Below are 142777 nucleotides of genomic sequence, written 5' to 3' on the forward strand. Positions count from 1 at the left end.
CCGGTAAAGAAGGAAGTTGTCTTACGCATTCTTCGCATGAGGCTGCGGCGTGGGCAATATCGAAGCCTATGTGGGGCCAGTAGAGCGATAGCCTGGCTCGTTGGCGCATCTTTGAAGCTCCCTGGTGCATGCCGACAAGTGTCCGGATCGTTTCTTTCACCATGGATCGTGGAAGGACGATGCGGGCGCCATAAACGAGCATGTCATCAGCGTCGTCTATGGCGAGTTGGTGGCGAGCGTCCCAGTACGGGCGAAGGGCGAGAGGCAGATTGCTCTTTTCTTTTGGAAAACCCTCCCGTATGGTGGTTCGCAGCGCCACTAATACTGGATCTGCTGTGGCTGCTAGTTTCACTTTTTCAAGCGTAATGATGTTTGTGGCGGGGGATTCGGCAATGACCCCGACCATGGCAATCCTGGCCGTGAATATTTGGGGTCCCTCCCCAAGCTTGTCCGCGGGTGTGCCTGGAGCAATTGGTGAACGCGATAGGGCGTCGGCCTCGATATTGCGGTTTTCCGGCACCCACCGAGCGGTAAAATTGTATCGCGCCATCTGAAGACGTAGACGAGGGAGCCGCGGGTTGTCGAGCTTGTCTAAAGCGTAGTCGTTAAGAATCGGCACTAGGAGGCAGTGATCTGTAACCAAGTCGAAGTTGGGGAGTCCTTCTTTGAATTGGCGGCTTTGTTTCATGCCCCAAGAGGTGGCCAGGCATTCCGGTTCTATCATGGCGTATCTCGTTTAAGGCGGACGGAGGAATCTGGAGCCAGCTTGCACGACGTGCCACGTACCAGACTCGTTTTGTTGTTTTAGGATAAATCCGAGGCCGTTTAACAGAGATGCGTCGACTGCTAAAGATGTTGGACGGCCTGGGTCGTAAAAGGCGAGGTCTGGAACGATAGTTAGTGCACTGCGGGTGGCGCAGAATGCTTGTTCATGATCAACGGACCACTCCCAGGCGATATTCTTCTTTAAAAGTGGAGATAAGGGGGCCAAGGCTGCGGCGATCTTGTCGCTGAAATTCCTTACTTGTTGGCAGAGGCCGTAAAACGAACGCAGGTCTGTGACGATGGACGGCCGGGGAATTCCCGGATTGCTCGTGTTAGTTCCGGAATAGGCCGGAATCCGTCCGCTGAGATTTCGTAGCCAGCGAAAATAACTGTTGTGGTGGCGTAGACCGTTTTTTTTTGTTGAATGATACATTGTTGTCGTTGGCCGTTTTAAAAAGGATGCGTAGCAGGTCGACGTGTTCTTCATAGGTGCGCGAATGTATCACCAGGTCTTCCATGCAGCGGGCGGTGTTGGGGATGTGTCCGAAAATGTCGGAAAATCGGCGACCGTAATCATCGCCGGCGTGGCATATTCCCATGGGAAGGCGTGTGTACTGGTAGAGGCCCTCTGGCGTGGAGAACGTGGTGAGCGCCATGGATTCCTCGTCGAGCGCGCATTGATGATAGCCCTTTAGTGCATTCACCACCATAAAAAAATTCATTTCTTGGGGGATAGAACGCACCGATTGGAAAGGCGTCGGGCTGTCGAACTTCAAGCCAATAATAAACTTGTTGATCGGGCAATAGTCGGGGCAGAAGCGAATGCCGCCCTGCTTCTTAGGGACGACGACTAATCTGTGTATCCAGGGCGTAACTTCTTCCGGTCGTACTTTCCGGATTATTCCTTGTTTGAGTTGGCCCGCCAGTTCGTCGCAAAAAGGTAATTGGAGTGGTTCCGATATCGGGCGGGAGCCACGAATTTTCATGGGAACTGCTCCTTCTTTCAACACAAAATGGCAAGGAGGTCCAGCCATCACCCGACAAACTCCATCAAATACGCGTGGGACTTCTGCCATGAGTGACGCCAGGTCCGCTTCTTTCTGCGCCTCCGACGGCTGGAACGTGGGTCTAGAAGTTATGTGGTTGATGCGGGCGTGCGGGTATTTGGTGTGGAGCATGCCTAGTTTTCTCTGAGTCTCTGAGCAGAGTACCGGCTGTTGTAAGTCTTCCAGCACGTATAGGGTGGTGGCGACCTGGCGGGACACCCCGTCAGCCAATAGACTGTTGCGGCGAATGATCCGACGCAAGTGATAGCGTTTCCCGTGGCGGTGCGAGCTGCGACACCTGGGCGAAGTGGAATATCTGGGAATGAAATGTGGTAGAGCGAGTGTGGGATGGCATCTAGTTGAGAGCCGGTGTCTGGTAGCCCTCGGGTGGTCACTGTTGGCCCATTTGGATGGGCCACGATGCTAATGGTCACTGACTCCTCCTCGGTGATCGCTGCCACTCGTTGAACGTGAATGCTGCCCACATTCTTGGGTTCGCTCTCACCGGGACGTGCGGAAGCGTCGAGTACTTCATCTATTGTGGAAAGGGCCAAAAAGATGTTCCATCTTTCTTCCTATACCGGAAAAGAATCGCGTTCAGCTTCCAGGTCGAACGGCGGTGGTGAGCCGTAAGGCTTAAACGCCCTTGGTGGATTGACTGGTGGTGCTTTATGGGCTGCTGCGGCTGCTGCTATTGCGTCGGCGATAGTCGATAATCTCGCTGCCTGAGATTGTTAAAGTGCCACAATGATAAGTCACTCGGCTGTGATGCTGGATTGGCGTGAAGGCTCACGGAATCAAATGAAAAGCAAAAGCAATGCTGTGGTGTGTACCTTGTGGCGTCCCTGGCGGAGGCGTGGGGTAACTACCGCGGAAAGCAGCGAATGGCGGACAAAGCGTCACCGTTGTCGCGCGTGAGGCCCGTTTGACGATGGCGGTCAATGGGAGAGAAAGCTTGAATTCCGACACGCTGTTAAGGGAATAAAACGTTGCTCGTCAACTCGATTGTACAATAAGGTAACTGTTGGGGGGGGGGCAATATTAACCGCGGTGGTACCTGGACTTTGGTGTTGCGCACCTAGCGGCCGAAATGTGTGGCGCCACGTGAGGTGAACGTTTGCCGGCGAAAACACGAAAGAGACAACTAGGATATTAAGACAACACGGTTAGGAACAACTCAAAGTCGATAGAAATAGGTCAGCACCAACTGCGTCATGTTTAGACCAGCGTAATGGGGGTAAACAGTGTATTACCTTAAGTTGAATTGGGAGGGGACGAGAGCACAACGTGATGAATAGGCTAGCTAGCCAAGACTGACTGCCTTGCTCCTCTCAGCGTCGTCTGCTTGACTCGTCGTCTGCGGAGTCAATACAGTTTCTGCCTTGTTTTCCTCGGAATCTCGCAACAATTTTGAATTAAGTGATGTTCTTATTAATTTTTCGCGTGATCAAAAGAATATGTATAGAATCTTTGTTGCATTTATCTTCAATACAAACAAATTTGAACGTATTCATTTGTATGACTATATTTTAATGTATAGGAAGAATATACTAGCTTAAGGCTTGGTTGTTATTAGTATGCTACTTAAATCGTAGATTTAACTAGCTTTCCTGTAGCTGTTAACGAACAGCTATTTTCCCTTGCCCATATTAAAGCCTATTCTAACCCTGAAATTCTAGGCTGTTATTTCAACATTTAATCCTGGGAGCAGGTATCTTTTCCCCTTTAAATATATAGCTGAAAAAAAGCTAGACAACACCTTACCGTTTCATACGGGCGACCAAGCAAAAGAAATCGGAGTGACAATTGATAAAGAATACCACCCCCAGAGACAGAGACGAGCTGGCCCAAAAGTCGGAAAAAACTATTTTATTTTATTTTATTTTATAATTTTTTAATTTTTTTTTTAATTCGTTTTGTAATGGTACGCTGAGTGCGCGCAGAACACTATTAGCATAAGGATTATGGTTAGAGATGTAATAAAGGCAATCTTGTATATTTATACCGCATTTTCTCAAATACACTAAAGAAGGGAAGATTCCAGAGGGAATTGATGATTTAAGGGAAGGATGCTAGTATGGAAGATATGGATAGTCCTCTCAGATAAGTTTCTAAGGGAGGATTCAGAAGAGTGTGGACTACACAAGTAATCTGAAGAAGATTTGGGAAACAAATCGTCTTTTAATAGTTCTACTTATTACGGATTTTTAATTGGGTGGAGAATGGCCTGTATTTTTTGGGTAAGCTCTTTTCCTTGGCTTTGTCCGCAAACAAGGGAGACATTTTAGAAAGGCCTAGGATTTTTTCTTCTAGCATTTAGTAAAGCTATGGTCTAGTTTTTAACAGTTATTCTTGGCCTCTGGCTCTTTTAAATAGTGAGGGTGAATTTGGAAAGTCAAGTGTTCCTTTTCACAAGCTATTTCAGGCTGGCTGAATCCCTACAGTTTTGAAGATTTTAAATTTAAATGTTGCTATTTAATTTCATCTTCCTTAATTATATAAGACAAAAAGTCGTAATTGCCAAATAATGAAGATATTCCAGCTAACCCTAGTCTACCACGAAGTAAGTTTTTCATCAAGTTCAATATGATTTGGTTTTATTTTTTGCTAGATCCCGTTAAAGGTATCACTCAAATTTGGAGTGCTAAAGTTCAGGTCTTTGTGCATGGCGTCGTGTATGATGTCGTGTATGACGCCGTAAATGATATCGTGTGTTACGTGGGTTGAAATATGGATAATTCAGTGGGAAAGAAGGTTTGCGATACCATGGGAGGTATTATACGCGTTGACATGGGAGATATGATCGGTGCATGTACAGGTTAGTAGGAGAGACTTTGCATGAGTTTGCGGAGAAGGCTGTGGCCAAAACTATGAATGAAGCTTTGATCAAAACCGTTGTTTATGTTTTAAGTAGCGTAGACGATGTATCAAAGAGTCAATTGACATAATTATTGATGTAGTATTGGATAAATTGGATGAGAACAGCACTGAATAAGATTATAGTGAAAACAATGATATCCGGCCAAGAAGAGAAAATTGGCCTAGATTATTTAGAGATCACTTCAGAAAGCTCTGACTCTTCTGAAGACGAGCAGCCCAAACTTTCCATGAAGATTTACTAACGACGTCTTTGGTCGGTGAATAAAGTTAGGGATGTCAGTGTGTATCCATTGATAGATTTGGTTGAGAACGACGCTGTGGATAAGGAAAGGGAGAATGAGAAAATCTATACAAACCAAGCCAAAAAAAAATTGGAGTGGAAATTGAAGAATACCATCACTCAAGAAAATCTAGAATCAGAAGCCGTGCTGCTGGCGCTAATAGTTTGAAGAACACTATCCATGGTATTGATTCGAAGATCTAAAATTCTTATCTAATTTCATCTTAATTATGCAAGACGAAAAAACTTTCAATTTTACTTTTTACTATTTACTATAACTTTTTAGATAACAGTGAATTGCGTCCAAGTACAATTTATACAATCTGGAAACAAGCGAGTTAATGTTCATCAACACAACTTTATTAATTGAATGTTATTGTTTTTTTTAAAGATTGATTGTCTTTACAACTCACTCAATTTATATCTCATAATGGATTGCTGCATTTGCGAAATTTCCATCACTGGTCGTGGAATGTTATTGTTTTTTTTAAAGATTGATTGTCTTTACAACTCACTCAATTTATATCTCATAATGGATTGCTGCATTTGCGAAATTTCCATCACTGGTCGTAAACCTAGATTATTGAGTGTGTGTCATGACGGGGATTCATGCATCTTCAGTGTATGCTGACGTCTTTGTCCATCACTGAATATGTCCGAATGAAGAAAGACAGGGAGGCGTTCAATTTCAAGTGCGTGAAATGTGTTGGTGGAGTTATCGTGAGTACTGAGCCTCATCAACCAGTTAAATGTGGACGTGGACGACCAGTAAGTTTTTTTTTAATATTTTAAAGTAGTATTTGCTATGGATAAGGGTCTCATATTGTTAGATTAACTGTGTCGACTATTTAGCTAAGTGGTTATCGTTTAACCATCTGGTCCAGTCTACCCGGGTTTGAACTCCGTCAAAGCTAAATTTTGAAAATCTTAAAATTCTTCTGGTAGTTGATGGATCTTGATGGAATGTGTTAAAAGTTAAATGAATAATTGATAACGCAAGTTACCAACAGTAATGAGGAGGAGAGAGGGAGAAGGTGATAGACTTAAGCTTCTAAATGAGTATAGTGAAGCATCGTTGATGACTTTTGAATCAAACCATTATGGACAGTATGTGGGATGGCATTTCTTTGTCTTTCAAATAAAAGCTATTTCTAATCATTAAGTCAAACAAGTCAGCCATACCACCAACTCATTCTTCCACAGGAAAGAATTTCTGTCCGGAGTGGTTTTATCTGAGTTTCCATTTGAGTGCTTTTCCCAACTTGTTTCAACACAAATGAGGATTAAATTATGAGAACTAATTTTTTTAGAGTTAAGAGACCACTTTCTTACTTCTTATTGAATGCTTTCAGAAAATCGATAGTGGAGTCTTAATTCAATCTTAGAATGCAACAAAATCAGTAAGAGACCGCTTTCTATTTTCTAGAAAACGGTCTCTTACTTCTTATTAAATGTTTTCAGAAAATAGAAAGCGGTCTCTTACTTTCTTGGAATGCTAATAAGATTCTAAGATTCTGAGAGTGAGGGAAGTGTCTGAGAGAGAGTGTGCAATTTTTAAATTTTTCTAATACAATTTATAAATTTTATGTTATTCAGATTGGTCAACATGCGTCTTCAGAAACAACTCGATCGCGCTCGAATTTTGTAATTTTCCGTCTTCATTGAAGAGTCGAACAGAACAAGATTTCCGATCTCGAAAACAATACTGGATTTGTTGACCATGGATGAAAGGGAAAAAATCTTTCCTCTTGGAAAGAGATACTACCCAGATTAGTTTATTTCTTTCTTAAAAATTTTGTATCCATTAGGGACTTCTCGATTTCGAAGCATAAGGAAGGAAAGAAAATGGCGACAAAACTTATCTTCGTGGAGTTTGAGAGGCCAGAAGATGCTGCCAGTTTGTTTGACCATTGTGGATTGAACGAAGTGAATTTGTTTCAGGCTAGGAAAATCCATCGACTTCATCAAAGGGGATACCACAGAAAATATTTTTCTTAGGTCTTCGAGTTCAGCACAGCACGGTTCCGAAATTTACATTCCGAAATAAAAATTTCTAATATATATTCTTTTGTTAAGGTGGCCCAAAAAGTGTTGCAACTTGCATTCAACCTGAAAATGAACCTCTAGCCCTTGTCAATGTGACAGTAGAAGGAATTTGATGGAATTTTCTTTCTTTTATTTTTTTGTTGGCCGTTTGGATGGGGGGAGATTTGCCAAACGATCATCAACCACCGCGATTACTAGGAGCGTAGAAATCATTAATGTCCAGCCCGTCCACCTGGCTCTTTTTCCTTTTTTTCGCCCGTCTGTCTGTCCGTCCTAATTCTTTCGAGTCCAGGTAAATTTTGTTTCCTATTACTTCCTGACAACTTATCTATTTTTACTGCTTTTTTCGAATTAGATTATCCTCGAGTGGCAGCTTGGATCGTTGTCAACCGCCCAGGCGTCTGAAAATGTTTTTTCCGTAACTCATTGTTGGAATTTTTGATTTAGATAAACAGCATCCCGTTTAATTGGAAAAACTACCCATCAGCTGTCGACCGAGTTCAGGATCTCTTCAATTCCCCTTTCTTTCAATGTCCTCGTCTCGCAGGCTGAAGTAGATCATAGCCGTCACGTTATCTATAAATCTATCTTGTCCGGCTTATCTTCAAGAGAGACGTCCGGTCCGTCAGACACTTGAAAACCCGAAATGTGTAATTCAGACAAGGAAATAATCATAAAAAATTATTTGCATTGGAATAACTCCGGCACAAAATGTGGAGGGCGTTTCTCCCGGCGCTGCTGTCCCGGTAGTTCACCTCCTCCATCTTATCGATCAATAGTTTGACTATAAAGAGATCAGATTGTCTCTACCATAAAATCGGCAAGCCAATCATGCGGCGGTACGCCCGTGGAAAATGCGGTTGAGCAGTGAAGGTTTTCTTCGCTGGATTCCCAAATGGCGAGCGTGAAGTAGCGAGTTGCTCCTGGGCGAGATGTGTGAGTTGTTGCGACGAGTCATCCGAGAGAAACGAGATGGCCCGCGAAAGGTACTCGATCCTCAACGGCAAACTGATGGCCGTGCTGTGAGCGTCGGCAAGGCGGGAAAGAACTCGAGCGGCCGCGATAAACTGGCCACTCTTCTCGTAGAATTTCCACAGCAGGTCGTACACTATATGGCCTCGAATTAACTAAATTTTTATTGTACTATTGTTATTCAAATTAGCCAACATGTGTCTTCAAAGATACAAAGATTCTTTTTTTGTAATTTCAATTGGTGACATCACAGCTCGCAAGAAATGCAGACGATACGATAAAGATAAATGATGGGATGACTTTGGGAAGGTTATCGGTGAAAGCTTGGGAAAATCAATCGGAGACAATGTTAGAAAGAAGGCGGGTAAAATAACGTAAGATATCAGGTAAACAATACCGTTGGCCAAGTTCTAAATAACGCTGATTACATCATATAATCACCATCTGCCAAAGAAACGAAAGATAGATTATCTTCTGCTGGCAATTGAAAAAAGAGATTTTGTTCAGATGAAGAAATTGGTCGAAGGAGGAGCAGAAGTTCAAGAAACGGGTAGCTTCAAGTAAAATGAACAACACTCTTTTGAAAACGTCCCTCCGCTTTATTCAGCAATGATTTCAGGCCAGGATTCCATATGGTTTATGATGATGAGTATAAGCAAAGAATGGAAATTTGATTGGCCGAGATTGGCAATTACCATCCCCATGTTGCCATCCTACAGTTGGATCAAGCTTTCCAAGGAATGGCGGAAAGATGTGAAATCACAACAAATAGAGGATTTCCGCTAGGAACTGTACCACGGTACAAATGCAAATTAGAGGTCTTCCCACGTAACAGATTTGATCCTCACGTGGAGATTGAGGAAGCACCACTAAAACAGGAAGCTAAGGTGGCAGCATACACGAAAATGGCCATCAAGCTGTTTAAAGCTGGCGTCCTTCTTCCATACCGCCCACTTCTATCGGAGGAAAAAGAATGTGTCGTCTTGATCAACACAAGAACTATCGAGACATCGCTGAATAGTCTTCAAGTGATCATTTATGTGGCCGGCGGCAAACTAAGAGACTTCATCTGCAAGGACATATTGATCCTTGCAAAATCTTCTTTCAAAGTACCCAGAATTGGTTATCAACCCTGATGATCCAGACAGTTTGATTCAAGCAACTTATGATGTCGAATAGGATATTGAAGTAATGGAGCTGATTGGTTGGGCTTTAATTATTCATGGAAATGCTGCCACCCGAGAACAGGGCCGGCAATGCTGGAAGAAAGCCTTAGAGTTAAGAAAAATCAACATATGTAAATATGGAAAGTACGTGTGTAAATGTCGTCAACGCTATTTAAAAAAAATTTAATTCTTAGTCTAACAACAATGTGGATAATGGAAAAGTTAAGACAAAAGACAACGAGGATGATGAAGAAGCTAAGGCTAAAGACAGCGTGGATACGGATCAGAATCCAAAAAAAACGTCAAAAAACGTAAGATGAATTAGAAATAACAGAAAAGATAATCAAATATCAGAATCGTAAGTGGAATCAAAAGCAGACTGGGACGACGAAATGGTCAAACGCGTAAAAAACCCTTTCACGGAATGGTTCAACATTTAAAATTAAAATGCCACCATTACATTTTTTACAGATGGAAAGGAGGAGCGGCACATTGTTCTCTAATCATATTACTTTTAAATCGAAACTTTTTGAAGTAATCACTGCCTTGGAAAAGGAAATAAACTGAAATTGAAAAATCATTTCTTTTATTATTTTATTATTGCAAAATTTACAATACATTTTATAATGTCACATAAAACGTAAAAACTAAAATAATGAATTCCAGTAAACTTTTCTGCTCTTGCAACCGCAGTTTAAACAAATAACAAAAATTTATGCAATCTAATTTTGGCTTTTTTGTTCCTTGGTATGAACAAAAGAAGACTATCGTTGAGTTCATTTTGAAATATATGAGACCATGGGTATATAGAGGGATCCCTCTATACCTCCGATGAGACTTAATAAATGGATTTCTGTCTCAAGATCTGTAAGCTCTTTACTCGACCACTCGCAGAATCAATGTGGTGTATTATAGTTTGCTGACAAAATATACAGCATTGCCAGTTATCGTTTGTCTGCAGAGGAGATTTGAAATAATTTGCGCGTTTTTTGGTTTTTGATCGCCCACTTCTTTATTTCTCAATATTTCTATCCCCACTAGGCTTACTAAAGGGAAAAGCAAGCCTACTAATAGCGTATTTTTAGTTTGTGACTAAGTGACAAAGTCCGACAAAACAAGGGGCAATGCCTGAGGCTCTTTTAGCAGGCGGAAAATTACTTCAACTCCGTTACGCGATATAAACAACTGTTTGAAAATATGTCAAACATCCCTATAGCGACTGAACATTCAAAAGCTCTTTGATTAATTCGCGCTCAATATTTGAATATGATTTTTTTTACATAAAAGCAGAATGGGTCATATCAAAACTATAAAGTAAGTCTCAATATTTCGTCAAAATTGTTAAAAAATAGTCCATAACCAGAAAAAAATTACCGCGTCGTGTAATGCTATGCCAATCTGTAATCGATGCCAACTGGTCCTGAAATTCCTGGTCAAACGGAGCGAGGGGAGCGGGATCTTTTATATTATCACAGCTTCGGTGGTGGGGAAAGCAACGGGAAACTTAACAGATTCCAGGCCACTATTTTAACGTATATTAGCGTATTAGTTCACGGATATTCTCTCTTTTCTGTTGCCTTCTTGTAACAAACAATATCGACTGCATGAGACGTCAAAATCAGACGCTATTTGTTTTTTATTTGCTTCTAGGTTATGCTTAAATTACATAGCTGTTTTGCACTGCTTTTAGGTTTATGCATTCTCTGAAAAGTGGCTTGCCATAATTTCCCTTAGCCTACCTTGGAATACTTTAAACAAAACCAATGAAAAATATAGGTTTAAGCGGTTTTAAGAAGCAACGGATCGAATCGGACGCTTGATCTCCCCGTCCAGCCCAATAAGAAAATGGCTCATAACTGTCATCTGCACTGGATTTACCTACATATAATCTCCGTACAACCATAGCATTACAATTTTGAATCTCTGTGCGTAGTCAACAACTTTTTCCCCTGGTGGCTGCTGGTATCCGTGAAATTTGCTCCCCAACGCTCTTTCGTTCTATCCCTGAAATCATTGAAATCTTCAACGCTTTTTCCACTACTATAAAAAAAACTTCGCTGCCTTTCCCGCGAACCTAAAATATATCGCTTACAACCTCTCCTCATGTTCGTCATAGAATCTATCGAAAATTATGCTCACTTTCCACAACCGTTTCCCCACATCGTCCCTACTCTTTCTTGCTAAGACTAGTAGTATTTTTTTTATGGAACGCATCTATGCCTGCTCGGATTCACTCTCTCACTACGACTGCCAATTTGCTTCGTAGTCACCTTCCGGCCGTTCTTTACCTGCCTCTTCCTTCTCATCGTCTCCCGCATGAAATGCTTTTACTCGTTCTCTTGGTCTCTTTTGGATGTTGTCCCATACCTTGTTATTGCGTAGTCGAACTTGTTCTGACACCAGTGTAAGACTGAATTTTAGGACGTATATTTTATACAAACGATGGTAAGATTACTAACAGTGTCTGTCTGTACTTCTTATTTAATGGACTGCAATCGACTACAATGGGAGAGGAGCTAGGTTGAACATCGTTATACAATACATTTTAGAAACTCGAACGGAAAGGCATATCTTAGGATGTTTTTCATATTGCAACTTTAAAATCCTTTCAGCGTTTCGTCGCTCATCTTACTATTCTTTTTTTCAAAACCGCTCCACCCGAATTACTGTTTGTACTAGCCAGACTGCTTCCGCTGCATCTGCAACTACTGAAATTAGCAGGGACAGGTATCTGTCAAATATAACCTGTCGACTGCTTTCCTCCCGCATCCATAATATTGCTGGACATCCGTACTACGGCTATTTGAATCTCTCTAAAAATGACTCTAATCACTGTTTTCAGTCAGCCACATCAACCTCCATGGAGAATAAATATTCCCAAATTAACTATTTTTGGAGCCGTGGTTCCTTAAATCCTTTGCTTTCGCTTGATCCAAGGGTTTTCAGGTTCTAAATCTGAACGTAGGGGCTGGGGGTGGTTCGGGGTTCAAAGTAAGTTATTGTATTGTGTGATTGCTTCTGATATTGTGGTAGTTTTAGTCATCAAGATTGCCTCTCTACCTCTCTTCTCCTCTCAGCTGTGAATTGTATCTGCAGTCACCACCATCTTTTTTATGTTTTGTTGTTAACTATCCACACCTCCACTGAATCGTAAGTTTCTGCTAGAATTCTGTGCCTTAGATCTGCTTGCCATCTTGTCTTCTCCGTCAATCTGTGATTCATCGAAAATCATGTCTTACTGTACGGGATGTCGAGGTTTAAAGCGGGTCAAAACCCCAAAATATGAATGTGGGTATCTAAGGGACGATAAAACAGAATTTGGGATTTGTTAAATAAGATAAACTAATCGTGACTATGTATTAGTATGTAAGGATTAACAATGAAAGATAAGTTCATTATTAACTCTTATTCTGCAATGAAGAATACAATTACAAAAAAAAAATTACACACGATGTGCATATACAATCAAAACACAAATTGAAAAATTCAACTACAGCGTCAGTACATGACGTGCAAGTTGTCGTTGTGGGGTTTCCCTGGTGGCTTAATGATGACATGGACCTTTTCATTTACTTCCTTCCTTCAGTAATTTAATCTTCAGTAATTGGGAATGATATTGATGCGGTAGTTGTTTTGGCATTATCATTTGTTGTGGTCCTGATATTTATCTCCATTTGACCATCGAAATCTATAATTTCATTATCGTGGACATTCCAATAAAAAAGATAACCATCAGGATTCTCTCCCGAACGACTTGAGTCAACACAAGTCTTTGTGTTTCATCATTAGACTCATACTCTACGTCAAACGGATTTTGAGAGCCACTCCCACTACGAGGCACGGAACAGGAGTTTGGCCTGTCAACCTGAATTGAATACTGAAGATGAAAAAACTACGTTGGCACCATATATGGTACCACCGTAGTTTTTTGTTGTTGTTTGAAGAGCTGTCAAGACAGAAAAGCTAAGATTTCATTCATACCATAACTTCTTTCAGCCGAACTCTAATTGAGCGACGTGTCGTAGCAGAATGTCGAAAAAAATTACCTGTTTAATTTTAAGAAATATGGTCTTTAGACTTTTGCAATTTGGATCACTTGGGAATATTAAATTTCTTCACGTTAGAAACAACAACGGGCTATTTTCTTGGTGTATGAGAAGTCATGAAGAACATGCTGCCAGTTTCTTTGATTTTTGTGATATTAATGAAGTAAAAATTTTTAAGGCTGTAATTACCTTGAGTAGAATAAATGTTTGCCACCTCATAAGAGGGAAATCACCAGAACATTTCTTTTGTGGGTATTCCAAGTCCAGCACGATTCCAAAATTCAATGTAGTGTTCTAATTCAGATTTGACTGTTTTTGTAGATTGCTTAAAATCTCATGAATCTTGTATACAGAAATTTGATTAAATGTTAGTCAGAGTAGGTAACCAATGTTGAGCGCTACTGAGTTATCTGTCCCTGTGACATTGGACAGTGATTCCGTCACTTCTTTCAGATGGTGGCATCACAGCTTGCATAAAGTGCAGACGATATGGTGACGCTGGGTGATGAGATGACTTTGGAAACGTAGTCGGTGAAAGCTTGATAAAAGCTATCGGAGAAAACATCGAAAAAAGTTAGATAAAGTAACATTAGAAACCAAGAAACCGTTGCCGAAGTTCAAATACCCTTGATCATGTTCTTAATAACGCTGATGACATCATCGTATCCCCTAATGTGAATGTTGTGAACCCCATTTCAAAACCATTGGGTTCTCAGGCTAACGTTGATGTGGATGATGGAGAAGCTCAGGCAAAAGACAACGTGGATGATGAAAAAGCTTTGCTGTTAGAAGAGCAATTTATCTTCACCCCCAAATATTCTACTGAAGTCAAACAAGAAATTGTGTTGTAATGTTTTGGCTGCCTCCAATTTTTGGTGTCTTCTTTGGTTTGAAATTCCCCTTACCAAAATAATTGAATTAAAAAAAAAACACATTGAATTAACATTTTTTTAAACAAAGAAAATGTCAGAGTTTTTTTATATGGCCGAGATATAATAATTGGACTTTACGACACAATCGCTTACAACCTTGTCAAACTCTTAAGTAAGGACTGACTAAATAAAATATTTATAGAATATTTATAAAGTGTGTCAACCAGTAAGACTCTCCCCTTGCCTTTATCAGCATTTGAGGTAGCAGAAATAGTGGGAGATGATGGCTCAGGACGTTGAGCTTCTTGAAGTGCTAGATTTAAACGAAATAATTCCGTGTTACATGTCTTTCTTTAAATTCATACAATTTTTTTTTATTACCTTCATTTTCAATCCGCAATAGACGAATTACTTCGTCCTTTTCCCGAAGTAGTCGATTCATCCTGTGCCATTCTTCCTCGGTGTGATGTGGCCTCTCAGTACAATTGTGCTGAAGATAGTTCGTCTGTGACCCATGTGATATTACACAATCTGTCGGGCAATTTTTACACTTTGAAACACCGACTTTCATTCGGTGAGAAAAACACAGCTTAATTTAATGATAAAACCATTGTTGTTACCGTTTTTCTTATTTTGTATACTAATTGTCCCTAGACAAGATAAATTCTGAATAGTTCACAGTGAAGATTTTCAAAGAATTCAATCAAAATCAATGACAATTTAAACTAATTTGTTCTTACTCTGAAAACTTTCTTGCTTCTTATTTTACGTTTACAGACAGATAATCCAACAAGACTAATCCTGGTTACGGTTACGACCGTATCGGTTCAACCGCGCACGGTTCCTGGACCCGCGCCTACGCCTCCTTTGAGCGGGCGTTCATCTTGTCCTACGAATCTCAGGAAGATTCAAATTCACAACCACATCAACAATTTGTGGCAAAGGTTGAGAAATTACGGGTTTCACTTGGGTTTCGTTGGGATAAGTATACACGCCATTCGTTTCCCCCTTAATTATGCACATCTTCGCGAAACACGACCCGGCAATTTGGATATGACCATTTTACTCTACACCATTCCACAGCCAAAACCAAAAAAAAATGGCTTCAAGCCAGTTGAGATCTATCGGAAAAGTTTTCAAGACAAATTCCACAAACCCCTCCGACAAATACATCTCCCATTTTGGATATAATAGAATATTTGGAACGAAATTACTTCTAAAAATAAAAAAAACTTACGGAAAACAATAAAAATAGGGGATTCGAACGGTAAAAAATTGAAAAACTAGAGCGACCTTCACTACTAAAATGCCTAAAACTAAATTTAAAAAATGGAAATACTTTTCAATTTTCACAAGTGATAAAAGGAGAACAGATAAATTTAGCAAAACAATTGTGCGGTTGAACTTCGAAAAGATGATTGCTTTTAGACCCAATTGTCTGACATCACATTGCACACAAACATCTGCATTCGCCTGCCTCGTCCCTAAATGTCATCCCAGACAAGTTGGTTACTTGAATCTTGTTTAGTTGTATTCTGATAATGATTTTTGGAGACACTTCAGGGTTACTCTTGCCACATTTGGCTTACTTCTAGATCACTTGAGAGCTGGTAATTTTCGTACTAATGTTGCTTACCATGGTGGGTACCACCCGATGTCTAACTCTGAAATGCTATTGATAGCTCTGCAATATCTAGGAAATCAGGGAGCTATTCGTTTACTTGCTGACAAATTTTAATAGAACTGAGTCAACAATTTGGATATCCGTTCATTTAATTTGTAATTTTTTTTCGGGTGCAGTCTGACCACATTTATTTCTCTCCTCGTAACGATTTGAAAAGGACGGCAGCTAAGTTTTTTTAAATGTCCCGGATAGTGGATAGGGATAGTGGGGGATGTTGACGGATGCTGCTGAAAATGAAATGGCTTACAGAAATTACAAGAAATTTCACAGCTTTATTATTATGGCAATCGTGAACGCTGATAGAACTTTCTCGTATATTTTCACTGGCTACCCGGGAAGAAGCCATGACTCCTACATTTTTCAAACATCGTCAAAATATACTAAGCTTGAAAATAATGAACTTTTTAACAGTAATAAGTATCATTTAATTGGGAATTCGGCTTTCGCATTGAAACGTTACATGCTAGTACCGTACAAGAAAACCCCTGCTGGCTTAACACCCTCACAGAAGGCGTTTGACAAAAGGTTATCAGGAAGTTGTATGATCGTAGAAAATGTTTTTGCAGATATTAAAAACCGTACTTGTAGATGTCGAGACATTGATACTACCATTGAAAATGCAGTCAACATTGTTGTTACATGTTGTGTTGTTCATGATATTTGCATCAGAAATGGTAACTTGATCACAATTTGCATGATAATGCGCCACTTAATTGTAATGTTAATCCTCCACTGATGGCCTACAATGATCACGATGTAACTGCAAATGCGAAGAGAGAGATCTTACGGAAACGATTTCAACGAAGAGTTATTGCAGCCTTTCGGCGTTAAAGATTCCATGTATTACTGGCTGAAAAGACATGATACATGTCACTCTACTTGATTAACCAAATGTGTTTGATTTGTTCGAAAATAAAATGAATAACTCAAACGATCTTCTCCACAAAATGCATCCTGATTTCTAGTCATTATCTGTAGAAGAAGAGTCTGATTCTTTCTTACTCTTTGATTTTTTATTTTTCTTTTGCGATTTTTCTTCTGGCAGTGCTCTTTGAATTAACAGCATCATTGCATCTAATTTTCTACTTTCCAGTGCCATATGATCTTCATACTGCTTTGCCTTAACTTTTTCTCTTTCAGCTCTCGCCTTCTCTCTCGATTCTGCAGTCTTCTCAATTAATTCTAACAAAAGCTGCCCTTTTGATACGCAAGAAGTTCTTTGTTTCTTTCTTTTTTGAATCATTTCGGAGAAGCCATCACTGCTTGAATCTTCATCAGGGTTTCGTTTGTTGTTGATATCATTGTCTGAATTCAAGGCCATGTCTTCGTCAATCTTTTTCTCCAATTCCGCATGTTGTTTTTTCTACTAGTGGCTAAGAAAATCAAATATAATTGAGATGCCGGCCAAAAAATATAAAAACAAAGACCAACAGGCTTCCATCTGAGATTCGATTTCATTCGAAGACGTTTTATCCAATTTCGTTGGATTCTTTTTTCTATCGAGGCTGTCGCCTACATAGGAAGGATGAATAACAAGAGAGTTCCCTATTTTAACGAACAATTTGTGTTGTGTGTTATTATACAGATTGTTGCAATAAAATTTTAGATTTACCAATAATGTGTTCCATTTCATCAAAATAGCTGGGTTTCTTCTTGAGTACCTCAGCACCAGACCCTGTGGCAGAAATCAGTTTTGCATACTCTTTGCGTTTAGCCACTAGTTTATTCCATTTAACTTTTAATTTGTTGGCAAGGTTTTTCTTTTTAGAAAAATTGTAGCCTGCTTCTTGCAGATTACTTGCAATAGACTCCTAGAACGGTAAAACTTTGAGGCGTTTGCACTCAACTTGGAGTAATTTTCTTTAACGAGGTCTGTTGTACAAACAAAAAGGGATAGAAAATTGATAACTTACAGACTCAAAGTGATAATATGTGATAGACTTGCCAAGGAAAATCAAATTTGCAACGTGATCCAGCTGTAATTGCTCTCTATCTTTTTTCCCATTCCAAATTTCTCTTGATATCTCAGCAGGAATAACTATGGGCATATTATCATTATTTATCACATTTCCATTTTAGTCCAAAAGGAGTTCTTTAACAAACTGATTCTCAATGTCAGGTTCTAAAGCCATTTTTTAAACACTACTACTTAAAAAGTAACAAAAAAATTACTACGAGAACAAATGAAATTAAAAAAACACTCATGAGGTTAAAAAAAATTGTTTTTGTTTTATTCCGTCTGTTTTTTCCATGCAACATTGCAAGATGAAAAGGGAGGTGCACAAATCGATGGGTGAATGGTGAATCGGGAGAGGTGAATAGAGGTCAAGACCTCTATTCAGCTGAAGTAAAAAAAGTAGTAGGGATACATGAATTAAAAAAATTAGCTGAAGTGAATTAAAAATCCAAATTCACGCCAAAATACACACTTGTAATTCACTTCAGCTGAATTTTTCGCGCCAAAATGCGCCTTTAAATGTGGGAAACAGCACCGTGTTTCACTTTCCAGTCTTTAAATGAAATTTTGAAAAAGACGGCGAAAGACAACACAAAATAAGTAATGTAACTCGTCAAACTGTGTGTCTTTGATAGTATACCAAGTAATGTTAATACATTATACGTTAATATAATTATTAACATTTTTTTCTTTTGACAGGCTGAGAACGGCGTTGTTAGTGACGCAGTGCTGATGACTCGATTCAGCGTATATAATGCACAACCAACAGCATCCCCCCAGAGGTAGATAGGTAGTTTTCTGTCGTGTACCATGATACGTGCTGTTTCCATGTTGGTTCAGTTGGCTTTTTATGCGACTCCATTTTATGTTGTGTGTGTGGACTGCTTGTCTCGTGTCGGACGATTCTCTCTGACAGCCACTCCTTGAAGTTACGGCTGATGTACTGGCCTCCGTTGTCTGACCTTAATGGGTTGACCGTGTTGCTTGTCTCGTTTTGGAGTAGGGTGACATATTCTTTAAACGATCAGCAGCTTCCGACTTCTGTTTCGGGAAAAGTACAACTCTCCATCCACATAAGTCGTCTGTAAATAAACGAAATAAACGGCTCCTTCAAGGTTGGCAACTTGCATGGGACCGCATAGGTATAAATGGGTGATTTGTCCTACTGCGGTGGCTTTGGTTCGTCCTTTGGGAAAGGGAGGTACATTTTTCCAAATCCACACCCAGGGTAGGATTTGGACCCCAGCATACCATAGATGGTATGATGCTGGGTGTGATTAGGCTGCTAAAGCCGTCAACCAGGTTAGGAGAGTCCATCTTTTTAATGTTCTTTGAGTCCAGTCTGTAGAGCTTAGCACCAACACGCTGTCCAATCATCTAGGTCTCTTGATCTTGATTAAAGGCGACATGTGTGTCGGAGAAAGTGACTGTAGTTCCTTGGTTGGTTGCAGCAGGGACTGACAGCAGATTGGCCGCGAGACCAGGAATTTATAGTGTCTTTTTTAAATGTTACGTTGCTTTGGGTACTTTTTACTTTAGTTTACTTTGGGTTCATTTACTGTAGCTGATACCTAAACGTCTCCTTGACTGAGAGCATTTAATCGTATCCCACCATTTCAATTGAATTGCCAGGTCCCTGGGTTGATTGGTGTAAAGTTCGATGACATTCATAGTTGGTCCGTCATTTGTCGACTGACTGCAGAGTCTGCAAACGAGTCCATGGAATTACGCACAAGAAAAGATGAAGATGATAAATACCCACACTCTTGATCATCGTTGATACGTAGCTAGAGATGAATTATACTTCTTTATTTCTATTGTTTTTCTTTTACTCAGTGCTTCTTCGAATTCTCTTTCTGCAGACGATCGGAGTGTGTCCAGGTTTGCCTCAGTGACTTTATTCTTTACTTTTACGTTCATACTTTGGGGAAATACGACTCTTCCCTCTTCATGATCCATGGACACCTTCTTGGAAAACTTGGTGGTGCTGATCCGGGAATTCGAAGATAAAGCCATATCTTTTGCCAAGAGAGCTGCGTCCCTTGCGATGTTATCATCCTCGTTCCATCGTTTTACCATGCTTTCTTCTTTTAGCAGCCAAGAAGTCAGTGGAGCTATGTTTGTGTGTTCATTCGGGACGCTGCTCCAGGCAGTAAATATATTTTGACATCTGGATGGAAGATTGTTTTCGATCTTCGTCATGATTTGACTGGGGATGTCGTAGCTCCAATCTCGTTTAGAGTGGAGGCCATGGTTTTTCACTTCGGCGATGTGTGCTATCATATTATGTTCGGGTTGAAACTTGAAACAATTGATGAGTGAGCTCTTTCTCACATATGATCTCTTTCCATTGTGGTGAAAAGAAAGTTTCTTACTGTGACGTCTCTGTCACGCCATGCTGAAAAAGCATATTGGTTGGTTACTGATCCATCTTTATTAACGACCTATAAAATGAATAATGGTTGTAACATCTGTTGGAATAGACAATTAGTATGATTAACTAATTATCTCAACAGGAATAATGTCACTTCTATCCGCAACGTGGGTAAGTTCGTGTTTTTCGAGTAGCAACCAGCATCCATATTTCCATATGGGGAAGTTCTTTCAAAATAGTTAACATCTATAAAATTTTCTAGGAGTTGCAGTTACAGCTATTACAAGATTTTCCTCTGGAAGATATTTTGATTACATTTTCGTAGCATTCCTCAAACACATTGGTGAAAATTAAGATTAGAATGTTTTGATTAGAGCCTGGGAAACCATTACTATCATTTATTACAGGACACATTGTAACGGCACCCAGCACCTCTCCTTAGTGACGACGGGGAATTCGTTGCTCACCTGTTCTTCATCCGGGAATTCACGGACTTTGAGAACAACATTCTGATAACTGAAATACCGGAATTGACACAGGTGCTACTTCCTGTCTATTAGACAATTAGTTGAACTATAAAAATACCTAACCATAAGACTTAACTAAAAAAAACAGTACCGCTTCTGTATTTAATCAGGATAACTGCTGCTGATTATGTTCCCAATACCGTTATACATTTAACTATTTATTTTTATTCTGCTGGAAAAAGATCAGATACGCAGTATTATGCCTGCAACGATGCTATGTTAAAAAAGAGACTGAACATTTGTTCAAGCACCTGAAGTTTTCTTCTCACTTGATTTTTATAAATCACATTGTTTTGTGACCAACAGATTTGACTGGGATCATTTGATTCAAAAAACAATGTGTTCGAGTTTACGTGTACTGACGTGGAACACGTTTATAATACACTTTTTTCTTGAATTTAATTTCAGTTTTATTATTTTAGCCTCTGGTCAGACATTCATAGTTCGTTCAAATAGGGTCATCGTGTGATAAAATTTTAGGATGATCCAAGTTTCATAAAAGGAATTTATAAATATGGGACATGGAAGGAATGTAGTTTAGGGAGGTAGTATACATACATAGAGAATATTTAGAAGAAAAATAGTGAGAAACATACATAATAATTGTATCTAGGAAAAAGTGGCAAAAATACCACACAGAATCATTCCCTCTACCTACCAATTGTGTGTACAATGATACCGGTAGTACATCATATTGATGTCACAGAAATTTAGCAGTGTTATCAAGCAAAAGCGTGAGATTAAGAGCGTGTGTATGAAATCCTGTTTCTCTACGGAGTGAAAAAAGGCATGACATATACACGAAACAGTTCAAAACAGAATATTTACAATTAGTTTAACAACTTGTTGATTGAATATATACTACACATACCGAGACCCAATTGCGTAAATCATACTGTGTGACTACAATCATTTTGGAGATTGGTGTGCAATTGGAGTTAGGAAGTAGTACAGACTGTCCCTTCAAAGCTTTTATAGCATCTTTCCAATTCTTCCCTTGATTAAGCTCACCTTTGGGATGGTTGTCCGACATGAATGAAATCAGTTATATTTCAACTAGCATAAAAGGCAATAAATGCCTCCACAAAAGAGACGTTAGCCATTAACTCTGGCCTTATTGAAAACCACAAGATGTCCATCTTGGCCTTCTTTATTCTTCTTTGGTTCGCATTCTGAGAAAGGACACGTTTATTGGGTACTGGCTTGTTTACTGGTCACATAAAGTATATCACCAATAAACTGAAAGTTTAAGTATGTGAAAGTATTGGTATAACAGCCTTTTCACATTTGAGCTACTACTTCTGCTACTGCAATTTTTTTTCTTGTATTGCAGAGGCGTTATCAAAAATTGATAGTTGCCTCTTTGTATTACAAGGATTATTAAGCAAAGAACATCAAAGAGAATACTATGGCCTAGAGGTGACTAGGATACATTGAAGGGCATGTTTGGAGTAGAACAAAACGTAAAAAAAAGGGGAAAAAAATAAATAAACAAATTAGTTAGGATACAACGCGGGTGGTGAGTAGCTCATGGTTGTATTTGTTCGGTTTCAGAATTATAGTGATATTAGCGATTATCCAGGATGAAGGGAAACGTAAGTGTCTCAAGAAGAATGTGAATATAATATGGGTGGGTAGCAAGAATTAACGAAGATGACAGTTGGTCGATTCCGGCGGAATTTGTGAGTTATAGGGTGAAGATGGCGGACTCTAGCTCGTACATAGTGATTGGAGGAGAGTGAACAAGTGGGGTGAGATAGAATATCGTCGTTTTTTCAGTTTGGGGTGCATGGCAGTCGGAGAAGGGTAGAGCGGGTTTACAAAAGTGGCAGGCGAAAGCTATTGCTTTTTTGTTGCAATATCAATGAAGGAAGTATCTACAGGGTGAATTCACATTCGTCGGGGTCTCTGTCTAGGTTATATAATTTTTTTAGCTGTGATAGCGCACTCAATAGAAGCGCCTTTGGAGTCGGTTTGGGAGCTGCCCCAAAGTTTGTTCTTTGCATTAGAGTCAACAAAGAAAATGGTGGTTTGGGTGTCGTTTTTCAGGAGATTGCAGAGGGCGTATAAAGTTTCGTCAGGGTTTTTAATTGTCGGTCTTAGATATAGGCAGATATGATGTAAATGGATACGGAGTTGCGTATAAATACGATAGCGGAGACATTTTTTGCTGACAAATTTAGGGCAGAGGTGGCATTTAGAGAGGCTTGAGCAAAAATAAGAGCACCGTAGGCATGATCGCTGTTTAAGTTGTGGTAACATTTATAGCCAGGTGGGACATTTGATATTTTTGGACTTGGCGTAGGGTGGAGGTTAACATGAAAGGAGGCATAGGGTTCGTGTACACATATAATATCGTAATTTTCAGTCGTAAGTTGGGTTAGAGAGGCGGAAACAGCCATTCAATGACGAGTGTTAATTTAGAGACAAGAGAAAGTTGATTGATTATTATTTTTTTTTTTTTTTTTTTTTTTGAACATGATTAACAGAAGAGTTTTTCGTACCGCCTTAGCTCTCGTTGTTGTTCTGGGCAGGATCGGCATCTCGAAATGTGATTACCGTTGCAGTTGCAGCACCATAGAGTTTCGGAGCAGCATTCGTGGGTCGGGTGGTTCATGGCACACCTTCCGCATCGTAGTTTACTGCGGCATTTTGAGGCAAGATGACCGTAGCGGCAGCAGTTGTAGCAACGACGGATTTCGTGTTCAGGGTTGACTGCCACGGTAGCGTAGGAAGCTCCAGTTTTTGAATAGATTCGCCCACGGGATAAAGCTTCATCTCTGGCTTCACGACTGTCGATCAGGAGCTTGACTAGTGATTTCCCGCTCCTTTTGTTGGTGAAAATTACATTGGCTCTGGTCACATGACTTTAAGGCAGCGATTTCTGTCAACGCTGTTGAGGTCTGCGATAATGTCAGCCGGTCCGGAGTAGTTGGTCGTCATGACATCACGGATGATCATTGGATACAGCTTTTTCGGGAGTGATGTGGGGCTGAAAATTTCTTTTGCATTCGTTGCAGAGTTTAAGATATGGATAGCTGTGTCCATTTCTTTTTGCTGACCGAAGGTAATGAATAGTTTTCCGTCCCGATGAAACGAGCTTTGGGCGACAGGGCCACCATCTCTAGATCCGAGCAGGTCTTCAATGGCTTTCAGTTCAGGAACGTTTGATTTACCATTGCAGAGGTCAGCGATTAGAGTTACTGGACCGGGAGACTCGGACTGCTTCGATTTAACTGCGTCCGCGTAGGTTGCAGGTCTTTTCATGGTAGAGAGGAAGTCTTCAGCAAAACACAATTTGGCCTGCAGTAATTCAGCCGAAGTCTTGTTGAAGTTTTCTTCCAATTCTTTGGTCTTCATTTTCTCGGCGTATAGCGCGTCCTCGCTGCTGTTACGTTTGGCGATTAATTTATTCATTTCGGACTGCTGCGCAAGAATAATACCAATAAGCTGCTGCAAGGGAAGTTTTGTGAGTTCCGCTTCTTTGTGACAATCGTTTCTCGTACGCTTGTCATCTGCTGCATCGTCCAGTGGAGAGAAGTGTGCGTTTCCTCGCTTTGTGTTTGCTGAAGGATCGATGGTAAAGTACGAGGGTTGGTACGGGGTAGAAAGCGTGAACCCAGTCGCGTATTGACCGAAGACATTGTCACTTTGATTATCACTCTGAGTGTCGATATCAGAATGTATGTCAGCATTAGGAGGATTTTGGGTATTATCAACCAAGGCTTGGCTCTTTCTGCGCGCTGAGTTACGACCACAAGTGGAGCAGTATTTCTGGTGATAGGCCGTTGGAGTATAGTCGTTGTTACATGTAACGCAGATTTTCGTTGAGAAATGATGCCCAGAAGATTGTTGACTTGAAGGTTGTGGGTCCGGAGTAGCAGCTGCTGTGCTTTCTCTCCATTGTACTTCATTTCGGACAGGTGAGCGCCGAACTGACATTGTGAATTTTTGAAATTTAGAGGTGAAGAAAGTAAAAGACAAGCGCGCGAAGCACACACGCAGTGATTTTGGAGGGAGAGAAGAGGTAGCCTGGTGACGTAAACTTTAAGCTTTGTGTAGAGCGATGAACTGGGCTGAACTGACTTTTTAATTTGCGAAAAAGAACACACACAACACAGAGCAAAGGCGATTAGAGGGAGATTAAACTGTGCACGGCGAACTAAACTTTGTTTGAAATCACAGTTATTGGGGATATTAAACTGATAAACCGTAGAAATTTGCAGTTAAACAAGAGCAAAAACACCACTGACGTACACTTAATAGCAGGCGATGTCTCCCTCCCCCCCCCTGCTACTGCAATTTAAATATGACACGGTTTGCTAAAACTCTCTAAATCTCTTCCACAAAATTGGCTGGTGCAAAAGCAAATAATTTACCAAACTCGATAGTCAAACTGAATTTGAACTTTATTCACTGCTGCTCTCTAACTCATTTAAAAAATTTCCATTTATCCACCGAACTCTTAAATCGTGGGAAAATCAAAGAATATTTCCAAATAAGTATGTCAAACGTTTACAACTACTGTCAACTTCCATTTATTTAGACAGACAGATGAGGATAGACTACTTAGACGTCAAACTGAACATCTCAATTATTTCAGAAGAAACGTACAGCATTTTGATTCTTTTCGGCAGACGTCACAGAAATAATTGAAAACCAATATTTCCTTCAAATCTTTCTTTGGCATTTGTTCGCGAATAAAATTAAAATAAAGTAATTTGATTTTTGATAAAAATAATGATTAAAAGTTCGATCACGACTATAGTGACTTATATTTTTCATTCCAATTGTAGCAATTCTGGCGGTACAGCACGTCGTGCCTGATTTTGTGCAAGATGTCATTCATTATATTGCGCATGACGAAGTGGGTTGGAAGGTGGGTGGCAGGGTAGAAAAGGCTGCTGGTAAAAAGGTCTGCGACATTCATAGCGTTCATAGGAGAAATCTTATGCAATGCCAGAAGAAATTTTAGGTGACGCAGCTTAGTTGAATTTGCGGTAGAGACTGTGGCGACGCTGGGGCTGAAGGTCTGGCTGAGATTGTTACCGAAGCTTTTGCTCATACTTAAGCTAAAGCTACGGATGATGCAGTTTCTGAGTATCTAGATGACGTTGTTGAAGACTCGATGGATAAAGTTATGGATGCCATTATTGTGGAACAACCAGGTTTAGTTGTAGACAACGCTGTGGATTACGGAAAAAAACCCAGCAAATCCATCATAATCTGTCGAAGAAAAAAGTTTGAATGGAAATTGAAAAAGATGGCAGCTAGCTGTCATCGTTTTTAACGTAACTCAGCGACATAATAAGTCTGGAAAAATTCTTAGTTGCATCAGTTTTGTTTGAATAAGGGCGAATCCCATTACTGTCAACAACATGTCCAAAATGAGCAATTTTTCTGAACTGCAAGGTTCATGAACAAATTGCTGAAATGAATTACATTTTGTTACGCTCTGACACTCCAATTTATGCTACCAACATACCACGTTTTGCCATGGATCAACTTTGTCTAACCCGTGATGCAGTCAAGTAAAGGAACCATTTGAAATAGTAGACTGCTATCTGCAACAATAATATTTTGAATAATTGTTTTCTTGATTTATTTGGTTATAATAGATAAGGAAGAAATGCGAACGGATATTGTGGATTTGTCAAATAAAAATTAGTTTTAGTTTTTTTTTTATTAATATCTTTTTTGTGTAATAGTGAAACTTTTCAAAAATCTGTCAAAATAGATCTTCTTAAATAACAAATTTTCAATCAGATTTCTTAAAAAGTCAAATAACTAAATGATAAATTGTCCTCCTGATTAGTCCTTTCAACTAACCCGGCTCTCCCAACCTGTTTTTCAAGTCAAAGTACCTGTCAGATTGAGATTTCCTGCTGCTTACTGTACCGTTGTGTTAGGGTATTTTATCACGAATAGTTTCACATTTTATTACTACTTAATGAAAACCACAAGTACGAGTGAGAGTTGATAAAAGTTTGAAGTTTTTTTTACTGCAAATTAAAAATTGATAGTGGCCTCAAATTAATTTAATATTTTATTTGCCTGAATAATCTAGTGATCTTGATCAGAGAAATTTGAGTTGAAAATTAGTTTTTCCCACTAAAAAAAGAATTTCCTTACGGGATCTGAAACCCTGTTTAGCTCGTCATTATATAAAAAAACAAAAAAATAGTTCTGAGCGGAATGTTGCCCTTGTCTTTCGTCAAAAAGTAAAAAAGCTTAATTGACTTATATAACTCCAATTTTAAATCTAATGATTGATTTTTGTATCTCATTCAAGACCATTCCATTCACCCTCTGGCCTGAATGTCGTAAAAAGTGTGGCTGAACTGTAAAAGAAATATTATTGTGTGGCAAAAGCAACAGCTTTGTTTTCACTCTTTTTACAATTGAGATCTCCGACGGCCAAGTTATCATTTTCTGCCTTTGTCCCATAAGTATCAAATTCAGCGCGTTTTTTGTTTATTCTTACGTAAGTGATGAATAGAACAAAAATGCATAAATAATAAGACATGATTTTGCCAAAATAAGACTTAAACTTCTAATTGTGTTCAAATGGAATCAGTCAAATGCAATCATCTCTTTCCTATCTGCTTTTGAAAACCAGTGCCACTGAAGAGTAATGAAACTCCATTTCCAGGTCAGCTTATGTAATTTTTGGGCATGAGGAAATATTTTAACTGTGCTGCACTGTTAAAAAAAATAGCTGTACCTTAACTACCTTTTTTCCCTCGGGTTTTCTGTCTGTTGTTGATTGTGCCTCATTTAATAGAAATCAAGATAGTACACGCATTAAACAAGATAGTTAACACATTAACACGCATACATAATTAAATAGTATTGAATATGCAACTTGATTCTGCATACTACCAACAGTCCAAATGGTTGGTTGTAATTCCTAAACACAACGTGCTTTCAAAAATCTAAATCAATTAGATCTAGAATCACTGGAATAATTTTTGTTTTAACAGGCTAACGACGAACTAGAATCGAAGTTTCTAATCTTGACGGAAAAGAGTAGACAAAAAGTAGAAGTTTTTGTTGCTGTTATTTTTGTTTTTTTTTGTCTATCGGGTAATGGCAGAGAAAAAACTAATGTAGCAATCGTTTAGTATGACGAAGTATTCAGATATTATTCTTCCTCCGTCATGACCATGACCTCAGCTGTCACTGTCAGCTTAATAAAGATAAACCATTCCAAAATTTAAAAATAAAAATAAAATAGAATCTAGTGTTGTTATAAGTATGAAATTAATACGATTAGTTCCACTAATACATTACTCATATTCATATACATGTAACCTTGTAACATTAATAGTTGAAGTCTGCATAAAGCTTTTACTATGTTCCTGCTATCCAACTGTTATTGGATTACGAAAATACGAAGTGCATTATAGTCAATGATGAAGGGAAGCACTGACTTGATAGACTCCAACAAGGAAACCTACCTGTTCAGTTAATCCAGTTATTTAAAGAAACCAGAATATGAACCCAAAGTTTAGGCAAGGGTTTAACAGAAAAGATGGGTAACAATCCCCATGACTATCTAAAAGATGATATTGAAGACCTTCTGTCTTATTAGCAACTTCTCTGTTTTCACTCAGCGCAGGGGAAGTACAACCAAACACAAGCCTAGCTAGTTATAGGTCAACGTGAAACGGGGCAACAGAAAAATAAAAGGTCAAAACTTGAAAAAAATGTTAATTTATGAAATGATAACCAGATAGAATAGAAACTAACTGCAGAAGGTACATGAAATGCTATCGCCCCACATCTTCTGTATTCTGGTAAATTTTTAAAAATGTGGAAAATTAATTTTTTTAGATGTATAATGAATCTGAATGTTTTTATTTCAGATACAGCTCCTCTGAATTCCTCCTTTAAATGGTCTTTAAATCCTTTGCAGCGCATTCAGCGGTACTCTGGATCTTTGAGAAAATAATCGGCCAACCGGACGAAGATGAATTAGTAAGTGTTAAATATGTACATGTGTTTTAAGTATATTTTTAATCAACATAAAAATTCGTTTAAAAATCACTGAAGGAAACAAAACACTGAGGAGTTAGCAACCCGACCCCGCCTTCGAGTAAAGCGTATTACGATTTAATCAAGCGACGACGATGATGATGATGTATATATGTCATTCATCAATTACTTTTTATATGTAATCATATTGAATGAAATATGATCAAATTAGGAATTTGATTACTATAGAAAACGTCAAGAAAAATGTTCAATGCCCACCCACGTATTACTTACACGAGTGCAGCTACCGCTTCCGAACTTGAATCCACATGACCACATCGTATGTCATATTGTACAAGGCAGAAAAATTAAAAGCGCAAATTTAATAAATGTAGAAAAAAATAGTGGATTTCATTCAGAAAAGGTAAAATTACAATATATAAAGAAATTGGCTTTGGGTTTTCGTGATATTGTAACGTGTTGCCGTCGACGCAACGTTAAACGTTGCTTTTCCTTATAATTCCCCGTTCACTGTCCCTTTGTTCTTTTAGTTGTTTCCCCTGGACGTAAGAGTAACGTCCTGTTCCTTTTCACTCTCTTACTGAGAGACTCGGAAGTCGCTCTCTCTCGCTGGTTGTAAGCTGCCCTGGACGAAGTGCGCTAGGAGCACCTCCCCTCAACTTACCTCGGTCATAATAGCTATCGGTTAATGGTCGGGCTGTTGTGCCCTGTTGTTTAATCTGTGTTAGTGTGTGAATGTGTACTTGTGTGTTGGACCTGGAATGTCCCAAAGAATGGCCAGTGAGTGTATCTGTGTGTGTGTGTTGGAGCTGGAATCACACAAAGCATGGCCAGCGCGTTAATTTAGTACGAACGGCCGTGGTGACGGTCGGTTTGTGTGGTGCGCCGTGGTGGCCAGCGGGCACTGGAGGCTGCACGGCAGTAATGCGTGAGCCTGGGTTGTTGTTACTTGTGTCTAAATGTTAGCTTTAGACTGGAAAATAGACTATGTCACGTTGAAACAGTCTAAGCCTGGCCTTCTGTTTCTTAACAATATTTCACGAATTTCAATCCCGATTATCTTGGGAACAAAAAAAGATAGAAATCTGGCTTTTTTTACGTTTGATTGTGATTCTGAGTAGGTTAGACCTATTCCGGATTTTTAAAGTCTCTTTCCGGATGACGATCCGAAAACTACCTCCGGAAAAATTGGATTTTTTGGACGCTTTGAGTCGCGAATCGCTTGTTAATAGCTATATTTTTTATGCTTTTTTAATTGGTTGGAGAAAGGCCTGTATTATGTAGGGTAAGCTCTTGGCCTTGGCTATGTCGCTAAACAAGGAAGACATTTTGAGAAAGGCTTATAGGGTTCTAAATTTTGTTCTTTTAGCATTTAGTACAGTTATAGTCTAGTTTATACAGTTATTCTTGGCATTGGATCTTTTAAATAGTGAGGGTGGATTTAGAAAATCAAGTATCCTTTTTCACATGCTATTTGAGTCTAGCAAAATCCCCACAGTTTTGAGGATTTTAAATTTAAATTTCATTATTTAATTTCATCTTCTTTAAATATACAAGACAAAAAAGTCCCAATCGCCAAATTATGAAGATATTCCTGCTCATAACTCTAGTCTACCACATAGTAAGTTTTTCATCAAGTTCAATATGATTTGGGTTTTACAGTTCAGCACATCGTGTGTGGCGTCGTGTATGATGTCGTTTATGATGTCGTACTTAATGTCTTGTATTACGCCGTGCATGATATATATTGTGTTACGTTGTTGGAAAGGTGGATGATGACGTGGGAAAGAAGGTTTGCAATACCATGGAAGATATTATACGAGTTGACATGGGAGATATGATCGGTGAATAGACAAGTTAGTGGGAGAGACTGTGCATGAGTTGGCGAGGAAGGCTGTGTCTAAGGTTGAGGCCAAAACTATGGATGAGGATTTGATCAAAACCGTTGTTTATGTTTACGTTTTCACGTCATATTACGTTTCACTTCATTACGTTTCACTTCATTCAAGTTTTAAATGGCGTTGATGATGTAATATTGAAGAGTCACTGGACATAATTATTGATGTAGTATAGTGGATAAATTTACTAAGAAAAATACCGAGAAGATTATAGAGAACACAATGATATCCAGCAAAGAAGAGAAAATTGGCCTCGATTTACAATTCTTTCACATTGGTGATTATATTATGATAATAAAATTTCAGTTAAATAGAATTGAATGGAACAAATCATTAAAGTATCATTACTAGAAACATTTTTAAAATCCGCGCTTCTAGCACAAACAAGAAAGATGGCCATTAAATTTTAAAAACTAGTGTCGTTGCTGAAATGGCTGTTGGCCTATAAACCATGGACTAGGCCAACTCTATATTAAGGACTCAGTCCAATCTCACCGTGTTAAAACCTGTCGGGTAGGCTTTTTTACAGTAAAATAATGAAAAATATAAACAATAAGAGTTTTTAAAGGCGAGTTCAGCTACGTTGAAATTTTTAATTAAAATAAGGAAAAATAAATATTAGGTTTGATTTTTCGTAGAAGGGAAAGAAAGTCAACTTGACTCATGTGCCATCTATCCACCAAACCCCCTAAGTTCTTACTAATGCTCTGTTTACAAGTGCATGCAAGGCAGCACGTGTTTGTTTGTTGCCGATATTAACAGCTGATTATGAAATCTTCTTACTTGCAGACACCAATTTACAAGAACTTAGGCTGTTTGGTGGGTAGATGGCATATGAGTTAGACTTTCTCCCCCTTCTCCAGCCTTTTCCTGCAAGTAAAAACTAAATATTTTTAAAATGTTTGATACCAGCCGTTCGCAATTCAAAGAGATCGTTTTGGGGGTTTTTGATTATGCGGTAAACATCGCTAGGGGTTCTAAAAATTAACAAACAGATGAGTTTTGTTCTAAATTTTTCGCTAAGTCAATTGGTAAAACCGCAATCGCTTAGCTATTGTAGTTTGGGAGATATTTAGAAAAAATTTTGAGGGGGTAGCCAAAATTTAGACTTTTTTTTGTTTTTGTTTTTCTGCAGCAGTTTTCTCGTCAACTACTGTACCTAAAAATAATCTAATTGGACTTTTAAAATGATGGGATAGCCCATCTCTTCAAATCATTTTCATTTTTTGTTCCCACCCAGCTTAGAAGCCCAGCTTAGTGATATTAACGATTGAAATGTTGGAAAAAAATTCCCCGAAATTTCTTCGTTTTTTGGCCATGCCGGTCTTATTATGTGGCTGCATTCATCCTGTAAGCCACCTAGCGATGGAGATACCAAATTTGTACCAGCAGTTATAGATGTGAGTATGAAGAACCAAAGAATGAAACTTGTTCCGCAACCTGTTCAAGAGTTATGAATTTTTTTATTTCGTTATTATTCCCAATATTTGGAGCACGCGCTCCCTTTCCAAGCGAAGGGAGAGAGGAAGAGAGGGAGGGAGTTGCGCGCGCACCAAAGAAATAGGGAAAACAACTAAAATGAAAAAATTCGCAACTCTTGAACAGATCGTAGAACAAGTTTCATTCTTTGACTATGTGTTCTTCATATTCACATCTATAACTGGTACAAATTTGGTGCCGATCCGAAAGACCAGATTGGATCCGCTGACGATGAAATAAAAAATAATTTGAATGAAGATTACTGCGCAAAACTTTAATATGTTATGGAAGGCTTCCCGTTAGCATTTTAAAAAATCCATTGGTACATTGCTTCTTCATGACACGAAGAACACGCGATAAAAAAATGGAGCAAATCAATTTTTTTTTGCGACGAACAAATTCGAAACTCGGCGGAATGACCCAACTACTCAACTAGTAATGACATTGGCGAAACTCCGTAAGCCGCCATGCAAGAACATTACCATTTGGCGTCCACTTTTTTCGCTTTAATCCAACTGGCAACTACGGACGTAAGCCAAGTCTATAGTTCCTAAGTAAACTTAAGATTACAAACAAACTAGAAGTCTTAATTTTTTCTACTTACGTATATCTAAAAGTCAATAATATATGCTAGCCTTCTAGACTACGTGGTTCGTTTCCTATTTGAGTTCCAGTAGCCTAATCGTAAGTTAAATAGCCCAATTTCGACCGCAATTTTCAACTGCAGTTACCGATAAATCACGGCTCGACGGAACGGGAAGCGGGGAAAATTTCCGTGTTTTGGAGTAAGAAATGGGAAATTTTTGCGTGTAGTTGTAAATCTAACCGCTAGATGATGAAGCAAGGAACTTTTTTTTTCCCTTTCGGCGTGCCATAGTTATTAGCCCCCTATATCATGCAAGAAAAAAAAAGAAACGATTATTTCTTTTGCGATATCCCTGACAAAATTAAAAGTTAAAAAAAAAAACGTTTAAAAAATACAACCAATTTTAATACTTTCGGATAAGGGGTTCCCAACCACATTGACGTCGATAGATACGCGCTCTGCGCTTGCATCTATCTATGTTTTCAGTTGAAGAATTTTTTTTAAGTTAATATGTGCGACAGGTCCGGAAATGAAGGTGTGAAAACTCGAGTTATTAACCTATATTTTCTTTCCAGGTCATTTGTGACCATCAAAGTCGGAATGAAATTATTTCTGAAATATTTTCTAACTCTCCAATCTCCATTTTTGGGCCGTTACTCGTAAAAAAATTGACGCATATCTGAAAGCAAAAGCTAAATTTATTTATTTATATTTGTTTAAATTGAAAGTATAAGACATGTAATAGTTTTAGGAAAAGTTTATCGTTTTTTAGGATTATGCTAGAGGCTAACAAATTGCAAAAATTTTCTGAATTATCCCAGATGATGGGAGCAGCGGAAGCTGCATATGAATTACGGTTAACGGGTACCATCGGGTGATCGAATGGTAAGGCTGAAAGTGTCCGATCAAAGACAATTTGGTGACTAAAAAAACGGTAAAAGACGAGAAAATAATTAATAATAAACATGCAAAATCAAACTAAACATTATTCTTACTCGGTACAGTATATTAGTTCTTCTTAATTTAGATTATCCTCAAAACGATCTTCAATCGCCAAACATTTCCAGTTAGTTTCCAACGAAGTAGGCGTAAAATCAAATACATCTGACCATCGATTAACAATAATTGAGTTTAGTCCAGCGTTGGTATGGTGACCTAAAAACATGTAAAATAAAATTACTTACGGCTAATCGGATACATCAAGTGATAAGTTTGTGTAACCATGTAATCCCAGATAATCGAGTGAAATACACTGAAACTTCATCAAGGAAGACATTTCGATGCTCGGTTGAGTTGCGCAAAGCAGATAGCAGGTAACGTCAGTACAGTCTCTAGTTCTGAGCTGTCCGCAAGCCGCCACTATAACGCAATGACTGCAGTTTCGCAAGAAGATACTAAAATACAAAACAAAATATATCTCAGCAACCTTTAACTATCTTGATTGACATGTGATTCAAACTACTGTGCTTGACTGCTACCTGCCTTTAACGGGTCCCAAAATGATTTTGCAATCTTTACAATCGTCGACAAAAATGCTGTCGAAGAAACCTGTAACGAGGATAAGCGAACGCAAGCAATTTTCGATCTTAAACTTTTGTACTTGATAAACGATGTTCCGAAAAATGTACAGTTCGTTCAAATGGTTCAGTCGAAGTTGGTTTGTTTCAACTTCAGATTTGTTGTCCCTGCATTTGAATAACAAAGAACACATCAAAATAATGATGACAGCCAAAATGAAGGGCAGCAATTAAACGAACTAACCAAGAATAAACTGGTGGATCAGTTGAAATACAACTGCTTTGATCCAAATGAGTTACATTGTTGGCATCATCATCTGGCTGACTACTAAGCCAGTTTCAAATTAATTTAAATACGTTACCCATTTGCTACAACACAAAACCAAAGCAAATAGTATTAACAAACTGCGATCAAACGTAAACACCGACAAAGACTGTTGTTGTGTAAGCCAAGCCGTTGTTGGTTGCCTAGCTACTGAATCGACCTGCAAATCTCCCTTTTCTCAATGTCGTGCATTTATTTAATTCAGTTTATTTGGAATGTAAAATCTAATATTCATATAATTTCATTATATTCTATTCAATTAATCGTTAAAAACTAAACGATAACTCGATAAGCTGTTAGAAAAGAAAAATTTCCTACAATTAAAATAAAATAAATCATTTTGTTGTTCACAAAGCGGAAATTAAAATCAATGCAACTGAGAATAAGGAATAGAATAAGGCTGATGAAACTCGGGTGATTTGAGCACCATTTGGTTGGAATGGTTGCGCAGTTGTTGTCGATGACGGTTTTGTCGTCACCGTTGATGTTCTCGCAGCAGTGCTGGCAGTAATAGGTTTGGATGTTGTTGTTGAAGTAGTTGGAGTTGTAACATCCGCTGTTGTTGGAGTAGTGACTGTTGTTGTTGAGACAGTTGTTGTCGATGACGGTTTTGTCGTCACCGTTGATGTTCTCGCAGCAGTACTGGCAGTTGTAGGTTTGGATGTTGTTGTTGAAGTAGTTGGAGTTGTAACAGCCGCTGTTGTTGGAGTAGTGACTGTTGTTGTTGAGACAGTTGTTGTCGATGACGGTTTTGTCGTCACCGTTGATGTTCTCGCAGCAGTGCTGGCAGTTGTAGGTTTGGATGTTGTTGTTGAAGTAGTTGGAGTTGTAACAGCCGCTGTTGTTGGAGTAGTGACTGTTGTTTTTGAGACAGTCGTAGTAACAGGGGGCTCTGACCCGATAAGGTAAACCATAGGTGCAGCATACGACTCTACATCCTAAATTCACAAATAAACAATAAAAATATCGTCAAGTTCATAAGAAAAAAATATGTATGTATATAAATAGCGCGCGTGAGCCAACATACCGATGTACTCTTGGAATTTATGGTAAAATACATCGAAGGGGGCGCGGGTCCATCTCGTACCAGGTTGACGGTCACAGAATGACGAACAAAAGGTTGCAAAGGATCTAAAGATCCCTCTACGATGGTGCTTGGACCTACTTCTACAGCTGTTTCCGGAATTTGTCCGTCATTATTGATAATCTGATCTGGGTATAAGCTGTACACCAGTCGATAGGAAGCAACCGACGCTGTAAAGAGAGAAAAAAAAAGATTTTAAGTAGCTACATAAATTATTTTACGTTACTGAATGCTGGTGTTATAAAATATCGAAATTGATTTACTGTTTTTGCCGTAACTATCTTGAGGAGAAGTCCAAGAAAATGTTACTTTTTGGTTTTCCGAATCGTATTTGTCGATTCGGAAATCCATGATGCGAGCCGGTCGTTCCTGTAATAAATCATTATTCGTAGCTTAGCAAACGTTTATATTCAATATTAGTGTCGCACGATGATGCTGAATAACGTACTTTGTACAAAATCGCCAACCGCACGTCAAGGCTGGCAGCATAGGGAATCCAACGTTGAAAACTGGTGGTAGAACCCACTTCGAGGTAGGACGAGTCTTCGTCTGTTCACGGAAATTGAGAATTATAAATTATCAGAATAATTCACACATTCATCAAATTGTATCGTACTCTGATCGATGGGTATTGAACGACTGGAAGGATTATTGTTGAATTGGGCAAGTGGATCGGATCTTCGGTAACCGTCTAAGAGAACAGAAACGTGAAATATGCCACTCACTGTCGGTTTGTAGAAACCCGTGTAGGTGCCGTCTTTTTCCAGTAAGTCAGGGTCTGTTGAAAATAAAATTTTTCCTTTAGTCGAAGAATCTCACTACTTATTTCTGCTTATTTGTTTAAGGCATATTGGAATACACGTACAAAGGCCGTCATCTCTCAAAGACACGGATTGCTGGATTGCGTTTGGCCAATGAACGGTAGCAACAGCAGACTTAAGTGCTCGAGCAAATGAATAGCCCTTTCGAATTGAAGCGAAGATCAAAAACGAAGGGTCTTCGTAAATGTCAGCCATGTTTAGGACACCTTTCGATTTAAATGGAATCAAAAATGTAAAAACCTGACGAAGTTTTGTGGAAAAATCAAATACCGTTTTTGCCAGATGTATAGACTTCGACATCGATTACTCGATTTTTGGTTTGGCCTCCGCCGCCAACGTAAACCGGAACGTTTTCACCCAGAATTTCAACAGCCTCGTAAAAGCCTGACAACGGTTCTCCAGTCGTATCGACCATGAACGTAGCAGTTGTCGAGCTTGATGTCTGTATTCAAAACAGGAATTTTTAATTTTTCTTTAAGCCAGAAGAAGCGATTTTCAGCAATTTTTCTAACCGATGGTATGGTAAAGGTGTGAATTTTGTACTTTCTGTCCCAACTTGAGTATTTTTGGACGTGCTCTGCCGATGCCAAGCTATATGTTTTTCTATCCGTTCCGTTTACCAGGATTTGATAGTCACTGGATCTTCCAACGGGTACGAAAAAGTGCATCTCTATTGAGCTTGGAACAAAGTCTACGGTGTAAAATTTTCTGAAAGGCGTTGCAGAATTACTCGTAAACGGATCTCGAAGCAGCTAAATACACGGATAATTAGTGATTAACAAGATATCTAAACGAAGTACAGTATAAATCGTAATTATTACTTGAACTCTTCTGTTGAGAAATTTTGGATCTCGTACCAGCTCGACGGTCTTATTTAGCACGCTCGAAATGACAGTCTGGTAACTATTTAGGTTGGCGGGAAAATGAGTCCCTCCAGTCAGTAATGTGCTTCTCTCCATTACGTTTTTACTGCTGTCGTCGTTGTATTCGAACGTTATCAAACGAGCGTTTCGAGAATTGAGTAAATGGACAGCCTCAGATTCAACCTTCATTTCATCCATGTTCGTGATGTCATTCAATTTGAACACGAGCGCGATTGACCCGGACAAATGTGTGAAGTTTGTCAAAACTTCTCCAACGTCCAGCATAGCCTTCTCTATTAACAAACCTGACTCAGATGATCGAGTCAATCCGTTCACCTTATTGGCTAATAAAATCTCATTGTTATCGACCTGAATGTTCATTTTTGAATTTGAAAAAGTAAACAGTGAAGCAACAACCATGCAAAAATTAAATTATGTGTTCAAAGCAGTAATATTTCTAAAAAATAATTTACTTGAATGGGAGCTTGTATTTCGGTCAAATATCCTCCTAGACGACCATTTGAACTACTAACATTAGTTCCACCCATGGTTGCGATGCCTACAAAAGACCTGGGGCTGGTTGCAGCCAATTGCGGAATTAATTTATCTGCGATTTCCGTCCTGACATCATTGAAAACCGTCTAAAAATAATAATGTGAATTAGACTTGAATACTAAGATTCACTTAGTCGTCCTTTAATTAAATACCGTACATCATCGGTTAAGGTGTGACTTGAGGTATCCATGACGATATAAACAGTCTGATATGCTGGGAGCAGATAACTGAACTCCGGTACCGTGTTGGTGGAGGCATCCGAAGGTTCAAGGTCAGTTAAATCTGGATGTTTCGAAATTATTGTTTTGGTACTACGATTGCGGCACCAGTAGTTTTGCATGTTGGGAGCTGCTCGGTCATGATTAGTTTCATCGGAAAATTTAGTCACCTATAGTAAAAGAACAATCAATTAAATGAAGATCAAACGAGAATAGTAGCGCAATTTTACTGTAGGTAAAAATGGCATGAACATCAAAGACGTCGTCGGTCCGGTTGTAGCTGTCATATCGGGAATGAATCTGCAATTGAGATCGGTCAGATCGCCTGTCATGTCGGGAGTATTGGGATACTCGCAGTAACGCGTGTGGTCTTCCCTAAAAAGTTGTTCAACAATTAATCACTGAATATATAATGTCAAAAGCAGTGCAATGCTAAATAGTAAAATATATATATATTCTTACGGATATGCGTACGATCCCTCAATTTTGCTATTATTGGATCCAGTAAGTTGCCATTCGCCACGAGGATTTTTAAATGTGTAGGGAAATTTATCACCGTTCTCGATAAACATTCCTGGAATTCCATTTTCTTTATGAACACCGTATCGGTAATGGGCGAATTCGTGGAGCATCACCTTAGCTATATTGTAATAATAAAATACAAATAAAATTGTAGTCTTTTGCTATAAACAGTAGACTACAATAACTAGCTAGTTTGAAGTATGAATAATAAAATCCCCATTCCTTTCTTCATTCCTGCTCATCGCTTGCTTACCTGGATCACCATACTTTTTCACAGTTGCGCCGTTGCTGTTGAGGAAAAACTGGGGTGGCGCAATTATATATTCACCCGGTTGGCCACACATTTTGGAATTGTAGGAGCGCGCTGCTTGGACCACAGTCTCGGGGTCAAAGGCAGTCATGGTGGTTTCAATTCGCATATCAGCGTTCAAGTAATTATACCTTGAAACCGATGAGAAACAATTGAAATTTAATTAACGAAAACTAGGTAGAGATAGCTTAACAGATTTATTTACGTCGATGTCGGTGCGCCAGTAAGAGTACTGGTAATCCAAGCACGCGGTAGTAAAATGTTAACTTTTTTAAAATAGACTTTTGAATCAGTCGCATCAAAGAGCATTTTTGACGTATCCGTCATTGTTTTCTAATTAACGAGAAAGTATAAATCGTAATAAATGATTTTTTTTTTTGAAAAATGAATTAAAACGAAAGAATGAAGTTTGAATGAGACGAGATGAATGAAATAGATGAAGCTTACTTTGAGAGCATCGAGGAAGGGAACTCGTTGTTCGGCGTCGAGTTGTAGAGCGTCCTCGGAGATGGCAACCGTAAATTCATAGCCATTACCGTTCAAGCTGACGGAATGTATAGTTCCGATCAGGACACCTCCCCAGAATACCGTAACCCAGCACAACATTACAGTTGTCCTAATCGACATGATGTTTCGCATACGAAACAAATTATATTCGACGATACCCAAAACGATCTTTTCTATTCCGTCATCGAGAACAAACTAAATTAGTGTCGGTTGACTGTGTCCTATTTACGCGTCACCACCCAAAATCCCATTTTGACACCTGCAACAGTAGCAAGATAAGAAAGGAGAAAGGTATTTTCAACCGACGTACAACCGACAGACGGCAGGCTTTTGATTAACCGAGCATGTTACAGTATTCGAAATTGCTTGAAATAGAGGGTGTGGCGAAAGACCATGGCAGAAGAAAACGGAACTATATCGAATCAGACTTATTGCAGAGAATCCTATAATTACGAGATTAAGGCCACAAGATATTATCAAAATTATCTTATTTGTGTTCTTGTTGACTCGCCTTTCTGTCGGATGACGCACTCGCACTGTAAGCCTGGCTTGTGTAATAGTGAGTCGAGTTTGTGAAGTGTTATCACTCCATCGCTATAAATCGTTTCATCTATGATCCTTACCCTTACGGAAAAATCTCATCAAACTATATGAGAAATCATATGTTTATTAATGACATCAATGATTTTTTAATAATTTTTGATGATCTCATATATTTCTCATTAAATTGATGAGAATTTTCACCCTCATCTTTATCATTAAAAGTGTTTAAAATATTTTTGTCTCATTTTATATGAGATACAACCCAATCCGTAGTTAGAAATCAGAAAGAAATCATACAAATTTCATGATTTTACCACAGACTTTTCGCATGAGAAATATGCAAGAAACTGGTAATTAATAAGCATAAATATCATTATATTTTCTTAAAATAAATCAGTAATATATCATGTATTCTCAATTTTTAATCATTAATTTCTATTGGTATTTTGTAATGAGATACTTGTATAAAATCATGTGGAAATCAATAAAATGTCATGATTTTACCGCAGTTTTTTCGCATAAAAAATATGCAAAAAATCAGTGATTATTAAGCAGGAATATCATGATATTTTCTTATAATCAATAAGTAATTTGTCGTAAATTCTGAGTTATTAATCATTAATTTCCATTGATGTTTTGTTAAGAGATTCTTGTATAAATTCATGTGAAAATCAATAAAATCTCATGATTTTTCCGCAGTTTTTTCGCATGAAAAATCTGCAAAAAAAACAGTGATTATTAAGCGGGAATATCATGATAAATTCTTATAATAAATCAATATTTTATCATTTATTCTGAGTTATCAATCATTAATTTCTATTGATGTTTCGTATTTGTATAAAATCATGTGAAAATCAATTTTACCTATGACATTATAAGATTTTTTTGTTTTCTTTTATACAGTTTTTTGGCTTAAAAATCATTAAATTTTTTATGAAATGTCTATCAGAAATCAGGTAGATTTAGGTGTGAGATCATGATATTTAATTATAATTATTTTGTATATTATCATTTATTAAGAGCTTTTTATCAATAATTTCTCTAATGCTTTATAGTGAGATTTTTCATTAAAATCATGTGAAAATCAGTTCCCACTAAGGAATCAAAAGATTTTTTGGAATTATTTTTACCCAATTTTGGGCTTTAAAATCTTCAAATTCATAACACAAAGTCAGTAATAATCAGCTACAATTCAAGAGATAGGCTACAGATGTGAAATTATAAGTATATAATCGTAAATATTTTCTTATGTTTTGTAATGATGTTTATACATACAATCAAGGGAAAATTATTTCTACAGATGACATCAAAATATTTTCTTGTATTGTTTTAATACATGGTTTAAGATTTAAAAATCTGTCAATTTCTCGCACAAATATCAGTTAAAATCAGCAATAAGTATAGGCCTACCTGGGATGAAATATTCTGACCTTAAATTCTTTTTGAACTTTAACATTTTTAATTTTATACCATTCGTAAATATATGGTAGCTATCTAATTCTCAACAAAATTACATGATGTTTTTAGGATCATAAAATGGCTGGGATAACTATTTTTTTTAACTCGCTAATTAAATTTGAGTGAAAGTTCTATTTGACTCTGGTGTGTTTTTTTGTGTGTGAATAATTCTAAGGCCCTAAATCCGGCTTTTATCTAACTAAACTAACCAATATATTATATGGTATATGTCAAAACGCATCATAGATATTTTTACTAAGTTTTTTAACGCACTAAGTAAATTTGAGCAAAATTTCTATTTGACTCTGATATGTGTTGTTTGTGTGAATTATTCTAAGTCCCATAATCCTGTTGTTATCTAACTAAACTAATCAATTTATCAAGCTGCATCTTAAAAAGCTTCAATTGGTGGTTTAGTGGTTAGCAGATTGGCGAGCCATCCTGGAAGTCGAGGTTTAAATCCTGGTCGGGCATTTCTTTTTTCAATTTATATAATTAAAATCTCATTTAAAAGCGCTCAAATTCTCATTCAAATTTTAGTGAGAGAATCATTAACATTTTAGTGGTGAAAAGAGAAATTAAGCGAGATTACGGTGAAACCTCAGTGAAATATCATTATATTTACGCGACTAATCATTTACATTTAGATGAGAAATAACATAATTCTCACTTTGTTCACATGAAATAAATGATAAACGGCTGATTTTAAACTTGAAAATGTCCCAAATTCTCATCAAATATCACAAATCACATGACATTTTGCTGTTAATTTCACCAAAATATCAAGAAAAAATGAATGAGAATCAAGGTTATTCTCATGTATTTCTTTATGATTTTTAATGAGATTTTTCCGTAAGGGTATTTATTTATTTAGCTGTCTGGCAGACCGTGACAAAGTAAACAGTTTTTCCCACTTCCAATGTTCAATGACTACCGTGGTTTTTTGTTTAAACAAAAGTAGTTAAATGACATTTGTCAAACTGCAATCGCACAGTCGCGACTCAGGAGTTTGAAGGCCTGGTATCCTTGACGCCGAATATACTATCTCTTCCAAACACTTTGTTGCCGAATTTTAGATGCTAAAGTTGATTCCTTCACTTCCAACGGTCAGAATTTTTGTCGACCACCTGCTGATGATAAGTCGGCTCAACTAAATCTTTTACAATGGTGGCTTATGAAAGAAATGTGATGCAAGTGACGAAGGTGCAATAACAATAAGAAATACGAACCATGAACCAGTAAAGTCTCTTGATACCTATGAGTAAGGTAGTCAGGATATTACTTGACCACCGATTGCCCAGTTCAACTTGGCAAATAGGTTAGAAAAAAACTAAAGAAAAAACGTGGAGAAAATGGTCTCGATATTAATTTGTTCGTGGCGCTTAACGTCTGTCTGGATACGTAATTCTTTTTTAGGTAGGTGCCATGGCGCCTTGGTTATCTCTTGCAACGACACCGTAAATTCAAACTAGATTTAAGCCGATTACGAATGAAATAAAATGCAGGTGGTTAATAGCCGTCGTGTAATAAAGAAAATTGTACCGCGTAATGATGGTGTATTGTTGAGTACGTTCATTTGACACTCATCGATTCGAAGAGAAAACGGAAACACCACACCGGCTAAGCCGTCGGGTTTCTTTCTTCACATTCCAATCAGCAAGACAATATAAAAGATGATGAGGAATTATCCGTATTTTGCAAACGAGTTTTTAAAAACAATCAAAGGAGAGAGGGGTGGGAGAGACGGAGCAGGTATTCGAGGAAGAGGCGTACGTTCGACACCGATCAAAATGATGTTTTCAAATGACCCCCGATTTCTGAAAAGAATAATTTTTTTGTTTTTCTTCAAAACGAGGATGAAACAGCTTTTGTAGTTTTTTTTTTCTCTTCTCTTGCGATCAATCAAAAACAAGTCGCCTAACTATCACAGCAATGAACCCTCGGATAGTTTGAGCTGGTGGTTTTCTGGGATATAAGAACAGATTGGTGTCCCCTTTTACGATGAATTTTCAAAAAATTTGGCGTTTTAAACAGTTGTCCATAATTTTAACTAAGCTTTCATCAATCTAGCTTTGAAAAAAGAAAGAAACAAATATTATAGAAGGGAGCGATGATAGTTAGAAGAGGGGAAAAAAACGCAGTCCGCAACATCGGAACGCGATGGCACTTCTTATAATAAGTCGTTCAATAATTGGCAACATTCAGAATTTTTTTTTCTTGTTTTAAAAATTGGGGAAGATCCCTCAGGTATTTCCTCTTGATCGGCACATCCTCACATTCTCTAGCGTACCATAATGCCAAGCTATAGAAACGCATCGCGATTTCATATCCCAAATAGGTGAAAGATTGAACCGTCGAGTCAAGGCACGTCAATATACAACTTAACACACTAAACAAGTTACATCTTGATACATTCGCCACCCACTCCAAATCAAGATTGAAAAAAAAAAGAAAATCGGTGATTTCTAAAAACGACAACAAATGCAGGCAAACACAAAAGGAAACTAACGTAAGTTATACGCTATTATCAACGATAAAAGCAACAACGAGAAAAAAGAACCTTCTAGCAGGAACTAGAATCGGCTATCTGATGGATGTCTGAAACAGTTTCTAGTTTTAAAAAAAAAGTGTCGCAATGAAAATTTCAATTTGGCCATAATTACAAACCAATCGTTGTAATTTTGGGAAAGGGGGAAAATCCAACTTAATGTGAATGACAAAAAAAAAGAAATGAAAAAGAATGGAAGACCGCAGGACTTTGTTGTTGATAAGGCTATAGAAACGAAAGAAAAAATATTGAAATAAAATCGTCCAGACACCAAGTCTGATCGGCCGAAACTCACTCAAAAAGTAATAATTAAAAAAAAACTAAGCAACCATTAAAAATAGAAAAAAGAAGACGACAATCCTATGAATCAAGATTCAGAAGGGGAAAATGAAACGGACCGTGTCCGCGCGGAAGTTGTCTCATCACTTTTGTCTGCAACATCACCTTCTTCTTCCTTTTTTACGACAGATTTCGGACTTTTTGGTCTTAACAATTAGAAAAAAAATATGCGGTGCGACCAAAAAATAAATAAATTTACTTAATTAGTACTCCCATAAAAAATGAAAAACTTCTAAAATAATTGCTTAACGACTGGTGTTATCTGGCGGTTGTGACTACATTTTTTCCACCTTAGGTCTAAATTCCACTTTCCACAATAGCTTCCCTCGTTTTGATTTTTACAGAGACTTGCCATGTCAAGGTCATGTTAAGGTGTGTAAGGGATTTCTCTATCCTGCAAATATACCGCCGGAGGCCATGCGCGAACCTCTGTCGTGCAAACGTGCAAACTCAGACAAGTCAAAATTTCGTGAAAATTGTGATTCTTTAAGTAATGCTTTTTACCAGTTTTCATATTACATTTTTTTATTTATATTGTTTTCTGATTTATACATAAATATTTGAAAATATTTGTATAATGAAAAAGTGGCGGTTTTGGGTTCCCATAGAGAACCGTCGACCGTTCGAACGAATCGAAAAACAAGGTAATTCTTCTGAAAAGGCTTTGTCTGAATTTTTTTAATTTGTTTTTTTGCTTCTTACATTAAACTCTTAAGATCGTTTGACTAAAAAAGAAATCATTTATGTTATTCTTGATTAAATAAAATTTTAATTTCAATAAAACAAAGATTTTCCTCGTAAAATAGCTCTCCCCTTTACAATTAAAAATAATTTTCAGACAATGCAATGTCTTAAGACAATTAATAGCTGATAAAACATCGTTCGTTGTTTTGTTCATAATCCCACGTTATCTTCAGTTTCTAATATTTTAAAATTATTCATTGTAAAATTTAATGATGAAATTGCTAAATACTTTTTAAATTTAATTTGAAATAACTATTGAAAAAAACTTAATACTTTTCTATGTCTGAAAAAAAAGACAGAATCAGCCCTTTTGGTAAAGGACGAAAAAACCTTCAACTTAACATATAATGACAAAAACATTAATAAGTCAACTTTAAGTACAGCTACAAATCACTAGAGCAAGGAATAATATGGTATTTAAAACAGACAAATCTTAAGACAATGCTTTGTCTAAAAAAAAGAGAGAATCAGCCCTCATGGTAAGGCCGAAAAAACCTTCGAATTAACATATAATGATAAACATGAATAAGTTAACTTTAAATACAGCTACCAATCACTAGCGCGAGGAATAATATCGTATTTAAAACAGACAAATCTTAAGACAATGCTTTGTCTAAAAAAAAGAAAGAATCAGCCCTCTTGGTAAGGTCGGAAAAAAAATTCAACTTAACATATTATGACAAAAATATGAATAAGTCAACTTTAATTACAGCTCCCAATCACTAGCACGAGGAATAACATCGTATTCAAAACAGAAAAACCTTAAGACAATGCTTTGTCTTATTATTCATAGTTCGTTGTCGTTCAAATATAGGGTCCTCGTGTGAATAAATTTTAGGATGATCCAAGTTTCATAAAAGGAGTTTATAAATATGGGACATGGAAGGAATGTAGTTTAGGGAGATAGTATACATACATCAGAGAATATTTAGAAGAAAAATAGTGAGAAACATACATAATAATTGTATCTAGGGAGAAGTGGCAAAAATACCACACAGAATCATTCCCTCTACCTACCAATTGTGTGTACAATGATACCGGTAGTACATCATATTGATGTCACAGAAATGTAGCAGTGTTATCAAGCAAAAGCTTGAGATTAAGAGCGTGTGTATGAAATCCTGTTTCTCTACGGAGTGAAAAAAGGCATGACATATACACGAAACTGTTCAAAACAGAATATTTATAATTAGTTTAACAACTTTTTGATTGAATATATACTACACATACCGAGACCCAATTGCGTAAATCATACTGTGTGACTACAATCATTTTGGAGATTGGTTGTGTGCAATTGGAGTTAGGAAGTAGTACAGACTGTCCCTTCAAAGTTTTTTTAGCATCTTTCCACTTCTTTCCTTGATTAAGCTCACCTTTGGGTTGGTTGTCCGACATGAATGAAATCAGTTATATTGCAACTAGCATAAAAGGCAATAAATGCCTCACACAAAAGAGACGTTAGCCATTAACTCTGGCCTCATTGAAAACCACAAGATGTCCATCTTGGCCTTCTTTATTCTTCTTTGGTTCGCTTTCTGAGAAAGGACACGTTTATTGGGTACTGGCTTGTTTACTGGTCACATAAAGTATATCACCAATAAACTGAAAGTTTAAGTATGTGAAAGTATTGGTATAACAGCCTTTTCACATTTGTGCTACTACTTCTGCTACTGCAATGTAAATATGACACGGTTTGCTAAAACTCTCTAAATCTCTTCCACAAAATTGGCTGGTGCAAAAGCAAATAATTTACCAAACTCGATAGTCAAACTGAATTTGAACTTTATTCACTGCTGCTCTCTAACTCGTTAAAAAATTGTACATTTATCCACCGAACTCTTAAATCGTGGAACAATCAAAGAATATTTCCAAATAAGTATGTCAAACGTTTACAACTACTGTCAACTTCCATTTATTTAGACAGACAGATGAGGATAGACTACTTAGACGTCAAACTGAACATCTCAATTATTTCAGAAGAAAAGTACAGCATTAAGATTCTATTCGGCAGACGTCACAGAAATAATTGAAAACCATTTATTTCCTTCAAATCTTTCTTTGGCATTTGTTCGCGAATAAAATTAAAATAAAGTAATTTGATTTTTGATAAAAATAATGATTAAAATTTCGATCACGACTATAGTGACTATTATATTTTTCATTCCAATTGTAGCAATTCTGGCGGTACAGCACGTCGTGCCTGACTTTGTGCAAGATGTCATTCATTATATTGCGCATGACGAAGTGGGTTCGAAGGTGGGTGGCAGGGTAGAAAAGGCTGCTGGTAAAAAGGTCTGCGACATTATAGGAAAAATCTTAGGCAATGCCAGAAGAAATTTTAGGTGACGCAGCTTAGTTGAATTTGCTGTAGAGACTGTGGGCGACGCTGGGGCTGATGGTCTGGCTGAGATTGTTACCGAAGCTTTTGCTCATACTTTAGCTAAAGCTACGGATAATGCCGTTTCTGAGTATCTAGATGACGTTGTTGAAGACTCGATGGATAAAGTTATGGATGCCATTATTGTGGAACAAGCAGGTTTTGTTGTGGACGCTGTGGATTACGTGCTGTGGATTACGGAAAAAAGACCCAGCAAATCCATCAAAATCTGTCAAAGAAAAAAGTTTGAATGGAAATTGAAAAAGATGACAGCTAGCTGTCATCGTTTTTAACGTAACTCAGCGACATAATAAGTCTGGAAAAATTCTTAGTTGCATCAGTTTTGTTTGAATAAGGGCGAATCCCATTACTGTCAACAACATGTCCAAAATGAGCAATTTTTCTGAACTGCAAGGTTCATGAACAAATTGCTGAAATGAATTACATTTTGTTACGCTCTGACACTCCAATTTATGCTACCAACATACCACGTTTTGCCATGGATCAACTTTGTCTAACCCGTGATGCAGTCAAGTAAAGGAACCATTTGAAATAGTAGACTGCTACCTGCAACAATAATATTTTGAATAATTGTTTTCTTGATTTATTTGGTTATAATAGATAAGGAAGAAACGCGAGCGGATATTGTGGATTTGTCAAATAAAAATTAGTTTTGGTTTTTTTTTTATCAATATCTTTTTTTTGTAATAGTAAAACTTTTCAAAAATCTGTCAAAAAAGATCTTCTTAAATAACAAATTTTCAATCAGATTTCTTAAAAAGTCAAATAACTAAATGATAAATTGTCCTCCTGATTAGTCCTTTCAACTAACCCGGCTCTCCCAACCTGTTTTTCAAGTCAAAGGACCTGTCAGATTGAGATTTCCTGCTGCTTACTGTACCCGTGTTAGGGTATTTTATCACGAATAGTTTCACATTTTATTACTACTTAATGAAAAGCCACAAGTAGGGGACAGTGGGGCGACTGGCTCACTTTTCTTTCTCTTAGCTCCCATTCCCTTATTTTCCAACCGAATCTTAAAAGAAAGAGAATCCTTCCTGCTTTAAATGGTGATTTTTTCAATCCCATCTAAATACATTTAAGACTAGATTATTACCGATTTAAAAAAAAAAGAGAGCAAACCCGCCCCAGATACGGGGCGGGTACACTTGCTCACACCGCCGGGGTGTCTCGGCCCCTGTATTTCTTAAGGAAAAACCGTTGACTGACAGTAGAAACTCAAAATTTAAAAAAATAACCCAATAATGCAACCCACCAACGGAATATCAATAAAAAGCTTAAAAAAGTATAGGTAGTTGACTAAAAACACGAAAAAAGTTGACCAAAAATAATTTTACTGCTATCATATGCAATTTTATGTAAGCCAAAAAGCCCCGACGCTGTGTGGCCGATGCGCCCCCAACAAAGGGGTCTTGGTATATTATTGAATATTTCTTATTTAAACTATTGTAAATATAAAACAAACTAAACAGGATTAAAGAGAAGATAACGTAGAATATTTTACATATTTTTTTATAATTTTAAAGTAATCGGGAAAGCCGATATTTGATTCAAAAGTCAAGGTAGGACGACCCAATTTTAAGACGAAAAATTTATTTCATTTTTCATTCATCAACCGTTCGTTGTACTACCATGAAATTTGGTTTTAAGATGCGCATTTTTAACATCTAAATCTCCTGATTTTTTCAATATCTTATTGCAATTCTAACCCATCAAGAAATCAATTGAGCCATCTGACCCGAACGCCAGATCGCCCCACTCTCCCCTACGAGTGAGAGTTGATAAAAGTTTGAAGTTTTTTTTACTGCAAATTAAAAATTGAGAGTGGCCTCAAATTAATTTAATATTTTATTTGTCTGAATAATCTAGTGATCTTGATCGGAGAAATTTGAGTTGAAAATTCGTTTTTCCAACTAAAAAAAGAATTTCCTTACGGGATCTGAAACCCTGTTTAGCTCGTCATTATATAAAAAGCTAAGAAATAGTTCTGAGCGGAATGTAATCCATTGTCTTTCGTCAAAAAGTAAAAAAGCTTAATTAACTTATAGAACTCCACTTTTAAATCTAATGATTGATGTTTGTATCTCATTCAAGTCCATTCCATTCACCCTAAGTATCAAATTCAGCGCGTTTTTTTGTTTATTCTTTACGTAAGTGATGAATAGAACAAAAATGCATAAATAATAAGACATGATTTTGCCAAAATAAGACTTAAACTTCTCATTGTGTTCAAATGGAATCAGTCAAATGCAATCATCTCTTTCCTATCTGCTTTAGAAAACCAGTGCCACTGAAGAGTAATGAAACTCCATTTCCAGGTCTGCTTATGTAATTTTTGGGCATGAGGAAATATTTTAACTGTGCTGCACTTAAAAAAAAATAGCTGTAGCTTAACTACCTTTTTTTCCCTCGGGTTTTCTGTCTGTTGTTGATTGTACCTGATTTAATAGGGATCAAGATAGTACACGCATTAAACAAGATAGTTAAAACGCATACATAATTAAACAGTATTGAATATGCAACTTGATTCTGCATACTACCAACAGTCCAAATAAATGGTTGTAATTCCTAAACACACCGTGCTTTCAAAAATCTAAATCAATTAATCTAGAATCACTGGAATAATTTTTGCTTAACAGGCTAACGACGAACTAGAATCGAAGTTTCTAATCTTGACGGAAAAGAGTAGTCAAAAAGTCGAAGTTTTTGTTGTTGTTATTTTTGTTTTTTTTTTGTCTATCGGGTTATGGCACAGAAAAAAATGATGTAGCAATCGTTTAGTATGACGAAGTATTCAGATATTATTCTTCCTCCGTCATGACCATGACCTCAGCTATCACTGTCAGCTCAATAAAAGATCAACCATTCCAAAATTAAAAAATAAAATAAAAAAGAATCTATTGTTGTTATAAGTATGAAATTAATACGATTAGTTCCACTAATACATTACTCATATTCATATACATGTAACCTTGTAACATTAATAGTTGAAGTTTGCATAAAGCTATTACTGTGTTCCTGCTATCCAACTGTTATTGGATTACGAAAATACGAAGTGCATTATAGTCAACGATGAAGGGAAGCACTGACTTGATAGACTCCAACAAGGAAACCTACCTGTTCAGTTAATCCAGTTATTTAAAGAAACCAGAATATGAACCCAAAGTTTAGGCAAGGGTTTAACAGAAAAGATGGGTAACAATCCCCATGACTATCTAAAAGATGATATTGAAGTCCTTCTGTCTTATTAGCAACTTCTCTGTTTTCACTCAGCGCAGGGGAAGTACAACCAAACACAAGCCTAGCTAGTTATAGGTCAACGTGAAACGGGGCAACAGAAAAATAAAAGGTCAAAACTTGAAAAAAATGTTAATTTATGAAATGATAACCAGATAGAATAGAAACTAACTGCAGAAGGTACATGAAATGCTATCGCCCCACATCTTTCTGTATTCTGATAAATTTTTAAAAATGTGGAAAATTAATTTTTTTAGATGTATAATGAATCTGAATGTTTTTATTTCAGATACAGCTCCTCTGAATTCCTCCTTTAAATGGTCTTTAAATCCTTTGCAGCGCATTCAGCGGTACTCTGGATCTTTGAGAAAATAATCGGCCAACCGGACGAAGATGAATTAGTAAGTGTTAAATATGTACATGTGTTTTAAGTATATTTTTAATCAACATAAAAATTCGTTCAAAAATCACTGAAGGAAACAAAACACTGGGAGTTAGCAACCCGACCCCGCCTTCGAGTAAAGCGTATTACGATTTAATCAAGCGACGACGATGATGTTGATGTATATATGTCATTCATCAATTAATTTTTATATGTAATCATATTGAAAGAAATATGATCAAATTAGGAATTTGATTACTATAGAAAACGACAAGAAAAATGTTCAATGCCCACCCACGAAGTACTTACACGAGTGCAGCTACCGCTTCCGAACTTGAATCCACATGACCACATCGTATGTCATATTGTACAAGGCAGAAAAATTAAAAGCGCAAATTTAATAAATGTAGAAAAAATAGTGGATTTCATTCAGAAAAGGTAAAATTACAATATATAAAGAAATTGGCTTTGGGTTTTCGTGATATTGTAACGTGTTGCCGTCGACGCAACGTTAAACGTTGCTTTTCCTTATAATTCCCCGTTCACTGTCCCTTTGTTCTTTTAGTTGTTTCCCCTGGACGTAAGAGTAACGCCTGTTCCTTTTCACTCTCTTACTGAGAGACTCGGAAGTCGCTCTCTCTCGCTGGTTGGAAGCTGCCCTGGACAAAGTGCGCTAGGAGCACCTCCCCTCAACTTACCTCGGTCATGGTAGCTATCGGTTTAATGGTCGGGCTGTTGTGCCCTGTTGTTTAATCTGTGTTAGTGTGTGAATTTGTACTTGTGTGTTGGACCTGGAATGTCCCAAAGAATGGTCAGTGAGTGTATCTGTGTGTGTGTGTTGAAACTGGAATGACACAAAGCATGGCCAGCGCGTTCGTTTAGTACGAACGGCCGTGGTGACGATCGGTTTGTGTTGTGCGCCGTAGTGGCCAGCGGGCACTGGAGGCTGCACGGCAGTAATGCGTGAGCCTGGGTTGTTGTTACTTGTGTCTAAATGTTAGCTTTAGACTGGAAAATAGACTATGTCACGTTGAAACAGTCTAAGCCTGGCCTTCCGTTTCTTAACAATATTTCACGAATTTCAATCCCGATTATCTTGGGAACAAAAAAAGATAGAAATCTGGCTTTTTTTCGTTTGAATTGCCTTGTGATTCTGAGTAGGTTAGACCTATTCCGGATTTTTAAAGTCTCTTTCCGGATGACGATCCGAAAACTACCTCCGGAAAAATGGGATTTTTCGGACGCTTTGAGTCACGAATCGCTTGTTAATAGCTATATTTATTATGCTTTTTTAATTGGTTGGAGAAACTCCTGTATTATGTAGGGTAAGCTCTTGGCCTTAGCTATGTCGCCAAACAAGGAAGACATTTTGAAAAAGGCTTAGGGTTCTAAATTTTGTTCTTCTAGCATTTAGTAAAGTTATAGTCTAGTTTTTACAGTTATTCTTGGCATTGGATCTTTTAAATAGTGAGGGTGAATTTAGAAATTCAAGTATCCCTTTTCACATGCTATTTGAGTCTAGCAAAATCCCCACAGTTTTGAGGATTTTAACAAGCAATCCACCACTCAACCGCACCAAATCCATGGACCCCACTTTTTTTCCCATTCCGCTCATATTACGTTTCACTTCATTACGTTTCACTTCATTCCAGTTTTAAATGGCGTCGATGATGTAATATTGAAGAGTCACTGGACATAATTATTTATGTAGTATAGTGGATAAATGTACTAAGAAAAATACCGAGAAGATTATAGAGAACACAATGATATCCAGCAAAGAAGAGAAAATTGGCCTCGATTTACAATTCTTTCACATTGGTGATTATGTTATGATAATAAAATTTCAGTTTGAATGGAACAAATCATTAAAGTATCATTACTAGAAACATTTTTAAAATCCGCGCTTCTAGCATAAACAAGAAAGATGGCCATTAAATTTTAAAAACTAGTGTCGTTGCTGAAATGGCTGTTGGCCTATAAACCATGGACTAGGCCTACTCTATATTAAGGACACAGTCCAATCTCACCGTGTTAAAACCTGTCGGGTAGGCGTTTTTACAGCAAAATAATGAAAAAATACAAACAAATAAGAGTTTTTAAAGGCGAGTTCAGCTACGTTGAAATTTGTAATTAAAATAAGGAAAAATAAATATTAGGTTTGATTTTTCGTAGAAGGGAAAGAAAGTCAACTTGAATCAAGTGCCATCTATCCACCAAACCCCCTAAGTTCTTACTAATGCTCTGTTTACAAGTGCATGCAAGGCAGCACGTGTTTGTTTGTTGCCGATATTAACAGCTGATTATGAAATCTTCTTACTTGCAGACACCAATTTACAAGAACTTAGGCTGTTTGGTGGGTAGATGGCATATGAGTTAGACTTTCTCCCCCTTCTCCAGCCTTTTCCTGCAAGTAAAAACTAAATATCTTTTAAAATGCTTGATACCAGCCGTCCGCAATTCAAAGAGACCGTTTTGGGGGTTTTTGATTACGCGGAAAACATCGCTAGGGGTTCTAAAAATTAACAAACAGATGAGTTGTGTTCTAAATTTTTCGCTAAGTCAATTGGTAAAACCGCAATCGCTTAGCTATTGTAGTTTTGGAGATATTTAAAAAAAACTTTTGAGGGGGTAGCCAAAATTTAGATTTTTTTTTGTTTTTGTTTTTCTGCAGCAGTTTTCTCGTCAACTACTGCACCTAAAAATAATCTAATTGGACTTTTAAAATGATGGGATAGCCCATCTCTTCAAATCATTTTCATTTTTTGTTCCCACCCAGCTTAGAAGCCCAGCTTAGTGATATTAACGATTGAAATGTTGGAAAAAAATTCCCCGAAATTTCTTCGTTTTTTGGCCATGCCGGTCTTATTATGTGGCTGCATTCATCCTGTAAGCCACCTAGCGATGGAGATACCAAATTTGTACCAGCAGTTATAGATGTGAGTATGAAGAACTAAAGAATGAAACTTGTTCCGCAACCTGTTCAAGAGTTATGAATTTTTTTATTTCGTTATTATTCCCTATGATTTGGAGCACGCGCTCCCTTTCCAAGCGAAGGGAGGGAGGAAGAGAGGGATGGAGTTGCGCGCGCACCAAAGAAATAGGGAAAACAACTAAAATGAAAAAATTTGCAACTCTTGAACAGATCGTGGAACAAGTTTCATTCTTTGACTATGTGTTCTTCATATTCACATCTATAACTGGTACAAATTTGGTGCCGATCCGAAATACCAGATTGGATCCGCTGACGATGAAATAAAAAATGTTTGAATGAAGATTACTACAAAAACACAAAACATTTTTACAATAATCAGATAATCTGCAATTTTCAACTGCAGTTACCGATAAATCACGGCTCGACGAAACGGGAAGCGGGGAAAATTTCCGTTTTTTGGAGTAATAAATGAGAAAATTTTTGCGTTTAGTTGTAAATCTAACCACTAGATGATGAAGCAGGGAACTTTTTTTTTCCTTTTGGCGTGCCATAGTTATTAGCCCCCTATATAATGCAAGACAAAAAAAGAAACGATTATTTCTTTTGCGATATCCCTTACAAAAATCACGTTTAAAAAATACAACCAATTTAAATACTTTCGGATAAGGGGTTTTGATTTGAATATTGAAAGTATAAGACATGTAATAGTTTTAGGAAAAGTTTATCGTTTTTTTAGGATTAGGCTAGAGGCTAACAAATTGCAAAAATTTTCTGAATTATCCCAGACGATGGGAGCAGCGGAAGCTGCATATGAATTACGGTTAACGGGTACCATCGGGTGATCAAATGGTAAGGCTGAAAGTGTCCGATCAAAGACAATTTGGTGACTAAAGAAACGGTAAAAGACGATAAAATAATTAATAGTAAACATGCAAAATCGAACTAAAAATTATTCTTACTCGGTACAGTATATTAGTTCTTCTTCATTTAGATTATCCTCAAAACGATCTTCAATCGCCAAACATTTCCAGTTAGTTTCCAACGAAGTAGGCGTAAAATCAAATACATCTGACCATCGATTAACAATAATCGAGTTTAGTCTAGCGTTGGCAAGGTGACCTAAAACCATGTAAAATAAAATTACTTCCTTGCTAATCGGATGCATCAAGTGATAAGTTTGTGTAACCATGTAATCCCAGATAATCGAGTGAAATACACTGAAACTTCATTAAGGAAGACATTTCGATGCTCGGTTGAGTTGCGCAAAGCAGATAGCAGGTAACGTCAGTACAGTCTCTAGTTCTGAGCTGTCCGCAAGCCGCCACTATAACGCAATGACTGCAGTTTCGCAAGAAGATACTAAAATTCAAAACAAAACATATCACAGCAACCTTTTTAACTATCTTGATTGACATGTGATTCAAACTACTGTACTGGACTGCTACCTGCCTTTAACGGGTCCCAAAATGATTTTGCAATCTTTACAATCGTCGACAAAAATGCTGTCGAAGAAACCTGTAACGAGGATAAGCGAACGCAAGCAATTTTCAATCTTAAACTGTTGTCCTTGATAGACGATGTTTCGAAAAATGTACAGTTCGTTCAAATGGTTCAGTCGAAGTTGGTTTGTTTCAACTTCAGATTTGTTGTCCCTGCATTTGAATAACAAAGAGCACATCAAAATAATGATGACAGCCAAAATGAAGGGCAAATAAACGAACTAACCAAGAATAAACTGGTGGATCAGTTGAAATACAACTACTTTGATCCAAATGAGTTACATTTTCGGCATCATCATCTGGCTGACTACTAAGCCAGTTTCGAATTAATTTAAATACGTTACCCATTTGCTAAAACACAAAACCAAAGCAAATAATATTAACAAACTGTGATCAAACGAAAACACCGACAAAGACTGTTGTTGTGTAAGCCAAGCCGTTGTTGGTTGCCTAGCTACTGAATCGACCTGCATATCTCCCTTTTCTCAATGTCGGCTATAGTATTTATGGGATTCGTGCATTTATTTAATTCAGTTTATTTCGAATTTACGTACAATCTAATAATTCATATCGTTTCATTATATTCTATTCAATTAATCGTTAAAAACTATACGATAAGCTGTTAGAAAAGAAAAGTTTCCTACAATTAAAATAAAATAAATCATTTTGTTGTTCACAAAGCGAAAATTAAAATCAATGCAACTGAGAATAAGGAATAGAATAAGGCTGATGAAACTCGGGTGATTTGAGCACCATTCGGTTGCGCCATTGTTGTCGATGACGGTTTCGTCGTCGTCGTTGATGTTCTCGCAGCAGTGCTGGCAGTTGTAGGTTTGGATGTTGTTGTTGAAGTAGTTGGAGTTGTAACAGCCGTTGTTGTTGGAGTAGTGACTGTTGTTTTTGAGACAGTCGTAGTAACAGGGGGCTCTGACCCGGTAAGGTAAACCACAGGTGCAGCATACGACTCTACATCCTAAATTCACAAATAAACAATAAAAATATCGTCAAGTTCATAAGAAAAAAATATGTATGTATATAAATAGCGCGCGTGAGCCAACATACCGATGTACTCTTGGAATTTATGGTAAAATACATCGAAGGGGGCGCGGGTCCATCTCGTACCAGGTTGACGGTCACAGAATGACGAACAAAAGGTTGCAAAGGATCTAAAGATCCCTCTACGATGGTGCTTGGACCTACTTCTACAGCTGTTTCCGGAATTTGTCCGTCATTATTGATAATCTGATCTGGGTATAAGCTGTACACCAGTCGATAGGAAGCAACCGACGCTGTAAAGAGAGAAAAAAAAAGATTTTAAGTAGCTACATAAATTATTTTACGTTACTGAATGCTGGTGTTATAAAATATCGAAATTGATTTACTGTTTTTGCCGTAACTATCTTGAGGAGAAGTCCAAGAAAAAGTTACTGTTTGGTTTTCTGAATCGTAATTGTCGATTCGGAAATCCATGATGCGAGCCGGCCGTTCCTGTAAAAAATCATTATTCGTAGCTTAGCAAACGTTTTTATTCAATATTAGTGTCGCACGATGATGCTGAATAACGTACTTCGTAAAAAATCGCCGACCGCACGTCAAGGCTGGCAGCATAGGGAATCCAACGTTGAAAACTGGATGTAGAACCCCCTTCGAGATAGGACGAATCTTCGTCTGTTCACGGAAATTGAGAATTATTTATTATCAAAATAATTCACACATTCATTAAATTGTATCGTACTCTGATCGATGGGTATTGAACGACTGGAAGGATTATTGTTGAATTGGGCAAGTGGATCGGATCTTCGGTAACCGTCTAAGAGAACAGAAACGTGAAATATGCCACTCACTGTCGGTTTGTAGAAACCCGTGTATATGCCGTCTTTTTCCAGTAAGTCAGGGTCTGTTGAAAATCAAATTTTGGCTTTAGTCGAACAATCTCACTACTTATTTCGGCTTAATTTTTTGAGGCATATTGGAATACACGTACAAAGGCCGTCGTCTCTCAAAGACACGGATTGTTGGGTTGCGTTTGGCCAATGAACGGTAGCAACAGCAAACTTAAGTGTTCGAGCAACTGCATAGCCCTTTCGAATTGAAGCGAAGACCAAAAAAGAAGGGTCTTCGTAAATGTCAGCCATGTTGAGGACACCTTTTGATTTAAATGGAATCAAAAATCTAAAAACCTGACGAAGTTTTGTGGAAAAATCGAATACCATTTTTTCCAGATGTATAGACTTCGACATCGATTACTCGATTTTTGGGTTGGCCTCCGCCGCCAACGTAAACCGGAACGTTTTCACCCAGAATTTCAACAGCCTCGTAAAAGCCTGACAACGGTTCTCCAGTCGTATCGACCATGAACGTAGCAGTTGCCGAGGTTGATGTCTGTATTCAAAACATTAATTTATAATTTTTCTTTCAGCCGCAAGAAGAACTTCATGAATTTTTTCTAACCGATGGTATGGTAAAGGTGTGAATTTTGTACTTTCTGTCCCAACTTGAGTATTTTTGAACGTGCTCTGCCGATGCCAAGCTATAAGTTTTTCCATCCGTTCCGTTTACCAAGATTTGATAGTCACTGGGTCTTCCAACGGGTACGAAAAAGTGCATCTCTATTGAGCTTGGAACAAAGTCTACGGTGTAAAATTTTCTGAAAGGCGTTGCAGAATTACTCGTAAACGGATCTCGAAGCAGCTAAATACACGGATAATTAGTGATTAACAAGATATCTAAACGAAGTACAGTATAAATCGTAATTATTACTTGAACTCTTCTGTTGAGAAATTTCGGATCTCGTACCAGCTCGACGGTCTTATTGAGCACGCTCGAAATGACAGTCTGGTAACTATTTAAGTTGGCGGGAAAATGAGTCCCTCCAGTCAGTAATGTGCTTCTCTCCATTACGTTTTTACTGCTTTCGTCGTTGTATTCGAACGTTATCAAACGAGCGTTTCGAGATTGAGTAAATGGACAGCCTCAGATTCAACCTTCATTTCATCCATGTTCGTGATTTCATTCAATTTGAACACGAGCGCGATTGACCCGGACAAATGTGTGAAGTTTGTCAAAACTTCTCCAACGTCCAGCATAGCCTTCTCTATTAACAAACCTGACCCAGATGATCGAGTCAATCCGTTCACCTTATTGGCTAATAAAATCTCATTGTTATCGACCTGAATGTTCATTTTGAATTTGAAAAAGTAAACAGTGAAGCAACAACCATGCAAAAATTAAATTATGTGTTCAAAGCAGTAATATTTCTAAAAAATAATTTACTTGAATGGGAGCTTGTATTTCGGTCAAATATCCTCCTAGACGACCATTTGAACTACTAACACTAGTTCCACCCATGGTTGCGATGCCTACAAAAGACCTGGGGCTGGTTGCAGCCAATTGCGGAATTAATTTATCTGCGATTTCCGTCCTGACATCATTGAAAACCGTCTAAAAATAATAATGTGAATTAGACTTGAATACTAAGATTCACTTAGTCGTCCTTTAATTAAATACCGTACATCATCGGTTAAGGTGTGACTTGAGGTATCCATGACGATATAAACAGTCTGATATGCTGGGAGCAGATAAGTAAACTCCGGTACCGTGTTGGTGGAGGCATCCAAAGGGTCAAGGTCAGTTAAATCTGGATGGTTCGAAATTATTGTTTTGGTGCTACGATTGCGGCACCAGTAGTTTTGCATGTTGGGAGCTGCTCGGTCATGATTAGTTTCATCGGAAAATTTAGTCACCTATAGTAAAAGAACAATCAATTAAATGAAGAACAAACGAGAATAGTAGCGCAATTTTACTGTAGGTAAAAATGGCATGAACATCAAAGACGTCGTCGGTCCGGTTGTAGCTGTCATATTAGGAATGAATCTGCAATTGAGATCGGTCAGATCACCTGTCATGTCGGGAGTATTGGGATACTCGCAGTAACGCGTGTGGTCTTCCCTAAAAAGTTGGCAACAATTAATCACTGAATATATAATGTCAAAAGCAGTGCAATGCTAAATAATAAAATATATATATATTCTTACGGATATGCGTACGATCCCTCAATTTTGCTATTATTGGATCCAGTAAGTTGCCATTCGCCACGAGGATTTTTAAATGTGTAGGGAAATTTATCACCGTTCTCGATAAACATTCCTGGAATTCCATTTTCTTTATGAACACCGTATCGGTAATGGGCGAATTCGTGGAGCATCACCTTAGCTATTTTGTAATAATGAAATACAAATAAAAATGTAGTGTTTTGCTATAAACAGTAGACTACAATAACTAGTTTGGCTCCATGTCATTATCAATAAAAATCACCATTCCTTTCTTCATTCCTGCTCATCGCTTGCTTACCTGGATCACCATACTTTTTCACAGTTGCGCCGTTGCTATTGAGGAAAAACTCGGGTGGCGCAATTATATATTCACCCGGTTGGCCACACATTTTGGAATTGTAGGAGCGCGCTGCTTGGACCACTTTCTCGGGGTCATTGGCAGTCATGGTGGTTTCAATTCGCATATCAGCGTTCAAGTAATTATACCTTGAAACCGATGAGAAACAATTGAAATTTAATTAACGAAAACTAGGTAGAGACAGCTTAACAGATTTATTTACGTCGATGTTGGTGCGCCAGTAAGAGTCCAAGCACGCGGCAGTAAAATGTTAACTTTTTTAAAATAGACTTTTGAATCAGTCGCATCAAAGAGCATTTTTGACGTATCCGTCATTGTTTTCTAATTAACGAGAAAGCATAAATCGTAATAAATGCATTTTTTTTTCGATAAATGAATTAAAACGAAAGAATGAAGTTTGAATGAGACGAGATGAATGAAATAGATGAAGCTTACTTTGAGAGCATCGAGGAAGGGAACTCGTTGTTCGGCGTCGAGTTGTAGAGCGTCTTCGGAGATGGCAACCGTAAATTCATAGCCATTACCGTTCAAGCTGACGGAATGTATAGTTCCGATCAGGACACCTCCCCAGAATACCGCAACCCAGCACAACATTACAGTTGTCCTAATCGACATGATGTTTCGCATACGAAACAAATGTTATTTAACGATACCCGAAACGATCTTTTCTATTCCGTCATCGAGAACAAACTAAATTAGTGTCGGTTGACTGTGTCCTATTTACGCGTCACCACCCAAAACCCAATTTTGACACCTGCAACAGTAGCAAGATAAGAAAGGGGAAAGGTTTTTTCGACCGACGTACAACCGACAGACGGCAGGCTTTTGATTAATCGAACATGTTACGGTATTCGAGATTGCTTGAAATAGAGGGTGTGGTGAAAGACCATGTCAGAAGAAAACGGAACTATATAGAATCAGACTTATTGCAGAGCATCCTATAATTACGAGACTAAGGCCACAAGATATTATTATCGATATTATCTTATTTTTGTTCTTGTTGACTCGCCTTTCTGTCGGATGACGCACTCGAACTGTAAGCCTGGCTTGTGTAATGGTGAGTCGAGTTTGTGAAGTGATATCACTCCATCGCTATAAATCGTTTCATCTATGATCCTTATTTACAAGGCAAATAGAATTTTTCCTTTATCAAAGGTTGAAGCTATCTGTCAGACCGTGACAAGTTAAAACAGTTTTTCCCTCTTCCAATGTTCAATGACTACCGTGGTTTTTTGTTTAAACAAAAGTAGTTAAATGACATTTGTCAAACTGCAATCGCACAGTCGCGACTCAGGAGTTTGAAGGCCTGGTATCCTTGACGCCGAATATACTATCTCTACCAAACACTTTGTTGCCGAATTTTAGATGCTAAAGTTGATTCCTTCACTTCCCACGGTCAGAATTTTTGTCGACCACCTGCTGATGATAAGTCGGCTCACCTAAATCTTTTACAATGATGGCTTGTGAAAGAAATGTGATGCAAGTGACGAAGGTGCAATAACAATAAGAAATACGAACCATGAACCAGTAAAGCCTCTTGATACCTATGAGTAAGGCAGTCAGGATATTATTTGACCACCGATTGCCCAGTTCAACTTGGCAAATAGGTTAGAAAAAACGAAAGAAAAATGTGGAGAAAACGGTCTCGATATAAATTTGTTCATGGCGCTTAACGTCTGTCTGCGATACGTAATTGTTTTTTAGGTAGGCGCCATGGCGCCTTAGTTATCTCTAGCAACGATACCATAAATTCAAACTAGATTTAAGCCGATTACGAATGAAATAAAATGCAGGTGGTTAATAGCCGTCGTGTAATAAAGAAAATTGTACCGCGTAATGATGGTGTATTGTTGAGTACGTTCATTTGACACTCATCGATTCGAAGAGAAAACGGAAACACCACACCGGCTAAGCCGTCGGGTTTCTTTCTTCACATTCCAATCAGCAAGACAATATAAAAGATGATGAGGAATTAACCGTATTTTGCAAACGAGTTTTTAAAAACAATCAAAGGAGAGAGGGGTGGGAGAGACGGAGCAGGTATTCGAGGAAGAGGCGTACGTTCGACACCGATCAAAATGATGTTTTCAAATGACCCCCGATTTCTGAAAAGAATAATTTTTTTGTTTTTCTTCAAAACGAGGATGAAACAGCTTTTGTAGTTTTTTTTCTCTCCTCTTGCGATCAATCAAAAACAAGTCGCCTAACTATCACAGCAATGAACCCTCGGATAGTTTGAGCTGGTGGTTTTCTGGGATATAAGAACAGATTGGTGTCCCCTTTTACGATGAATTTTCAAAAAATTTGGCGTTTTAAACAGTTATCCATAATTTCAACTAAGCTTTCATCAATCTAGCTTTGAAAAAAGAGAAAAAAATATTATAGAAAGGAGCGATGATAGTAAGAAGAGGGGGAAAAAACGCAGTCCGCAACATCGGAACGCGATGGCACTTATTATAATAAGTCATTCAATAATTGGCAACATTCAGAATTTTTTTTCTTGTTTTAAAAATTGGGGAAGATCCCTCAGGTATTTCCTCTTGATCGGCACATCCTCACATTCTCTAGCGTACCATAATGCCAAGCTATAGAAACGCATCGCGATTTCATATCCCAAATAGGTGAAAGATTGAACCGTCGAGTCAAGGCACGTCAATATACAACTTAACACACTAAACAAGTTACATCTTGATACATTCGCCACCCACTCCAAATCAAGATTGAAAAAAAAAAGAAAATCGGTGATTTCTAAAAACGACAACAAATGCAGGCAAACACAAAAGGAAACTAACGTAAGTTATACGCTATTATCAACGATAAAAGCAACAACGAGAAAAAAGAACCTTCTAGCAGGAACTAGAATCGGCTATCTGATGGATGTCTGAAACAGTTTCTAGTTTTAAAAAAAAGTGTCGCAATGAAAATTTCAATTTGACCATAATTACAAACCAATCGTTGTAATTTTGGGAAAGGGGAAAAATCCAACTTAATGTGAATGACAAAAAAAAAGAAAGAGAAAAGAATGGAAGACCGCAGGACTTTGTTGTTGATAAGGCTATAGAAACGAAAGAAAAAAATTGAAATAAAATCGTCCAGACACCAAGTCTGATCGGCCGAAACTCACTCAAAAAGTAATAATGAAAAAAACCAACTAAACAACCATTAAAAATAGAAAATAGAAGACGACAATCCTATGAATCAAGATTCAGAAGGGGAAGATGAAACGGACCGTGTCCGCGCGGAAGTTGTCTCATCACTTTTGTCTGCAACATCACCTTCTTCTTCCCTTTTTACAACAGATTTGGATTTTTCGTCCAATTCCTCATTATCAGCATGACCCATTTCGTCTCTGGGTTCCTCTTTGACCTTTTCCCGCTCTTTCCGGTGGTTGCTGAGGTTCATATGAGGCCCAGGAGTGAAAAGGGGAGACCGCAATGGATTGGAGAACGAAAGCGGTGCAGTAAACGGGAAAGCTGGTACGGGAAAAGTAAAATGAGAAGGCGAGAGTGACGGGAGAGCGGACGAACTAGGGAAGGCACTGAGCATTGCGGCCGAAGAAGGAGGCCCTTCACTTCCGCTCTCTCCACTCACGCTTCCGGACGAACCTTTACTGTTGATGGGATAACGGGGGCTACTGGCGACCGCCAAGGGACTGAGCGAGCTCCAAAAATGAAGTTGAGCCGTGTTTAGGGCGTGACTGTGCGGATGAGGCAGCGGTGTCTGCAGCGGAATAAACGGAGAAGGGTAGTTTGGAAAAAGACTAGGCGACGGAAGTGGAGCTGGAAAGTTGCTGAAGAACGGTGTCTGCAGCGAGGGCGAATGAGGAGGTTTGCTCATAGTGGCGTGATTGTGCGAAGAGACTGATGGGGATGAAGAAGGGGCGGGTGAATTCAAGGTGGATGGCGACAACGAAGAACACGGCGAAGAGCTCAGTGGACTGGAAACGGGTGGCATATTCCCACCCCGAAAATGGGAAAGAGATGAATCAGGAAGAACCAACGGCCGAGGTTTGGGTCTGGCTTTCGGTCGAGAAAGCCGATTGCCGACGAATTCGTTGCTCGCCTCCTGCTTAGCATTCAACAACAACAAAAGACCATTAAGTAACAATACAATTACAACCCAATGAAAAACTGTTACCGAATGGCTGCTAAGGCGGCCCTGTGAAGCAGTTGCAGTGTTTTTCATGCTTAAATCCGTGGCTTCGGTCTGTTCACTTTTGACCCGTTTCATTCGATCCATTTCTATGTTTTCGGCATCGTTCGCTACACGCTTGGCTTTCTTGTCATCAGCCGTGTCGGCACTTAAATTGAGTGGTACGGTTGCATCTCTGTCGACTCTTTCGTTTGAGTTCTGTCCCCCATCTGGATAAGCTGCGTATTTGGAAATAATTGCATTACAAGTCTGTGTTTAAAAGCCAAATACGAATGGAATAATCTCACCAGAATTGGCACTATTTTGACGAGCCGCTGTTTCTTCCTCACTGTTTCTTTTGGCCGAATCTTTTGCATCATTCGATTTGGAGTCTGCGATTTTGGAGCTTAAATTGAGTCCATAATCAGATGGCAGTGTATAGGCAGGTAGCGATGGATTAACAACATGGACACTGTTGTTGTTATTGAACTGTAGAGGCGCTGTAGTGGAGATGGGCCGAACTAACCCGGGGACCTCGCCGCTTGATGCGTACGCTACCAGAATAAAAATATCTGTTTTCAATCCAAGACATACCATAAATGCATAGGGTCGCATTACCTAATCTAGCAATGGACTGCATTCCCATTCCATTGAGATAGAAACCCGGTAGGCCCATTGCCTGTGGGTTGGATGAACACACTTTCTCGGCATGTTGTTTGTTGCTGTCACGAAGAGCAGCGGCGATCTCTTCTTCCTCCTGCTTCTCAGATTTCATTATCATTCGATTTGCCAACGAGGGCGAGGAATATGATAACTTATCCGCTTTCATCACTTCCGGATATGACACGAATCTAATAAAACAAAAAGTAGATTTAGAGTAAATCGTACACGACTAGTTCGAGGGAATTACGACAGTCACGTGACATGTTGTACAAAGAGGTTATTGACATTTCAATGATTTCCTGTTGACTTTTTAAAATGCATAGCTTTACTATTTTACTGGCACTCTACTCAATTTACTGAATACAAACAAGTAAATCAAATAAAGTGTGAAATATTTACCTGTAGACAAATTTCTGACCCATGACTTTCCGAATGATATTTTTGTCATAGTAATATCGGAGAGCTCTGCTTAATTTGTCGTAATTCATGTTGGCTTTGTTTTTGCGCTGACCCCAGAGGCGAGCAACGGCTTCGGCATCCAAAAGTTTGAATTCGCCTTCCTCTCCCGTCCATGATATGAGATGAGCATGCTGTGATCCACCCAACAACAACTCCAAAAGAAACTGCCATAATGTCACATTGGAGTCTGAAGCTATTGCACCACTTCCACTGCTCAGCGGGTTCAAACTACTACTTTGGCTCATTGCATTTGAAGCACCTGGAAAACCTGAAACAAAAGAATAACTCATTAACACCGAGTGGAATAACTTGTTGTTTACACCATGTACATCAATAGTCCTCAGAATCAAACTTCACCTGATGCCTGATTGGAAGTATTGATACAACATTGCAGACAACACACACACATGTGCAACGGAAAGCTAAACAGGACTAAGCAGAAAGATGGAATTGGACAAATTCTTAGATGGGAAGAAAGGAAGACAAAAAAAAAGAAATAAGGGAGAGAGAATAGACTGGCTGGATCCTGAATGAAGCTAAAACCTTTCAAGTGCCTGGAGACATCAATAAGTTTCATTTAAAGACCCATCCATGACTGTAGTAATTGGCTCAATAGGTCCCTTCCTGCCAAAGGGAATCACACAGGAAAACCCAGTAGTTGAGATAGAAATTGAAAAAAAGACTTCGTCTCTGATAGAATTCTTTAGAATAAGAGAAATTGGTCTTTCAAGTGTTTATCTAGTTTCCTGTCACATACCTAATAAGGCCTCACCAGCTGCAACATCTTCATCTTCAGCTTCTTCAACTCTCATCTCAGCACCTAGGATAATCGACACGGTGCCTAAATTCAGCTCGCTTGGGACAACAAGCAGTTTCTCTTATATTAGTAGGCGATGGAAAACAGATTCAAGTGAGGCACAAACGAATAAAGAAGCACACAAGCTCATCACTCATGGCAACAAATAATGCTGTGATGAGGATCGAAACACACACAAAGTAGACGAACTCCTCCTCGTATACTTTTAATGAATACAATTAAACATTCCAAATGGCGTAGACTCACTGAAAAACCTTTCGGATGTAATATTTACAATCTTTCAATCAGAAAAAAAAGTAATAACGACATTGGGATCAGAGAAGAAACGACACCTGCTTTAGTGCTTTTTCAGGCAGCCAAAAACGCTAAACAACTAGCGCCATCTAAGAGTCACAAACAAAAACACTGCAGAAACGAATCAGAAGAAGACAACATGGCCCCACGGAATGGCGAATTTCCTTTTTATATTTTAAAAATAAATGGAAACTAAATAACATCAGCATACATCTAAAGCTAATTTTTAAAGATAATCTAAAATTGTAGTTTCTTCCCATCGGTCAATATTGATGCATGTAATATTTACATCTCTAACACTATTCGGAGCCCTTACCCGCGTTTTTTCCTCACAGTAGAAACCCTGTTAATCAACAGGTTTTGGTGCTAGGTTGCTCTTGACGGCGAGTACCATGTAAAGCAACGGACGCGTTAGACAACTAAAGGACTGACAAACAGGGAAATAGAATGAAAATGGATCACGCTCGGTGCCACGACGAACGAGACTGAACTTGCGCAGATGTTGTCAAGTGACCAGAACATATATATTATGTAAATAAAAGCTGTTTTTGAGAGAAAAGTATTCTGTTGATGTCGAACTGCACGATGCCTGTGTCATCTATATATACATATACAGTGTCATGTATTCGACATCGGAAAATCAATAGTAGACAGTTATATAGAGCCGTCCGCATCATGCATATAGCATATATCCTTGAGATCCCTTGTCATCCGCATAAGAAATCTACCCACGCTTTATCCGAATTTTACCAAACTCCATTTATTGAACTGTTGGATAGATATGAATTACCAATGGCACAGCTATATGGGATGGGGCATTAATTTGCACAAGCTACTAGAGGGACTACGCTAGATAATAATAATGGGGTAGGGAATATCATGGAAACTATCAATATTCAATAGTCACACACTTGGTCTTTAGGTATTCGTTCAGCGCTTCTTCACCTGTAAGGTATAGAGAGCAAACAACATTATTGACTCGATACGAATTTGACCTAACCATATGTTTACATACCCAAATCTTTCCCGAATCCAGATTGTTTGAAACCGCCAAATGGAGCTGCCACGTCTGTTTTGTTATAAGTATTGACGAACACGGTACCTGCCTGCAGCTTTTCCGTGACGTATAGAGCTTTACTCAGGTCTCGGGTGATTACACCGGATGCTAAACCGTATTCGGATGCGTTGGCACGACGCAAAACACCATCCACATCCCTGGAACAACATTAACAAAACAGATTAACGTGAAAACATTGATGGGAATAATAGGCTTCTACCCATTTTCGAATGGAGAAACGATCATGACTGGTCCAAATGACTCCTCTTTGGCGATATACATATGATCTTGCACATCAGTAAACACGGTCGGGAGAAAGAAGAAGCCCGGTCTGTCGGCCCGTTTGCCTCCAGTGACTAATGTCGCTCCTTCTTTCACACCAGTGTCGCAATATTCCACCAGCTTATCCAAATGCGCTTTGTGATTCTGAGGACCGTGTTGCGTTCCACGGTCCAATGGATCGCCGATAGACTATCAATTACCACAAATCTCGATTTAGTTTTTGTATGCATTTTTTACTTTATTAGCTACAAACCATTTTGCTGATTTCAACCAACACTCGTTTAACAAATTCGTCGTGAATGCTTCTCTCCACAAACAAACGACCGGCAGCGATGCAATTTTCACCCTTGTTGAAAAACACGCTACTCATACCCTGGAAGAAAAATTAAAGAAATTTATTGTTTGGTTATTCTGAATTTTTCTGAATTTTAGTCAATTTACCAAGCGGACAGCTCGATCGATGTCGCAGTCGGAGAAAATGATGAACGGAGATTTACCTCCGAGTTCTAATGAAGTCTTTTTCAAATTGGAATCGGCACAGGCACGCATGACAATTTTGCCCGTTTCTGTGCTTCCAGTGAAACCCAGTTTCCTTACCACCGGATGTTCAGCCAATGCTTGTCCGATAATACTTCCTGAAAGTGGAAAAACATAAATTTTCATGCTGCCAAGAAATTGTTTTTAAATCAAATCGTACCTTTTCCTGTGACGATATTGATGACACCGGGAGGGATTCCAGCTCTAGCAGCCAATTCAGCGAACTTCAAAGCTGTTAAGGGACAAACTTCAGCCGGCTTATGAACCACTGTATTTCCCGCTGCTAAGCAAGCTGCCATTTTCCACGAAAGCATCATCAGGGGATAACTTAATATTATTTAAAAAATTCAATGATTATTTGGATAAAATATGTGATGTATTAATAAAATAAAACTTACTTCCAAGGTGTAACTAAGCCGCAAACACTATGTTTAAAAAAAGATAAGGATATTATTGATAAGTCTATAGTAGCTAGTCGGAAAATTCTAAATTATGCAACAAACCCAACAGGTTCTCGTCTGGTAAAGGTGAAATTCTTGTTTGGTCGCGCATTGTTCACTGGGATTGTGGAACCATGAATCTTGTCAGCCCAACCTTACCAAAACAAATTAATGACAGTTTCTAAATAAAGAAAATGACATTTTCATGTTCGTTCTTACCTGCAAAGTAGCGCCAAGTATCGATAGACATGCCGACATGAGTTTTCAGCGCTAACGTGTACACGGCACCCGAATCAATTGATTCGATAGTGGCCAACTCTTCTTTGTGTTCTTCCATTAAGTCAGCCAATCTGAAATTTTTGGGAAAAAAATTTATTGAGATTTGAATTGAGATTAAAAACTTGATCGTCTATCGTTGGAATGTTTTACTTGAAAAGAAGACGTCCGCGATCTCGGGCGTTCATTTTTCCCCATTCACCTTCCTCAAAAGCTAATCGGGCAGCTTCCACGGCTTTTTGTACATCCTCAACTCCGCCACTAGACACCTGAAACGTAAGAATAAAAACATAAGCAGCTGGTAACACCTTGAATTTCAAAAAGTAATTGATTATGATTACATGACAAATGACGGACTCGTCGTTTGGGTTTATGATGGCCGTAGTTTTCCCACTGGCGGCATCCATGAATTTTCCGTTGATAAATTGTTGGTGAGGAAAGCGAATTTCCCTGTTATTAACTGTCAAAATGACGGGATCGTATTCAATTTTTCCGGATCCATCAGACCCGTCTCCTCGTAGCTTAGAGATAACGCACTGGATGAGCTCACTGAATTTAGTGGCCATAAATACGTCCTCATTTTCCAAGGTGACGCCAATTTTGTCTTTGAGCTCTTCCACCAGTCGTACAACATCCATCGAACCTGCTCCGGCACCGAAAAAATCGGTGTCGTCGCTAACGTCAGCACTCAAAATGCTCTTCCACACTTGACGAATGACCTCTTGTTTGGCCTTTTCGTCTTCCGTCAGTTCAACAGCAGCCGAAGCGGAACTGTCCGCTTGTTGGCCATAATTGGCCGCCTTCATAACTTTACCTTCGACGCTGATGCGTTGCACATTTACCTGGAGGAAACCGAAATTGAAGACAAACGTAATCTGAATCTCAATATAGACAAACTCTTACCCATTTGCCATCTTGGCCTTGAATAAGCACTCCATTATCCCACTGTATGCCAGCTTTGTCGTTTCCTTGGAAATAAATCGGTCGTCCGGAAGGCACGGAAGCTTCCTTAAAAAGTTGGGAACCGTAAAGACGGATTTCTTGCCAGACGGTTGATTCATTAGGCTCTTCCAAAGAGACGCAAGTCCAAGCGCCAGGTGAACTATCCAAGCCACGGATAAAATTGTGCAATTGTTGGCCGCTTAAAGTAAATTTGACCTAAACAAAATAGTAATAATAACAAACCAATTCTAATTGAAAATTGCCGATAAAGTTTACCGTACTCGACTTCTTAGATTGATTCTTTCGAATTAACATCAAAGAGGTCAAATTCCGAATTATTAGAATATTACCTGTTGAAGATCTTTTTTGTTGAGCGCGGGATCATAAGTGGCTCCTTCTAATGGTTGCACAAGGAAGGGAGCAGTTCCCATGGCAATGAGTTCTACGGCATCCACCTGTCGACAGATTATTGATAGTCAGTATCACAATATCAGCGATATGGCTTCTAAATTTGAAAATCACTAAAGAGCAAACTCTACAACACAGCTGTTACTTTTTTGCGAGGGGAGGAAGAATCATTTGTGGCTATCTTGAAAAAAATGTTATGATGTGAGGTCAGGTTTACTTTACTTTTCTTTAAATTTGGTTGTCTTATCTTTATGGTCGTTAAATATAAGATTTCTCTGCAAAACTATTGAAAGGACCTTTTTGAAAACTTATTAACCTCATTTCTCGTAAATGCCCAAAGAGGAGGTTTCAAGGTTTCCTCTCACGGGACCTCATTTCTGAACGTGAACATATTTTGTGGGCTGTACCACAAACTAAGAGATTTGACTTTGAAAAAATAAAGATAGAACTAAGAAATGTACAGGTAAAAAAAAACTGACCTATATGTAGCCTTCAAGAAAAAGTCAAATTTCAGACAAGGTCAATGGTCTATATACGATCTAGTTCGTCGACCTCTTTTTAAAAATGGAATTTTAAGTTTACCGTGGCTTTGATTCCTTCAGGATACATGAATCTTTTATACAAAGAATCCAGGGTATCGTCTTCGAGAACATCACATTCTCTTTGAAGCAGCACCGGTCCGGTGTCAAGTCCCTTAAAGATAGAAACATAAATAAAGCGGTGCGCAACTTCGATTGACCAGAAATTTCCATTAACTTACATCGTCGGCCCAGAAAATAGATAACCCAGCTTTAGCATCTCCTTCGATCAGAGTCCTATGAAAGACATGGAATAATATTTTAGATTAAAAATTATTAAATGGATTGAAATTTAAGTAATTAAGTGGAATCCATACCAAGCGATTGCGTTAGCGCCTCGGTGACGGGGAAGGATAGACGGATGATAAACAATACTCTTATGCTGCGGATAGTCAATTACTTCCATAGGAATGAATTGTGAGCAAAACGGAAGAACGTTCAGATTGGCCCCGACTGATTTGTATTGCTCCAGCACCTCCGGAATGATTTGACCTTTTTGTCTCCAAGCCTTGAACTTAAAAACAGGCACGCCATCTTGACTAGCAGTTGTTGCTAGTAAAAAGTGAAAAACAGAAATGTTTGTAAATATAAAAATAACTGCTGACTTTGCAAGAATAAAAAGTTGCAATTTAAGAAATCGTTATAACATGCACTTCTAAATAATAAACTGATTAAAAAATAAAAATAACACGAAAAAAAGAAATCCTCCCCGACGGGGAATTGAACCCCGGTCTCCCGCGTGACAGGCGGGGATACTCACCACTATACTATCGAGGATACATAATAGGTGCATTTCACAAAGAGTAATTCGATTTTCAAAGCTAAAATTTTTGTTTAAAAAATTGGTTTGAATTCAGTGTGGAAATTTAGCTTTTTAATGTTTTCCTTTAATTTCAAATAATTTTTCTTTTAAAAAAAGAAAAACTGCGGTTTTTATCCGAATCAATACCTTTATTGTCCTTTAATATTGTAAATTTCGTAAATTTACTCTATGTCAATCTAAATCAACTAAATGTATTACCAAGCGGATCCTCTTTGCTTCCTTGGTCAGGAATAGTAAAGACTCCGACAATGCGATGTCCATTAGATTTGACGGCTTTGTAAACTTCGACGGCGAAGAGACTCTGGCCGATGATGGCGACGTGTAAGGTTTCTTTCCCCTGAGAAGCAGAAGCGGGAGGAAACGGAAGAAAGAAAAACAAAAAGGTTTTAACACAAGAATAAACCAGTATATACTAGATCTTTCCAGTTTTAGAGTTTCTTATCCCTCCAGGCTTTACCCTCATTCCCCACGAAAACATGGCTGAACCCTCCTCAAGTCGACGCCGAAATGTCAAGACTTACTAGTTACCGAGTAACTCGATTCACGCGTAAAACAATATTTCCCGGGGTAATATTTTGTTATTATTCCGGCTTCATCGAGTAGGAATTCCCAACAATGCAGCGGAAATGCGAGGAATTGATGTTACGTGAATTAAAAATGTTACCATAAAAATATGACAATAATAAGGCATTGTCCGTACACAATTACACATAATAAGATATTATCTGTAGATTTTCAAACTCACCCGACTGGTCTACGTGTTGTCTTTGACTGATACTACATACCTCTATCTCCTACTGCGCATTTGGTTGTGTTCTAAGTTGATTACCTAGTAACAGACTTGACAGCCTAAAAATTGACTTACAGATTGCATAACGTCGCTTGTGGTAGAAATCTGAAGGTTACTACTGATTGATTGACTTCGGAGGTGTGATCAAGGGATGATTCACGTAGTTCCGTGTGGCGATATGCGTCTTACCCCCCAAGAGACTTGACCGAAACCTTGAACCGCTAAACGATATCTGTGATATCTGTGCAGTGTGCACGTCCCGGTAGAGGCACATGTCAAAAAATAAAAAAAAATAAAAAGTTCTCCCACAACAACAACTACTTTCGCCATCTAACGGTCGCCATAGAAGAATGCTCTTTTTCTTTCGACGTGGACAATTTTAATTTTCGTGGCCAAAAAACTACTGAATTCTGCAGCAATCTGCATGTCGCCATTGATTTTTTAGACTTGGCCAAATAAAAAACAACTAAAACAAGTACGCTGTAGCTTATTGCGCGTCTTCTTTACATTTAAAGTAAAACCGAAGATTAAGTCGTTCGTAGATCAATTCTTTTCTTTTAAAAATCCGAGAGTCCATTTTCAACATCCGCCAAAAAATCAAAAATTGCTGAAAATTGCCAAAGCGGTCAAAGTTTGTATCTGCTAGACTCACCGATAGACATTTCTTTTTAATGAAGTTTGCTTATGCGTTCTCACATCGTTAGTAAAATCACTGTAATTCGAAATAAACTTCCTAATAATAACCAAATGCAAATTATCTTAAATGCAAAAGTTACTGCACGATTTAGGGTATTCCCCTTTCTCTATCTAATGCTCTTTTATATTGTCAATGAAACATAAAAGAGTCTGTTGGAAAAAGTAGAAAAAAGAATTATTTGATTTTCCACATTTTACAATAAAACCTTACTTACTTAGAAAGTTTACCAACAGTCTTTCAGCATTTTCGAAACGTCGCATTGCATACAATATCTTATCCCAAAAGTCCCGAGTCACTGTGCAGAGATGTGCACGCTTCTAACCTTTAAATAGGCCACGCTTAAAAATTAATAAAAAGAAAAATACTTGGCAGCGAGACAGCAAAAAAGAAAAAAACCGCACTAAAAGAGGAAGCCTTAGGCAGCTGGCCAGCAGGTGTTGTAGCACACTTCGTGCTTCGTGCACTATGATTGCCATCTTTGGTACGAGACATTTTTCTTCAACGGCCTGAAAGCCAGCTTGATTTGCATATTTATTTTGAAACTTTTCTTTAAAAAAAACTGGGACTCCAACATACCAAAATAATGGTAAATACTTTTATAATTTCAGTTTCACAATAGTATTTCGATTGATTCATTAAGTTTAGCTATTGTTTGTTTACAAAAACAAGATTTTCCCTTTGGTTAGTTGAAATATGATAGCACGTTCGGGTACTGAATTGTTGTTTGTATGAAAACCGGTTGAGCGTGTTCATGACCTTCCGAGTTCCGATAAACCTGTTGAAGTGCGTAATCACGTGGAGAAACGACCACGAGACTACTGCCGGTGTAACTCATCAACATTCTCATTTTTTTTTTAATATCAACTTTATTTTTAAAGAAATAAAAGTAAACCAGAAAAATATTTTCAGTCTAAAAAGAAATAAACACATTTATATTCTTTTTTGCATAGAAACAAACTCCACGGCCACGGCGTAATATTATGTGTATGGTGAATGGAACAAGGACGCACCATAATTTACTGTGCGCATCTTTGCGTGTTTCTTTGTTTACAACCATACATCCTCTAGTTAATAGTACACTTCACCTTGGCCTTTTAAATTTCAAAACATAAAACATGTAATTATTATCTCAAGGAATATAGAGACTCAGCAAAGAGCATTGGTGAGTTTTTTGGTCGAAACAATACGGCAAAAATGACTTGGACCGAATTTTTTAAAATTGAAACTCGATATGACTAATACGCAGTGTGACACCTTCAGACGCTCAAATGATATATAGTAAAGTAATTTTGAAAAGAATTTCTTAAGTGCAATTAAGAAACGCCTTTCAAAATCACTTTCTTAATTGCACTTAAGAAATTCCTTTATTATTTTGCACTGTTTCAAAATAGATTCGTTCTACCAAGACGCTGAAAAGAAAACTTCCGTAACAAGAAAGTGGAGACCGAACGTACTAGATATTCTAAACGAAGAGTTCTAAACAATAGACGTCTGGGAAATCCGGGGCGATTTTTGTTTGCAAAACCCTTTAATAGTGCTGCTTTTACATTGAAGAGAAAATTTTTATCCTTCCGAATTAGAGTTCTCAGATTCAACAGCTGCACTGTTGCGTACCGAATATGGGGCTCTTCGGGATCTGTTTTATTTAGCCGATTTATCTGGCAACGCAGCATGGCGCCAGTCTTTTTTGAGGGAAGAACGGGGAGAAGAGGGAGAATGGGACGAATGGGGGAGAAGAGGAAACGTGGGTCCCCTTTTTTTTCGTACGCCCTCCTCCCTCCCACTCGTCCCATTCTCCCTCTTCTCCCCGTTCTTCCCTCAAAAAAGACTGGCGCCATGCTGCGTTGCCAGATAAATCGGCTAAATAAAACAGATCCCGAAGAGCCCCATACAGCACAATCGCTACCGCGCTGGTTGTTTACTTGTTTTCTCTATGGTAAAGATCAGTGGTTAACCGCGATTACAAAATCTACTTTTTGTTTGCTTCGAATTTTATTCTCTTCTTCATGGTGTGGCTATTCAATATTGCCACTTACCCTTGAAGAAATAATGCTATAACGAAGGATCGTCTACTTGCGTTTCAAGGCAGAGACGGAAATTCAGTCGCAATTCGTTAAAAAAATCATCGCATAACAAAAACATGATCAACAAAAAGGAAACTCGACGAATTCAGAGTTGTTGGCCAATAAGAAAGCGCTATTCCACGCAAGGCATTACCATTGGGTTTGAAAGGTTTATATACTGAGCTTAACGACGCGTTCTTAATTTTACAAAATGGTTGGTTGGGTACCTATAGATTAACGCCGGCTTTTGTTGATTGAATTTCTACCCAAAGGCCTATAAATGCGCACTTGTATTATTTGAAAAAAAAAAGTTCTGCCATAGGCTAACAAACCTTCTTTTGCTCAAAGGCAGGCTAATTGCTGTTACGTGACAATTGGACGAAGGCGGCTTGGTTACTTAGAAGATTGCTAGAATTAGGCTTTGACGGAATTCATCATCAACATTCGAGGATGCCAACATGCATTAGGCTATAATAACTTCTGTACCACCTGACCTTGCACCTGACTTTTTGTATCATGCTTCTGTATATTAGATGCTTATATATGAAAAAAGAAAGAAAGAAAAGAGGAAACCTGTTTGTGAACATATATGTTGTTGAAGTTTTGGGTATGGTACATGCCAAAGACGCAAATGATTAATCAATCAAACGGCACAGCGGCTGTGCCGCACAGCCCATCCATCCAATTCAATTTAACGCTTTACGGAATTCCTTGTAAATAATAAACACCCATTGAATTTTCAATTTCGCTAATTTAGTTTTCGTTCTTCCGCAAATGCGAGCTCAAATAATGCCACGCATTGTGAAATGAATACCCTTTTACATAAAACTGAAAACGCCTTGATTTCGCTTAATTCAATACAAGGTATTTTTTTTATACACGCACATTTGACTATTTCAAGAACACTGCATGCGTCAGTCAACGTCTCGCCAGCATGAGAACGGGTTTGACTTCCGAGCACATAGCATCAAGGTCTTTATCGACATCAAAGGGAAATTCTGGTCGACTGCTCGATTGCTGTACTGTAACGACGCATTTCCTGTCAATAGCTTTACAATTTAGAATCCGGTCATCTGACGGTGGCTATCCATTGTTTATGACGGGGATTATAGAATAGCCATATGATAATATTTCTGCAACATCTGGCTACTGAATATTTAAACGGCATATATGTATCAATAAATAACACATCGATTTGTTGTATATTTCTAATGATAGCTCATTAGATTTGGTCCTTTATAATTGAGATCGTTACAAAGAAGCATGCAAAGAAGAGAAAGGATATTGGCCAATGGCATGATTGACTGGCTCGGCCAAGTCCTCGGAGGATCGATCAATGCGTGTGGTGTGCTTGCGTTATCCACCGACTATGAGTTAATGATTTCTTAGATTTATTTTGCAAATTTGCAGTAACTAGATTAAGAACAAAAAAAAGTTAATGACTGTTTTGTCTTCTTTTTGGCTCGTCATTATTCCAAGAGTTTGAGCCAACCAAAGACTTGCTAACTCTGTCTCAAAGGGACCTTGTATTACAAACAAATATCCAACATTTTATTATTTTTATTAGTTATGGCCTGTTTTTTGTTTTGTTTTGGGATTTATTAACTTTAAAAGATATTCACGTCATAAGACATGCATGTTTGAGGTAGACGATTATCACACGAAGTGTCCCATTTCTGTAAAAATGAACGACAACTCGTGTGCAACGATGACTGTTGTAAAACACTTTCAATAAAAGTTTCCCACCTCTAATAATGTAGAAATGTGATGGTTAAATTCTTGGCCAATAAAAGAAAACCGTCATAAGGTGGTCATAGGAGAAGGACAGCTTTTTCTCATACGATAAAGTTTTGCAATCGATTTCACGAGCAGTCGTGCAGAATGCGGCAAAATGTGAAGATTTTTGCATCTCTCTTTTTACCTTGTCGGTTTCAAAAGTTGTTGCTAAACAGAACAAATATACCATGGCTTTTTATCCCGAAATGTCAGTGACCGAACTCCACTTTCCTGAAAGGAAAAACAGTTTTGACTTCACATTTATTTATTTAGTCGGAATCACAATTTGATTTGTATGCGTATCTGATGTTATTTTGATAGAGATACTATCTGTAGAAATTGCCAACAGACGCCCAACTTGTGGGCGTTTTCCTGGCACGATTTACTGCTTCGTCTACACTTGACGCCAGGGATACTTTCCGTTCTGTATAATCCAGCCAGTTGTTGTTCCTCAATACAGTCAAAAGTTGACGATGGAGGCTTCCGAGTCTTATTGATACGTCCATATTAAAACAATTATTGGCAGTGTCGAGAATTATTTGGATATTTCTTAGATTGTTGAGCTCTGATTTCGAATGCCAGTTTGACGTTTTTGCAAAGTGAAAAACTATAATTTCTCGTTTTTTGACAGTTGGGCATCTGACGTTTGACATTTTTGCTGCACCGGCTGATATTACGGTTGTGAAAGCCAAAGAAAAATGAGTGCTTTGGAAGTGATTGGTTTTCTCTTCTGCATCTATTTACTCTGGAGCATCGTCAGTGCCTTGTTCAACTTGCTATACACGTGCTACTTGGGAAATGCGTTAGGCCGTTCCATCGACGTCAAGAAACTAGGCTCGTGGGCTGGTGAGTTCATTGCCCTCGACCCTTACATTTTCTCTTACCTCATAGTTGCACACCAGTCTATGGGTCACAACTGTACTTTTTTAAAACCCCTCTACTTCCTCTTGTGTATCCCACTAAAAAAAACCCAAAAAGGCATCTTGGCTTCTTTCCATTATATCCAGGTAAAAGTGCCTTACTGAACTGTTCCTCATTTTTCGCCACGGTTACGAAAGAAGGAAGATTCAGGCCACCGTCCTAACTAAAAAATGTTTCCCCCCCCCCCCAACCTGTTTACCTACATTTCTGACCTACATTACGCCGACCAAAGATACTTTAATACCAAACTTGTCATTAAACGAACTACCAGTTTATTAAGTTGTAACAAAACCTGTCGGTAACATTTTGAATTTGTTTTTATTATTTTAGTCATCACCGGGGCAACTGATGGAATTGGACGAGCATACGCCGAAGAGGTAATTTTCCGTATTTTATTAATTCAAAGAATAAATTGTCAAATAATAAGGACATTGGAATATTTTTATTTATCCAGTTTGCCAGACAAGGTTTGAATGTTGTACTTGTCAGCCGGTCGCTCTTCAAGCTCCAAAATGTTGCACGTGAGATTGGTAAGTCTAGATCCCCGCTGGCTCTCTTTCTCCCCCCTTTTCTATTTTAATTTAAAACAATCGGAGGGGAGAAATTCTTAAGTAGTCTAGGAGAAAATAGTCAGGAAGCCCCCGACTGAAGAGTTGGTATAGCAGGTCATTTCAACCCAGGCCCAAAGGGCAATGACCCAATGGGTTCTCCTCGAGAACCTGGAACACATATGAGGCCATTTTGGAAAGACAACGAAGTTTGTGCTTGACTGCTTCGCTCTCTCTCTTTCTATACGAGTGTGAGAAGTACGGTCAATAAACTAAAAGACGAGTGTGTTGCCCCGAGTACGTTACGGTCCTAATTCGCTTCGTTCGTTTACTTTTCTTGGTCGTTGTCTCCGCTATACACAACTAATTGGTATGCGTTGACTTGTCTCTGCAGAAACCCAATACGGAGTCAAGACTCGCGTTATAGACGTGGACTTCACCAGCGGACGGGAGATCTACGACCGCATCGGTGCACAACTGCAAGACTTGGATATTGGCGTATTGGTCAACAATGTCGGCATGTCCTATAATTATCCGGAATTCCTCTGCTATCTCCCCGATGCGGGAGCCTTTTGCACAAGATTGATGCACTGCAATATTCTGTCGGTCACTGGCATGACGCTCCTCTTGTTGCCCAAAATGGCCGAGAAGCGTAAAGGCCTTATCCTCAACGTCTCATCCGCATCTGCTGTTCTACCGTCCCCGCTACTCTCCATGTACTCCAGCACCAAGGTAAAGGGAGTTGGGAAAGTATCACGTTTGGCCCTGTGCCACTATGGAGAACATTAACCTATTGACCCTCATAGAATATCTTTTCATCATGGGAATCTATGGGGAAGGCGGATTCGGGGTAAATGAGGATGTTAGATAGTAGCAAATCAGATAATCACCCTTTGTAGGAATAATCTGTCGATGTTGGTACAGCATTTTAATTAGGTAGTCGGGCCTTTCTTTAGGTCTATAATCGAGTGATGGCCTTCGGCTTTATACAGATAACAATAGGGATAAATATTCGACAAGTTTAATTTCAAAAAGAGGAAAATGAAATGAAAATCTAAAACAGTTCTGCATTTTTCCTGGTCATCATTTGCGAGACTATGTTTAGTTCTTTACAAAGATGTGACTCAGGACCTTGAAAATGGGATATTTTATTGTTTATTAGAAAAAATTTATTTTCCAGTCACTTATCATGTTTTAACTGCTGGAAGTATACACGCAGCAACTGGTAGGATTTTGCGAAAAACCTTGAAAATTATAGGCGTGTTTGGACAAAATAGCTTCAGGCACCGAATGAAGACTGAAATCATCAACGAAAAAAAAAATGTTGTGGGTTGCTTTTGTAACCAATTACGTCACGCAGTCTTAATTCGATGCCCGGCGGGTCTTTCATACTGGCGGTTTTGTTGGATTTTCAGGCATTCGTCGAGAAATTCAGTCGTGATCTGTCACTGGAAACTCAACATTTTGGTGTGACGGTGCAATGCGTGCTGCCCAGCTTTGTGGCCACAAACATGAGCAAATTCAAGTCCAGTCTGACCGTACCCAGTCCTACCCAGTTTGTCCGGGGTCACATGAACACACTTGGGCTTGAAGTATCTTCTCCCGGTTACTGGGTTCACAAGATTCAGGTATAACGTGTTTTTTCTTATCAGCTTTGATTTATTTTTATTGTGTATATCTAATCTTTTACTGGTTGGGAATTATTTTAGATCGGCTTTTACAACGTGGCACTGAGTTTCGTGCGACCGGTCGTTGAACGCGTCGCCTGGTACGGTCTCTTTTCCATCCGCACACGGGCTGTTAGGCGCCAGCAGCGACTCAAGATGGCGGAAGTCAAACCCCGAAAAGACGCTTAACGGGACTAATGTTGTTGGAGTCCAGCCGATCCAATAGATTTTCATTCCACACTTCATCGAATCCATCAAAAGGCAGTAGTAGCCTTAAGGCTCTTCACGCTTTCTTCTGCTCATTGTTGTGTAAATGACTATGACTGTATCAATTCTAGGCTCACATAATTGTTCTTCTTTTTCACCGGCTAATCATTAATAAAAATTCATACACAATATTCTGTCAGGTTATGATATTATCGATACAAATTTTATGTATTCCGTACCATTTGAAAAGTAAGGCTGGCTAAGCGCACCATCGATGGAGATGACAAACTTGAATGACAATTGAATAGGAAAATGTAAATGACATAGAAGCTCACTGTTATGGTTCTTGTGCTTCTCAACTTATTAACAGCACATAAACTTTTAAGACTCGCGAGCAATGTGCACGTTAAACCATTTTTCTCATCTACACAACTCTACCGTTTCTCTCTGAATAACGACAACTCTCGTGTAACGAAAACTCGGCAGTGAGCTGCACACAGAAACACAGTCTGACTATGACACTGTTTGCACTTGATAGCCTTCGTTCTTGCCAATTTGGAAGAATGGCTTCGTAAATCGGTTGCCCGCTCATGAAGATAGACAACGTAGCTACGTAGAAGAAAAAGCGAAACAACAAAGTAAGCAAAAAGAATTTTAACATGCGACTATTTTCAAACCATCTGAGGGAATGTTTCCCGTAAGAAAGAAAACAAAAGATAAAATCCGTGGCGGCCAGGATTCCAAAGTAATTAGGAGAAACTTCGTTCATTCGCATGAAGGAATGGAATTAAAAAAAAATAATGCGACTTTTAAAATCCGAGTACTGCGGTTGTTGTTTTTTCTTAGACATCCTTGTACTGGGATAAGGTGGACTGCAGATGATCGACAATCTAAATGAAATACATTTCAAACATCTGGTATTAGTAGAGAAGTTGCAAAAAGAAAAAAAAGGAAAAATAAATAATAACCTTTTGATAGTAAGTGATCTGTTCCTGTAGGAAGATTTTTGCGGCTGCATTAAAATCGTGAACACGTTGTTGATGGAAATAGGACATTTCAGCCAGTAGCGTGTAGGAAACAACATCTGTTCGTTGTTGAGCACGAACTACAACGGTGCTTTCCGTTTTACCCTCAGATGCGGAGCGTTCCAACTCGCGCCGCTTTTGAAGGGCCCCCTATAAATTAAAAATTAGTATTGTTTTAAAAATTGCCGAAATTGCTGGGTTACCTTGTGGACGGTAATGATGTCGGGAAATGAGGCAAGTAGTCCACGATAATCGTGTAGTAAATCTCCCATCGGCTCGAAATCCAATCGTGGTTGGTCCTCACAAAGAAGAGCTATCTGATCATACGTGTCAGCAGTATGGGAAAGTGCTCTGGTCAGAGGAGCTGTCTCTAGCAATTCCATAGCCGTGCCAAGAGTTCTACAGAGACAAACAGTTGGTTAACAACAATACAAGGGCGGAGCACTTCTCTTTGAAACCTACCTGAATGATTGGCCAACACGTTGATAGTCGCGTTTATATGGACCTTGCTGCCGTTTTACTTGTTCGGCAAAGTTGCTTTGCATCATGCGGACAGCTGTATCAAACGACTGCACGAAACGCCCAAAAGCTTCGGTCTGAGAGTCACTATGATCAAGAAAAATGTAAAAGCGATCAAATAAACAGTTGAAAAAAAAAAAAACAACAACAAAAACTTACAGTTGTAGTGGGTCAAGCGACTTTTCTGGTACTTGTACAACACCAAAGATTGCGGCGCCAATTACTTCGTCTTTTTCAGCTTTCCGCTTGCCCGTTTTCCATCGTTTGGCATCTGTGCACGTTAAAAAGTGCAACCAGACATCGGAGCGTGAGAGAATTGGGTGGTCACACACACGGCTAACAAATGATTGCAACTGTAGACGTCTTCGCTCGATAAATTGTTCTTCATACCGACCTATTTTAAGTACACAAGTTCAGCAAATCGACTTCAACCAAAAATTCTACAAATATAAGAAATCACCAGAAATTTGCTTGTCTGGAAGGGGAGGAATGGGAATGATGCAAAATTTTTCCACAAGTCTTTCGTGAAGCCAATCGAAATGTTTGTATCGCCTAGAAACCTGGATATTGTTTAACGACGGTGTCAACTGGTAGGCAATGAAACTTTTTAGGCCTACGATGAAAACATAGAAACAAGTTGACACATTAAATTATATTTAAAAATTAGTCGACTAGGTTGTAAAAATATTACCTTTCAATTTTGATTCTTTCTTTGGTGAAGCCACTACACACGAGTAAGGTTGAGGATTCGGAGCCCATGTGATACCGTTGTTGGTTTCGATGATGTGGATTTGGTCACTATCAGTGGACGTCACTTTGTTTGCCCCCAGAATGTAAGCTTCTCCGCCAGTTTTAACGAAGTGAGAAAACCGGTTCAAATTTTTACGAACGGTTCCTTTACCGTCTCCCAATTTCAACCCTGCCATGTTGACATCAAGCGCACTACCAACGTCGCTATTGCTTCTCCCACCTGCAGCAGGGTTTCCCGGATTGCTACCTTGGTTGGCTTCAGAAACGTCATCATCCCAGTCGTCATCCCAATCATCGTCGTACTGGAAGTAGATTGAAAATACCTTATTAATACAGTTACCAGGAATCTCCACAATGTTTTTGGAATACCTGTGATTGTTGCTGTTGAATCGCTGGAGCTACATTTTCCTCTACGTATATCTGGGGCAATGGAGGAGGAGGCATAGCAGGAGGTGCATTGTAATTTTGTTCAATAGCCTGTTGAATTAATACAATAAAATGGTTTTTTGAGGTTTAAAATAATTCAATTTACATGTTATTAATACAGAAAAATCCAAATGATACAAAATTCTTTTCTGGTTTTACACTAGCATGCATGACATAACAGGAGTAGGAAGAAATTCATACCTCAACGTAGGCTGCAGGAAATATTCCACTAACTCCACGTTGATTACTACCTTCCCACCATCCTTCACCAACATCCTTACTAGTGACAGTTAGAACTTCACCAGTAACAATAGATAGTTCAGATGTGCCAGGCTGGCCTTCAAAATCATAAAGGACGCGCGCCTAGAAAAACGATTCATTTTGTAAATTAAACTGGTTTCGAAACCGGATATGGTTAATGAAATGGTAACAGCAGTTACAGGAGTGAGAAAATTTATAGTTCTAACTAGAAGACGAAACTGATAATTAGAAAAACCGGAATCAAAACTCAAAAGTTACCTGACCAGCCATCTCGAAGAATAAAAACTCAGCTTTTTACAATACCCCTGCTGCTGTGTGCTGTCAAACTGATTTCGTCTCGCCCCCTAATAACAGCTGAGAGGAATGAGTCAGTGATGAGCAGAGCTGAATCTGAAACCAAACGATAAGTTACAAAATCTGAGACCCGAGTGACATTTTAAGGCCCTAATGTTTCTTCTGTCTAGTAAGTAATGCCATCTACTGTAGAAAGATATTAACTGCATTGGTTTGAAAGAAAAACAAAAGAAGTACGATTGTTCGAATTCGTCTGCAACGTGTATTGGTAGTAAAACACGCGACACGCGGTATCAATTATTTTAGAATACTGAAACTTAAATGTATACATTGTGAAACATTTATTTATGAAATGTCGAAAGGCAAATCCCTAAGTGAAAGATTAGCCGAACTTGCCAATCCAACACCTCAGTTTGCTGATCCAGAAGATGAATATAACGAAGGTAACAAATTGAAACAAAATAACACCTACTTGTTTTTCTTAAAGTGTTTCTAATCTTTCTAGAAAGTAAAGCAAGGCTGGAGTCCTTTGATGACCAATATGAGTCGTATGATAACACTCAGGTGGTTAAGAATAAAGCACCAAAAAATAAATCTAATCTACGCCAAAAGAATGTGGAATTATTAGCTGTTTCAGATAGCCGATATGCTGGGAAGCGTGTCAGTCGCAAAGATCTAAATTCTCCTGTAGGAGAAGGCTACAAAAGTTCTGAGTCATCTTTAGAATCTGATAATGAAAGTGGGGAAGAAAATATTCTGGAATTTAAGAACAAATTCATGAAAGAAACAAACAACAAATCAGAGAAACCCAACATCTTCCAGGAATCAGAAGACGAAAGTGGTTCATTGAAATCTGATATTCATGAAGAAGATAGTAATGAAAGTGAATTGAATAAATCTGAAGATGACGAAGAAGCTGATTTTGAAGAAGGAGAGGGTGAAGAGGAGGGTGAAGAGGAGGGTGAAGAGGAGGGTGAAGAGGAGGGAGAAGAGGAGGAAGAAGAGGAAGGAGACATTGGAAGTGTAGATGACAGTGAAGGAGAAGAAAATGAAAAAGTTAAAAAAATGTCAAAAAATTCTCATGATAATGATATAAACAAGGGAAAATCTATCCAAAATCAACTCTCATTATGGGATCATCTTCTTGAGTGTCGTATAAAGATGCATAAAGGAATAAATTTATGTAATCAGTTACCTCAAGCTCCTTCAAATTACAAGCTTTTTACTAAAGCAAGTGGAGAAAACCATTTTGTTGCAGCAGGTCAAGGTGCTCAGGCAGCTATTAAATCATTATTGGACAACTGCCTTGAGCTAGAGGTAATTCCTGTTTTATTGTATTTTAAATTACTTAAAATAATAAAAAAATTAAAAATTCAGGAGCTTCTTCTTAAATCTAATCCACAAACAAAAGCATTAACGCAACGAAAGTCTAACGAAGAGGGCAGGTATTAAATGTTAATTTTTCAGTTTAAAAGGCATTAATTAAAATTTAAAAGTGTTTCCTTGTCAAATAGTGATGAAGAAATTCCAAGTGACACTGACGAAGAAGCTGGAGAAGACGACGAGGACATTGATGATGGAGGACCAAAGCGCAAAAAACAAAAAATAGTCGGATATGAATCCGAGATTGGAGAAAGACACGAAAAATTGCGCGGTTTTTGGCATCGTACACTGAACATGTGGAATGAAAAAACAAGATTAGCATCAGGGAGAACGGGGTCTGGAAGCAAAGCCGGATTTGGGGCTTTTGATCAATCTATCTTGAAACAAATTGAGGGTATCCTTAGCGACAAGCAACGGTTGATAAATCGTACACGGATAAAGAGATCTACCTATCGCATACTGGGATCTATTTCTAAACTCAGTCCCAAGGAAAATACAATTAATGGAAAAGGAGAGGAACACATACAAGTAATTTGATAGCTAACAATCGTTTTTTACCCCTTAATATGTTCAAGTAATTATTGAGTAATTCTCCTTAGGATGACCAACATTTACCCGAAACTAAAGAAGTCGATTATGAAGAATTCGATCCTGAAATTTATGATGACGATGATTTCTATCATCAATTACTTCGTGAGTTAATTGAAAAAAAAACTGGCGAAGCTGGCTCAAATCAAATTGCTCTTGGAAGGTTAGTAGCGTTTGGTGTTGTATCTAATACATGTTGTTTCTAAGTGTGAACTTTAAATGCAGGCAATGGTTAGAAATTCAAAAGTTGCGATCGAAAGCCAAACGAAAAGTCGATTCAAAGGCAAGCAAAGGACGAAGACTTCGATATCAGGTGCATCCTAAACTTGTTTCCTTCATGGCTCCGTATCCTGAGGCTTCATGGAATGACATTGCCAAAAATGAGCTGTTTGCCTCGTTGTTCGGGTCAGGGCCTACTGTTAAGTAATTGTGATGACTGTCTTTTATGTATGTTCTTTATATAAGACGTCTAAATAAACTTTCAGTCTCGTGTGTGCGAACAGCCTATTTTTCTACATTGTTTTTGTTAAAGTATTCTAATGTAGGCTTCAAGAAATTATGGCAAGCCGTTCGCGGCACTTTTCAGGGAACGCACAAACCTAAAAGTAATGCAATAATAGCTGTATAACGTACGAGCACTCGCATAAGCATAAACCTAAAACTAAAGCAAAAACCTTACCTAGTGTCTGATTTGGGACGTTTCATGTAGTCGATATTTGTTATAAGAAGGCAACAGGCAAGAGAGATTACCCGTGATCTAATACGCTAATATACTACATAAAATGCATTCTAAAGCATCTTCCATTACGGTCAATATCTTTTGTAATTATTTTGTAAATACAGTACAGTATCGTCCAAAAAAATCCGAACACCATGGTCTCTTTCTTTCTTTTTTTAAAATTCTTCGAGATTTTTTTCTTAATCCTAAAAAATGAACTTTGTAAAACAATTCATTCTACACATAATATGAAGTCTTGAAAGCTAAAAACAAAAAATATACACTAAACTGGGCTTTTGAAAAAGAGGTGCGTTCGGATTTTTTTGGACGATACTGTACCTACCTAAAGTTTGGGAACACGCGAGAGAACCTTGTGGAGAAAGGCGTTTTTTCTCGGCGTTCCCAAAAATCAAATTTTCGTCGGAACGAGACGAATTTTTTTTGGCCGTAGCCATTATGGAGAGCATTAAGCTATTTCTTTTTTAGATTTTTTCGATCAATGGAAGGGTAGATTTTAAATGAATCCCTAAGATTTGGAAAATGGGAACACCATGCATAGAGCTCCATGCAAATTAGGGTACTTTAAGGGGGGATAACAATAAAATGGGTTAAGCTAGGAAGACGCGGAAAACTATGAAATGAAGAACTTTACTAACTCAACAACAGACTTCATTTTCAGACTTTTCGCGTCATATATAGTCAATTGTAAATTTAAAATAAATTTTATTTTTTGGCCCGTTCTAGTCCCCTTCTCCCCTCCCTCCATTCCCACCCACGCCGAGTTGTCGCCCCCTCATAAGCGCGCGTTTTCTCTGTTTATCACAGAAATTTACTGAGCTTTAGTTAAAACAGGACCGGAATTGATAATATGTGATGAAAGTCATTGTATAAAAAACGACAAGACATCTTCTTCCGGTGGGCGAAAACGACACCTGCTACCTTCGACACTGGCTACCCGGGGGGTCAACACTGGCTACCCCGACACTGGCTACCCGAAACTGGCTACCCAGAAGGCCGACACTGACTACCCCGACACCGGCTACCTGACACTGGCTATCCCCAATTTGCTACCCCTGGAAAACGGTAGCTAAACAGAATACTCTCCTGGCCATGTGTATAGGGCTCTTTGGGATCTTCTCTTTGGGAGGAGAGAAAGGGGAGAAGAGGGAGAATGGGAGGACGCCCTCCTCCCTCCCATTCCTCCCATTCTCCCTCTTCTCCCCTTTCTCGCCCTACCAAAACGCCCAGCCATGCTGCGTTGCCAGATAAAACGGCTAAAGAAAACAGATCCCAAAGAGCCCTATTGTGGCCGGCTGATCATTGACTGTTGCAATGATTATTGCCGATTACCTTTAGCAAAACAATTCTATTTGAATACTGGTAAGTTCTTGAAAGAAAACCTTGCCAGGCAAGGAACTCCACACCCTTTTTTCTTGGCCAGGTCTATTTCCTTTTTTTATATTTTTTAAACCATTTCGGAATTTTTTATTTAAATAAATGTTAATTGATTTTACACATGATATAACTTTCGGAAATTGCAAAAAAATTACAGCATATTCCAAGACTTCAAAAGTCCCAAGTGGCAAGTTAACACAAAGATGAGACACTTGGACTGGGGTGACGTGGGATTGTTGTGAAAAACTTGGCTAAGATAGCGAATGATAATGACGCTTATGGTAGCGTTCTCACAATTCAATCTTAGAATGCAAACAAAATTAATAAGAGACCACTTTCTATTTTATAGAAAACTGCCTCTTACTTCTTACTGACTGATTTCAGAAAATAGAATGCGGTCTCTTACTTTCTTGAAATGCAAAAAAGTCTTCGATTCTGAGAGTGAGGGAAGTGTCTGAGAGAGATTGTGCAATTAAGAAAATTAATTTTATAAAATTTATGAATTGAGTGTTATTCAGATTCAAGTTGGTCAACACGCGTCTTCAGAGATATCTCGTTCGCGCCCACATAGAAAGTAGGGCCTGCTGAACGCCGGGGCCTGAACGTCCATGACCCGTTCGCGCTCGAAGGTTGGAATTTGTCGCCTTCATGGAGGAGAACAGAACATGATTTACGATCTCAAAAACAATACTGGATATGTTGACCATGGATGAAAGGGTAAAATCTTTCCTCTTGGAAAGAGTCCCAGCAGAGGTACAGTACTTAAAAAAAAAAAAAAAACTCGCGTCAGCTGTCCTGAATAATTTCTTGGTCTTGGCACCAGGTGGCCAAATCCTATCTCTCTTTATTTGCCGAAAAGAAGAAGCGGAATTCCCATATTTTACTGTTCTGCATTTTAGTGTCCAATGTTGTTCTCGTTGGCAGTTTGTGGTGTGTCGGCCGCTTCGAACGTCTTGTTTTCTTTTCTGTTTTCAGTGAAGTGTGAAGTTGGAGAAAACTGTGTTAAAGTTGCTGCCTTCACTAATTAACCTTGCTTCTTTCAGCACTGAAATTTTTTTTTTCAAGAAACCTGGTTTGAGTGAGTGAGTAGCTAAACGTCGTGTGTGTGCTTCTAGAACATATTTCATTGTAAACTTTCTATTTCAGTTATTGGACGATATCAAGATAACATTTCAGAACTGCAGACTGCATATAGAGATGAAATTGCAATGTGAAGCAAATGTGGACATTGCTGGCCTCCATGACCAGACTAGCAGGAAAAGTGCCAACACCCCCGTAAGATATTTTAAAGATCTAAATAAATGCATTATTGAACTAAAGTCTTTCAGTACGAAACATTATTGAATTCAACTACATTGCTTTTTGCAATTTGCTTTCAACCCCTTTTTTAAATTTTTCTAGGTTGAGGTTTGCCCCTAAATTGGGATTCATTGTTTGGCGTGCCAGATGTGTGAGAAACTATGCGGGACCTTGAGGCTTCAGGTGGACTGCAGATTATCGATCACACTTCACCTCCTACTGTAAGGGCACTGTTGAGTTTACATCCCTTCTACATTTGCTAAAGCAAATTTCTTTGGGCTATTTCAGATCCACGGTATTTCCCTAAGACACCGCTATGACTATGGCGGGTGTCAAGCCGACGACGGCTCACAACAACAGCCCACAACAACGGCCCACAACAACGGCGATGGCAGAGGAGGCAACAATCACAGCAATGGTAGGACGGTCGTCAAAAGAAATGCGAAAATGTCTTGCGGGCCATCCAGTGGGAACTCGCTCGCTTTTGGAAAAGCCCAACGAACCGGTTAACGACATGTCTTACTTTGAATGCCTAGACACGATCATGGAGAAATCTAAGAGCCTGGGCGATGGCATGACCGGCACCGCTAACAATGCCAACAAAGCGTTGGCGAAGCTGTCAAAGACGTTTCGAATACCATTACTGGACTTGTCGAGGCTGCTCTAACAAGCCACGTACCTAGTCGGCGTCTCTGATCCGTCAAGCGTAGCCGGAGGATCTGGTTTGGTCGATCAAACAGCCTTTGCCAGAGCTTCACAGGTAACGATCCTTGAATATTTTCCATGACAATCAGTGCTTCCACTTCTTGTTTCTGGGATACCCTGTGGTGTTGCCAGAAAACCTTATTTAAAGTTTTTTTTGAGGGAAAACCCCCAAAAAACCCTGGTCATTTCAATGAAAAAAAAAGAAAAAGAAAAGAAATTGAAAAAACAAAACGAATTTCTTTATTGCTTTTTGACTAGTGTTTGACTGAACATTTCCGAATAACATTCTCACATTGAAAAAGTTTTCACATTTTTTGGGAGGTTGTTGGAAGTTAACGGTAAGAACATGTAAAAGGTTAAAAACCCTTCAACATTCCATTTGCAATGGATACATTAGCCTTAACGGACTTAACTTTATCGACAAGTTTTTAGGGATAACGACACTAGAAGCAGAATGATCTTCGTTAGACCATCAATGCTTGATTCGAAGGAGAGAACAAACAGTTAGATTGTGAAGCAGATTACGATGATCGGTTTTGATCAGTTTAAAAGCACTTAATTCCCGTTCAGCTATAACATTGCTGAACGGCATGGAAAACAGAAATTCAATACAAATGCTGAGATTGGGAAATCTAGCGGCTTTCCGTCGATCTTTAAAGACAACACTCTGTTCCAATACGTTTCGGTGTCAAGAACTCTAACCTCATCTTTGGAGTCACAACGCAACAAGATCGGTTCCAAAAGAGAGTGACTCCTCCACTTTCGGTCAGACTGGCTACTTTTCAACTGTTTTTCCAAATTGGGATACTGCCTCATCCGCCTCGTCCGTGGGATACTGCCTCGTCCGCATCTGAGCTGACATAAGTCAGTGGGCGGGAATTGAGCAGTCCTGACACCTCAAACAGGAGCGTCCGAAGAATCTCCTCGCTCGGATTACGCTGACCGTTCAACTCCTTCTCCAGCACGGGGTAGAGCGCTCGCTTGACCGAACGCACCAGTGATTCGTGAGCTCCACCAAAGTGGGTTGTCTGGGCTGGCTGGAACCACCATCGAATCCCGAAAGCTTTGAGCTCCGTCTCCAACGCCGAACTCTCCTTTAGTCTCTCTAGCTCTTCACGTAATAGTCGCTCCGCCCCGGTCAAATTAGTTCCGTTGTCGGAGAACATCTCAGCTGGCTTGCGGTAGATAGAAACGAAGCGGCGCAAAACCAGCAAGAAATCGTTGGCTGATAGAGAGATCGCCACGTCGACGTACACGGCACGCGTCACTAAACACGTAAACAGGACGCCCCATCGCTTGGCCATCCCTCTGTGGTAGGCGATGTCAATGGGGCCGAAATAGTCGACGGAGGTGTAGGTGAACGGAGGCTGATGAGCACCTAGCCGGGCCCTGTGAACGTCCGCCATCATCTGTAGCGCTGCTTTTGGTCGGAAACGCCGACACGCTAGACACTCGTTGCGAGCTCTCTTGACCGCCTCTCTTCCTGCTGTGATCCAGAAATGTTGTCGCACCTGGGCAAGCACCATGTCGGTTCCGGAATGATGAAGCTGCTCATGAAAGGCGTGGATGATTGCTCGCGCTAACAGATGTCGGCCATTCAGAATCGGCGGGTGGAGAACCTCGTACGGTAAATTCGCTCTGCTGAGACGGCCTCCAAGCCGCAACACCTTGTCAGCATCCAGAAAGGGGGTCAAGGGCTGCAAGGGTGATGTAGGGCGAATCACTTTTCCACGCTCCAGTCTGCTTATCTCCTCGGGATAGGTCTCCCTCTGGCACCGTCGGACGAGATCGAGATAGTCATTCTCTAATCTGATGAGAGTAGGCACGTCGCTGGCAGCTATCTTCACCGTCTTCCAGTCGAATGGCACTATTTTCTCCGACACGACATCACTCACATGGGCGCGGGCCCCACGCATTTCCGCCTTCTCCAAGGTCCAGGGGAGGTCTTGCGGCCAGGCCGTCTCCTCTTGATACAAGAAGGGTGGTCCGTCCAACCAACACGCTGGGATTGCCCGGTCATCCAGTTGAGAGCGGGTCGCCGCATCCGCTGGGTTTAGGACTCCCGGGACGAAACGCCACTCTGAAGGGTCCGATAGGGTCTGGATTTCACCGATACGATTGCTCACGTAGACCTGGTAGTCACCAGATAACGCTCGAACCCAGTTGCGCACCGTACTGCTATCGGTCCAGAAACGACGCGCTGCGATCTTCCGGGTCAATGAAGATTCCACAAAACGGGCCAAACGCGCTCCAAGAAGTCCAGCGTTCAGCTCCAACTTGCACACGGACACTGTTTTCAGCGGCGCCAACTTTGTCACGGCCTTGATGAAGCGCACGATCACTCGGTGGTCACGGTAAACATTACGGATAAAACATACGGTGGCGCAGGCCTCCTCAGAGGCGTCCACGAACGTGTCCAGTTCGGTCCGGACGATTCGGTCTTCATCCGGAAAGAGGCAGCGGGCAAATTCCACCGTCTTTAGCTGCTGCATTGTGTCAAAATAGCTCTCCCACCATTCACGGTCCGGTCCAGTCACCGAATCCTCCCATTTCAGGCCTTTCACGCCAAGGTGGCGAAGACGTATCTTGGCCTTAACGGTGATTGGGGCTGCGGCGCCGAGGGGATCAAACAATCCGGCAACTTTCGAAAGGAGGCCGGCACGGGTATAGTTGATCTCTGCCAACCGGACACGAAACCCTAAAACATCAGTGGCGGGCCTCCAGGTGACGCCAAGGACCATCTCGGCGTCGTCAGCGCCAAGGTTGACCGTGTTGACGCCGCTCTCCTTTGGGTCCGGAATCGAAAGCTGCTCCAGCAGGCGTGCATCGTTGGTCACCCAATGGTTCAGGTGGAAGTCGCCACTGCTCAGAGCCTTGTTGACTGCTGTCGCCCGGCGCAATGCCTCGTCAGTGGTCTTGCTGGAATCCAGGTAATCGTCCACGTAGAGGTACCTCCGGATGGCGGCTGCTGCCTCACCCGTGTCTACGGCGGCGTCGTCTGCTGCTCTCCAGGTCGTTCGAATAGCCGTATAGGGCGAACATGAGACACCAAAGGTCACCCGTGTCATCTCACACGTTGTCAATGTTCCGTCCTCTTCCGGCCAGAGGAATCGAAGGTAGCGTCGATCCACGTCGTCTAGTCGGATCCGGCTGAACATGGCTCCTATGTCTGCCAACCACGCCACCTCTCCTTCCCGGAAGTGTAGAATTACCGCTGGCAGCGGATTTTGAAGTGCTGGACCAGGTGTGACGTAATCATTAAGGCTCCTCCCACGGTACTTGGCAGCTGCGTCGAACACCAACCGCAGCTCAGGATGGCCGGCAACCTTGGGTACTGCAAAATGGGGTAGCCAATATCGAGTTGGCCGCTCCTCGACCTCTGTGGTAGACAGCCGCCTTGCATAACCTTCAGCAAAGTTCTTGGCCATCGACTCTCGATAGTGTTTCTCATAGGCTGGATCTCTTGCAAATTTGTTCAAAAGCGGACGAATACGGGAATCAGCTACACTCCGGTTGTCGGGCAGCAATGGAGGCTCTTCATCCTTCCAGAGAATTGGGGCCTGGTAACCCACATCCAGCTTCTTGGTCTCAGCGTCCAGCCTCGCGACTGCCCGTCGATCTTCGGTGGACATTCCGGCACCCTGGTACTCGGTACCGAATGATTCGGTGTCGCAGAACCGTCGTAGTTGTTCCACCAGCTCCGCTGTGATGTGTACGTCTGATGAGGCAAAGGAACGGTGGCAGAGGGCCTCCGTCGTCGATCCTGATCTCAGCACACCAAGGATTGTCCATCCTAGCCTGGTCTTGATAGCTGCTGGCTCGTCGTCGGCTCCAAGTCGATAATCTGTCGGTGTGATGAGAGTTGTATGGTTTAAACCAATCAGGACGTCAATTCTTCCGCCGGAGCTGCGTAGCGGCAGCAAGTCGTTAAGGTGGGTCCAACGGTGGCGAAGCTGCTCCCAATTGTGCACGGGAACTGGCTGTGTCACGGTCTTTAAGGTCGAGCCCTTCAGAGTCACCATGTCACCGAAGGCCGTTTTCAGCTGGAGAAACAATTCTTCTGAATTCGGATGCGTTGAAGCCGCATCAGCTACTCCCTGGATCCGAAGTGTCTGTCGCTCGCCTGAAATCCGTAGCGAACGAACCAATCCCTCACGGATGAAAGTTGTGTTGCTCCCGGCGTCCAACATGACATTGATGGGAACCAGCTCCCCGTCAGCATTCATGGCGTCGAGGCGGATCACACCAAAGGCGATGGTACCGGACGTTGCTCTGGCCGAATGTGAGGTGCCCGTTCTCTCCGGAAGTCCCCGGTCAGTGTGGATCAGAGGGTGGTGGAACGTCTTGCATCCGTCCTTGCCGCATTCTTTCTTGAAACTACAGTTGCCAGCTCCATGTCGTACGCCGAAGCAACAGTAACACAGGCCACGCACCATGATGAAGGTCATTCGTCAGGCCACGGGCATATTCTTGAAGAATTGGCAATCAGCCAACCGATGCTCACCCTCACATTTAAAACAATATGGAGGCTTGGATACTGGTGTCGTTCCTTCACGAGGCGTAGGGGCAGGAGCCCCTCGAGCCGGTCCAGCTCGGTGATTGGTGGAGGCCTGGTGGGCCCGTGAATGCCTCTTCTGATGATGCGGGTTGTTGTCTGGGGTGGCCTTGCTGGATTGTAATAATGCTGTTTACATTGAAGCTATTTTGAATTGCTTCTCTGGTGCTGTTCGGCGGCAATGGAGTATGCATTCTGGTAGGCAGCCGCTCGCGTACATAGCCAGTGGCCAAACTCGTTCATGGTGCGACGCTCCAATCCTCCACGCTGGCCGTCATTCCAGTGCAACCGATCCTGGGGCTGGAGCTTCTGCGTGAGCCGCTCGATCAAATCAGCATGGCCGGTCTCCCCGATCCAAGTGAGATTGAAGAGGTGAGTCCTCACCTTTTCGGCAAATCTACGGAATGTAGCGGGCGTTTGAGGCTCGACTCGATCCAAGGCTTGAAGATGTGCTGCACGGATAACTGCACGGCTGCCACATGTCTCCTTCAAACGTCGGAGAGACTCCTTGTAGGCCAGCTCACCTCCACCTAATCCGTAAACTAAATCGGCCGTCTCTCCCCGTACTTTCCTCTTCAAAATCGCCAGCTTCTCTCCAGGTGCCTTGCCGGTCTGGTGTACGAGTGAGTGAAAGAGGTCGATCCACTCAAACCAATCCAGAGCGCGCCCAGAGTAAACCTCCAAATTAACTCGAACCGATGTATGGCGATGATCACCGGAATAAACGAAGGGCTTCTCTCTTCCACTGCAATAGTTGGTGATCCATTCATCCGGAGCATGAACTCGTGCTACCGGTTTGTACGGGGGTACGGAGATAATCGACTTAAAATCGTCCTTTCGATCTCCATTTAAGTCCTCCTCCTCCCCTAGGTCCTGAACGGACTGCTTTGCTGCCTCCATCTCCTTCAATGCTTCTTCGGCTGCTTTGGCGGCCTCCTCGTAAACCTTCGTGGCGTCTTGGGCTCGTTGTCGGGCTGCGATTACTTCCGGATCTGTAGGATCCCATCCAGGGACGGAAGCTGAATCCCCCTCTCAGCTAGAGATATAAGCAGCCACCTCGTCCGCCACTGCGTCAACATCTCCTCCGTAACGCAGGAATGATTCTTGTTGTTGCTCTCCTTCAGCCTCCTCCAACAGCTCCAATAAACGGTCATTAATCGGGCCGGAATCACCAAGGAGAGTGCGAGCCTCATCCAGGAGGCGCGTGGCTTCACGGCGTGAAAGCTTGTTGGTTATAACTTTCCGCATACGGGTGCAGCATCCGGTTATCTTCAAGCGCAGTACCTTCTGGCGGGCCCTGCATTGGTCGATGGTGAATGCTGCAATATCCTCCGCCATGATGAAAAGGGCTAGAAGAAAGCGAAGGATCAGAGCTAACAGCAACGTAGTGGATGGCAGCTCTGCTCGTCGATGGAGAATCTTCGTCTCCTGGGTTGCCTGCTTAACGGCAGACTCTTAGTCAGTTCAAATGAGGGTAAAATTAGGATCCTGGAACACCGTCTGTCTATAGCTGAACTCCCCAACTTGGTTCTCGTCGAGTAGTCGGCTCTGCTTGACGGGCAAGGATCCTCTTAGCTGGAACTGGTCAGTTCCTTCCAACTTGGTTCTCGTTGGCTTGGTCGGGTCTGCTTAACGGCAGACAATCTTTGTCAAGGCGCCACAGCGCAGGTCAATTCAACGCTGATCAGCGTGGCCGGTCGGTTTTAACGGCAGGCAAATCAAAATCAAATGCTGGAAGGCGTAGGCAGGTCTGCTACAACGCCAGTCGAAGTCGAATCAAAACGCTGAAGGCGTGGGCAGGTCTGCTACAACGCCAGTCGAAGTCGAATCAAATGCTGAACAGCGTAATTCAGAAACGATGCCGGTTCAGCTCCGGCTCGAAGGACCAGATGATAACTCGGTCTGGACAAGTAGTAGTGGACTGTATTTAAAACATTCAATGTCTGTCGTGTAACATCAAGTCACTGTCAGAATCAGAACATCGACACATAATCAGGCATCCATCATCATCAATCCTATTCGAGTAAAAGGGAGTCACTAACAATTCAAGTAAAGCACGAGAGATAAAAATACCTGGGGACCAGTCTTCGATGGGGAAATGGAAATAAGAGTGGTCCGTCCTGGACACACTCATGCACATATAGGGCACAACACACACACAACCTGGGAGTAGCAATAAAACTTAGTGAAGTCGACAGAGAACACACAATGAAGGTAATACATAAAAGAGGAGGTGTGGGAATTGCCACCTTGTCACAAACTGCATGTGTCGACGACGTCTGAGACTGCACGTCAGCACAATTTGGTCACAATACTCAAAACGCGAATACAAGTAATTATCTAAAAGGGAGCACAGACATGGTAAATCAATATTGGTTAGGAATAACATGGTCACAACTAAAAATACCTGTCAGGGCAAGAGTCACTTCAGTTCAGAAAAATTGGAAAGGACGATATCACAAAGAAGATGACTTTGATTGACAGGGGAAAGGGGGAAATAGGGCTAAACAGTGGTCGGACAAGTGGCGCCATTAAAATTAACAAAGGCTAAACAGCATCCGCCGAACCATCCAGCGAAAGTTTTTTGATTGATTCAGGAGCAGCCATCCCAAGATAGACTTTTTCTAGAGGAACGTATTCGGTTGACAAATAAGGATCGATTTTTGTTGGGCTACAATCAACTACATATCTAAAATGCATGAAATTTTGGGCGAAGTCCTTGATAAGACTTGACACTCTTTCTTGCAACAAATGCAGCTTCGGTGAGGCTGATTGAAACAGGGTATTGAACTCGTTAAAACAATGTTAAGCATATTACGTGAATTCTAAAAAAGGGACCGTCATTTCGTTACTTAACATTGTGTGGATCAAGTTATTAGCTGCAGTTGGATCCTCCACTGATTCTACCTGAAAATATAATATTAAGGCTTCTCTCTGCTCGATTTACACAGGCTTCTTCTGAAAGCCATCTTGTTTGGCCTGGTGACAAAATGGTGTGTTCTGCGGCATGAACAAACTCTTGAAACTTTGCGAACTCCCTTTTCCTGGCAGAAATTCGACTGAACTGGTTGTTAATTCCACGCATCACATCCTCCATTTTCTTTGGAAGACGTTTGCATGCGTGCGAAGCACACAAATGTGCAGAATGGGATGAACATGGAACTGTCAACAGATTTGGCATCAATACTTTCAAAAGTATCAGCTGAAAATCCCACAACCCTAACAAAAAATTGGTTAATTGAGAAAAAACGGACAGAATTAAAGGCAATCGCAGTCTACCTTTTAAAAGCTTATAGCAAATTTAGTTAAAATATTAACTACTGCTGAAGTGAGGCCATTTGCTGTTGCATATTGACACTGAACCAGATCCAGGATATCGATAATCAGCTTTTGTTGTAACGAACTCCAATACTTAACCATAACAGCAATTTGTGTCGTTGTAGTGAACATCAGTAGTCTCATCAATGATGATTGAAAAAAAAAATTGTCATGAGCTGTTGGATCAATTCACTTTCTAGATGAGCTCCAATACCTATGAAGATAAACAACATACTTAGTTTAATTTTATTGTTCAAATATAGTATCATTGAATAATAAATAATTCATAAAATAAGTGCTCACCAAATCTTATTATGTTGCTAGCTTTCTGTTTCGCCAATTTCAGTTTTCGTCAGCATTCATCATTGGGAAAACAACATCGTAGAAGAGGAATGAATTTGTCGATTAAACTTAGTGACAAATTGTTTTCCGCAAGAAAAATACACATCCTAGTTGCTTGAATGACAACACTGTTGTCTGAGGAATTGGAACAAGCTTCAGCGTTTTTTTTTCTTTGCTCCTCAATTAAAGTTTCCAAATGCGCCCTTTTTTCATGCTTTGATGTCGCCTTGTGTCTTTTCAGTTCTGATAAGCCAGTTCCTCCTTTGAAATATTCAGAACATGACGTACAGTATGCAACAGGTTTTTTGTTGATACCAACTATTCTTTTTTCTACCATCCTGAGCATTCTGGGTCAGTTAACTATTGGTCCGAAATCTTTGTTTGTATGGCTCATTTTTGTTAGTTTTGGTGGACTTTTTCTTTGGGGGAAACTTTCCTCTTTTCTCGTGAGCTCCATCTTTTGAAGATGAGGAATTTGAATTCCTTTTGATCTTACTACTCGCCTCTTGATTACATACACTTTCGGTGTCAAAGATTTCAACATCAGAATCACAGGATAGAGCTACTGATTCAGATACACTCTTCGATACTGCTGTTTGTTCTGTAGGCATATTACTTTTAGGCTGTAATTTCTCAATTCCAACATAAGGTGATTCAAGTGTAAGGACTTCTGCTCGTTGAGTTGCACATGTTGAGGCTGAAGCACTCTCAGTATTTGATTTTTCACTATCGAGTTCAACTTCAATTATTTGGATGTCTGTACTTACAATATAATAATAGAATCAGAAACTGGTGGCTGGGATGAGGAACTTTTTGCCTTTCTTGTCACCCGATTAAGAAGAGAGCTCATCTTTCATTATCTTCTGTGGTCTAAAAATAATTAATTGAAATGAGACTCGACAGTCGACACACTAAAACTTGATCAGAATTTGACTTGATCGTTTATCCTAACGAACACAGCTTTAGTGAGGCTTATAGAACCGAGAGTTTAACTGTTAAAGACTAACGAGATCCGAGGTCCCAGCAGACAACATTTGAAAATATACCTAATTAGAGGCGAGTTAAAATATACCATGTAAATTAAAAGTGGTGGTGAATTAAAATATACCGTTCCAAACTAGAGATGTCTTTTCATCGCTAAAGGTAACTGAATTCCACCATCGCTGATTTCTGCCAACATATTCTTGCGCGAATGCCAACCTTGCTTGTTTTTGAGCGGGGATGAGGAATTCTTTTACGGCCGCAACTCTTCCGTAGACTCCCGCTTTATTTAATCTCCAGGAAACAGTCGAAAGGGAAATCGGCAATTGGCATGTATCTATAATAAAGATTATGCTAAAAATATGAGAATCGCTGGCCATGTGGCTACAGTGTAGTCACCATAATTATTACAAGATGATGAATTATATTTACCTTTTATTTCTTGCAGCGATGTGATAGGCCGCGCTCTGATAGCTTGAAATATCCGCATGTCTTGCGCTGGAGTGGTTTTCAACGGCCTTCCGGATCCCCCTTTTCGATGAAAGTCCAGGGTTTCTTCATAACGCCTAATCCATTTCCTCACCGTGGTAATATGGCATTGCATTTGAAGCGCAATGTCATTTTTAGAAACATTCCTTTCATGAAGAGTAATTATTGCAGACTTTTGCTGCAAAGACAAGTGGCCACCAGCGGGCAGTTGAAACATGTTTCTCAAATGAATTCTACAAGATAAATGTCGTTCCTCCCACTTCTATTCTTAGATCCTTAGGCTTTAGACTATGTCCCCTAACCTTGTAATGATAGTCGCATATTGTAAGGAATATTACCATTCCCTCCCCTTAAATTCATATCTAGAAAATTACAAAAACCATTTCTCATTTGGTCAACTGCTAAGTCCTTAAAATACTTACCCAGCCCTGCGTAACATGAGCGCTTTAAGGATACCAATGCGACCTTCATCAATTGCTCACCCAGCCTTTTGGTCCCACAGACAATTTTTCCTTTGTTCAGAAAGCTAATTTCTTCCTCATTTCCTTCTAACAATAATCCTGTGAAGACGTCTCCATAGTATAAATGGCCTCGTGGTTTTTAAACAAGTACGAAGTAGAGAAGCGCTTTTCTTTCGCTACGGAACATTCCTGTCGTTCCTGGGACGACGTAATTTTTGTCGACATCCAAATATTCAGGTGAGAGTTGTTTTATTTATTTATTTTCACTGTTTCAATTTTAAATTCCCATTTTTTCATCATCAGTATTCACCAGGCAGGTTACGTGTTTCTCGGGTCCAACAACCGCATGAGTGCACCTAAAAAAACAGTCGGGAGCATCCGCGTTTGGGCCTGGTTTTCTATTCATGGTGCTAGAGAAATCGCCCTCCTTGACGACGATGCAGACATCACAGACCTGGTGGACAACTATCTCGTTGCGAAAGCAGCAGCTCTTTTCGGGATTGGTCCACTCAGGTTCGTGGACGACAGTGGCTGTGCCTTGACAACATCGTCGTTCGAGTGTTTCAAGAAATTGGAGAGCAAAATCAACATTAAAGAAATCAAATGGTCATGCAATTCCAGCCACCTTTCCCCGTTCTTCACTGTATGGCACAGAATAGATAAAACTATTAGAATCCAGCGTTTCCAGCCAGAAGATCCGGTAGAGCTGTGAAACCTGATTGAAATGGTGTGGGGGAGAATGAGCGACAGACCCGTATATTGGAGAGGTGCAATCTTCAATATGCAGAGCAAATTGCGGGTCATCGCTGCTTTACGTGGCGAAAGAATGGAGGGAGAAATGATGGCCAATTACTACAATCAGGTGCCTTATTAGTGTTATTTTTTGTGTTTGTTTATCATGTCGAAGGCGCATTCTGTTTGGTTTTTTGTTTCAGTAACTCGTTTTATTTTAATTTTAAATGAAACATTTGTATTACATGACAACAAGAAATACATTGAATTGACAGTGAAATTTTATAGAATTTATAATATAAAAAGTCATAACGGTGTCTATATGGATAGTCGAGCAATTTCTTTGGTGGCCTGAACCATTCGTGTTTGGTAATCAACAAAACTAGTACCGTCGGCTTCATCCCCAGAAGAGCCCTAAAATTAGGAGCACAATTCAAGATATTTGAAACACGAGGCTTGAATGACCGGATAATTGGATTACCGTTTGCGCCCGGCTCTCCATTTGATTCATGGAAGCAGTAATTGAGTAGACGAGCCCAGAAATCACACCGGACTCGGTGGCCACCGTCTGGACTGTCGACAGCAAGTCCCGTTGATCCTCCTTCATGGACTCGGCAGATTCGTCAAGATCCGTATTAACTTGAACAGCCTTCACAAACGCACATTTTAGTTAATTCGCGTCACATAATCACTAAAAACAGCCGAAAAAAATTACTTTGGGATTTCCTCCGGCTTCCTTGGCGACGAGAACAAGCTGAACGGCGCATTCACTGACTGTCTTGGATTGATCAAGCATCATCATTTGCTGTGCAGATCCAGTGGCGGCGATCACCATCGGCTTAAAGTAATGGGATATTTGGGTGACCTAACGTAGATTAAGTTTCCCGTGGTTGAAATGGATCTTTAAGAATTTGTACTTGGAATGACTGGAAATGCTTACCGCGTGACCAAGTTTTTTGGCTTCTCCTTTAGCGGCAGAGCGGACGCTGTCGATGCGATCCGCGATTTCCATAGCGCAGTTGGTTGTCTGTTCAGCAAAGGCCTGGGCCGATTTCTCTCGACGGGGGCTCAGATTCTGAGATATGGCAGACAGCGAAGCTTGATCCAGCTGATGGACACAATTCGACATGATGGAGATGCCATCATCGCACTCCTTCTATCCTGGCAACTTATCATGGATGGAAGATACCAGTTTATTGATCGAATCGGAGACGCTCTTGCTGTGATTGGCCAAAGCTTGCCAAGTGGGTGGATCTTTGGGGTTGAGGGCCAGCGACTTGGCTGCCGAAATCATCGAGCAGGAACCGTCAATGATGGATTTGCCTGGAATAAAAACATACAAAGAGATAAATATTAGGAAAAACTTGGCAAGGCATTTAAAAATGATTTTACCGGCTGAAGTAATGGGTTCTTGGGCCTGGCAGGCGGTTGGTGAAATTTTAGCCGGGATGGAGGCAAAGTCGGGTGAGTTGACGAACGTGCACAAATTCTCGACCACTCCGATGAGAGGCTGAGTTGCAGCGGCGCAGTTATCGCGATTGCGCTGGCTGTAATCCTGGTCCAGGGCTTTGATTTCCTTGACCAATTTAGCCGTCGAATTGGCCCCATCCTTGGCTGATTGGACGAAGTGTTTTTTGGCCACCGGATTCGTCGTCTTTGGCCACTCTGCAGGCGTGGCACAGAGAGCTGGTGTGCTTGGTGATAACCGTAGCGGCAGACAGAACTTGTTGCTGTGTGCTGCTGGGACTGGACGTGGACAGTGCGTGACAGGCTGACTGAATGGCCTAAATTGATACAAAATTGCAATAATAAAAAAATTAGAAAATGCAATTGTCATGGAAAATATTCAAGAATCGTTACCTGTGAAGCTCTGGCAAAGGCTGTTTGATCGCCCAAACCAGATCCTCCGGCTACGCTTGACGGATCAGAGACACCAACTAGGTACGCGGCTTGTTAGAGCAGCCTCGACAAGTCCAGTAATGGCATTCGAAACGTCTTTGACAGCTTCGCCAAATGGCTCGTGTTCGGATTTCTTGGCATTGTTAGCGATGCCGGTCATTCCATCGCCCGGGCTCTTAGATTTCTCCATGATCGTGTCCAAGCATTCAAAATACGTAAGACATGTCGTTAATCGGTTCGTTGGGCTTTTCCAAAAACGAGCGAGTCGACTGGATGGCCCGCACGGCATTTTCGCATTTCTTTTGACGACCGTCCTACCATTGCTGTGATTGTTGCCTCCTCTGCCATCGCCGTTGTTGTTGGCCGTTGTTGTGGGCTGTTGTTGTGAGCCGTCGTCGGCTTGACACCCGCCATAGTCATAGCGATGTCTTAGGGAAATACCGTGGATCTGCAAATAGCCCAAAGAAAGTTGCTTTAGCAAATGTAGAAGGGATGTAAACTCAACAGTGCCCTTACAGTAGGAGGTGAAGTGTGATCGATAATCTGCAGTCCACCTGAAGCCTCAAGGTCCTGCATGTGTTTCTCACACATTTGGCACGTCAAACAATGAATCCCAATTTAGGGGCAAACCTCAACCTAGAAAAATTTAAAAAAGGGGTTGAAAGCAATGTAGTTGAATTCAATAATGTTTCGTACTGAAAGACTTTAGTTCAATAATGCTACACAATTTAGATCTTTAAAATATCTTTCGGGGGTGTTGGCACTTTTCCTGCTAGTCTGGTCATGGAGGCCAGCAATGTCCACATTTGCTTCACATTGCAATTTCATCTCTATATGCAGTCTGCAGTTCTGAAATGTTATCTCGATATCGTCCAATAACACGGCCGACCCACCACAAACTGACAACGAGAACAACATTGGGCACTAAAATGCAGAACAGTAAAATATGGGAATTCCGCTTCTTCTTTTCGGCAAAGAAAGAAAGATAGGATTTGGCCACCTGGTGCCAAGACCAAGAAATTATTCAGAACAGCTGACGCGAGTCGTTTTTTTAAAGGTACTGTACTGCCCAGCACAGTTTATTTCGTTCTAAAAATTTTGGATCCATTTGAGGGACTTCTCGATTTTGGAGCGTAATAGCAGAAAGAAAATGGTTATGTTCGTGGAGTTCGAGAGACCAGAAGATGCTGGACCATAATTTTTTACCATTGTGGATTGAACGAAGTGAATTTGTTTCAGGCTGGGAAAATCCATCCACTGAATCACATTATTCCACGCCATCAAAGGGGATACTCCAGAAAATATCTTACTTAGGTCTTTGAGTCCAGCACAGCACGGTTCCGAAATTCTTGTTCCGAAATAAACTGTTGTAATTCGTATTCTGTTGTTAAGTGGCAACTAGATGGCCTAGAATCAACTGAATTTGGGCATGTAGACATTTATGGCACGCCGAAAGGGTAAAAAAAGTTGCGCGCCATCTAGCGGTCAAATATAGAACTACATGCAAAAATTCCCTTTTCTTGCCCCAACCGCGGAAATTTTCTTCGCTTATTCTTCGGTAGGCTACATGCCTCAGAGCTCAGAGCCACCTACTAAAAACTGAATCATTTCATTTTAATTTTTAAAGGAGATGAAATTGGAAAAAAATAGAAATAAATTTTCTTAATATTAATATTAACGGTAAAATTAATAATAATAATAAAGGAATTTTCTTCGTTTATTCTACGGTAGGCTACATCGGTAGGCTACATCCCTCAGAGCTCAGAACCTACTACTCAAACACCTGAATAATTTCATCGTAAATTTTAAAGGAGATGAAATTGGAAATCCACGGAGCAGTTGGACATCCTGCGTTGTGCATTCTCCGCGAATGCGAAAATCAAATTGGTGTTCGAGTTGGTCTGTTTCGCCTACAGCGTCTAATGGAGAAACAAACTTCTTCTCGTTAAAAAGTTGTTTTCTTATATATAACTTTGATTTTACCCCCTTTTTCTCCTAACAGTGAATACTTTATTCATTTCATTATTATCTTATTTTTATTTCGAGCCCAAACTCAATCTAGTTAATTTTTATTTAATTTTTGTTTGTGAATGGTTTTGTTGTTGCTTCCTGTAGCAGACGTTTCTAGACAGAATCAACCAATACTACAAACTGAATTTTTCTTCGAAACCGGCGAAAACTCCATAAGCCGCCTTGCAAGACCAACTTCCAGTTAGTGCACAAATTTTTAGGGTGGCTTTAATAGAACTGGCAACTTCGGAAGTTCCCCTAATCTATACCAAAATAATGTAAAAAAATATTCTTCGAAAGAAAGCCACACTTTTTATTATTGGAGATTACTTAAAAATATAAATTCTAACACACCTATATTTTTTAAAATAATTAATTCCTACTAGTTTTATAATAAATTGGTTTGTCATACCTTGAACACGTCCAACATAACCCGGCATTCACTACCTAAAGCGTCATTTGATCATTTAGTTGTAAAGAAAATAAAATGAAATAAATTAAAGTAGAATTGAGTTAGTGGATAGGAGTTTTCCATAATGCAGGATATTTATAAGCAGTTTTCGTCTCATAAAGATAACATTAAATCAATGCAGTCTTATCTCGTCTCATTTGATCTGAAAAATAAGTATTACACAACTAACTCAACAAGAAAAACATACATCTTTGAAATTGAAATATGCAATAAACTCAGAGATCTTTTTATATAATAATGTTGATAAAACACAAACATTTCTAAGCATTCTTAAAATATTTGATATATTCGTGACACGAGTTGCAGGTACACCAGATACGCCGTCATTGCCGATCTGTTCGATAAATATAAGGCATCATGGTTGACTGACAAGACATTCCCATCTCTGCAAACCAGTTCACAATATTTCTCAAAAGTCCATGTTATCCAATATTCCCTGGTTACCTCAACCATAGCCTGCTTGATGGGAGTTCTATACGGAGAGGTTCTATTCTGTCGACGGTTTAATATCAGAGGAAAGATCAGAAAGACGATGCCGTTTGAAAAAAAAAAAAACTTTCTTCCCCCTGTATTCTACCCTCTGGCTGACTGCTAAACTAAAAAGATCCAAACCAATACTTTTGAGCTTTTGTTGCACTGCTCTGCGCTTCTGCGAAAAAATATGGTTCGTGATTTTCACTGAGCGACAAGCAATAAACCGCTCTATTAAAAAAAACGCGAGCTTTGAGCTTAAGCGGAGACTGCTTAGCGGAAGCTCTCCCATAATTAGTACCATCTAACGGTCAGCAATGTTATCAATTATTTGATTTAAACTGAATGTCTCATTACCAAAAAGATGCTCAGATTTATCAAAAGAAGACGCAGAATTTTACGATAAAAATAATATTTCTGATTGTCACTATGATTTCAATCGACCAATGATTAAAACTTTTTTTTAAACCTTCAAGCAGTTAACCAGATAAGTTTGCAACGAATTAAATTGGTTGTTGTTACACAAATTGCATTCATATTCACATGTTTTGTAAACCAAAGAACGAAAATCGTGATGGTTAATGTGATAAATGCCACGTTTCGGAAATTGACGCTGATTTAGCATCAAAACGACAGCTCTTTTCTATCACTAACAATTCAGCTATTCATTGGCATTAAAGTGTTCAATTAATTAAAGTGTATATGATATTCAATTCAATTGTGAGTTGGATCATGTTTCTTGGAATAAAAAGAAAAGTAGGAATTACGGAATTGCTTACTCCCCCCCCCCGTTTTTCTGAAACAAAGGGGTTAGTAGGGACTGGGGGGGAGAGTAGACAATTCCGTAGACCCGGCAGCATTGCATGGCTCTTATAACCAGATATCTTAACGGAATCAATTTTGAAATGGGTCCAACAAGAATTCTAATTGTAAAAAAACAATTGTTTTTATGACCGTTTGCGTTTCTCTAGCATTTCTCAGTGAGTCACAATTTTAACTTAAAGTAAGCCCATTTCCATATGGGCCTCTCTTCTGTCCGGATACTTAAAATTGCCTCGAACATTATTTTAAAATAAAAAAAACAAAAACAAATTAGGATTGTTCCTGGCACTAGAGAAAACCTACAAAAAAATTTTCATTCAAATTGAATGAAAATTTGAGTACTTTTTCGCATTGCTAAAACAGCGTTTTCCTATAAGGTTCTCTCGGGTGTCCGTATACTTTTGGTGCCTACTTTATATTCAAATTATAGCCAATCTTCCCGTGGTAACGATTTTTAAAAAATGTTTACACATTCAGAGATAAAAATATATTTTTACTTAAATTTATTAGCTTGATTTCGAAAAGCGTCTTGAACACGTGCCTGCAGGCACCACTACGTTAGTTTCTCTTGACTGCACTAACTTTCCAATATTGGAGCCCACAGAATTCGACCAAAATTGGTTTTCGCATATATTCAGAGGACCTGACCTTCGCTATGAAATTGGACTTTGCATAAGAACGGAGAATATTGTTTGGGCCCCGGTGGATACCATTTCGTCGAATGGCCTGATTTGAGATTATCTCGTGATTCTTTCATCAATCATCTTGAAATTAGCGAAAATGCCCTGGCTGAAAAGATCGAGCTACCGAGATAATAATTGTTTTGTAAATCCCAATGGAGATCAGATAAAAAAAAAACATTCTAGCAAGACACGAAACAGTAAACAAAAGAGTTAAACAATTTTACTCCATGAAAAATGTATCATGTTGACAAAAATAATGATCGATAAGTGCGAACCTTTGTATGAAGTTGACCCAGTAGTAGAAAAATGAGGCTTTAGTCGTCAATTTATGTTTACAAATTCCGGTTTTTTTGTAATTTTCTTATCTTACTTCAGGGTTTTTTAATGCGCCCTTTGTACATTTATTGTAAAGCTGCGTAAAGTAAGTTTTACCGCAATCATCGTCTAGTCTATAGGCATCGACTAGTGAAAAAGCATCAACATCCACTACTAGAAAGTGACGACGCCATTTGTCGCAACTTATGGACTAGTCGTCTGCGACCAGAACCTAAGATGAGGACTTTTTTGCTGCATGCTAGAATAAGTTTTTGAAAGGTTTTTACGAAAGTGGCAACTGGTCTATAATGGGTAAAAATTCCACAAAATTCAAGTTCAAGTGAAAAAAGAACAATAAAAAACTAGACGACTACCCTAGTAGAACATGCTATCTTTTGGACATCTTAAAGATATCAATTTGTCTTGCTATTGTGTTTGCTTAGCTAAGATATCTTTGAGTCCTTCTTTAGACATCTTATTTAGAAGTTTATGTACTGGTGTCTTATAAATATCTGCTAGAAGTATTTGAAAAGACATCTTTTCATTCATTATTTCTTATTTGATATATGAGGAAACATGCTGTACTTCTGTACGTAAATAAAAAAAAAATTGTACTACAACTGTTCATTTTATAAGTTAAAAGATATATATTTTTATAAAAAGGTACAACTAATCCATTTCAAAACGTGAAGCTATGGGAAAAGCTAGAGAAACATTGGAAAAAGAATAATTATAAATTTGCCTTGAATTTCCATCGGATTAAATATAAAAATACCCCCTTCACTGTTATCAATTTTAGAAATAAAAGTTGTCAAATCAGTATTTGAAAACTACACAATGTATTATAGGATTTTTCACTCGTAATGGTACTAGTAAATAATCTTCGAAACTGTTGACGGGTTTCTTGAAATTTCCTGGATCGCTTTTCTTCCTCCTTTAGCAGCAGCAGGAGTTCCCGTTCTGATAAGGCAGTATTATTCCAGCAACAACAGCAAGCCGTATCTTGCGGGGTAGTTACGATCAAATACGTAATATATGCTGAGCAAGTTCATCGTTGCTTGACAAATAACCCTGATGTTTTTGTAGTTGATCACTTCTCCATTTACCATTAACATGGAACGAAGATTTTTCTTTTCAGAGTGAATAATCAATACAGCACTAAGGTTCAACCTAGAATAATTTACAGTGATCGGGTGTCCTTTCTGAAAAGTAAACAACCGAGTTTACTCTTACTTCTTCTTACTTTTTTTTGTAAGTAATCAATCTAGACGTACCAATTCTTCGCACAATAATGACGTGATGCCCTTTGCTCCCTGCTTAGATGCACACAACTCTTTTATATCCATAAGGAGTAAAATAGTTCCTTGATTTACTTATACATAATTTTAGCCTTTAGCTGAAAGTATGTAACGTCTAAGATAAGCGACGAGTCCCTCAAAATTGGACTGGAAAGTGCTTTCGTCTATCACATTAGACATTTTCAGAAAATTGACATAAGCCTAGTTAGGTGCACAGAACAAATCAAGTTAAGAAACAAGTCAAAAATGAATTATAAAAATTGTACATTAAACCTTGGTTCTTACTTTGTCAAATTACTTCTTGTAAGGAATTTTGTCCAATAACTAAAGTGTTGTATTTTTTGTTTGCTTTGACGAAAGAACGTCTCGAATTGAAGTTAGCATCAGCAACAGCCTTAGTACTGGCACGAGCATCAGCAGCTTCCTCATTTTTGCTGTATATGCTGTTAGATGTTTTATGTTTTAATTGACACAAATGATTGAGGAGGTTACTGATTATTATTTCTCGGAGAAGTTGTGATAATCGTTGTTGTCATTTTTTTGTAATTATCTTGACTGCTAAAAATTTTTCGGATTTAAAAATGATAGTGTTACAGATATTTTAGTTGAAATTACCCCCTTCCCACTTTTATTAAAAGATTCTCGTGTTAGTTTGGTTTAAGACCTTATCATAGGTAATTTTTCTGTATGTAATTTTATATGAATATGCTTAATTATCTCTAATACAAATATATAATTTAAAATAGTGTTGTATGGATAAAAAGTAAAATAAAGTAAACAAATGTTATATTGTAAATTGGGCATTTTTGATTAGGCAAGGGCATTATTTACTTATCAAAATTTTGAAAGAAATATTTGACGTTATCAATCTTTCCTTTTAAGTAATGATTGACGAATTTAGCGAGACGGACATTGATTTTGTGATTTTTAATGTGATATTACATTTTAAAAAATTTATTTAAGCACAACCTTAACATACAAAAATAACAAACGAAATATCATTTATGTAACCTAGAGTAGCACGGAATCTAAAATCTAATCAAACTTAACGCCATTTGATAGAGCTTTTTAAGCCAATGTTGTTGAAAATCGGGTTAATGATGAATTTCATGTATTAAGAATATGTTTTTGTACCAGGGAGGGGCCAATATTTGGAATGTTTTCTTTAAATGTCAGCTTCAGCTTTTTCTCGGTACAAGGCTGGTATTCAATTTTCAAAATTTCAGTTCCCACGCTATGTATCACAACATATCACAACCCATTAACATATTGCCAATATTGCTCCATTATGGAAACAATTTCAATTTTTATGTTTGGTTTTGCATCGGTAAGTCCGTAACTGTGCCAGTATTCTAACTTATTCGACATTCTAACATTCTATATCAGATTAAAATTTTCATTACACCGTGATGTTTCGTATAATGCATTATATATCCATTATATATTTCCCCTTATAACGCTTTGGTATTTCACTGTGAATCTTTATAGGCTTACCATTATTTTTTTATTAATAGTTTTGCACCTATTTTTGTACCGTTAGACTGGAAACATAAACAAAGTCCCCTCTATCCTCCAATTTTCATATTGAGATACACAACGGACATTGAATTGAATATTGAATATTGAGACATGAATGAGTATTTCATCGCTATCTAAACTGTCAAAGGTAAATATTAACACTTATTTCATCATATCAGACATAAGCTTTGGTTTGTGAAATGCTTGTTTATCTAACTATATTTCACCAAAGGCCACCATCATTGAACAATCTATTACCCTACAAGTAAATGGATATTTGCTCTACAAGTTTTGAACTGAATTGAGAATTTACTGAGTTTCTAAACGCATTTTCAGTCTTGCCCAATAAATTTGCGATATTAGCAATCGTATCTCGACTGCAATATGTGGCCACTCATCTGGCAAATATTGGTTCAAAGTTGTATTGAAAAGTACATACTTCTTATCTCGTTGCAAACGAATGTTGGCTCATTTGCTCATACTATACTACCATATAAACGTCGTAAAGAGTGAGGTCCAATTTTGGATCTATGTAGTCAGTTGCCCTATTCAACCAATGTTCCACCAACATTTAACAAACATTCTACCACGATAAACAGGAACAACACAGATACAGAAGATACACCAAAACGTCAAGTTACTAACATGAATTGTTACTCGTCGGAAGAAGTAAGTTGACCATTACTTGTTATCTGATGGTGTGCAGTAAAATGTAGAGTTCTTTTAGCTCTTTCCAGAGCCTCTCATTTTGAAAATTATTTAAGAAAAACATGCGGGTGACTTTATCAACTCGCTCATTGCTGGACCATCAAACAAGGATTTGATGTCGTTGAAGGAAAGCGTAACCTCTTGGTTATTGGTAAGCAACCAGACGGGGTATGTCCATAAATTTCATTCTTCAAAACAACATTTATTAATTTTGTCATGTATCCAGGTATTATACCCATTCTAAAGCGGAATATCTAAAAATGAATTCTTCAGTGTGCCATTACTTTCCGTTGACGAGGATTGATTCAATATCCTGGACTAATTTATTTCATGAACACGCTGTACTGCAAAGATCTAAGTACTGTTTATGATATGTACGTTACCCAACTGAACTACGACAGCTAAATAAACAATAAGATTGCTTTCAGTAAAATGTTATCCTTTGAAATCTAATCTTGCGTTAAATGATACGAGCATATAAAAACCGTTGTCTGCCTCCATATTGTTGGATTCACCAAGTACATGAAAGACGTATCATGACATTGAACGACAAAATGTAGGTGTCTGATACCAATTTCAAATTGTAATTATTGATTGAAAACCAATAACTGCTATGTATATGCACCGTCAAGGCCAGGCTGTCGTCAAAATCACATTTCCAATATTAGCAATATTTCAAGGTAGTCATAGTAACAAGACTAAAGCGAAGACCAGACTCCATCTACATCACATTCTCAATATTGTAGCAAAACTTTAAGGTAATCGTTGCTATTTCGCATAAATAACTTTTATTCTTGCTACTGTTTGCTGCGCATTTCTGTATTTGTTACGTTCATCAGGATGACAACCCTATCAAGATTCGCCAGAAAACTTGCTGTTTATAAAGAACTTTCTTAACTGTTGGAAACTTAAGGCCAACCCGGAATCCAAGTCAAAGCAAACCAACAACTGCTGACAAGCCCCGTAATATGGTATTGCGAAATCGAAAGAAATGCATTGGTTACTTTTTTTTTGCTAATAATGAAGCATTTCATGTAACATGGATTCTGCATGTGGTGTTTTTGTTGAAGTCCCTACAGTAAATGGAAATCTTGCAACTACTACAGACGAAAACGATCTGTGTAGTATTACGAGTGCTAAATCAGTTCGTCAAATTGAAAACAAAGAAGGCCTTTTTTAGTGAACTGGCTTTATTGTATGCAAGAAAAAACTGATGAGTCTTAGTTCACTAGGAGAGGTTGCTAAACTGATAAAAAAATGGGGCGTGACATTTTGACTGATCCAAGAACAATTCTTCGCACTACGAGTACTCCCATACGTAGTAGAACATTCCATCATTTCGGTTTAAAAAAGGGTCTCTTGTCCAAGTTGAAGAAAGGCTTGCAGAGCAACGATATTCACCTCATAAAAATGCAAATTAACATTGACGGGACTTTTGTCTTCAAAACCAATTTGGTGAATTTGTGGGTAATCTCTTGTCGGGTGACTTATTCCGTTGACACACAGCCGGTTATAATTTTTTTTGCTGGGAAGGGAAAAACTTCCAAGGTTGAATAATTTCTTAGACCTCTTCTTGATGAATTAATTCAATTTTAACACGGAGATCTTCTTGACGATTTTGACGGAAATATGTATAAAATCGAGATAACATCTTTCATTTGTGACTCACCTGCTAGAAAACTTCTTTAGGCTATCACCGGACATAAGGATATATTGCTTGTGAACGATGTAATAAAAAAGGTGAACATAACCAAGTGTACCATTGCACGATATTCCCGGAACTTCTTGATATTTGTTTGCGAACTGACGAATCCTTTAGAGCTCAGTTGGACAAAAACCACCACAAAGGATTCAGACCATTTTTTTATTTAAATATCAACATGATCTCTTGTTTCCGCCTTAACTACATGCATCTTGTTTTTCTGGGGGTTTTCAAGCGATTGCAGAAGATTTGACGGGAGACTTGAACACAAAACATGTCCAGCAGGTACCTGTATTTTTTAGTAAAAATAAATCAAAACTTTGATATTCATACTTGTCGTAAACCGACAACAGCTCTTGAAATTTTTTAAACCTAATTATGATGAAGGTCAGAAAGCTGTGGTAAATTATAGTTAGAATGGAGTTGAGGATTATCTTCAAAATTGGCCTTCTACTCTGCTAGTAATTTCTCGCGACTGAATTTTCTTGGACTCTGTATCCTAATGATGTCAATTTTCTTCTTTTGCATATGTAAACTTGGTTTACTACTTATTAATCACTTTTTTCTGAAACAGCCTTTGCATCCTAATCTCTCTTTTGAAACTCGTAGAAGAAATCGTGAGCGAAGTTAAACAACCAGCAACAATAACAATATACAAAGCACAGCAGCAGTTGAGGAGACACGTCCGTGAGTTTATTACAGCTATATTTCAAGGTATAGATGTGAAAAATATTGAAGTTAGAACCACGTTATTTTTTTATGATTAAAAAAGCAGCTGATGAATTCTTTCCCATGCATTACACAATTTGGAGTGTTGTGTTTACATGTTTTTGGCAGCAACGAATTTTAAAAACGTGAATTTAAATCTCCTGTAAAGGAAATCAGTCTAAACAGCTGATTAGTTTGATCCTGTTCAGGTGGTGGCTCACAACATGCCCAGTGTCATGTCATTCTTCATTGCAATCATAACGATATTTCTTATAACACTCTGCTTGATTCGCAAGCTGAAATACCTGTCGTCTGTTTTCCTCTTGGCAAGTTTCCCACTCTCTTACTTACTTACTTACTCTCTATCTTTTACTACATTCTACAAGATTTGCCTAGCTTTATCTCACGTCCCGCATTTTGCGTAGTGATCTCTGCCAGTTAATTAAGTTTTTCAGGCGTCGTCCACAAGTTGAATTGACATTGCACCTAACGCGTTATTTTTATTTGGTAGTTTTGGTATAGCTGTGATTGCTTTGGAGGGATATCCCTGGTGTTGCAGTTACAAAAGGACGTCAGAAAGTCAACAGAAATTGAGTGACTGATTGGGTTCTTGAACACTGAAATGGTCACAGTCTCAGCACTTTGACCTACTTTTTGCTGTCGGCTTTTACGGCTATCTGAAAATAAAGAAGTCATTAAGGATCTATCACGCTCAATCTTTCATTAGAAGACTTGCAATGCCTTTTCGAAAACATTCACAAATATCTCAACCTTTTCAACCCCACCCCCCCTACATTGGCGAAATTGGTGAACTAAATGGTACGTTTAAAACAAATCATTCTAAAGAAGTGCTGCCAAAAAATATTTTCTCTTAGATGGGGGTGGCTATTTCGGGGAGTTATGCCGTTAGTTTTACGTCCCAATGTAAAATGTGGCCCTCTTAAGCAACATACTTTCAAAGTAGTAGAAACAAATTCATTGCAGAGTATACATATCAGACCTCTCTCGTCCTAGTAAATTGCAAGAGAAAGTTTTCCTTTGATTACTATAAGCAGGGATCTGAACTAAATACGAGAAATTAATATCCACATAGGTACACTGACAGGGAAATCTTTCTGACCCGTGTCAACCTGTCAGTTGAATCGGACTCAAGAATCTGCATCGTATGTGTATGCAAATAACTTCAGGTTTTTTAAAGGCTAAAGCAATCTTGCCTTTGTTGGGTAGGCTGGTGATTGTTCTTAGTTAATGGAATAATTCCTACGTCTGGAATGCGGCACGCTAGTTGAATTTTCGCTTAGGTTTTTCCAGTAAAAATTACGCAATCAGCTTACTTTTTCTTCGTGTTTTGCCGAGATGTTGCTAATGTGATTCGTGGTAAGTTACGTCTCTATTCAATTCTGTTGGACATGTCATGAAATCGTGAAGTTGACTGAAATGAAATGGCGACTTTAATTACGTTAGTTATTTGCTAAATTCTAGTATGCCGCACTGTAGAAGCAGACGGTAAAGGAGAGAGAAATTTTCACACGTTTCCAGCTACAATATTGAGTAATTATGACACTGTATCTATATTATATTTATTTTATTTAGAAGGGAAAACTAAAGCTCAAAAAAATCCAGCCTCACAGTCCGTTGCTCGTGCCAGTGAGAAAACTTCAGTTTATAAAGCACCACTGCCTACATTTTCTAAGGGCGTTAATTACAACAGTCAAGATAGCAATGGTCCAGAAGTTCACCATTCAGCCCTATTAGTGTAACAACAGCATTTATCAATTCAGCAGTTGATGACGAAGAAAAAAAGAGACCGAAGATGAAGACACAGACGAAGAAAATGTAGAACATAATGACGAAGACACAAACGAAGAGGAAGAGAAAGAAAAATACAGAGAGGAAGAAAAAGAAGAAGAAATAAACTGAAAATAACCGAGACAATGGAATGATAAAGCAGAAGATGTGAGAAGAGAAATTTAATTGCTTAGCACACTTAACCCTGCCACTGCAGTTGCTGTATACGACAGAGACGGGGAGCCAGCAGAGCAGTTGGGCATTACAGCACAGGCCATTTTAGACCAAAAAGCCGGAAATCAGCCCTCCGTTGATGCTGCCGCGTCAATTTTCGATTTTGACTTGCCGGTTGAAACACATGAAGCGATGTGTAAACTAGAAACAAATTTACACAACAATCCTGCGGTAGCAACTGAACTGAAGGCTTTTTTAAGCCTTGTTGGCAGCAAAAAGGATCTAAAATCTGTCATAAGAGCTTTTACGCGAAATATAATGAGCAAAAACCTACGAACCACTTACGTGGTGAGAAAGGCCACCAAAGGCAAAAATGTTTTCATTAAACATAAACTCTTCTCTAAATTAGTTCTCAGTAAGGTCTCATTCTATAAATTTAGAAGTTCATGGTGTAATAATTCTCTTTTATTCTTCAGACATCATTCGGGTTTGGTCTGGCGCAAAAGATGAGGATCTCACCGAAGAAACCATTTAGAAAGAAATGGGTTCTGCGGTTTTCGACAATGCTGCCTATGAGGGTGGAGGGGTAAAAGTGCGAAAGCTGAAACGGCAAGGAGAAAAGCAGCATTAGCCAAGATTCTTGCTGAAAAAGATGAGATTAGGCAGTTTATGTGAAGTAACGTGTGTCGAACACCAATAAAATGCTATCTTTAATTTGCCTTGTTTGTTTGTTTTCTTTTTCTAACATTGTAAAGCATAATATTGGTGTACCGATATTTGTATGCCTCATTGGTAGTACAGTATCCTACAAAAAAATCCGAACGGCGATTTTTTTGTTTTGAGCCACCTATCCATATTTCGGGAAACCGTGTTTGGCTTTAGACTTAAATTCGGAAGGGAAGGAACAAAGCGAATGGTGGAACTGGGAAGAATGAAAAAAGGAGTTATAGGCTAAATTAGCCCATGGCCATGTCACCACCCCATCCCCCCCCCCAAAAATATGAACAAAATCAGACAGGCTGTCTGGAATTGTCATGGCGTGAAAAAATGAACAACGAACTATTCCCGCAGCTTTTAGGTTTTCTCGTCAAAAGCCAAAAATTAACAACGAGCCTAAGGCTATTCCATACATTACTTTCTTCCCACCTTTCGCCTTGTTCCTAGCCCCCTAAATTTATTTAAAAAAGCCAAACACAGTTTCCAGATGTATGGATAGGTGGCTTAAAACAAAATTCGCTGTTCGGATTTTTTTGTAGGGTACTGAACGTTTGAGAGACAGTCAGGTATTATTATCTCGAATCGCGTATCCCATTGAAGTTATGCACACACAGGAGAAAAAAAAAACACAAAAAAACACTGATTGTCTTTTCTTTCGACTGATTTTGTGAGGGAAAATTTTTTCCACCCCAAAAAAATTTATCATCACACACGCAAGCACTCGAATTTGTGTGTGTGTTTGTGTTTTTCCTCGCAGCACAATGAGATAGATTAGTTGTTGTTTTTTTCCAGAAAGAAAGAGTTGAATGTTTTAGATTTGGCGTAGAGTTTTCTTATTTTTATTTTCCCTTCACAAATTCAGAAGATAAGTGATTTTTCGGACCGCTGTCGGAGATTTTTGTGCAACTGCCTCATAAATTTCGATAATTTGTTTTACATTTGTCAGTGAATTTTGTGAAGGAGTATGAAAAAATTACACTTTTAACATCCACTTTTGTTCCTTGACCTTTTGAGATTTTCCTCCGACCCACTAGTACTCGGTACTGCTTCTCTTTGGGTTCGTTTTCTTGAACACACTTCATTCAGGGCAAGGAAGCCAGGGCAAATTAAGTGGCCGCAATTTTTGCCGATTTGAATGTTGGCCCGGTTCCTTTGAAGAATTTTTTTCCGATTTTCATCAAAAACACAGGTTCTTCCATCCGCCAGTGGTTTTTTGGTGTTGTTGTGAAAAATGGAACATTTAACATAAAAAATAAAACAATAATATCACATTTTATACATGATGTATATAAACTTTTAATTCATTGCTATTACTTATAAATGTTTTTTTTTCCGCGTGCATTTGCAAAACTTAGGCTTACAGGGCATCTCAGATTGTTGGTCATGAAGTTATCTAAAAAAGGGTTATTAAATTCATAATATATTTGAAGTTAATCGAAACCTCTTAGAGTGAATGTCACTTTAACGACATAAAATATTTACATATAGTTTCTCTCATGATTTAAAAAAAGACACGGCGAAAAGTATTAAAGTCTTCATTGCAGTCAACGTAAATAGACGCTGCAACCGCCACGAAAAGATCAGCGTAAACCTTCGGATAATCAATCCCAATTGAAATCCTTCTTCTGGAATGGTTGTTTGGATTACTGCAGGAACCTAAATACATATGTATTAAGATCAATTAATTTTTAATCATGGTACACATTAAATATTTATTTAGTAAAATATATATCAAATATGATTAAAATATGTTATAATATCCTTTCCGCTAAAAATTCAAAAATCTTACGTATTCGTGCGGATACAGATGTCCGTTTAGGTTTCGACGTCGAACAAATTCATTTAAAGCCAGCACATTTGATGGATTCATGTTATGGTTTAAGTGGCCATGCAGTCCCATTTTTACTGCTAGCACCGCAAACGTACCGTTACAGGTGATCATTGACGTAAGATTAGCCAATTCTTCTGCCCCATAAGTAGGATATGTTTTGTAGTATTTTACCATGATCATGGCGCCTACTATTAAAAAAAAAGAACAATTTAGTAAAAAACTATTTCGGGTGAAACATAAGAAAACAACCCAAAAAATTTTAATTACCTAGGAATTTATCCCCCAGCGTTTCCAAACGGTCACTGTCTTTACTTGGGCACTTGATGGGGTTCGAAGTTGTATGCGTAAGAGCAAGTTTTAGATTATCCTTATTCTGGAACTCGTAGCCAAGGATCTTTTTCAAGGACGACCAGCGTGGCATCAGTTTCCGGTTAAGGATTTTCCACAGCAGTTGCCAGGATCTCGGGGTCTAGGAGAGGAACGGCTGACGGCGGGGCAATTTCCACCCCAGACATTTCTGTGTTCACTGTCGGTGCTAAAAGGTACAGCGATATCCGTCCAGCGAATCTTCTTTGGTTGTGTTTAGGAATACAACTGTTGGGGAGAAAAGAAGAAATAAAAGAATCTAGACTGAACGAAATACGAAGAGATTTTTTTCAATGGGAAATTAGAGCAGGATCAGCAAGTGAAAAAATTCAATCAATTTTCCCAGCAATGGTCCCCTCTCTAAAAATCTGCAGCGTGAAAGATTCCTTAAAGTTGGTCGAAACAACAAAACTTATATTTTAAACCAACGGCCATTCTTTTCTTGACCCCGCCCCACCCCCACCCCCTTCTTTTGAAAAATGAAGGGATGAAAAAAAACATGGCCGACAAAATTTTTTTTTGGGGAGGGGAGACAACAATGCACACCGTCACAAAGTAACTGTAGGCACGGTAGATTTTCAACGTGTGTGTGCAAAAGTTGCAAAAATGTACACACATGTAAAGATGTACACACATCAACACCTACTTTTTTTAACACATTTGCCAACACTAAAAGTCGTCATGGGTTAGGGGAAAGAGAAGGAAAAAGGCACCGACGAATCCACCAATTTGTGGATAGAGCAGGAATTGATTCCTTGGAAAATTGCCCATCTTGAAATATTTCCTCAATTTCTAGGCGCTATAGGCCAGTTCTGTTATTTGGTAGAGCTCCTTAAGAAGTACTAATAAATAAAATAAAATACTCCGTTATATTATGGATTGGCTGATTCATCAACGTTCTGAAATGGAGAAGATTTTTTGGCTAATCAAAGGCTCCCAATTGAAAATGTTGGGTTTGGCAAAGATTGAAATGCTTACGGCTTCGCTGTGTGTTCCAAAAAAGAAAAGTGGTTGTTGTTTTGTGTGTAATTTTTACATTTTTGCCCGTGTCTCGGAGACACACACGGAACAACTTGTACACACATACGTTGAAAATCCCATATCCATAGCTACGGTGTGTATTGTTGTCGACCCCCCCCCCCCCCCCCCAAAAAAAAATATGTATTTCCGGCCATCTTTTTCATCCCTTATCCACCATTCATCCTATTATTTTCAACCTCCTTTTTATCAGATCAGATGAGCTCACCACAGCAACCGATAATTTTTGGCCTAAAGTAAAGCTCGAACAATTTTGATGTGTAAATCCGCGCGGAAATTTGCGTTTGTTTTTTGGGTCAAAATTTTTTTACATGAATTACAGTGAAATCAAGTATTGACATTTTTTGTTTTAAAATTCAATGTCGATCGTCCCTTTTTTTCTACAATTTCTTTTTAACGGGGTCAGAAATTTTTTACATGGAATTATCAATTATTTACATTTTGATTATCAAGAATATTGGTTCGTCCATTGATCTTGTCCACCAGATCTTGTTAATTGGGTAGAGGAGATACTTGGAGGCAGCCAGTTTTGCTTTGTGTTTCGGATTGCCTTCGCCCCTGTAGATTTATCCGTTGATTGTTATGCTGCATATAAAACATCCACTCGGCGATTTCGTCTCCCTAATTTTTAAAACTTATTTGTTTTTTAAGTGAGGTAATTTAAGTAACGAAGTGGAAGATCACGAAGGTGCCCAGGAGTCTGAGAGGAATAAGGGGGGGGGGGAGGTGTAGCAATGTGCGTGTCATGTCTTATCGGAATAAATTGAAATCATCAAAACCCAAACATCGTGTTCTTGAGTTTCTTGACCTATTATTCAAAAATAAAACATTTTTAAGTTGAGCACATTTTTGGGAAGTGTCTTGTATTCCTTAGTAATAATTTTAAAACTCTGTCGTTATTTCAATTATACCTGACGAAATCGCACAACTAAACGAAAATGAAATCCTTTGGCAACAGACACAATGCTGCCAGCCAGAGCTAAGATAAAATGTTTCTTGAAAATGATTTGACAAACACTGTTATCAATTTGTGAAATCTGAAATTAATTAAAACAATTAACTTGCAAATTAAATTTAATTCAGTAACGATCAATCGCTATTATGGTGGCGCATTGGTATTGCACGCTTGTATAACAAGTTTGGATTTTAATCCATTTCTCTTCTGTGAATAATGGATTAATACCCAAAGTTATTGTGTCAGCGTATGACGCGCCAGCGCCACTATGGTATGACACACGTATGACCTAAAGGCGGAAATTAGCGTAAGCGGACTTCACTTCGTTGTCTTTATTTTTAGACATGGCCGAATTTCACTAGCCGGTGACATGAGATGAGATATGATGGAAATATTTTTTTCAAATTTTATCATTGGAGTGCGAGTTCTAAAATTACTTTTTTATTACCATTAGCATCGTCAAAGAAAAGATGAAAAGATTTTTGAACAGATGTAAGGGAACCTTAGAAAGTCAATAAAAACCACTCCTGCAATGGATTCAAAAACATCCGCCAGTACGTCTGGCACCTTGATGCATCGTGCTGCTACAGGGGACTCAGGTATCGAACGCGTCAAACTTTAAGACTGAATAAATACATTGTTAATGTTTCATTTTATGGTCATTAAAAAAGGGTATTACCATATTGGCAAATGAATGAGGTGCCTCTTTCTGATTCTCCGCAAAGTTATTGATATTGTGTAACAACTTGCTTGTAATAACAAGGCTGGTGGCAGGCAAAGTAAGAATCTGTGCATCCCAAACTTAATTGCAAAGACCCCAAAGCAGTCGTTACAGGTAATCGCCGATCTGTGGCGAGTTAATTCGTCGGGCCTGTACTTTATAAAAGTTTTACACAGCTCAATGGACACAAGCAAGCCTAAAAATGTAATTATTTACTATCAATTTATAGTTTTAAAAAATAATTTTAAGAACGGAAGAAAGAAAGGTGGAATGGAGGATGTGCTACCATGCAAAGAAAAATAGGTCGATCAGCATTGGCGTTTGGAACACTTATTCCAGGTTAGTGCTTCCTCCATTCCTCCTATGTGGATACAGTAAAATTACCTAGGACGACATCTCCCAGAAATTCGAGTCATTCATAGTTTAAAGCCTTGAGAAAGCGATGTGTAAGTGCCTCCTTCAACAAATATGCTCGATTTTTTAAAGAGTAATTCAATATACGTTCAACATTCTCGATGGTTACATCGATTCCATAGTTGACTAGCCAATTTTTATTCATTTTAGGGCACTTTTCAGGTGGCTCATCCGGTGGGATTTCTTCTGCCTTTCGCTAAATTACAGAAATTGTAACATTTAATATTTTTTATTTAATGGAACAGCCTTTTGTTTGTTTATGTGAGTAATGAGTGTGTGTGTGTGTGTGTGTGTGTGTGCGTGCGTTTGTGATTTGCTGCATATCAATGTTAAAAGCTTTCAGTGGGGGAAGAAACAAGAGAACTGAGGATCACCTGTTTCCTAAATGCTTTAGGACATGGTTGATCAACAGTTCTAAAGAAGTTGTTTCATCATGGGATTTATTATGTTTAAGTTTAATGAAGCCAAAAATATCCAAACCTTAAACCGACACAAATTCCCAAATCGTGTTTCTTCTCCCTCCGGAAGCTGTTAACAAGTTCTTGGGTATAGAAAATGCGGCCATTACGGCATAACGGTTGGAAGGTTACAAAAACTATTAAATGTCCGAGTCCCGAAATTGTGTGTAATAAACCGTAATTTGTGTTGGCCTTTAAACATTTTATTTGTTATGCCTGTGTACCTAATAGAATTGAACATCCTCCACACTTCTACTTAACACCTTAATGCAAATACAAATCTAAATTTTTAGTGATAGACAAAAAAATTGTTTTGAAGTTGAATCAACGTCAATTTCCGAAGCGTGGCATTCTTCATCACATTTATCATTACGAATTTTCTTTGGTTTAGGAGCCAGGAGGGGAATATGAATCGAATTGTTTGAACAGCAACTAACTTTCTTTGTGGCTAAATCAATGGGTTAACTGCTTGAAGCTTAAAAAATGAGTTTTATAATTTAATGTAGTTTGAAACTCAAATGACGAGCAAGTTGCTCGTCCTTTGAGCAACACAGTTGCTCGGAGCAACACAATTTTCTAGATCGTTGACGTCTTTGTAGTATTTGTAGTATTTTGATAAATCTGAGCCTATTTTAGTAATGAGATATTCAGTTTCAATGATTTTAAGCAAATGATTTCATTTATACATGGTGCCAGTGTGATTTTCGCTCAGCAGTCCCAACCCATGCTCAAGCTCAAAGCGGAAAGAAAAGAGGAAGAAAAAGTTTTTTTTTTCAAACGGCTTCGTCTTTCTTTCTTCGTCTTCCTCTGATATTATACCGTCGGCAAAACAGAACATCTCCGTATAGAGCATCCAACTGTTTCACTGTGTATCATGGAAAACTTGTATAAGTTGTCTCAATTCTACTTAAATGTTTTATTTGATCGCATGATACAAACATCAGAGAGAATTTCGATTGTTTTCTTGCCTTGGCCATTTGCATTGGCCATCGAACCCAAGTTTATCAGTTTCTAATGCCCAGTATTTTCATGCCACCCCACGTCACATAGTCTAAGTGATTCATCTTTGTGATTACTTGCCAATTCGGACTCTTGAGTCTAAGAATATGCTGTTAATTTTTGTTTGCAATTTTCGTAATTTTGTCATGCTTAAAATCAATTAGTATTGTATCTTAAGAAAAAAATGAAAATTATAGAGAAAATATAAAGTAACGAAATTGACACGGCCAAGAAAAAGGGTGCGGATTTTCTTGTCTCAAAAGGTTTTTATCCAAGAACTTACCAGTATTCAAATATATTTTTTTGTATATGGGTACCAGTTAGGACATCCCGCCGACACGTCCGCACTTCTTTCAATTCAACGGAACTGTATATCTTGTCGGATTTTATTCGATGACCTTCATCACATATTATCAATTCTGGTCCTGGGTTGACTAAAGCTCAGTAAATTTCCGTGGAATATTCCGTGAAATTGAAGGTGTATTTTAGATGGGAATAATTCCACTTTTATGTGAAAAGTTTTGAACAGCTTCGTTCTCAGATTCATCATTCAACGTCGTCTTCCCTTTTTTCGTAGATTTTAAATTCCGTTTCTTCTACATGTTTTCTCGTTGCAAGTACAGTATGCACAAAAGATCATATCCGATCAGAACAACACTGCAATGATTGGAACAATATACCAAATCACATGTGGATGATGAATTTGAGAGTTTAACTCATATCCAAACGTATACCAGAACGAAAAAAAAAGATTTTGTCTTCAATCGTGGATTCATGTCTTTAGTAGTTTCCTTTAAAATGTGTACCTTAAACGAAAGTGGTCGTACAACAAAACCATGTACCCTTTGAGTAATAAACTCAAATTGATTGCAACCAAGACAAAGTAACCAAGAGTTTCATTTTTTTAAACCAACACCCATTCGAATTGTAAAATCAGTAATTGTAACATCACAAAGATGATTAAACCCTTTTTCCAGGCAAAACATAAAGAAACGAAATTGAAATGGCCAAGAAAAAGGGGTGTGAATTTCTTGTCTGACAAGGATCATACACAAACCATATCAGTTTCGTTACTTTCTTTATAAAAACAATTATTTTTGCATTTTTAACCAAAAATTAGAAACATGATTTATCAATAAAAAACACTGTCCCATAAGACCCCATGTTAAAGCAGGTCTTCTACTTCACACCCAGCTGGAGTTGCCGATGCAGATGATTCATGTTTTCTTCTCATTTTTGCAGTCGACAGTTCTGGAATCTTGTTGAGGTAGCCCAAAAAACAAAAAGTCAGACGATTCTTGTTGTTAACGCACAATTTCACAAAGGTATATAATTGGGAGGAAGCCAGTTTCACCTTCTAGGTAGACAGTGTCAGGTTAGCCAGTGTCGAATGTAACAATTTTCGTTTTCCCAACGATAAGGCAATTCTGCTGCAAAAAAACGAGGCTCAGCACTTTCAAAATAATCAAAATTACTTTTCTGTTCTACGATACTCCCCCTGTAACTAATGCCCCCGAGTGGATGACTATAGCCCTTCGACTGTTACCCCTTTATTTTAATTTTTTATATTTTGATATAAGACTTGACTGGGAAAAAAATTTGTTGCAATAAATCAAGAAAAAATGACCAGCCGTGGTTTTGGACAGAAAAATTGCTGTACCGATTTCTGTGCAGGATACTGTACGTCATACGTCATGAAATCAACAAAAAACGATCAAGGTTTAACGTCATCTACCTCCGTGTATACGGTCATTTTTGTTTTATTTATTTGAAAATAGATTTTAACATTTTTTTTGTATTCCAATAAAGATGATTTAGTAATCAGATCTTCTAGACATCGTTATTCAAATAATTACAAGCTGCAATGCTTCCAACAGAGTATTTGAATTACATTAACACCAACAAAATTATGACTTGGTATTTAATAATTTTTTTAATTACTTAGATTATTCCAATTAACATTTGTAAAACTATATTATTTCTAAAATTTTATAAATATTTAAATGTTTTTAATTATTTTAATATCATCCATGTGAGTTACAACAAAGTAATTGCCCGTCTACTGAAGGAAGAATGCTTGACGAAACAATGGAATAGAGGGAAGATAGACCACCAAGACGCTGCCTTCTTTACTTAAAATTTTCCACCAAGCAGATGGCCTGATTCTAATGCACCACGTGGTCGTGGACGTGGTAGGAACGGACGAGGATCATGGAAAAACAATCATCCCAGCAGACGACAACCCTATAGAACCTGCACTTATCACCGTTGTTTCCGTGCTGGACACACCGTTGAAGTATGCCGCTTGAGGATCAGAGATGAAAGAGATGCCAAGATCCCTGACACTTAAGCTGCACCAGCAATCATTTTTGAAAAAGAAGATACCTCAGCCAAGAGAGACGATGCCACGGAAGATTCCGCCTACATATCAGCAACATGTTCTTATCAAGACACGCTCATGACTGGTTTGCAGATTCCCGCGCAACTGGCACATGACTGATCAACGCCACTTCTTTCGATCTTTTACTCCAGTTCTACACGACACATGGACCTTGTAAGATATTGGGTCATCTCGCCTATATGTACGCGGCCGTGGAACCATTGTTTTCTTAACCACAGTCAATGGAATCGAAAATACTTTCAGCGTAGAAGATATCCTTTATGTACCACCAAAATTGACGTGGGCTTATCGGTGCACTTCATTGAGACTCGAGTATTCATCTCTCAGAATCAGACGACTCTAATGGTTGGCGAGATGTGATTTATCTTACCGATAATATTTATCCACAACTTTCCAACAACCACAAAAAAAAATACTCTGCCTGCTTCGCTGTCCCCTCGTCATGCTCCATGGCGCTCTGGCACCAACGGCTCGCCCATACGAGCTACAGGATAGTTTCCAAGATGGCCAATAACGAAGAAGTTTATGAACTGAATCTACCAAACAACAAGGCCACTCCCAATCATCACTGCCTAGTCTGCCTATCAGGGAAGATGCATCGTCTACCATTCCCAATTAGAAGAACAAGGGCCAATCAAATTGGACAACTCATTCACGCAGACGTTTGTGGGCCCATGCATTACCCACACCAAGTGGAGCACGCTACTTCGTACTTTTCACGGACAAATTCTCTGGATGGCGCCATGTTTGTTTCCTAAAACACAAGTCTGAAGTCCCGGAATATTTCAAAGAATACGCCAGCTTCCTACGCAGTGAAACTGGTAATCTCATCCATACCCTCCGATCAGACAACGGAGGTGAATTCATTAGTTCTGCATTCAAATCGTGGCTATCAGACCAAAGTATCCGCTTTGAATCATCGGCACCACACACACCAGAGCAGAACGGCGTGGCGGAACGGGCCAATCGGACGGTTTTTGAAACTGGTCGCAGTCTCCTATATGCTAAGCATATCCATCTTGAACTATGGGGAGAGGCAATCGCGTGTGCCGTCTACACTCTGAATTGATTGAGCAACAGCAAATCCACAACCACACCCCACCAACTTTGGTGTGGAGAAACACCAAACATTTCCCACCTGCGGATTTTTGGCTTAGTCGCCTTTGTTCATATCCCAAAGGTAAATAGACAAAAGCTAGACCCCAAAAGCGTAAAATGCCTCTTTGTTGGCAACGCAACCATTCAAACAGCCTACCGCTGTTGGAGCCCCACCGAAAGAAAAATTAAGATTAGAAGAAACGTGATCTTCGACAAACAAATTAACTGCAATCCTTTCTCTCCATCGGAGCCAACTAATCTATTTTTCTTCGAAAAATAAATTTTACAGCCTTCAGCCGATACGTCTCAAATTGAGAGGGAAATCAAAAAGTCAGACCCGGATGCCCAATTCGAGCCATCAATTCAAGCTGAATTGCCTACACCAGATGTCCAATTTGAATCAACCGACACTCCTACTTCCGTAACTGATGTATCCACCTCAACGGACAATCAACCCAAAACGTCTCTACAACCAATGGATCCGACAGCATCTTATCCACCAGCATTGGTTCAATCAGCTCCCAAAATACCTGTACGCATCTCACCATATCCATTGCGGATACGCATACCTAATGGAGTCCATGGGAGTTCATGCATTCCACCGTGACCGAAGAGCTATACGAACCGCATAGCTATGCAGATGCCATCTAATCAACCGAAGCTTCTCGATGGGAAGCAGCAATCAAAGTTGAGTACAATTCGGTCATGCCTGTCTATCTCAAAATTACACCCTGGACGCACAGCCATAAAATCTCGTTGGGTTTTTGAGATCAAACCGGGAGTACGCGACTCGAGCACTCGCTACAAAGCAGTGCAGGTGGCCAAACGATTTTCACAACGTTCCGGAATCGACTACGGGAAAACTGTAGTAAAATACGACACATTGAGAATAATTCTATCTTTCGTCGCTGCACAAAATTTAAAGCTGTCACAGTTAGACATAAAAACTGCTTTTCTTTATGGAGAGCTGGACGGGGAGATTTATCACCAACAACCGGAAGGATTCATCATTTCCGTCAAAGAAACATCAGTCTGCCATTTATACAAGTGCCTCTACGGGCTCAAACAGGCGTCGAGAGTATGGAACGCCACCTTCGATGCGTTCCTCAGAAAATTTGGACAACGCCTAAGCAACGCTGATCCATGCTTATACTTACGTCATCACGAAGAAGAATTTGTGTCCGTAGCTATCTGGGTGGACGACGGCCTTGTAGCCAGCAACAACAAGTCCCTGATCGAAGAAATCATCTCTTATCTCGGCAAACATTCTGATATGCGTCAAGGGACAGCTAATCATTTTGTTGGTTTGTCTATCTCAATGAATCACCAAAACAGAACTCTGTATGTCACGCAACCGGACTACATACAAAAGATTTTAAAGCGTTTCAACATGATGGATTGTGTCCCCAGAAACCTGCCAGCTGATCCCGGAGCGCGCCTTCAAAGAAAAATCGATAAGAGTTCCACTGAAAAATTCCAGTATAGAGAGGCTGTAGGAAGCCTAAGGTATCTAGGATTGGCATCGAGACCGGACATATCCTTTGCCGTTGGGAAGCTCTCTTAATTCTGCGAAGATCCCGGACCGGATCATTTGTCAGCACTGCCCAGGATCCTAGCCTATCTCAAGGGAACGCAAAATCATGGTATCTATTTTGGCCAAAGTGACGACTTACTCCTCGGCTACTGCGACTCCGACTTCGGCGGTGACCAAAATTATCGGCGATAAACCTCCTGATTCGTCTTCCTTCTTTATGGAGGATCAGATTCCTGGAGCAGCCGTCGACAAGCATCCGTTTCCTTATCTGACACGGAGGCAGAGTTCATCGCCTCATCCAAGGCAGCAAGAGACGGTGTCTGGCTCAGACGACTAATAAAAGATATCTTATCAAGTTTTGGAAATCCAATCCGCATAATTTTCGATAATAAATCCGTCATTGCCCTTATCAAGAATCCTGTTCACCATCAAAGGAGCAAGCATATCAAAGTACGATACTACTTTGTTCAAGAACGCCAAGAAGCTGGAGATATCGAAGTGCAGTACATTTCCACCGATATTCAACTGGTAGATAGTCTAAGCAAACCCTTACCCAATCCTCGTTTTTCCGCCTTGAGAAAGCTGATGGGAATTGTTACAGTTCCACATAATTTAATTTAAAAATTTCTTTCTTCTTATGTTCAAGAAGGAGCAGATTGTTTCTTTTTTTATTTTGGCGTCAGGAAAGAACGAGTTGAGCATAAACCGTACACCTTATCGGTGTGCCTTTTTCTTCCAGCTGGGCGCTATGTAGCAGACAGAATTCTCTTCTTCTACGTTCTTCTCTGACAGCGTGCAACCTGATTTTTCAGCAGCCCAGAATTAGATTTGTGAATTTTCTTCTTTTGTCCTGTGTTCTATTGTGTGTTCTGTGGAGCTCGGCCACAAGGTAATTATCAATCATGCACACCAATTGTATTGTGCAATTGCAATTGTGTGCCATTGTGTATTCCTTGTATTATGATGTACAAGAAGTCTCGCACCACAGAAATATAAGTTACTTCCTTGTTGATTAACAGAAGTAGGGACAGGGAAGTTTTTGTTTTGGATGCATTATTGTTTGTCGCCTTATTGTTTTGCTTGCAAGTCAATGAATATTATATAGTTTTTTTCACATTCCTTTGCCGCTTACCTGAAAATATGTTTCTGGTAAGTCTACAAATAAAATGTTATGCCTTGTGTTCTTGTGTTCTGCTTGTGTTTCTTGTGTTCATTGTTTTTTTTTATGTTAGACCTCTCTGTTTCTTCCCTCTCTCCGTCGCTTTGTCTCCTCAAGATTGTTGTCGCCGAAAATCCACTGAGTGATAACGAAAAATGACGGTATTTTGGCAAATGTTGACTAATATTTGCTGACTCCACCCTCTTCACCACCTGTGTCATTCAACCCATCCTGGGCAATATCTCAAAGTCGAATGATTGTTTGCAGGCGCAGGGAAAATAGCATACGTGTTACCCAGCTTCAGCTAAAATATAAGAAGATGAAGAAAAACAAGATAAAGTAAGTTTTCACAATTTATTACATAACCCTGGTTAGTCTACCTATTAAGTGTTATGCATTGTATTTTGCGTTATTTTTTTCTTCATCTTAGACCTATTTTTTTCTCCCCTTCCCTCATCTTTTTGTTTTCTCAATATTTTTGTCGCCAAAATCCACTAAGAAACGACGAAATTGACGGGATTTTAGCAAATAATGTCAGCTATAGTGACTCCACCCTCTTCACTATCTATGTCATTAGCGCTATCCCAAGCAATATCTGAACGTCAAAGGATTGTTAGCAGGTGCAGGGAAAATAGAAAACGTGTTACCTAGCTAAAACTAAAATAAAAGAAGATTAAGCACAGGATAAAGTAAGTTTTCACAATTTATTTCTGCATATTTTTTTTGTTTATCGTTTGGAGGTATTGGAAACCCAAGAGAAGTTGTAAGACGAGGAAGAAGATATTGATTGGTCCGAAGAAATCAGAGAAGAAATTGAAGCAGGTATGCCGAAGAAGCTCCTCGTATTTATCTTATACCACTATAAACCATTAAGCCTTGAAGGCCAATTGTAGGCCAATTTTCCTCACAGACTCAAAATAGAACAAAACCTAATTAAATTTTTCTTCAATTTCTTATTTTTCAAAATAAACGAAGAAACTTCTGGAAGCAAAACCCAATTCAAATATACAATTTTCAAAATTTGATCATTTCCCCTTTAGCAAACTACTTCATTGTTGCAAATTTCAGTCATAATTCACTAAACAATAAATATATTTTGTATAATTGTCTGTTATTTGTTTCTTGGTTTGAACGTTAGTAATCCATAATATTTTGGGTTCTTTTAAAGAAGAGTTGAAAATGACAAAATGATATTCTTAGTCAAGATCCTTGAGTTCTTTACCCAATCATATGCAAAAATCAACAAGAGGTCATTGCAGACGAAATTTAGAGCATTGCCAATAAACTTATGTCTGTTTATTAATCTTAAAAACCGGCTTGTACAGCATTTCCAATAAACATATGTCTGTTTATTAATCTTAACAACCGGCTTGTAAGCAATGGTTTTGAAAAACTATTTCCCAGACCAATAATGATACTCTAGCTAATTTCAAAAAATAATACTCCTGGAGCTTTCCGGGATAAACAACAAGACTCCAAAACAATTGAGTGATAGCACTCTCCAAAAAATTGATAATCCGATGTTGATCCAATGGATCCATTGGAGAGCGGAGAGTACGAACTCCTCAAGGAACAACATGCTCATTCCGGCCATGACTCAGGCCTCAACACCAGCAACTGCAGCAACTGTAAGTTCCAGCCCTGGCAGTACCTATCCCACTGCCAATCCCGACCCTGAGCAAGTCGAGGAGGAGGATTGGCTCGCGCAGAGAATCAGAGTCAGAGCCTAGCCACTCGGTCTCTGTTCCTCCTGGCCCACCGACTGCCATTACTGCTGGCCACTCGACCTTTGCTTTCTCTGACCAACTGACTACTGTTGCTGCTGGACACTTGGCTTTTGCCTTTTCTGGCCCTCCCATCTCAGCTGCTACTGCCTACTTGGTCTTTAGGTCTGCTGGACATCTGACTTCAGTCGCAGCCGGCTATTCTGTATTCGTTCCTGTTGGACCAACTTCGTCTGTTACTGCTAGCTACCAGAAATTTGTACCTGTTGGCCCGCCGACTTCTGTTGCTGCTGGCCATCCAGCATTTAATACTGTTGGCCCGCTTAATTCTGTATCTGCTGGCTAACCGGCCTTTGTACCCGTTGGCCCACCGCCTTCTGTTGCTGCTGGCCATCCGGCCCTTGTACCTGTTTGCCCGCCGACTTCTGTTGCTGCTGGCCATCCTGCCTTTAAAACTGTTGGCCCGCTTAATTCTGTATCTGCTGGCTAACCGGCCTTTGTACCCGTTGGCCCACCGCCTTCTGCTGCTGCTGGCCATCCGGCCTTTGTACCTGTTTGCCCGCCTACTTCAGTTGCTTCTGGACATCCGGCCTACGTAACTGTTGGCCCACTGACTTCTGTAGCTGTTAGTCATCCTGCCTATCTACAGTATCCTGGACAGAAACTGAGACAGCGATTTTTCTGTCCTAAACCACCTAGTGGCTGGTCAGAGAAATTGAAGTCTCTGTTTTTTTTTAAAGGCTGAAGAATGAAGAAAATGATGCACTTTTCAGAGCAAGAAAAACAGAAATTTGCTGAAAATCGTAAAAATACGCACTGTAAGCACTCTAGGCTATGTCTCACCTTAAAACAAGGCAGTGGAATGCTAAAAGGGCTTTTTTCCGATTTCACCAAGTTAAACTTTTTCTTGGTCTGGAAATTAAATGTGTTTCTTTAGCCTACAGCCTTTTTCTTTCCGCCGTTGCCGATCTTTAAAACGGCGGACACGTCCACCATCTGTAGGCGCAAGTATTACGTTATCGAGTCACATCTAAGCTCCCATTCCTTCTGAAGCAGAAATGGGGGGGGGGATCGTGTGCCAACTTTAACCAAAGGCAGTCGCTCTCACTGATTTTTATCATTGGCTCGACTAAATTATGGCGGGGACATGGGCAGAACCGGCTGTCAAGTTTGAATACCGAAGAAAAAAGATTTACCAAAGAAAAAGAAGAAAGGCCTCCAGTGTTCACTCGTCCACCAAGGATTTTCAACACGACTCAGCCGAGCCAATGGGTACTCTTTTCAGGGCCGACCACATTACCGAATTGCGGAAAATTGTCAAGATGAGATCTCAAACAGAGAGTGGAGCTGATCGTCAACAAGAAGTGTTTCCGTTGTCTACTACCCGGCCATCCGAGCAAAGGCTGTACCAAGAAAAAGACATGTACCCACGAAAACTGCAACTCATTTCATCACCCGATGATGCACGGAGCACCAAGAACGGACTGGTTGCCTTCACCCCAACCGGAGAAATAGACGACGCCCGAATATATAACGCCTGCATCTGAGACGCCAACAAGTCTCGTTTCCACTTCCAATTCTGAAAGGGGGAAAAAGCTATTGCATTAAGCAAGCCTCGACTGGAGAGGTCCAGTTAACCGTGGTGAAGCTGAAGGTCGAAAAATTGGCCTCTCGTTCGTCACCTATGCTTTGGTTGATCCAGGCTCAGAACTCAGTATGATGTCACGTGAAGCGCTCCGAGCACTAAAATTGAACCGCCCCAAGGAATTATTTATGGTAACCCTGCACGGAGATGCTTTGATGGCTGTACAACGGGAAGACGTCACGATATCGTCGCTCGACAATTCCTTTTCTTTCGTCGCAATGGAATTACTAAAGATAAAGGGATTCAATCTTCATCCCAGGGCGGTCAATTGGCTGAAAGAAAACTAAATTACACGCAACTCGCCGATCTAGAATTCAACCTGATCGACTTCTCCAAGGTTACGATATTCCTGGGGTCCTTCCTAGACTATCAAGAAGCATTGAAAGAACTAGAGAAACGAAAACTAACTCCAGATTCACCAGGCCCATGGGCAATCAAAACTGTGTTTGGGTGGTGTTTTTAAGGCCCCCTTCTGCAAGCAGCCGGCCACAAGGCTCCGCCCTCTTTCAACATCATCCGCAACCAACAACCTCCATCCAATCCAATTTAAACGAGACAGTCCACCAATTATGGTCGATCGAATCTTTGGTACACATCCGGATGTGAAGGCGCCAATCAGCAGAGAAAACGCTCAGCTACTTAGGTGAACGCTATGAGGCACCGCTTTTATGGAAGATGAACCAATCCAATCTGCCTGACAACTATGCTGTAGCATTGTCTCGGTTCCACACGCAAGATCGAAGTTGGAAGAAATCCCCCTTGGAAGGACCAGTCGGGCTCACGTGGTACCTCCCACATCATGCAGTTTTTCATCCGGACAAACCTGGATAATAATTTTTTGACGGTGTCACCACGTTCCACATAATCTCCCTTAATAATTGTCTACTGACCAATCCAGACCTGTTGACGAGCTTAGTAGACGTGCTGTACGCCTGCGAGAAGGGCCGATAGCCATTTCAGGTGACAATAAAGTCACCAATTCTCATGATGCATTCTGAATTTACGTATTAACCTACGAATTTCCAAAACGGAAATGAATTCTCAACAAATTCGAAAACTCCCCGGAGCGAAGAAAGAATTTCCTTTTGTCAAATCCAAAATCGACAATAGGAAAACGGTCCCGGCTCAATCCGCCGGTTGATGACTTTTTATTCAGGGTATTGACTTTTGGCTTATTAGATATTCTTATGACCTTGCTTACATGTGCTGTATGACGCAGGTTCAGAGGGCAGGGCAGGGCTATAGAGTTTTATGAACTTATAAACGCCCATCAAATCGGGAATACCTAGTTGTCTTAAATTTTATGTTACCGCCCATACTTTTGCAGACCAGCAGACTATAAAAAGTCTAGCAGCAGAATTTTTGAGACCAGTCTTTTACATTTTGACACGTGCGTGCAAAATGAGTTCCTTAGAGAACCAGCAAATTTTGGAGCAGTTATCAGCGCAAGTGCGCGTTGTGCAAGCGCAAGTAAGTGAGGCTAGTCCAACGCCACGAGAAACCACTGGGACCGAACCATATAGTCGACGGTACACAAGATCATCTACAGGTAACTGACTTAAATACACCATCAAATCTTAAAATTATTGTCATCCATTTATGGCATTTATATTGTTATGCCATTTATTTGTTTCAGAATTCGTTTTTATTTAATTATTCGTCTTATAATATGCCCCCCCCCGTTTTTTGCATGTTATTAATTAAATATTAAAATTTAATTTTTCTATCTTATGCACTTATAAATTTAGTAGGCAGACCTACTAGTAGACGACATAATAGATCAAGCATTTTTGATTTTTGATTTTTGATCAAGGAATTTTTGGGATTTCGCCTTTGCCGGCCAAATATTTTTTGTTTAAAGCAGCAATTATAAAGTACATACAGAAATGCACCAATAACTAGAGATTGGACCGAAAACTTTTCTTCTAATTTTATTAAAAGTCATCTTAGTGTGTTTGTACTTTGAATTTTTGGAATACGTTAGAACAATAAGAAACTGTAGTGATTGACATACTTAAATAAAAAACAATTTGAAAAATAAAGTTGTCTAACGCAATGTTTAAAAATGAAAATAAAGTTTTCAACGCTAACAATGTCCCCGACACAACCTAAAACATATTCTTTGGGAAAAGTGCGGTGTGTGATGCTCTAGCTTTTCTGTAAAATGAAATAGCGTTTACAAGGGGCCATTGTCCAAACGTTAAAATACTAAATAATTGTTGAAAAATTTAACCGAAAAATTTGTGCAATAAAAAGCCACAATTTTGAACATATTCCCCGGCAAAAGCTTAAACATATTCTATTTAAATAGTGCGTGATGCTCTAGCTTTTCTGTAAAATGAAATGGCGGTTACAAGGGACATTTTCCAAACGTTACAAAACTAGATAATTGTAAAAAAATTTAACAAAAAAATTTGTGAAGTGGATTTGGTAGGAGATTTTGACATGACGTGATTATGTCTCAGTCACAGGCAAGCTTATGATCAAGATCTAAAAGCAGTTCGAACAATTTAATTACAATGGAAATGAAATGAAAGTTTCAAACTTTTCTCCGACAGAAGTAGAATTTTGTGTTACTTCTTGAAGGCATAAAGGCATATGAGTCAACACAACGTTGTCACCATATCGCTATATGTCGAGGAATTCATGGATGTCGAGTCGTTGGTGAGTCATGCGTATGGTAGCCGCTTACCCTATTATAGGGGGAGGGGGGTGGGGTCTTCGTCATCCCACTTACCAAGCATACGAAAAACGTGGGAAGACTACAACCATTTGCCAAAAACGGTAACATCACATAGGCAGACATATATATGGTGTCATGTACCTTTCGGCATAATGAAGCCGCTCTGGCGAGCTATGCTCGACTTATTTCGTAATTTCTCTGTTAAGGTACCTAAACCCAGCCTACGTTTCCAGTAAGTCACTAATTCCGGAAGGTGGCAACGAATGGTGCGCTCCTCTATGCTGTTTTCATTTACGCAGAACTACAACAGGTGAGGTTTATTTTTACATTTTTTACCCAGGAATTTAAGGCAGTTGAAAAGGACCTTCGAACCATACGTTAAGCCGCGCGATGCGGCATCACGTCTACTCACCTGCTGTTCCACAAGCCTCAAAGCTTCACCTGTTGGCACGTCAAGAACCTCTATTTTCGGATTTTATGAATTACATGTACCACGGCGAAGACTAACATTGGATTGCGTTGAGTTGTCTTTGGTTAGTTGATGTTATTTCAAATCTGTCTTCAAAATTTGTATCGTAATTTTTTTAACGTTTTCAGCGTTGCCGAAAAGTACGGGGAACAGCTGCCAAAGTTGCTTAGGGAGAAATTCCCCGAGTAGTTTGTGAATTGCCGTTCACCCGAAGGGTAACCTAATGAAATTCGAATGTGCGATGGCGGTTGGTAGTAGTCGTCATCGTTCACCCTTTTCTAGGCACAGGGCATTTTTTTTTAACAATATTTGTGAGCGCCATTATTAAATATAAGAAAAAATTCTATGAATGAATCGTTCTTCGTAATTAAGCACGAATTTTAAATACCAAAAAGCCGAGATTTAAGATAATTCCAACGTTTTTTCCCTTTCAATTCACAACATTTAAGACTTTTCAATTTTTTTTTCACTAAATTTTAGCTTATCTATGAACGTGATTCATCGAGCAATGCCCATTGGCTTCCGTAAGTTTTTCATAAATGTAACTGGTGTTGTAGATTGCCCGAAAATAAATATTCAGAAACCAATCACTCCTTTCGAACAAGTCTTGCATATAGGAACTACGTTTAAAACTGTCAGCTACCTTTCACATTCCATTTCTCTCGAAAGCTACGAAAGCTTTACGCTAAATGAAATATAATCGAAAGTGAAAAAAATATTATAATTAAAAAGGCATATCATTACTTAAAGCATTTTAAAAATTAGTTTAGGCTACGGAGTTTACGCATGAGCTACCAAAAATGAAAAGACGTCTTCTGATAACGAGGTTCGACAGTAATTACAGTAACGTGACCATATTACATCACGTTCACGTTTGCCTAGCTAAACAGAAATAGCTGAACTGCTAAGTGAAAACGAAGCAAAATGACCAATTTCTTTATTTTTCTGACTGAGATTTAATAGTGAAATTAGGAATTATCCATGTCAAAATGCAAGAAATGTTTGAAGCGCAAGTGACTCTGCGCTGTAGGAATTGAAGATTGGGGTTCAGCAAAAAGAGTCGGATTATAAGTTCCATGCAGAGAGAAACTTTAACTGACAAACGGACCACAATTAAAGCAGGTAATGGCAAGGCTCCCAGTCAAGGAAATTCAATGATTTTACGACCCATGCGGATTTTAAAACTATGGGCCAAATATTAAGCGGAAAATATTTCATCGTTGCGCCGTTTTCTATGGTTTTGGGAAAATAAGCGATCCTGGTAATGATCTAATAACCCCTTCTGCATAATTCACAACCATTTAAAAAAAACTATCTGTTCAAAAGCTTTCCAGACTTGGATCGGATTTGATGATGTTCAATCAACACCATACACTTCACTCTGCAGAAATTTTAAAATTTTTTTCACCGTTTAAATATATTCCTATTTCTCTCGATGTTGAACTTCTGATTATGGCAGGAACAGAGAAGCCATGCCAATAAACAAATGGAAAAGTCCATGAGCAGCAGAATCGAGCATAGTTATCACCAATTTCTATGTAAAAATAGCGGTCGAATTGTTTCCGAAAAGGAGTTTAAAATTTCATTTTATGATTTGTTTTTAAGCTTCGGACGAGGCCACGCCTTGCTTGGGCTTAAATTCAAAAATATTCTTTCTATAATAGACTCTGCTAACAAGAAATTTAATTCTGATTTCAGATGTTCGGCTACCATTCACTTCCTTCGCTGGCTTTTTGCTGCTGCAATAAAAAATTTCCCTAACGATCAAACTGTGAGGCAGAAAAAAAATGTAAATTAAAACTGCAATACAATTCAAAAGGAAGAGAAAACCAATTTAATCACATTTCTGCATAAGCACCCATGAAAGCGAGTTCGGATTCGGCCGTCAAAAATAAGTATACACAAATGGAAACCTACGCACCTGTCAAATACTTTGGGCGAGCAACTGAGTAAACAAAAACAGGACCGCAGGTTCTAATCTCTTTTTTTATTCATCTTGACAATTAGTTGATAACGTGTTGAAATGCAACGGACTGGAAAGGGGTATTAGATGTTGAATAAAGTTTCTCCAAAAAGGTTCGGCGGCCATTATGGATTCATTCATACAGCCGAACCCCTTTCTTGAAATTCAAATATTGAGCGGGAAGAAGTATTCGCGTTAATGAAAAAGTAATATGCAAAAACAACACTAAGCGGATTTATTGTATTGGCATTTTCGTGTTGCAGATGTTACTCTACAGCTCAAGCTACTATAATGAAGAAAATGATGCTCAAATTCGAAGATTAAGAATAACTTAGAAAATCCCAGCATGTTATAGCACAGATAAAGATCACAGTGGTCTTTATCTGTGGTAAGAGTGTGTTTCAGGACAGACACTAGATTTGATGACCACAAATGTGCAGCAGATGACGTTTCTTTCAGAAAAGAAACGTCAATTTTACCGTTATCCTGCTAGGAACTTAAGGACAATGGAGATACATCACAGGGAATGTACTCCATTTTACCGGCAAATTTTTACGGAAAGTTTTTTCGGGAATTTTTGTAGGCCAGCAGAGACTCCAGTAATATTAAGGTTTAGACCGGTATAATCCACAATCTGAATAACATATTCCAAAAGATAATATATTTAACAAATTGACTAGATAATACGCTGACATCATATTACCACGCTGTGTACGAACGAAACACACACGAAACACTCCCATAATGTGAAACGTCAAAATTCTCAACACCGGAAAAGCCGAAAAAACTGGGATTCGTAGTTACTCGATCAGGAATTAATTTTTCTCCGCATCGGGAGTCATGCATGCGCTTTCCGGACTCTTTGGAACGACACGGTTGGCACGGACAAGTGTCGCAATCTTTAAATCAGATAAAAAGGCTAGTAACTCACACGTTAGGCTTGAGCAAATTTTCCATTTGAATCAATGATGAAACGAATTTAAAATGCAATTAAATATGGGGGGAAGAGGTAAGAAAAAAATGACGTTAACGCAAAAATGTCCATATCATATTGCATGTTGATATTTAAAAAATAAGAAAAACCCACTCATCTTGAAAAAAAATGTATCTCAGCCCGTTGCGTGCTTCGATAAGAAGGTAGAAGGATAGATTGACATGGCAACTTCCTTTTTCAAATAACGTGGATGAAAACATTACATTTTAGATCAATTTTTCTAGTTCGAACGGTGGCACGTCAGTTTAAGAAAAATCACATGAACCTTGCACAGCCATGCACGACCCGCTGTTCGATTTCACATAACCATTGGAACGTCCAAATATCTATTGTAATATTGTAAAAAAAATTAGCTAATTTCTTGATGAAAGTTAGCTAATAGTTGAATTCATTGCGCTAGAATACAAAATAATCAGCCAATAACTAAAGCAAGATTTGTCAAGACTAAATCAAGTTATATGGTCAGATTACAAAAAAAAAATAATGCAAGATTTCATATATTATGTTGTGATCACACCTAATGGCTTACTCATGTACTGTTCATAGGGATATCTTACTGTAGGACAACGGATGCGGATTCTTGGATTCTTTGACTTTTTGAATAAAGGTATGGTAATTATTATGCTTGACACACTTTTTCAAAAGAAAATACGCCAAAAAGGTGTTGGAAAAACTGTGCGAAATAGTTCCTCCGACCAATGTGAGCAAAGGTAACAAACTACCAAAAAAACGGTATTTAGTGGTCGAATAATCACTGGGTACTTATTCACGTCGAGCGAGTGATTCGTCGTATTTTCAAGTACAAATTCCTAATTCATGAGTCATTGCTAACATATCATGGTGATATTTTTTTTAGTTTGCGGATGAATTAACCTGTAAAGCTGTTTATTCTTGGTGGTACTATTTTCTCTCAAATCATTTACATTTCTCTGTGTCTTAATTGTTTGTAGGCTAGGTTTCCAGCTGCTTCTGATTAACCTACAAAATAAGTTGCGTAACTCATTGATAACAAGTTTTATCAACGCTTTAGAGCAAGCTTTTTACGGTTCTATATTTCTTGTCGCTTATATATAAGTTTTTATCCTTGCAGGTTTTTGCATAGCGACCTCGTATTTTAGCCGCAGGTGCTTCACTGTTTTTTTTCAGTACTGTTTAGATTTTAAAACACAGCAACAAACACAAAACAGATAATTAGCCCATGAATAAGTTAAGTTCGACCGATAGACCAATAAAATACATTTCACTCCGGAAATGTAAGCTTTAAACTGGTTTCTTTTCCTTGTTTCTTGCTTATTCAGCAATAAATTCAGTCTTTCTAGCATCAAACATGTTGAACACCAGCAAGTGTGGCCATCGATTATTGGCTTCTTTTTTCCGGCAAGTGTTGCCATAAACGTTTTGCTCCTTAAGACCTAGCAAACAACTCTTGCTTTGGCAATAATTGTTATGCCTGGCTCGTCCAGTGCGTCAAGAATGGTGAGTTGAAGAATTTGAACAGCACAGCGCACACCTTGCAACATAGTTTGCACTTCCGTGCTCTCCTCTCCTCCCTCTTCGCATTCAATTTTCCCTCTTCCATTTGGCGTATTAATTCTTCTTCGTTTAAGTGATCTCAGCTATCAGTTTCTTCTTTGTTATCGTATGTTGACTCAGTTTGAGCTAGAATACGACATACTTTCAACATATTTGCGCCGTTGTCGACCGTTATGCTATACACCTGCCATAATATAAGGGAGACCGGGGCTATGTGGGACTAGGGGCTAAAATGTACAGGGCAATTTTAATATGTAAATTTGTCTAAAAATTCTGAAATAAATACAGCGTACGTTAAATGATGTTCTATTCATCTCATAACACCATCTTGTAGCACACCTCATGAGCCCAATTGATAAATACTGGTAGATAGGAATCTATGACACCAGGCTCTTTAAGATAGATTGCCGATTGTTTTACCAGCCATGTATTTCTTACTGTCATTCAGAATTAAAAAATAAATGTCTCATCCTTATTCAAAAGACATCAATATTGTTAAATATTCTTCATACCTTTCCATGATTGGCACTGAAGTGCTAGTGTCAAAGCGCTGAAGGTGAAATGGGGTTTTAACTGCAATGCTGAGCCAAAGAAGCCAGCCATAATGAGTCTGCCATTTATTTACACACCAGGGTCTTCGTTATCCAAGTAATATAGAAAATGGTCCAGATCGGCAGTCTGTGGAAAAAATCTTGATTTAGTCCATTAGATCACAGGGAAACTTGATAGTACATTACCTCAAGAGGAAGATGTCTTGCTAAAACTTTATAGCCCCTGACTATACCCTATAAAATGGACAACAATTTTTGCTTAAAAATAAGGATTACCATGAAACATCACTTGTTTTTTAGATTATTAAATATTTTCTGTCAGGAACGAATTTTTGGTTTCAACGTTGACCGAAACAACAAATTTAAACAGAATCGAGTGGGACTTTCCCTCTTAACTACTTTAACATAATGTAAAACACTTGAAAAGAGCGCACAGATGGTATTGCGTGGTGAACATTTTTTTCGTCACTGTCAATCAAATTATACAGGAAAAAAAACTTTATTTCTTTAGTTGTTGACGGCTACTTCCGGAATTCAGAAAATGTACTGCAGCGCAACAAACTGCACCAATTCGTTCAGTTGCATTTCGTTTCCGTTGTTTATTTCGTTAAATCTTTGTTTTTTTTTGTTCACCAGCTCCGTTAGACGGCCCTTCACCTTGATTTACGTCGTTCTTTTTTTTAATCATTCAAAGCTCATCGCTTATTAGCAAACGAACAGCAGCTCTGATTTGAGGTTACCTGAAATGGACGAGCGTTTCAATGTGACGTGACGGAACACGTCGTCGAACGTCAGCTCCAAGTGGCGCATGACGTATAAGCGATGGCCACCGTGGGAGAGAGGGAGATACTGGCTAGGCAGTGGACCAACACTGAACCATTGGTTTCACGGACTTTTCTGTTCGTTTAATTTAAAAATAAAAATTTAAGTCGAAAGGGAAAAGATAAAACAATTAAAAGGATTTTTATGAGGAGATGATTCGATAAATTGAGTAGCTCGAACGAAAAAAGATACTAACTTTTCGCTGGTATGAGACAATGACTTTCAATTGTAGAAAGTAGCTACCTTGAATAAAATCCAGTTTGAGGCAGTTGGTGCTCACTTTTACTTAGTTTGTAATGTTTACTTGTTAATGTAATGCTGAACCGATAAACACCGTCTCGAACATAAATTTAAAAAATGTGAATAATGAAATCTTAATATAATTTTCTCCATTTCGTGTTTTTTAAAATTAGATTTAAGGAGGAAAATGAGGTATAATTTATATTACAATGGGTACGATGCAGAATTTAATACTTGGGAGCTGTATGAAAATTGCAAGTATTACCCTCTACTGATGGGGAACATAGAGAGGTATTTATTTTTAAGGTTTTTAATGAATTTGGAAAACTAATAAAATTATGTTTTACATTTTTAATACAATGGATGATAATATTTTAAGAACTTTGACGGGAGAAGTCTATGTCGATGTTGGCCAACTTGAAGTTACACAACATGACGTTTAATTAGCAAATTGTATAAGGATTTGGAACAAAAAATTCAACAGGAACAGCTGGAGGAACAGTGGGAGCTTTTTGGAGAACTGGAACAAGATCAAGAACAAGAGCAAGAGAAGGAGCGAGAGCTGAAGGAGCAACAGCGTAAGATGATTCGAAATCGAGAGTGCTAGGTGCGTGAGCGTGAATTGCACCCAGCCCACTTGTCTGAAGTCTGCAAGTCTATTTTGGTTTCTAGTATCTCATGGTTCACTCTTTTTTACTTTCAATTACCTCCTAGTCTTGAAGTTCGTGTGAACAAACGCCGAGACTGTGCTAAGCATAAATACAACTTTGAAATGGAAGTAAAAGATTTGTTCTGTACCAATTATTAAAAAAAGACGTTGGAATTTGTTAATGAGTAAACAAACTGAATTTGGCACACCACGAAGTTGTTCTTAAGTGTTGCGAAAAAGAATTTAGTAGGAAAAAAACGACAAGAGATTCATTGACCATTGTGGATCAAGCTGGAAGGTAAAAAAAATTGATACACATAACGGAAATTATGGTAAACATTAACTTTTTTCACTCGCCACAGATGAAACAAATGAAGAAGAAAAAAAGGTTTAGAATTTTGATGAAGAAAAACTATATTTCCATCGACCGTGAGGTGAAGGGAATCGATTGCTTAATAATCACAAAAAGAGTTGGAGGAAAACTTTCCACAGAAAAGATGTGAAGACTGATATGAATTTCGTGTTAAACCCAGTGGTTTGGTACGTGAAAAAAATTATTATATCTATGTTAATTCAAATTGTTTATAAAAAATAGGTACATGTGTTTGGCAAAGGGCAAAGTTGACGCCAATAACAAGTGGCCAGATGACATTCGTAAAATGAAATTGGACGTCATACAAAAATGGTCTTCTATGATTAGACGTGTACAAAGTGTACACTGGTAAATAATCCTCAATTTCTTTCGTCAAATCAAGAACGACAACAGTTTTTTTTTTAAATACCATCGCATCAGGCCTTGATGATGAAAAATAAGTTATCTCTTTGCTGAATGATACGCTG

The 142777-nt window shown here is 39.0% G+C and overlaps 10 protein-coding genes, 2 long non-coding RNA genes and 1 pseudogene across 17 annotated transcripts; 3 read left to right on the plus strand and 10 right to left on the minus strand.

The window, feature by feature from the left end:
- Positions 1-2130: 2130 nt before the first annotated feature.
- On the minus strand, positions 2131-2767 carry LOC124209135. Its single transcript, XR_006880790.1, has 2 exons — positions 2645-2767; positions 2131-2536 (listed from the first exon to the last, which is right to left on the minus strand). It is a non-coding gene; the product is annotated as an uncharacterized LOC124209135 (long non-coding RNA).
- A 31842-nt stretch (positions 2768-34609) lies between these two features.
- On the minus strand, positions 34610-39552 carry LOC124208929 (calcium-activated chloride channel regulator 4A-like). The gene is made up of 16 exons (XM_046606794.1): positions 39239-39552; positions 38997-39124; positions 38735-38922; positions 38422-38599; positions 38190-38334; positions 37899-38129; positions 37660-37827; positions 37145-37555; positions 36836-37075; positions 36594-36765; positions 36368-36529; positions 36119-36280; positions 35951-36051; positions 35766-35871; positions 35446-35672; positions 34610-35356 (listed from the first exon to the last, which is right to left on the minus strand). Exons 1-16 carry the CDS (start codon positions 39428-39430, stop codon positions 34766-34768), a joined length of 3402 nt encoding a protein of 1133 aa, XP_046462750.1. The 5' UTR covers positions 39431-39552; the 3' UTR covers positions 34610-34765.
- A 12725-nt stretch (positions 39553-52277) lies between these two features.
- Positions 52278-55824, minus strand: LOC124208934 (protein XRP2-like). The gene is made up of 5 exons (XM_046606805.1): positions 55605-55824; positions 55325-55531; positions 55066-55238; positions 54839-54998; positions 52278-54766 (listed from the first exon to the last, which is right to left on the minus strand). Exons 1-5 carry the CDS (start codon positions 55724-55726, stop codon positions 54601-54603), a joined length of 828 nt encoding a protein of 275 aa, XP_046462761.1. The 5' UTR covers positions 55727-55824; the 3' UTR covers positions 52278-54600.
- Positions 55825-55898: 74 nt separating this feature from the next.
- Positions 55899-58276, minus strand: LOC124208932. The gene is made up of 9 exons (XM_046606803.1): positions 58139-58276; positions 57830-58069; positions 57589-57760; positions 57363-57524; positions 57114-57275; positions 56946-57046; positions 56761-56866; positions 56441-56667; positions 55899-56351 (listed from the first exon to the last, which is right to left on the minus strand). The coding sequence occupies exons 1-9, from the start codon at positions 58274-58276 to the stop codon at positions 56052-56054; spliced, it is 1608 nt and encodes a 535-aa protein (XP_046462759.1). The 3' UTR covers positions 55899-56051.
- A 38-nt stretch (positions 58277-58314) lies between these two features.
- Positions 58315-60415, minus strand: LOC124208933 (calcium-activated chloride channel regulator 1-like). The gene is made up of 8 exons (XM_046606804.1): positions 60224-60415; positions 59991-60109; positions 59729-59916; positions 59413-59590; positions 59182-59326; positions 58891-59121; positions 58652-58819; positions 58315-58548 (listed from the first exon to the last, which is right to left on the minus strand). Exons 1-8 carry the CDS (start codon positions 60413-60415, stop codon positions 58315-58317), a joined length of 1455 nt encoding a protein of 484 aa, XP_046462760.1.
- Positions 60224-66776, minus strand: LOC124208931 (ETS domain-containing protein Elk-3-like). 6 transcript variants are annotated; one of them, XM_046606802.1, is made up of 6 exons: positions 66469-66776; positions 64982-65309; positions 64538-64770; positions 64228-64473; positions 63926-64158; positions 60224-63856 (listed from the first exon to the last, which is right to left on the minus strand). In XM_046606802.1, exons 2-6 carry the CDS (start codon positions 65284-65286, stop codon positions 62987-62989), a joined length of 1887 nt encoding a protein of 628 aa, XP_046462758.1. In that variant the 5' UTR covers positions 65287-65309; positions 66469-66776; the 3' UTR covers positions 60224-62986. The 6 variants fall into 6 exon arrangements, with proteins under 6 accessions (XP_046462758.1, XP_046462757.1, XP_046462754.1 ...); XM_046606801.1 differs by lacking the exon at positions 66469-66776 and adding an exon at positions 66105-66238; XM_046606798.1 differs by lacking the exon at positions 66469-66776 and adding an exon at positions 65799-66237 and having other exon boundaries at positions 60224-63853.
- A 124-nt stretch (positions 66777-66900) lies between these two features.
- On the minus strand, positions 66901-72579 carry LOC124208930 (cytosolic 10-formyltetrahydrofolate dehydrogenase-like). Its single transcript, XM_046606795.1, has 18 exons — positions 72361-72579; positions 71694-71832; positions 70990-71224; positions 70855-70909; positions 70677-70787; positions 70037-70141; positions 69648-69902; positions 69086-69586; positions 68898-69013; positions 68688-68818; positions 68532-68622; positions 68427-68453; positions 68189-68355; positions 67933-68126; positions 67745-67864; positions 67430-67680; positions 67168-67367; positions 66901-67097 (listed from the first exon to the last, which is right to left on the minus strand). The coding sequence occupies exons 1-18, from the start codon at positions 72367-72369 to the stop codon at positions 67042-67044; spliced, it is 2763 nt and encodes a 920-aa protein (XP_046462751.1). The 5' UTR covers positions 72370-72579; the 3' UTR covers positions 66901-67041.
- A 4631-nt stretch (positions 72580-77210) lies between these two features.
- Positions 77211-80355, plus strand: LOC124209809 (very-long-chain 3-oxoacyl-CoA reductase-B-like). The gene is made up of 6 exons (XM_046608005.1): positions 77211-77667; positions 78073-78119; positions 78197-78272; positions 78685-79022; positions 79706-79918; positions 80000-80355. The coding sequence occupies exons 1-6, from the start codon at positions 77520-77522 to the stop codon at positions 80144-80146; spliced, it is 969 nt and encodes a 322-aa protein (XP_046463961.1). The 5' UTR covers positions 77211-77519; the 3' UTR covers positions 80147-80355.
- An 18-nt stretch (positions 80356-80373) lies between these two features.
- On the minus strand, positions 80374-83602 carry LOC124209808 (sorting nexin lst-4-like). Its single transcript, XM_046608004.1, has 10 exons — positions 83404-83602; positions 83086-83247; positions 82828-82935; positions 82400-82760; positions 82169-82321; positions 81868-82102; positions 81652-81795; positions 81393-81588; positions 81133-81339; positions 80374-81054 (listed from the first exon to the last, which is right to left on the minus strand). Exons 1-10 carry the CDS (start codon positions 83413-83415, stop codon positions 81007-81009), a joined length of 1626 nt encoding a protein of 541 aa, XP_046463960.1. The 5' UTR covers positions 83416-83602; the 3' UTR covers positions 80374-81006.
- Positions 83603-83676: 74 nt separating this feature from the next.
- Positions 83677-85917, plus strand: LOC124209807 (protein AATF-like). Its single transcript, XM_046608003.1, has 6 exons — positions 83677-83882; positions 83945-84756; positions 84817-84884; positions 84954-85350; positions 85422-85573; positions 85636-85917. Exons 1-6 carry the CDS (start codon positions 83792-83794, stop codon positions 85835-85837), a joined length of 1722 nt encoding a protein of 573 aa, XP_046463959.1. The 5' UTR covers positions 83677-83791; the 3' UTR covers positions 85838-85917.
- Positions 85918-88423: 2506 nt separating this feature from the next.
- Positions 88424-89828, plus strand: LOC124209810. Its single transcript, XR_006881076.1, has 5 exons — positions 88424-88605; positions 88670-88798; positions 88925-89043; positions 89111-89240; positions 89359-89828. It is a non-coding gene; the product is annotated as an uncharacterized LOC124209810 (long non-coding RNA).
- A 511-nt stretch (positions 89829-90339) lies between these two features.
- LOC124209969 lies at positions 90340-93963 on the minus strand. The gene has a single exon (XM_046608221.1). The coding sequence runs from the start codon at positions 93961-93963 to the stop codon at positions 90340-90342; it is 3624 nt and encodes a 1207-aa protein (XP_046464177.1).
- A 6701-nt stretch (positions 93964-100664) lies between these two features.
- On the minus strand, positions 100665-102895 carry LOC124209971 (annotated as a pseudogene).
- Positions 102896-142777: the final 39882 nt, after the last annotated feature.

This window comes from Daphnia pulex, chromosome 12 (assembly GCF_021134715.1).
Source record: "Daphnia pulex isolate KAP4 chromosome 12, ASM2113471v1".
Taxonomy (NCBI): domain Eukaryota; kingdom Metazoa; phylum Arthropoda; class Branchiopoda; order Diplostraca; family Daphniidae; genus Daphnia; species Daphnia pulex.

Excerpts from the sequence above, each read along its gene's own strand:
- LOC124208929 (XM_046606794.1), bottom strand. The coding sequence starts at position 39,430 with ATGCGAAACATCATGTCGATTAGGACAACTGTAATGTTGTGCTGGGTT. Across the intron at positions 36,530-36,593 it reads CTATACATCTGGCAAAAACG|GTGTCCTAAACATGGCTGAC; the intron begins GTATTTGATTTT and ends TTAAATCGAAAG. Across the intron at positions 35,357-35,445 it reads TAAATTCCAAGAGTACATCG|GATGTAGAGTCGTATGCTGC; the intron begins GTATGTTGGCTC and ends TTGTGAATTTAG.
- LOC124208934 (XM_046606805.1), bottom strand. The coding sequence starts at position 55,726 with ATGGGTAACGTATTTAAATTAATTCGAAACTGGCTTAGTAGTCAGCCA. Across the intron at positions 55,532-55,604 it reads GATCCACCAGTTTATTCTTG|GGACAACAAATCTGAAGTTG; the intron begins GTTAGTTCGTTT and ends ATTCAAATGCAG. Across the intron at positions 55,239-55,324 it reads TTGGGACCCGTTAAAGGCAG|TATCTTCTTGCGAAACTGCA; the intron begins GTAGCAGTCCAG and ends TTTGAATTTTAG.
- LOC124208932 (XM_046606803.1), bottom strand. The coding sequence starts at position 58,276 with ATGGAGAGAAGCACATTACTGACTGGAGGGACTCATTTTCCCGCCAAC. Across the intron at positions 58,070-58,138 it reads TTCTCAACAGAAGAGTTCAA|CTGCTTCGAGATCCGTTTAC; the intron begins GTAATAATTACG and ends CCGTGTATTTAG. Across the intron at positions 56,668-56,760 it reads AGATAGTTACGGCAAAAACA|CGTCGGTTGCTTCCTATCGA; the intron begins GTAAATCAATTT and ends CTCTCTTTACAG.
- LOC124208933 (XM_046606804.1), bottom strand. The coding sequence starts at position 60,415 with ATGCGAAACATCATGTCGATTAGGACAACTGTAATGTTGTGCTGGGTT. Across the intron at positions 59,917-59,990 it reads ACTGGCGCACCAACATCGAC|GTATAATTACTTGAACGCTG; the intron begins GTAAATAAATCT and ends ATCGGTTTCAAG. Across the intron at positions 58,549-58,651 it reads AAATACAAGCTCCCATTCAA|GTCGATAACAATGAGATTTT; the intron begins GTAAATTATTTT and ends ATGAACATTCAG.
- LOC124208931 (XM_046606799.1), bottom strand. The coding sequence starts at position 65,618 with ATGAAACTTATTGATGTCTCCAGGCACTTGAAAGGTTTTAGCTTCATT. Across the intron at positions 64,474-64,537 it reads GCAGTCCATTGCTAGATTAG|CGTACGCATCAAGCGGCGAG; the intron begins GTAATGCGACCC and ends TTATTCTGGTAG. Across the intron at positions 64,159-64,227 it reads TCAAAATAGTGCCAATTCTG|CTTATCCAGATGGGGGACAG; the intron begins GTGAGATTATTC and ends CCAAATACGCAG.
- LOC124208930 (XM_046606795.1), bottom strand. Across the intron at positions 69,587-69,647 it reads AAGGCCAAGATGGCAAATGG|GTAAATGTGCAACGCATCAG; the intron begins GTAAGAGTTTGT and ends GGTTTCCTCCAG. Across the intron at positions 68,454-68,531 it reads ACCAGACGAGAACCTGTTGG|TGTTTGCGGCTTAGTTACAC; the intron begins GTTTGTTGCATA and ends TTTTAAACATAG.
- LOC124209809 (XM_046608005.1), top strand. The coding sequence starts at position 77,520 with ATGAGTGCTTTGGAAGTGATTGGTTTTCTCTTCTGCATCTATTTACTC. Across the intron at positions 77,668-78,072 it reads GAAACTAGGCTCGTGGGCTG|TCATCACCGGGGCAACTGAT; the intron begins GTGAGTTCATTG and ends TTATTATTTTAG. Across the intron at positions 79,919-79,999 it reads ACTGGGTTCACAAGATTCAG|ATCGGCTTTTACAACGTGGC; the intron begins GTATAACGTGTT and ends GAATTATTTTAG.
- LOC124209808 (XM_046608004.1), bottom strand. Across the intron at positions 82,761-82,827 it reads TTCAACAGCAACAATCACAG|TACGACGATGATTGGGATGA; the intron begins GTATTCCAAAAA and ends ATCTACTTCCAG. Across the intron at positions 81,796-81,867 it reads TCGCTTGACCCACTACAACT|TGACTCTCAGACCGAAGCTT; the intron begins GTAAGTTTTTGT and ends TCTTGATCATAG.
- LOC124209807 (XM_046608003.1), top strand. The coding sequence starts at position 83,792 with ATGTCGAAAGGCAAATCCCTAAGTGAAAGATTAGCCGAACTTGCCAAT. Across the intron at positions 85,351-85,421 it reads AAGGAGAGGAACACATACAA|GATGACCAACATTTACCCGA; the intron begins GTAATTTGATAG and ends AATTCTCCTTAG. Across the intron at positions 85,574-85,635 it reads AATCAAATTGCTCTTGGAAG|GCAATGGTTAGAAATTCAAA; the intron begins GTTAGTAGCGTT and ends CTTTAAATGCAG.
- LOC124209969 (XM_046608221.1), bottom strand. The coding sequence starts at position 93,963 with ATGGTGCGTGGCCTGTGTTACTGTTGCTTCGGCGTACGACATGGAGCT.